The sequence below is a fragment of the Chlorocebus sabaeus genome, chromosome 10 (assembly GCF_047675955.1).
Source record: "Chlorocebus sabaeus isolate Y175 chromosome 10, mChlSab1.0.hap1, whole genome shotgun sequence".
Classification (NCBI taxonomy): domain Eukaryota; kingdom Metazoa; phylum Chordata; class Mammalia; order Primates; family Cercopithecidae; genus Chlorocebus; species Chlorocebus sabaeus.
The window spans coordinates 57671946-57816124 of NC_132913.1; the positions used below are offsets into that span (position 1 = coordinate 57671946).

The window sequence follows — 144179 nt, forward strand, 5'->3', positions numbered from 1 at the left end:
CGGACACAAAATTGACATCTTGGCTGCCACCATGTCCAGCAGAGGGCTTCCTCATCCCCATTCTTTGTCAAATGCCGTATGACAGTTTGAAAGTGTAGCTTAAACACAAGAAGGAGGTGCCAATAACAAGAATAAAACAGCCACCTCAGTCAGTGTGCCTTCAGTGACTTTTTCTTGGAGATACCTCTCTTTACCTTGAACCTGTGCCCTATCTTGACCTGCTGCTTGGCTCTGGCCTGGTTCACTTGGCCTTCTAACGTCATCTCATTTGTTTAGCACTTTTACATCTCTCTCCTTTTCCTCCTGCCAGACTGATTCTGCCTGTTGTCTATAGTATAGTCTCCTTTCCTCTATTCCTCCTCACTGTGGCTTTCCACTTGTCCCCAGACAAGCAGGGCTTGAGGATGTAGAATTTTTGTTTCCACATCTCCTTCCCTAAGAACATAGTCAGTTAGTCTGGGCTTTTCTAACTATTTCATATTGACCAAGGGATTAGAGATACAGGGTAGAGAGGTTCCTGGTTGACAGGTTTCACTCAGGCTGCAACCCTGGGGCATCACAGGGTTACACATTGCAGCTCTCTGCCTTAGTGGAGGTCTCTGATCCTGGGCCTTGTTTTTGCATAGGGTCTCTCTCCAGCCACACTGGTGCATACTTCTTAACTCTAGAGGTAGATTCTGTCCCATTTGCTCAGAGATTTGATATTTTGACTTCAAACTACCCTATATGTTTTCTTTCGTCACCTTCTTTACTTTCTTTGAATCTTCTCTGGGTGAGAAAAGTAGATGTTCTTTATCCCCAAGTTTCCTGCCCAGTCTCAGGCTTCAGGAAATGCAGCGTTCTTTCCTTTCCATTTCCATCCTATATTCACTTGAGCTCACTCTGGGCCTTTGGTGCTGACAGCTTTGTCTAAAGATCAGGCTGACTTGCTTATCTTTCAAACCTTGCCCCAGGATCTCTGGCAAGATGGCAGCTGCCCTGTTGTCCAGTAGCCCTGTGGTCTCTTGTTTTTTACACAGACTCTGTTCCCATTGCTCATTTCAAAGGGAGACTCAGCTTCCTGTTCTAAAACTCTCCATCCCACATTCTCGGGGCCTTTTGTCTTTTAGCAAATACTGACTGTTCTCCTCTGATTGATAACCATAGACCTGCATAACTGAGTAATGCACTCCCAGTTCTCATTTACCTGTTTAAAGGGAGGACCCCACTTCCCCACCCCAAGCGTGAAGTTAGCATGCAATTTCAGTTGTCACCAGTGAAACTTTAAAATAGCATCAAATGTGATATTCAGACTTCAGGAAAGACTTCAGGAAAACTGAAATGCAGTTAAATATTCCAGCAAACAAGGGGGTGATGTATCACAGAAATACCATGCACAACATCAGGTTTCTGAATCTGCCTTCTTTTGAGGCATTAGTCATTTTGGGAAAATGTCTGTTTGTCATAGTCTTGTCTTGCAGAATGGAAATTTTCTTCCGAGACAGAGTACTGTGGGTTCTGATAGTTAACCTATAATTAGTGTATCCTCTGGAAGATTTTCTCCCCTTGATGTAGAGGCCTCTTTGTCAGTCAGCCTTCTGTTTGACGATGATAGCAACCACAGGGCAGCACAGTGAATCACAGGGCAGGGAAATGCTTGCTCAGATCCAAAATGTTTAGATCTTCTGTAGCAACGGGAGCACGTAACAATTCAAGTAGCAGGCCTACAAAAAAATAGCAGGCAGTATAAAAGACAGAATATTTATAAAGAAATGAGAAGAGACATAAATCCTGAGTTTTGATCTAGTTTTGCCCCAGTGTATGGAATAAAATTGCTCACCCTCATGCTTTTCTTACCCAGTTCACTAGTATTTTTAGTTTTTGCCTTTTCAGCTGCTCTCTATCAAGTGTTTTATTCATTGGCAAACAACAGTCAGAGGCTCTTGACAAATAGCTCCCCCTTGCAGGCACCGGGTTTTGGTTACGAAATGGCAGTTTACAGGCACTGAGTAGCTGTGTTACGACAGCACTATTGTCTGGGAACGGAGAGTGCACAGACACCACCAGCTCGAGAGCCCGACCTTGCTTCTTGCTAAGAAATGTCTCCTTTTTGCCTGTTTTCGGCAGAAGCCAGACTGAAAGATTGCTGCAAATGGCTGCAACAACCTGTGTTTAATGTGGTGACACTAATAGATTCTGAGAATTAATCTTCAGCCAAGAAAGCATGATGGAAGGTACTAGAATTTCAAATTAGGTAGTGGATTGATTTCCTTCAAGGCTGAAATTTGCTTCCTTTATCTTCTGGTGGACTTTTCTATCATATTCAAACCACCTACCATAGCTTTATTTCAGAGTCTCTTGTATATATCTCATGGTATAAATAAATTGTTATTCTGTTGTTTTGTCTTTTAGCACAGAGAAAGCATATCTAAATCCAAATTTAAAGAAAAGATTTAAAAAATCCAGGAATGAATAAAAGAAAGAATTACTTATGATTTGGGGGAAAAGTAGTTTATCTCAATCTAGTCCTTGCTACTTTTTTTCTAGAATTAGGACTCTGGAAAGAATTGAGCTCAGGAAAATGTCTCCCTAGGCTGAAACACTGTCTTTTGCAGAAACAGTGGCCCACCAGAGTGTCTCAGATGTGGCAATAATTAAGGGTTCTTCCAGTCTCCCCTCAGTCCACTGAGTTGAGGACTCTGGTGTCCATTCTAAAATCATGCGACTAATTGCTTACAACAGAACTTCCAAGGATGTCATTTGTGGGGCCCAAATAAAAGACAAAGCTCTCTGTGGCTGAGTAAGTTTGGAAACATGGGCTCGAACAGAATTAAACTTTTTTTTTACCCCAGCTCTTGTAAGAAACTTTAATAGGCTTGTGTGCATTATGAAACTCCAAACTTACTTGGTTTAGAGAATCACCAAAGTTTTCCAACCTCTTTTGACTAGGAAACTAGTTTCTTTTTTTGATGGAATGCTTTGTGTGTCTAGTGCTTCCCCTAATTCACCTCACATTGGCTGGCCCCCAATCCCATACAGAGTTTAACATTGTGTGCATCCTTTCGTAAAAACTGTTCAGTCCCTGTCTGGGGCAAGACCGTCTTCATTTGGAATTTGCAATTCCTGGTTTAATGAGCAATGCCTGAAATGAACAAGTATATTAAAACTCCTTAATTGTACTTGTTTGTTCTCCAAATCACGTTAAAGGATTCTCTCTTGCTTTATAAAAGGACATGGAGGCTATCAGGAGTTTTAGGAATCCCAGCTGTCAGTTTCATTTTCATCCACTAAATCTCTGCTGACCAGGGACAGAAATGACAAGCCGACAAACTTAAACAGTAAGAATTTTGGTCAACAAACTACAAAGCCTTAAGCAATAACAATTATACCCTAGTTAAAGTTGGTGAAGGGACTAAAGGCAATAATTGTTCTTAGACATTCAAAGGAAGCAGCTTAGGAGGTGAAGGTCAGTGTTCTGGTAGCCTCCTGACTTACTGGCTTTGCAGCTTGCCTAGTCTTGCTTCTTGCATTGCCGATCTGTCCGCAGTATGACTTCTGCCTTTGCTCCCCCAGTTTAGTTCAATTTCGTTCTAAAACTTCTCCCAAGACTTACCTAGCTCAGTTCACACCAGCTCCAGGAAATCTTCCCTGACTACAGTTCTTCCCTCTGGCCCCGAAGTATTGTTTTGTACATTGTACCTTTGCCATTTTTAACAACACGGAGCAGAGCAGGAAGGGTCCTCCTGTGAGAGTTGAGGAATTGACCTCATCACTGTCAGGACTTGATCCCATTTCCTTACCTCTTAAAAGAGAGGCTAGGATCAAAAAATCTCAGTCTTTGAAGCCCTATGCTTTTGTGCTATTATTTCCTATCCTAAAGATACAAGCAAACATATGGCTTTTGCTGTTCCATGTGTTTCTCTTGTCCTTCCACCTTTCCAATTAGATTGTAGATCCTTGAGGAAAAGGGTCATAGTTTTTAATTAATTTATATATTTCGGCTAATTCTGGTGCTGTGTAATAAACATTTGCTGAGTAAATGATCTGATGCTATGCCCTGATATCTAGTAACACAGGACTTTCTATCTGTTCTTAAGGAATAACTTTCCTCTATTTATCTGTAAAATAATAATTCCATTTCAGACTGGCTCTTTGCTCCCCATGAGAAAAAAATATATAGAGGCATATTTTAGAATAAAGCTATACCTTCAAGTTCTTCATGCCCTTTCCCTAAAAATCCTCCAATGCAATTGGAGAGTCACAATTCTGTTTAGCATTCTTCCTTTTTACACTCAGGTTCAGTTTTGCTAATCCTGTGGTATGATGGTATATGGTAGACACACCCGACAGCGCTAATTTAACTTAAGAATATCCTGAGGATGACCCTGTATGGCAGTTGCACCTGAATATGTGTTTGGAGTTCAGAGCATGCCCAACCCAGAGATCAATTCCTTGTCTGTGAGGAACATCTGAGCTCTGGGCCCTTCCTGTGGGACATCATCAAAGAGGGGAGTGAGGCTCTTTGTTTCGGGTTAAATGAAGGTTGCCAGGTGGAGGTTGTTAGGAGGAGGGAGTGAAGGGAAAATGCTATATAAACTGCATGCTTTTTGCATGCAGTGGTGGTTCTTCTGTCAACACACGGCTACTGCATCATCCCTGTATATCCTCCTAATAAAACCCTATGTCTCATTCATTGGTTTTGGGTCTCTCCTTCAGCCTCTTGAACCTGGTGCCATCCCTACTGAAGTTAGTAGGGGTTTATCATGACAGACATTCAACCCACTTCAGTCTTTCTTACTTGGAGAACTAACAAAGCTTTTTTTTTTTTTTTTTTTGGAGACAGAGACAGGGTCTCACTCTGTTGCCAGGCTGGAGTGTAGTGGTGTGATCAGACCTCACTGCAATCTCAAACTCCTGGGCTCAAGTGATCCTCCTGCCTCAGCCTCCTGAGTAGCTGGGACTACGGGTGTGCTCCGCTAATTTTTAAGTTCTTTTTAGTAGAGATGAGGTCTCACTATGTTGCTCTGGCTTGTCTTGAACTCCTGGGCTCAAGCAATCCTCCTACCTTGCGTTCCCAAAGTGTTGGGATTATGGGCATGAGCCACCATGCCTAGCCAACAGATCCTCTTGATCATTGCTTCCAGAAAGTAGAATGCTTACTATCTTCATTTTTTGGATCTTCAAGAAATAACAGATTTACTTCCTATTTTCTCTAATTCTCTGACTTCATTGTTCACTTACTTATTTTATTTTTTTTTTTTGAGATGGAGTCTTGCTCTGTCGCCCAGGCTGGAGCACAGCGGGGCAATCTCGACTCACTGCAAGCTCCGCCTCCCGGGTTCATGCAATTCTCCTGCCTCAGCCTCCTGAGTAGGTGGGACTACAGGCATCTGCCACTACACCCATCTAATTTTTTGTATTTTTAGTAGAGACGGGGTTTCACCGTGTTAGCCAGGATGATCTCGATCTCCTGACCTCATGATCCACCTGTCTTGGCCTCCCAAAGTGCTGGGATTACAGGTCACTCATTTCTTTTATTCCTCCATAATCTAGAGAGGGACCCTCTCCAACATATCAGATGATCTTGCGACCTTGTTGGAAGCCTTGCTTCTCCAGTGGATGCTAACATTGTGAAACAAGCTATACCACCTTTAATGGCATCCCTAGATGCCAGTGGAGATATATTTTCATAAGGCTGGATGGAGTATGGGTTTCCCAGTCTTTCTCAATCCCTGTTCAAGGAGCTTTACTTACTGAAGCACCCAAAGGACCTTGTTTTCAGGCTTCACCTGGAACACTGCCCTGAGGTACTTATCTTAAGGAGGAAGGTAGAGGCAGCTCCAGCTCACTTTCCCCTTCACATGCTATGAATTTTTTATTAATTTCCTCCTCCCACCTTTAGCCTCTGCCCCTGTGTTTACTAATTTGAAGTGTTGCCACCAGTCAACAGGCTATTGAGGGACCCCTGGTCCTTTTGTTCATTCTTTCTTTTCAACAAGCATTTCCTAGTAGTCAGATGATGCTTCAACAATTAACACAGGAAGAAAGAAGAAAAAAAATGTGGGGGATGGGTGGTGGGGTGAATATTATGTGAGGAAATAGGAAATTTCTCTCCCCATGTTTGGGAAATACTTCAATACTGATATGCCTATTTGGTGATGAGAAACAGACATGATGTGACTTATTAAAAAAATCACTGAGCAGGCTTAGCTTCAGATCCAGCAGTTCCCGGACTCCCATCCTACCTGTGCCCTCTGAGGTTCCTGGGGGTGTGCAAAGCTACCAGGTGCATCTTCAGTAGGAACTCTCAGAGGACATAGGAGCTAAGTTTACCTTAGGAGTTTTTATACATTATTCCTAATGCTAGGAGGACTGGGCCAGGCACCTATGTTACTGACAGTATAACTACCTCTTGGATTTCCTCTTTTTTCAGGAAACATGGTTATTAGCATTTTTGCATAATATCAAAGCATATTAACTTTGATAGTTACATATAGAGATGAATATACAAGGAATCAAGGGAAGATTGCTGATGTAAAGGCATGAACATAGTCTTTTTAAAGCGTATGCACTGATTTTTTATTTTTTACAGAAAAATAATAGATTATACCAAAAGCCCTGAACCTATAAAAGTCAAATGATGTATTTCTTCCCATGGCAAGGCAGAGGTGGTATTTATAGTCCTGCAAGCAGCCGAATGGAGATAATTTAGGTTCTGTTGGCTTTTCTGGCCGAAATCTCCAGTTCCAATAGATAGGGAATCCCCTGAATCAATTCTAAAACAGACTGACTGGGAAATTTACCGAACATCTTTTCAGGACTAGAAGGTAAGGGATATGAAAGTGTTTTGAACTGAAAACTACAAAGGCTAAAGCTTTTTTTGTAAATTTAACTGTTGTGGATTGTTTCAAGAACTCCGCTTAAATGTTCTGAAAAGATGTTCAAGGTGAGGCTGAACTTTTTTACCATTTGTCAGTGAATTTCATTAAAAATATGTTGTATGTTAAATGTTGCTGGCATGCCACTATTAAGCAAACTAAAGACGTTTATTTCATGGAGTGGGCAGAATGGCATCCATTTATCCTAAGCCTCCAATGTGGGCTTAAAGACTGATAGCTTAAAAGGGTGGATATTAAAATTTCTTCCTCTCGCCAAGGGCAGCTACGCAGAATAGAAATGTGATGGCAATTGGAGGGGTATTCGTCAGATTCAATTTCACTAGAAATTTCCCTGTATCAAAATCATCTTGAATAACACAGAAGGTGCAGCAAAATGTACTAAATCATTGTTTGCTTTAAAAAGGATTTTGAATCTAAAACAGAAAGTAGTTATGCCGCTATGATTTTAACCAATTAACCACAGAAGAGTTTAAATGCAACCCGATTTTTACCATTTTGAATGGACTTTTTGTTCCCTGTTTGTATAATTCTATCCCAATTCATCTGAATTAAATTGTAGTCACTTCCTGTTCTGTGGTGTTTCTGGTTCTTCAGAAGACATTAGAAATCAAGTGCCAAACTTTCTGTGAAGGTTTATTTGTGATTAGTTTCTCTCCTTTGAACTCCTAAAGGCCTTTTCCCTACCATTAAACAAGCGACATTTCATATATTAGGATTTAATTGAGGTGATAGTATTTAATTCTACATATTTCTAAAAGAAAGTATATATATACACACATATATATATACAAATCAACTTGACTCCACTGAAATTATTTTTCTGTAATGAAAATGCAGGTAGAAAATTGTCTGAGCAGTCTATATTTTCAGTGTTTTGAGTACTTCAAATTGATGGTAAAAATTGTGTTTTCAACTTTGCTTAAAACAAACTAAAACAGATTTCTGATGTTTTAATTAATTCAACTAATAGAGAATTAGTATTTTTCTATTTTCCGGTACGTATTAATAAAGAAAGAGCTGTGTATCATTAACCAATGATCAGGTTTTATAAATGAGCTTTTACCTTCTCTCTCTCTCCCATATTCATAGGTGAACAGGGTGTCTAAGATTGTACTTTGGATTGTTTGTTGGTTTTTGCAAACAGGTGTCTTATTAAGGATTTTGAAAGGCGACCTTCCGTCACACATCTCCTTGACCACCCATTTATTAAAAGAGTACGTGGAAAGGTTTTGTTTCTGCAAAACCAGCTGGCCAAGGTTCTCCAAGACCAGAAGCGTCTAAATCCTGTTACCAAAACCAGGTACTGTACTTTCTTTCTTCTTTCTCCCTGTGGTTGTTTATAAAAATGTCATGTCATGTGTTTTGACTTGCCCAGCATTATTACTGGTAATTATCACATCCCTGCATTTTTAAGAGTTTTATTTACATGACATTAAGTACTCCATGCCCAGTGGATGAGAGCAGGAGAGCTTCAGAAACAAAGTGCCCATTTGTGCTCTTATGGCCAATTTCTCTCAAGTGGCTGAAATCTTACTCTGCCCTGGTGTTCAGTTAGCTCTAGTTAAAAAATCAACAAATATATGTATTTACATTTAACAGAAATTTGGATTCTTTTTTTTTTTTTTTTTTTTTTTTTTTTTTTTACCAATAAGGGTAACTGTAGGAAAGCAACCATGGCTGACATTGTGTGAAACACCTTTATTGGCTGTGGTAGACTGAAGAGCAGTCATGTAGGCTGTAAAGTGATTTTTGGGAAGATTCTGAGCTAAACACTGGAGGCTGTTTCTCTGATGTGCTCTTTAGTTTTCCATTTTCTCTTTAGTTTCAAACTCCTTAGAGTCAATTTAGTATTTTTAAGTAAGATTTTTCAGGTATTGTTTATTTTATCTAAAGCAGCCGTGATTCCTACCCTACCTCATCCTTTTTTTTTTTTTTTTTTTTTTTTTTTTTTTTTTTTTTTAGAAGGTAGATTTTTATAGAAATGTTTATTTTCAGGGGCAAGTGCTTTAAACAGTATTTCTTGGTGAATCGCTAAGAAATAGATCTTTGATTTCTGTCCAGAGGGTGGCAGAATTTCTCTTTAAAAAAATTAAATGCAAATAAACCTGCTTCCTAGGCTCAGCAATTATTTGGTTTTATGAAACCTACATCCAGGATGTAGATAAGCTACAGTCCATTATTATTAAAAGAACATTTGAAGTACTGGAGGTGAAGAAAATAAAATATCATAAGTTGCAAGTTCCGGAAATATTCACGTATTCTGCAGAAAGCTGTTTAGTAATCAAAAAGCCAAATGCTGGCCTCAGAACTTTTGGAGCTGGAGACGTAGTTTCAAGGTGACTATATTTTGCTGATTTTTCTTCCCTTTTGGGTAGCTCAGAGTGGATTTTTTTTCCTACTTGTTTCCTTTTTCCACTGCCATTTCTGTTTCTATGGCCTCCCTACAGAGTAGAGAAATGCAGAGAAATTCTTGTGACTTGGGGTCTTTTTGAAGCAGTAGGAACTTGTGTTTAAACCCCAGGGAGCTGAAATCTCTTTTCTTCCTTGTTTTGTTCCTTTACAGCAGCCACCACCCCTACCAGCCACCCACACACACACACACAGCACCACCACCACCAAAAATGAAGACGAAGTAAAAGAAAATACAAATTAAGCAAAAAACAAAGCCAACATTTAAAGGGTATGAGTCAAATCCAACATCTCCTCCTTGTCTCCTTGTTCTGGGATTTGCCACGGAATGATTTCTAAGACTTCATTTGCCAAATTATCTGGATTTTCACATTTGCCTGACTTTGCCTGTCCAGATCTATGCTCTCTCTCTCTTTTATTCTTTTTGAAGAAAAAAGGTGCGGTGGCTCATGCCTGTCATCCCAGCACTTTGGGAGGCTGAGGTGGGCGAATCACGAGGTCAGGAATTTGAGATCAGCCTGACCAACATGGTGAAACCCTGTCTGTACTAAAAATACAAAAAATTATCTGGGCATAGTGGTGGGGGCCTGTAATACCAGCTACTCGGGAGGCTGAGGCAGGAGAATAATCGCTTGAACCTGGGAGGCGGAGCTTGCAGTGAGCTGGATTATGCCACTGCACTCCAGCCTGGGCAACAGAGTGAGACTCTGTCTCAAAAAAAAAAAAAAACAAAAAAAACCAAAATCTTTCTCCTTTTACCATAGAAAATTGTAACACCAGCCTCTCTCATCCCCTTTCTCTAATTTCTCTTTATCTTTGTTAACTCCTTTGATGTCAGAAGCCTCATGTAGTGGCAAAGGCTTCTCACAGGGTCTTTGTAATCTCAAGTTTCACTCAGTGGTTTGTGTTTCTTTGAACTATCATTAAAAAAAAATACAACCTCACAAATAGGTATCAACACTTTAAACAATCACTTCCTTAGGATGTAGGAAAATTAATTCCAAAGGAAACACAGTGCACGTAATTGACACTTAACCTGCCACCTCTCTTGTACTATTACTTCCTCTTGCAACTGGCAAAGAGCTGGCTACATAGATGTTTTTCAGCCCACCAGGAAAAACCCTCAAATACCATTCCATGCTGATAAATCAATATATTTAAAGCTGTGATTTTTCAAGTTAAAGCAGACAAAAAACAAAAAACAAAAAAAAAACACACAGAAAAATTGAGGTGAGTGTATAGATGATTGAGGCCAAATTACCCACTCATCATTTTTCTACACAGTTATGGCCACCGGGCAGGCAGTGCAATGTGGTGGTTAAAACCACTGGCTTGGCAGGGTGTGGTGGCTCACACCTGTAATCCCAGCACTTTGGGAGGCTGAGGTAAGAGAATCACTTGAACCTAGGAGTTTGAGACCAGGCTGGTCACTGTAGCAAGACCTCATCTCTACTAAAAAGTTAAATAAATAATAAAAAGTAAAAGAAAAATTAGCCATGCATGGTGGCACATGCCTGTAGTCCCAGGAGGCTGATGTGGGAGGATCACTTGAGCCCAGGAGTGTGAAGCTGTAGCAAACTGTGATTGCACCACTGCACTCCAGACTGGGCAACTCCAGACCTGTCTGAAAGAAAGGAAAGGAAAGGAAAGGAGAAAGGGGAAAGGGGAAAGGGGAAAGGGGGGAGGGAAGGAAGGGAGGGAGGGAACCTATCGCTCTGCCAGGTTTGGATCTCAGGCCAGCCACTAACTGGATATGTTTTTAATCTTTCTCTTCCAAAGTTTCTTCTATAAAATGGGGATTATTTTGAGGGTTAAGTGAGTCAATACATGTAAAATGCTTAGAATAGGGCACCTTCCATAAATGTTAGTAGTAGAAGTAGTGTACAAGGCCTATTTAATTCTGAGTCTTTCATTTCTTTTTAACACTAACTACCTCTTGCTCATAATCTGTGCAAATTCATCTTTTTACTTACTGTAAAAGATCATGAAAATAAATAGTACTGAGGTACTGAATGTTAAAAATATCCCATTTTATCTCTTATTCAATATCTAATTTATTCATTCAAGAGGCATTTATACCTGTGTATGTGTCAGGCCCTGTGCTGAACAGAGGGATTACAAGGGCAAATCAGATGCAGTTCCTGATAAAGAGCTAATAGTCTGGTGTGTGATAGAGACAAGAATCAGGTGAGAACAGTTCAACATGAAAAGTACCTAGATAAAGAAATGCCTGGGATACCTCCCAGAGCACCTGGGAAAGACACCTAAGTCAGTCTGGGGTTGGGATGGTGGGGGAAGATGCCCTGGAGCTTCTGGGAAGATGATCCTTGAACTGTCCTGAAGAACAAAGCGAAGATAGTCAAGGAAAGGGGGTTATTTGGGGTAGAGGGGAAAGAATGAGCAATGAGCAAAGGGCGAGGCACAAGGGCTAGAGAGAGCTTGGGGAATCTGGTGAACAATTAGTTGACATGGCTGGAGCTTGGCATGGGGTAGGTGGGAGGCAGAGACAAGGTAGACAGGAGCCAGGTCATAATGGGCCTAAGGAGCTTGAATTTGTTTCTTAGGTGCTAGGGAACTATTGATGAGTTCTAGAAAGTTGTTCTGATTGCAGTATGGAGAATGAAGCAGGGCAAGGCTGCAACTAAGGAGACTAGTGAGCAGATCATAGTAATTACAAATGGCAGAAGATATTAAAATAATGATATTGTCAGGACTTAGTGACGGACTGATGGAGGGAGATTAGGGAAAGAGAGAAGTGTGATGGGGTCTCCCCAAACTGGGCTGCCTCCCTGGCCTGGTTCACGATACAATCACATAGAAATTGCAAGACACGTCTTCATAGTCTATCAAATGCAATGCTGAGTACTTCCAGATATTACACAAGGCTTCCAGCTTTCTGCCTGAAAGAGAGTTCTTCAATGGTCTAAGCAGTCCTGGGCCCTCCAGCTGGAGCAACTCTTTTGGATTTGAGAGCTGATACAGAGTAATGAAACATATAACCTACAGGGAAAACTTTCTTACTATTCCTGCAAAGGTAAGGAATATTCTGTCCACTTTAGTACTTTTCCCAGGGGAGAGAGAATTTGGTAGTTTCAGCGGGGCTGCAGGGAAGAATGCAAGTTCTTAAAGGATTGGGGAACACTTGGACAGGTGAAGGGGAAGGATATATAGAGAGAGGGAGACATTGAAGACAGAAGAGAGAAGAAACAATGGAGGAAGCAAGAGGGAGTGGGTCAGGGGCCTAAGAGGAAAGTTCACCTCAGAAAGAGAGAAGCTCTAAGTTGGGAAAGACACAGAAAGGTTAGATAAAAGTACTCAGAAAACTTAAGAGAGGAGGTATTGTGAGGAAATTCGTGTTGAATGGCCTTTATCTTTCAAAAAAAAAAGAAAAAAAAACTTAGCAAGGTTTCAGAGTTGGGAGTGGAATGTGTACTCCAGGGAAGTGTTAAATCTTTGAGATAGTCACTATGAGGAATACGATAAAGGGTCAATTAAAGATAGACATCATGATTGCTTAATAGCATAGAAAACCCAGGTGGAACATAACTGAACAGCATCCTATTGTAGGGAAGTTAATCCGTCTCTAAGATAATGTATGTCGAGCATTCAGGACAGCGTTTGGCACTAGAAACTCTCAGAAAATGTACCATCACCACTGCCGCCTTTCTCATCTGTCATCTTGATTAACTCTTAGCAGCAAGGAGTTAGGAGTAGAGAAAGCAGACATTATGGTCTTCTTCGGGCTGGAGACTGACTTCAGTGGACATGATGAGTAGGTAAGGCAGCAAGGGAATCGAGGTTAGTAGAAGAGTGGCCTTGGGATCTTTGGGGGTAGGGAAGAAAGTGACACCAGACTGGCTTATTGACTTTGAGACTGATCTAGTTCGGGGACTGGCTATTACAACAAAGATGAAGAGCAGATTCAGTGAGGGGATGATGAGGAAAGGGATTGTAGAACTGAGATCCTAGGAACTTTTGATAGATAATTAGGAACTAGGGATAGCTGAACTTGTGGGCAACTTCAGTGGAATAGAAAGAAATGTTTTTTAAGTGTTGACAAGTTGAGGAACTCTTAGATCAGAATGTGGGAAGAGTTAACAAAGTGATTGGTGGGACATGAGGAAACCAAAGACTGATATCAGTGGAAGCGGTAGAGAGAAAGGAAAATTGGGGATCACTTGCCGAAAAGGATGATATCAGAGTGTGATGTGAAATTTAAAAGGGGAGAGATTGGTTAGGGAGAGCAATGGTTGGGAAAAGAAAGGGGAGCAGGGAGAATACACAATTTCGCTCCTCTGTCACAGTAAGGCGGTGGAAGGTAGTGCTGGGAGAACAGTATTACAGGGAAGTGATCCATCTCAGTTATGGCACATATTCAACAGTATTCAAGAGCAACGCTAAGAATCGTGGAGGGCTCGTTCACATAGAGCAGAAGCTGTACTGGGCATGGAGAGCTTGAGTTTGTTAGGCCCTTGTCTCACCTTTCCTGGTGTAACCATTCAGGCTTTTCTGAGTGCTTTTTGGAAAGCCGGGATGTGATTCATCACTATTTCACTATATATACATACATACATACATATACATATATATACATACACACACACATACATATACATATACATACACCCCCCCCCACCACACACACACACACATACACTGTAGATAAAGATACAGGACAGCAGAGGCACCTGTGGAGAAGTGACATTGTACTATTTGAGATTTGATAGATACCATTACCTGATGCTGATTACAGTGTATGTATGACACCATTGGAATTTAAGTTTTTCCAGTAAATTATAATTGTGCCAACACATATATTTGATTCAGGTACAATAGAGCAGTTATGAATCCAAGTCTTACTCTTTTAAAGGAGGTTAGGAAGCCCTAAAACTATGTGAACAACGAGTTGAGGGTACGTTGTTACTTAATCTGTTGGGGGTTTTTTAACTATTTGGTCATTTCCTTTATATCAGCACCTATTTCCTTGATCTGCAAAAAGGCTTCTTCCCCAAACCAGTTTTACAAATCCCTGAATTCATTAGTATCATCTGGTATGTCATCATACTGTTAAAGTTCAGAGAAGTAGATTGAAAACATGCTTTTTATCACTTTACAAGGGTTATTGGGAGAAGAGTGAAACCACTCTGGAATGTGAGTGGAGGCAGGAAAAGGACTCAGTTGTCTCTGCCACGACCATGAACTCAACTGTGAACCTCAATAAAATTACAAGATCCAGCCTGCGGTGCCCCTGCAGGTGGCTTGGTACTAGCTGAAACCACAGATGTTAAACCCTAAATGCCAAGGGTCTGTTCTAAGTATTACTTGGTAGAAGAATTGAGTTGCTGGGGTTTTGTGGGGTTTTTTTCCTGCTCTGTTTAATGGATTGTAATTCTGCCCTTGCAATTTGCCTGAGGCTGATTAAAACAATGACTTCAGCTTTTGATTTCTTTTCAACCTGCAGCAATGACCTTTAAAAACAGATTTCTCACTATTTAACTGCCAAGTTTTCCCCAGTAATCCTTGCTCACTCTCTCCCTCTTCTACCTTCAAATGTGTGCATGCATGCACTCACACATACACACATACACACACACACACACAAAACACCCCATATTATATACACTAATGGGTTCTTGGGTTCTTATGTAAATGAATAACTCCAGAAAGATTACTTCGTAAAGTGCTGAAGAAACTTGACATGTAGGAGGTTAAAGATCCTTTTACCTTCCTAACAGAAGAAATAAATCTACACCTTGCTATAATTAGTATCTGCTATCTATGTATACCTATATCTATCTATCTACAAATGAGCAAATGAGTTCGTTAATATTAATTTTATGCTGGTGTTACTGATTCTTGCTGCTTAGAGAAGTTGGGTATATCAAATACTGTTTAATATGATGAATGATAAGATGCTGATTTATTGGGATTCTGGCCAAAACTGTGCTTAGATGAAAAATGGACAGATACTAGAATAAGTTCCACCCAAACAATTATCCTATTTTAAAATCTATGCATGGTATTGTTTGATAGATATAGCCTTAAGTTCAGGGACAAGATACAGCTCGCGTAGTTAAGGGTATCCAGCTGGTATCTCTGTCCATATTTGACTCTCAGTAGAATAACGTCACTCCTCAATGGTGTGCTATTGTTTTTCTCATTCTAGGTCCATTATTAGAGTTATAGTAAAATAAAAGTTTCTCTTTCATTGTCTCTGTTATCAAACGGTGTATTGAATGGAAATAAAGATTTAGAAGAAATAGTCAACATCACTGACCTTGGTGTAGTAACAGTACTCCGTTCTCAGTTTTGAGTAATGTTTTCATTCTTTTATGGAATCCATTGAATGTAATGATAAGGGAGTGATCCCTGGGTTCTCTCTATGGCCATAGAGGATTTTGTCCTAGATTTTTGAGGACTGACATCTTTGAGCCTGCACCTTTTCTTCCTCATAGTTGGGGAGTGAAGGGAAGAACATATCCTGTCTCACCTACATGAAGTTCTTGCAGCCCTGTTTGTACCTTCCTACATGGAAGCCTCCAATTCCGCAGGCGTAATTGGCAGACAGAAGGAGGCTAATTGATTAATGAGTCACTTTTGGGCAAAATATGTTTGTCAGTATAGTTCATAGGACTAGCAGCTCAAACAAAGAAGCTAGCAGGCCCAGTGATGGGATATTAGAGAGGATTGACACAGAAATGGTTTTAACCATAATGCAGATATAGAGATTAAACTACAGTGAAAGCTACAACACTTTAGGAGTTTACTTCTTGAGAATAATTCCTCTAGTATTTGAACCAGTTTGGTGCCCTCTGAAGCTCCTTTCCCACTCACTGGCTGGGCCAAAGATTTGAACAAAGACCCTCATCCTCTACCTCATCTATGCTCACTGTTGTCTTAGGGGAACTCCCAGCCTCTACCTCTGGCTCTGTCTTTCCTGTTCTTCTGATTCTATTGTTACGCTGCACCCATTTCCTTGAACTTGATGGTACAGACTTGCCCTCATTCCCACCCTACTTGATCCATGGATTCAGGCACCAGTTTCCCCTATACCTGATCCCTGAAACCTAAGACCAGTCCTGCTCTCCACACTCTCCCGCTCCACTGCCTCACCGAAAGCAAACTCCAGGAACCAGTCCAAGCCAAGAGTTTCCCTCTAAGCTCTAACTTGCAAACTCTGTTTGTCTGAGAAGCCAGCCTTGGCAGCCAACATACTTACAGACTCATAACAACAAGTAGGAAATCTAGGAAAAGCAATATAAACTTTACTGGAATTTGAAAACATCTGAGCCATTAAAACTACAGTGCCTTACCACATACTTTTGATTTAGTAGAATGTTTTTTGCTATTTATCCATTCATTTATCTATGTCTTCATTCCTCTGAGCTTTGGAATACTCAATCCAAGTAGCTTTTAGTTGGAGATCTGTAATTTTCACATTAAACGAGGAATTCTTCAGCAAAAATTAATAATAGATGCTATTCTCAAGTGGCGCACTAGGTGGAGCATGTGAATTTAAAGGAAATTAAGATCTATAGTTACTAATGACACAAATCACTTAATAAAATTGAAAAAAATTAAACCAAATTTATTTTTATTAATTTCAACTAAAAATAGAGAAATATAAAACAATGTAACACTTTTTATAAGCTTATGTAAAGTCTAGGGTAATGTTTTTAAAGGAGATAAAAATTGAAATAAATAATGCTTTTTCTCTACAATAGACCTTCCAGACCCCATAGCCAGAGGAGGAAAGTTAAGCAGGCAGCAGTTTCCAAATAACACTAGCTGGGGAAAGCAGAAATAGTGTTACACATACATATTTTTTTTTTCTGGTTGAGAGAATGAAGTGGTCTTTATCAGAGAAGAGAAGTCTTGCATCTACATCCACTTCTAGATTGCCTATTTCACTTTTAGGAGCAAGTATTTCTAAAGAATGTGATTGTCTGTAAGTAAGGAAAGAGGCAGTTAAAATTTTTTAAAAGTTGTTTTTTGTTAATACAATATTATTGGAGAAGTTTTTTTATAGGAGTCAAGCTCAGATTTATAGACAACATCTGCATGATTCTTGGAAGTTATATCTATGAGACAGATTGGCATAGCATACAGTCTGCTTCAAGCTCAGAAGATAGCAATTTTGATCCTAGTGATATTGCATTGTGTATATTCACACTGCAAACTAAAACTTCCTACTAGACTGCATCTGTTTTTGAGATTGCAAGTAAGGTTTTGTCCATGCTTCCATTTTTAGTTGGCTATAAAAATGTCATCCAATGGGAAGGTTGGTACTCCTGAAGGAGCTCAGGCTGCCATTAAGTCCAGGTCAGGAGTTACTGAAGGAAAAAAAAACCCTGGAAAACTCACCACTGGTTCAATGGTATTTTGAATTCTGACTTCCTTCCCCAATCTGCCTGTTACAATTTACTTCTCAGAGTCTTAAGATAGCTACTCCATGCATTCCATCCAGGGTATTTGGTTGTCTTCAGTGAGGAGACAAGAGTGGAGAGTGCTTACTCCATCTTGACCAGAATCAGATCTGAGGTAATTTTTTAATTATTGATTTTCTTTTCTTTTTCTTTTCTTTTCTTTTTTTTTTTTTTTTTTTTTTTGAGACGAAGTCTCGCTCTGTCGCCCAGGCTGGAGTGCAGTGGCACGATCTTGGCTCACTGCAAGCTCCGCCTCCCGGGTTCACGCCATTCTCCTGCCTCAGCCTCCTGAGTAGCTGGGACTACAGGCACCTGCCACCACGCCCAGCTAATTTTTTGTATTTTTTAGTAGAGACGGGTTTTCGCCGTGTTAGCCAGGATGGTCTCGATCTCCTGACCTTGTGATCTGCCCGCCTCGTCCTCCCAAACTGCTGGGATTACAGGTGTGAGCCACTGTGCCTGGCCTAAATATTGATTTTCTTTGTCAAATGATGTGCAGAATAAACTCTGACTTAGCTTATTTTATGCAATTATGAGATGTAAATGTAGGAAGGTGACAAACTAGCTGAATTTAATATGGTAATTTAATTATTTCATGAAAATGTGGTATAATTTTTTTTTTTTTTTTTTTTTGAGACGGAGTCTTGCTCTGTCGCCAGGCTGGCATGCAGTGGCTTGATCTTGGCTCACTGAAACATCCATCTCCCAGGTTCAAGCAATTCTCCTGCCTCAGCCTCCTGAGTAGCTGGGGCTACAGGCACAAGCCACCATGCCCAGCTAATTTTTGTACTTTTAGTAGAGACGGGGTTTCACCATGTTGGCCAGGATGGTCTCAATCTCTTGACTTTGCGATCCGCCCACCTAGGCCTCCCAAAGTGCTGGGATTACAGGCGTGAACTACCACGCCCGGCCAATATTTTGTTTTTTGAGTAACTTCAAGCAAAATTATTATTAGGTTTTATGTGAAGGGGATTTTCATCAGAAATATGTATCCTCCTGCTGTTTTATTTAACAAAATGGCTAGCTAGAGGCAGGCAGCAGCTCTGAGTTTTAGTAAAAATCTGTATTACAAACCAATTTGATTTTTCTTTGCCATCAACAATATGTAAAGACACAGATAAATAATTATGTTTAATAATTTTAAAATGCTTAGGTTATAAACTTGATTTGATTAAATAAAAATTAAGCTTCATTCTACTTTGGACCTTTATATGAATTAGCAGCAAAACTGGTTCTAGAACTGGAGATGACTAATAGCATGCTTCAAATATCCCTTTTCAAATTTATCAGTGATGGAGATTGAAAAGTAAGATTTAATGTAATAGGCTAGAAAGAGAGAAATCAATTTTATCTGGCCATTTCTATTTCATTATAAACTCAAGACTCAATATGAAGAGCTGATAAGTTTGCTTCTTCCTCTTTGGCTACTTCTGTGAAATGCATACCAAAGGGTGGGAGTGCATCAAGATTCCATGACTTCTAGCTGGTACTTACCATAAAACTTTCAGTCAACACCAGCTTCTAGGATCTAGCTGGATGGTGGGTGATATCCTCATAAGCTGTGATGATGATGGGCATAAAAGTGACAGAGAAGAACTAAGAAGTTATGCTTCTGGGCTAATGAATTTACAGTATGTAGGAGGACAGTTTATGTATGATTTTGTTTAGTCAGTGATATTTGGAGTAATGTGTGTAGTTATGCAAATTGATTCCAAATTTTAACAAGGATGTAAGAATAATAATTAGCACATGTTTTCAACTTTATTGCATTTTTATATCCATGACTATATGTGCTTTCATAGCTACCTGGGAGATAGATCAGTCATGAGTAATTCTATTTACAGATGAAGAAAACTGATATACTGGCTGTTAAGGGATTTGCTGAGTGTCTCATACCACAATGCTCGCAACTCTGAAACTAGGGTCCAGAGCTCTTCTAGCCAACGTGATCCCCCCCATAGGACTGAGTAAATAAATAGGTACATATTCATAAAGCATAATACTACCCAGTGATTAAAGTGACTGAACTAGGTAGGTAGGTAAGTGGGTAAGGTAGATATGTAGATAGATAGATAAATAGACTTTACAAATCATCATGTTTATTGAAAAAAGTAAGCTTACATTATAAAACCTAAGTATGATATCATTTTTATAACTAAACATACAGAACCTGTATATTGCTGATGGGTACGTATATGCCTCTGACTAATATTTGAAAATAGACTGGAAGGAAACCCATCAGATGGTGGTCACCTCATGAGAGAGGAGTGGGATGGGACAGGGGTCACAAAGGGATTTCAAATAAATAAGAAAAATCATAAACAATGATCAATTATTTGTTGTTTACCATATTAATCTCTAGAAGTGTTATGTAGGTTAAAAACTATCACAAAAGTTGGGGGTGGTACTGGTAGATAGAGCAAGGGGACCTCAAGGAAAGTAAGGCATTTAAGGCTGTACCCCAGTGAGAACCATGTGCCTGACACTGAGCAGAAATCAGAGGTGTTTATTCTGGAAGTGCTGTCTTTGGCGTTTAAGAAAAGCAAATACGTGTATTAGGTGAGCCCATTTGGTAACACTCCTCACTCTGGCAGAAAGTAGACCTGAACTATGGAGATCACTTTATCCCAACAGTTCTACAGTGGCAGGAGAAGCTTGGGGACCTGGACCAGACTTCCTGTCCCTGTCGCTGACATTTCTGAACATATCATGTGATAAGATTGTGAATGAGCCATCCTTGCTGCCCACTTTCTGCTACCTTATTTGCTGTCTTAATGCTTAAACTCTCTTGATAAATTTCTAGGCATGAGAGGATGCATACCAGAAGACCTTACCATGTGGAAGATGCTGAAAAATACTGCCTTGAGGATGATTTGGTCAATCTAGAGGTGCTGGATGAGGTACTAAATATTTAGTAGACAATTCTCATTGAAGACATTTGTTTCATGTGGTCTGACCTTTCTGTTGTAGAGCATGTCCTCCTCAGGTCATTTGAAAATGTAATGGTTTGTGTAGCCATGGGATGAAGCTCAGGGAGCATTCAGTCACTGTGACTATGATCCTGTGCTGTGTTTATTTAGATAGCCCCTAGAATCATGAAGAGAAAAGGATTTGGATTTTTCCAATAAAGCTCTTTATAGTGTAGCCTTAATGGTGGATTATATCAGCTGAAAATATTTTGTTTGATAAAATTTGATAAAATATTTCAATTAACCCTTAAGTTGTTTGTTCTTCATAAGAAAGAGCTTCATTTAGGGAAATCATGAAGTTAATATAGCTTGAATTCTAAATTTGAAGTCTCTGATAATCCCTACTTAAAATATGCATGTTTAATAGTGCTGTTAATTGCACTGGACCTGTTTATGCTGAGTCTAACTCTGGGGATTCTTACTTTCAATGTCTAAATCACTACAGTGTAATAAAAAGTGTTTAATTCTGTATTTATGCCACCTAGGTTTTTAGTGCAGTGCTTTGAGAAATTAACTTACCATTTTGTCTGTGCTCTATCAGTAGGAACAGCCCATTAAATAAAATTTTAAATACAACATTTTGACTGGTTGAGATGAGTTCTTTTCACAATAACAGTAAAATCTTTCTTGGATATCTCAGTGTCTTTTAGCAAGTCCTAAGTAGGCCTAATTCTTTCAATGTATTCCTATTTTTTCTTTCAAGGCAAATATTGGCATTGTTTTAATGAATTAGGATCGTTAGGGTCATTGTATGATTTAAATGAACTACTTTCATCTTTTAAAGAAAGATATTCTTGGAAGAATAAATTTGTTATCATTTTTAGAATCTATCCCTTGATTGGAAATAATATTTACTCTCAATACCATTTATCCTCTTCTTAGGATACAATTATCCATCAGTTGCAGAAACGTTATGCAGACTTGCTAATTTACACATATGTTGGAGACATCTTAATTGCCTTAAACCCCTTCCAGAATCTAAGCATATACTCTCCACAGGTAAGAGATGTTTTAAGAGCATACTGCTCCTTAATAGGAAATTAAAACTCACAAGGGCAAACGAAAAGAAATAAAAAGTAAGAATAAAATTGTGCTACCCTAGATGTATATACTCCAAACTGCAGATAGTAATGTAATACAAATGGAATTTTTACATCTTGAGGATACCTTTTTAAAGCAAACTATAACAATAATAGTTAACCTTTATTGAGTGCTTACTCCATGTTGGACACTGGGTTACCTCACTTTTCGCACCCTGTGGGACAAGTACTGTTGTTAAACCTAGTTGGCAGATGAGGAGACTTAGCATAGAGTGGCTCCCTCTTACTAGCTCACGAAGTCAGTAAGTACAGAAGTGAAATTTGAACTCAGGCCTGCAGGCTCCAGAACCTGTACCCTACAGTCTTCCTAATGCAACAAGTCCCCTAATAAGTGACGGAGTCTTGGTTTCAAGGGCAATAGGTAGTGGAGTATTAGATGGTCCAGGGGAGAGTTTCCTTTAATTATTTTTCCTTCAGTTTTCCAGACTTTATCATGGGGTGAAACGTGCCTCTAATCCCCCCCACATATTTGCATCAGCAGATGCTGCTTACCAGTGCATGGTTACTCTCAGCAAAGACCAGGTAAGAACTCACCTTCCTTTCCTACGGAGTCACACAGTTAAGACATGTTCTGTCTTCCTCGTCAGCTCCTGTCTTCCTGAAACCTTTCCATTCTGGTTGCTGGTGCCGACCCAAAGAGACAGGAGATGAAATGGCAGCTCTGTGGAACTTGTGCATAGATAAAGCCATAGCATCAGGAGAATGTGAAAATGCTTTTCAAGAAACATAAAGCATTCACATCAAGAGCACTCATTTTCTCTGATGAGATGTAATAAAAATGTTTCTAATATTAATATGATGAGAACAGTGCAAACACAACCTGATTACATGGCAATGATTATAATAAAAATAGCACATAGAATGGCATAAGTGAAATTCTTTCCTATTAAGGTCTTAGAATTTTCATGATTCTTGTTTTTTTGTATGAAATATTGCACAGAGGTTGACAGCGACCATGCACCACACCATTTAGCTGCTGAAAAATTGTGATAGATTGGGTAGAGAATGAACAAACCTAAACTCAATGCTAAACACAGGCTCATCCATTTTACCTTTCTAGCCTTCTAATTCACAATGCTGATATATCTAACCTTTCATCCCTCCTTTACTTTGAATAGATATATTTTTCTTTGTTTCTTTATTCTGTTTGAAATAGAAGTAGTCTAATTTGGCAAGCAAATTTTCTGAGAGTATCACTGTGTGGATTTCCTAAGACCTGGGAAGTCCCAGCTTTGGGGTTTGTTGAGTAATAGATGACATTATAAGAGTGTAGATTACAAAACGGAATACATGGATTCACTGTAGCTTAGAAACTTAGCTCCTCCAAATTCTTGTTGTTCCATTGTACAGATGTACCATAATCTATTTAATGAGTCCAAGATTTACAAGTCCCAGAGACTTGTAAAATGTCCATAGATTTCACAGGGAGGAAGTAAATGGAGAGAAATATATACTGTTTTTAAGTTAAGAAGTCACTTCACTGCGTTATCTTTTTTGACACCATTTCTGACACCAAATGTTGTATTTTTTCCAACACCAACCAATTCTCCAAGCCCAGCTGGGTGCCCGACAATTCAGTTCAATTCTGACACTACCTGGAGTTAGCACAGACTCCACAGATTAAGTGATTAGTGCTACAAGAAGGTTCCCACTTGAGATGCCAGCTGCAAATGGAGTACCTAGGCTTCTCACACTTCTGCCTGGCCAAATACCAGTCCAGGGGTTCTTGTGACTCTCTTTAGGTTTGATGATTCACTAGGAATGACTCGAGGAACTAAGGAAAACACTTTACTTACATTTACCAGTTTATTATGAAGGGTATAACTAAGGAACAGCCAAATAAAAGAGACATATGGGGCAGGGTATATGGGGGGAGGAAGGGGACGTGGCACACAGAGCTTCCATGCCTTTTCTGGGCACATCCCCCTCCCAGCACCTCGATGTGTTCACCAACTCAGAAGCTCTCTGGATCTCGTTCAAGAATTTGTATAACTTAATCTTAAATTCCCCTCTTCTTTCTAGAAGTTGGGAGGTAGGGCTGAAAGTTCCCACACTCTAATCACATGTTTGGTCTTTCTAATGACCGGTCTGAAGCTATCTAGGGGCCTCACCTTGAACCACCTTGTTAGGAATAAACTGAGGTATGGTTGAAAGGGGCTCCTTGTGAATAACAAAAGATACTCCTACCACTGCTGGAAATTCCAAAGGTTTTAGGAGCTCAGTGCCAGGAACCAGGGACAATGCCCAATATCTAATTTTTATTATACCACATCCACTAATTTCCTTTATACATAAAGAGTTCCCTGAAATGAATGATAAAAATATCAACAATACAATAAAATATGGGCAAACAATATGGACAGGTCACATAAAAAAAAGCCTCTTAAGCAAATGGAAGGAGGCCTCATTCATAATTTTTTAAATGCAGAATAAAGCCACACTGAGATACCATTTTTTAAACCTATTAGATTGTCAAAAATCTAACATCCTGTTGGTGAGGCTACAGGAGAGCAGGCACTTTCATATATTGGAATAGTCCCTAGGAAAGCAATTTGGTAATATGTATCAAATTTACAAATGTATTTACCTTTTGATCTAACATCCCCATTTCTAGGAATTTCTCCTGCAGATGAACCTGCATAAAAATATTCTTATGTATAAGGTTATTCATTGTAATATTGTTTATAATTACAAGGAAAAAACTCAAATATCCCAATATGGACTGATTAAACAGATTATGGTACATCTGTACAATGGAACAACAAGTAGCTATACAAAAGGTTGAAGAAGGTCTCTTAAATAGGAAGATTCCTAAGATCTATTTCTCAGTGAAAAATTAAGGTGTACAGTAGCGGATGTTATATGAAGCATGCAAGTTGCTTCTGTGCTATAAATTCTTCACTTGACGGTCCATTTCCTGTGCCAGTGCATTGTCATCAGCGGAGAGAGTGGCTCTGGGAAGACAGAAAGTGCTCACCTGATTGTTCAGCATTTGACTTTCTTGGGAAAGGTATGGACTAATCTGCTTTACGTATTGTGGTGAGAAGTTCCTACAGAGTAACTGCGGATTTTATAAATGATGGAAGTACTGTTTTGTTTGTTTTTTATTGAGGCTTACATAAAGACATTCCATCTTTGTTATGTTTGCCTCCTGATAGCAAGGCCTCTTAAGATGTCAGCATGCTATCCTTCTTTCACACCGGGAGGAGAATGATGCCAGCGCAAATTTACTAGATTATTGGCAATTAATTTTCATGTTTTCAATGTAATAGAAACATTCAGCCATTAAGTAGTAAGAGTGGTTAAGCACTAGGAACAGGATCAGGGAAGCCACTATAGTGATTAAAAGGATGGAAAATAGAAGCTTTTGAGCAAAAGTTGAGGGAAATGAAAATTTTCAGCTTGGTGAAATCGATATTGAAAGAATGACTTCAAAAATAGGCTAGTAGTTACACTCTGAATTAGTGTACTAGGTGACTAAGAATGTATGGAATTTTTATACATAAGGTTTATAGACTATTATGATAAATGCCAGAAAAGTTGCGGGATCCATTTAAAAATCTTTCTAAACTGGTTAGGCGTTTTATCTGTCAAGGGTTTTAAATGAAATATGGCTGGATTTTAAAAACTGCTGTCCTAATCTAGCCAAATCTGATTCATATGCAGATCTGGGGAGTTGCTCACATGAGAAAATGATGCTGGTGGTTGATGCTAACGTCTCTTTGTAAAAGGGCAATGTGGATTTGGGTGGGCAAGGGATGGGTGCCCGGCAACTTTGCTGGAGTAATGTTTCTGGAGTCTCTTCTTGACTGTTCTCTGTTTGGCACAGGCCAATAATCAGACCTTGAGAGAGAAAATTCTACAAGTCAACTCCCTAGTGGAAGCCTTTGGGAACGCATGCACTGCCATCAATGACAACTCCAGCCGTTTTGGAAAATATCTGGAAATGATGTTCACACCAACTGGAGTTGTGATGGGGGCAAGAATCTCTGAATATCTCCTTGAAAAATCCAGAGTGATAAAACAGGCAGCGTAGGTGCACTACTTTGTCACTGTGTTTTTGCCCTGCAGTAAAAACCAGGGCGGGGGGAGAGCTTTGGGAATTTTAACAGTTAAGTTTTCATCCTTGTTCTTAACATTCCCCTACCCTCCCAAGGGCAAAGAATGATTTAAGCAAAGGATCAGTGGTAGATTTTAACCTAAAAGAAATTAATGGAAAGAGTACAAAGGGCTGGGGTGGGTGTGCTTTGGGGATGGGTATGCTTGTTTCTCCTGAGTTGGTTGTGTCAGGTAGAATTTAGCAGCATTGCAGACATTTTTTAAGACCCTGAGGCCCCTGCAAATTGAACTTGTTTGTTTAAAAAAAAAAAAAAAAGACACCAAGAATATTTCACACGTTAATTTTGTCCTTAGATTGAGGCAGAGAAAACAATTATTCTGTTTTTAAGGAAAGCATTTGGTAATAGAAATCAATAGCACAGACTTTGATCTGGGTTCAAATGCAGGTTCTGATACTCACTGTGTGACTTTGGGCATTTCACTGACCACCTCTGTGCCTCATCTGTGAAATGGAAATGCTACTAGTGCTGACCTCATGGGTTTGTTGTGAGGATTAGCATGTTCATTTATATAAAATTACTTAAAAGAATGCCTAGTGTGGTACATCCTATCAGAGTATTAGCTACTCTTCCTATTATACTAATATAACCACTAGTGTGGTACATGCTATCAGAGTGTTAGCTACTCTTCCTATTATAATAATAACTCTTCCTGGGGAACATCACACACTGAGGCGTATCGTGGGGTGGGGGGTCAGGGATCGGGGGAGGGATAGCATTAGGAGATATACCTAATGTAAATGACGAGTTAATGAGTGTAGCACACCTACATGGCACATGTATACATATGTAACAAACCTGCATGTTGTGCACATGTACCCTAGAACATAAAGTATAGTAAAAAATAATATCTTCCTATAATAATAATAGCTATTATAATTATTAATATTAGTAGCTATTATTATTATTGTCGGACACCAGAGCTTCTCAGGAGCATGGTTCCGCACTTCCATATTAATGCATTATTGAATCCCTGCTGTTTGCCAGTGCTGTGCTTTGTGTTGGCTTGTAAGAGTAAACTAAATACAAAAGATTCTTGTATTCACGGGGCTTGGAGTATGCGGTATACAAGGAAGGAGTAGGGGAGAATCACAGGCATTAAACAAGTAAACTGAAATGTAGAACAATTGTAATAAGCACCAGAAAGCAAAGTAGGTGCTATTAAGGTGAAACGAGAGGTGGGAAGGACACATAACCTAGTCTAGGGAGAAAGAAGGTCTACCTGTATGTGAGATCACAGGATCACTAGGAGTTAGGCAACAAGGTGGGGACCAGAGTAAGGAGGAAAAGTGGCAAAGATAAGACTGAGACCAAATCATGCAGAGCTTTGGAACCAGGATGAGGATTTCAAACTTTTTTCTAAGGGCGATAGGAAGCCACTGAACGTTTTCAAGCAGGGGAGTCACCAAACCCAACTTGCATTTTGAAATGATCACACTAGCTTCAATGGGGAATGGATTGGAGGAGATGCAAGGATTGTGTTGATATGATTAGGAGGCTGTTGCCAAATTCACGTGAGGGAGAACGCTGGCCTAGACTAAGGTGGTGGCAGTGGAGATGGAGAGAAGTTGAGGAGTCTGAAAGATACTGTGCAAGTAGAATTTACAGGAATTGTTCTGGGCTGAGAACCCAAGCATCTTCCTCTATCACGTACTTGCAGTTTCCTCACACAGTAGGGACTGGCATGAACATTAAACAAATGAAAGATAGAGTCAGAGTCATTTACACTTCCCTGTGGCTTTTTGATTAATTTTTATGAGGTCCCCTGCTTCTGTCTCCCCAGCTTAGGATCGTTTTAAAATTTAGGGAGCTACCTCTGACAGAATGGAAAGCATAGTGTTCTGTGTTCAAATGTAAAGTGGTCTTTTACCAAGATAGTGTGAGGAGAGTTCTCGGTCACTTAATGTGATATGTTGCTTGTTAATGTAAATATTCATATACCTTACTTTCCTCATATGCAACATGGGCATAATAATGTCAACCTCACAAGGCTCTTAGAAGAATTAAGTGAGATGAAGAGAAGATGGGGCCTGTGCCAGTCCTGGTCATCCAACTGTTGGGGTTCACCCCCTTCTGGGCACACTGTAGGGTTCCTGTGTGGCTGGGTGTGGTCACATAACTGGTTCTGGCAAGTGGGCATGTAACGGCAACCCTCCAGAGTCTGGCAAAGTGTAAGACGGGGACTTCTCTGCCAGCCACAGCTCATGAGTGACTGCAGTGAGCACAGCCCCACCGCTGACCTGCCATGGACAGGTACTCTGAGCAAGAACTAAACCTGTGTTGAGTTAAGCTACTAAGATCTTGGGGTGTTTATTACTATAACAAAACCTAGCCAATCTTGACAGATAAATGGATGGAAATCAAACTGAATTGATGCTAGCGATGGATGTCAGCAGGAAAAGCTTGGAAGAACTGAGAACTAGATGGTTCTGTAGAAAAACTGTAGGAAGGTAAGACTGAGATAGGTCAGCCAAAGCCTGCACATATAACAGAGGTTAAAGAACAAGTGACATTCATCTCAGGCCTTTCGGTTCCTGTCTCAGTGAAGGGTGCCACCATCACTAGATGCTCATGCTAGAAATCTAGGAGGCAGTCTCTAGGTTTCTTTCCCTCACCATCCTCATTCAGTCTATTAGGATGTTCTTTTGGTTGTTTCTCCAGAATATATATAATATTTAAGCTTACTCTTATTTTCCATCACCACTACCATTACCCTATCTGAGCTATTATGCTTTCTCACCGGGACCCCCTGACTGGTTTCCCTGTAGCGATCTTGGCTTCTTATAATGACACTCAGGGAACATGAATCCCTTTAGTCCTGTATCCCTGGCACCTGGCGCAGTGCCTACCATGACTGGCAATTAAGATGTTTATTCATTGAATAGTCATATTTTTCTATTTATATGTATATCCTATAACATCTTGTTGTACATCTTAAATATACACAATAAAATTTATTTAAAAAAAATAAAAATAGGGGCTGGGCACAGTGGCTCATGTCTGTAATCCCAGCACTTTGGGAGGCCAAGGCAGCCTGGGCAACATAGTGAGACTCTGTCTCTACAAACACAAAAACATAAGCGGGGGATGGTGGTGTGTGCCTATAGTCATGGCTACTTGGGAGGCTGAGGTGCAAGAATTGCTTGAGCTCAGAAATTTGAGGCTGCAGTGAGCTATGATCACACCACTGCACTCCAGCCTGGACAACAGAGTGAGACCCTGTCTCTTAACTAAATTTATTGGTTAAGTGAACAAGTGAGTGAGAAATGGCAAGTAGAGGCATCTAGAATACAGGGCAGGGATAAAGAATGTCACAGAAGAGCTTTGACAGGATAAACAATCAAAGGAAGATGAGGATACCCAGGAGAGGCTGAATAGAATGAGGGCCATGCCACAAAGGAGGATAAGGGGAGAAGAAAGACAAGATTTCTTTCCATGGAGCTAGGTTGACCAAAGAAAAGATTTGCCAAAATCCAAGGGTATCTGCAGAAGAGACTGTCCTCCTCCAGAGGAAAGAAGGGGATGTGGAGCAGTGCTTTTCAAACTCTCTGTGCTAAAGGACCAGTTTTTTTTTTTTTTTTTTAAATATCCAACCCATTTTGAACTAATACCTTTGTAAAACGCAATAAAAATTAATTATCAGAAAAATTATCATGCTCTTGGATGTCATGGCAATGTCACTTGCTATAAAATGTCTAGGCATGTACTTTCCAGTTCCTTCTCTTGTTATAAACTGACAGTTATCCACAGACTATGCTCAGAGCTGACAGCAGTCCACAGACTATGCTCAGAGTAGCACCTATCTGAAAGGACCCTGGCCAGGGTAGCCTAAAAGAGGTGGATGGCAGGAGACCAGACTAATGAATGACATTTTGAGTAGTATTTTTACGAATACCAGCTTGGGAGAGTGAAGACCTCAGTTCTGGACCAATCCTGCTCCCTAAGCTGCTGTGAGACTTGCAGGCCACTTCCTGTCTAGGGCTCCAGTAAAGTAGAGGATTTGGCTGATGTCTCTAAGCTGGACCTCACCGTCTCTGAAGCAACATGTGGTATAAACAGAAGGCAGTAGGCATTTGGGCTGCAATAGAAAGATTTCAACATATGCAACCTGAGCTGTTTCCTGTAAATGTCCCATTCTCTGAAACCTTTTGCTTGTAGGAAAGTGTGTTTAATAATGCAACATTATGACAATTACTATACTAATCCTATCACTGTTCTGTAAGTGGGATTTTTAATATTTAATTGCCTGAAAATACAAATTTGCCATGGGATAATTTTTTGCACAGAAAGAAAATGGTGTAAAATACTTGGGATGGGGAAGCCAGAATACATTATTACTAAAGTCTCTTTTTTTTTCAGGGGAGAGAAAAATTTTCACATATTTTACTATATTTATGCTGGTCTTCATCACCAAAAGAAGCTTTCTGACTTCAGACTTCCTGAGGAAAAACCTCCTAGGTAAGTGTCAGGGGGGTTGGTTGTTAATTTTTGATGAATGTCCAATTAGCAGTTAACAAACTTGGAAGTAAATGGAGCCGTTTTCCTAACTGGAAACCCAGTGTATTTAACTAAAGTGCCCAGGATGAGGTGGCAGGAACTATCTCACCATTTTCATTGTCTAGAAAGTTCAAAAACTCAACTGCACATGGTTTATTTTTTCTCAGCCATTTGCATCATTTGGCAAGCTGAAGTGAGAGGATCACTTGAAGCCTAGAGTTTGAGACCAGCCAGGGCAACATAGCGAGACCCTGTCTCACTACGTTTTTTTTTTTTTTTTTTAAAGTAGCTACTCAGGAGGCTGAGGTGGGAGGACTGCTTGAGCCTGGGAGGTCGAGGCTGCAGTGAGCTATGATCACACCAGTGTACTTCAGGCTGGGCAACAGAGTGAGATCCTATCTTTAAACAAACAACAGAAAAAAATGGAAATGCCTGCACCACTTTCCAAGTCAATGCTCATTCTGTTTGGTCATGCTGCCCTTCATTTAGGTACATAGCTGATGAAACTGGAAAGGTGATGCACGACATAACTTCCAAGGAGTCTTACAGAAGACAATTCGAAGCAATTCAGCATTGCTTCAGGATTATAGGGTTCACGAACAAAGTAAGTGATCAAGAGAGAAACTCAAGTGGCAATATTCTTATATGAATGTGAGTAAAGATGTGGATATTTCTCACTTGGGACAGGACACTTGCTTTCAAATGCCATGTTGGTCGTGTTATAAGGTCTTGCTACTCAAAGTGCGGTCCCAGGACCAGATACATTGTTATCACCTGAGAGCTTCTTAGAAATGCAGACCCTGAGGTCTATCCAGGGATGACTGAATCAGAATGTAACCATTTTAACAAGAAGCCCAGAGGAACATCAAACTAGGAGAGCACTGTTGTGAGGACCATGTGTTGATAAATTGTTATCATTGTCATCAATTCATTACACATGTAATAATAAACACCAAAACAATACTGTGGTTTGTTTTTGTTTTTGTTTTCTGATTTAGGGTTGTTCCAGCCATTAAAGTGAATGGGGGATAGGAGTACAGGAATATATAGATTATATCCAAGTCACAGAAATATATTTATGCAAGTAGCTCCTTAGGTAACAAGACAAATTAATTAAAATCCTTTCAACTTTCTTGCAGTTACTTCCTTCTCCATGGTACACAGTTGCACATTATTAACTATAGCTCTAAGTACTGTACTCCTTTTTTTTTTTTTTTTTTTTTTTTTTTGAGACAGAATGTTGCTCTGTCGCCCAGGCTGGAATACAGTGGTGGGATCTCAGCTCACTGCAACCTCTGCCTCCTGGGTTCAAGTGATTCTCCTGCTTCAGCCTCCTGAGTAGCTGGGATTACAGGTGCGTGCCACCACACCCGGCTAATTTTTGTATTTTTAGTAGAGACAGGGTTTCACCATGTTGGCCAAGCTGGTCTTGAACTCCTGACCTCAAGTGATTCTCCCGCCTCAGCCTCTCAAAGTGCTGGGATTACAGGCATGAGCCACCATGCCTGGCCAATACTGTACTACTCTTATCATCCTAGATACATCCTAGATACAGGCTGTTTGTATTAAATATATGCTAGGGGTGACAGACAATATTTATTACCCTGGGCTCAAATATTATCCTGTGATACATTATGTCATAGTTTCTGGGCTTCATGCCATCAATTTTGCAAAATATATAGATTCTTTTGCTTTTCCAACAAAGGGGGTGAATGATTAGGAAGTAGGTGAGAGTGTTAAATCTTAAGGGATTAGATTAAAAGACACTCCAGTTACCCTGGGATGGCCACTCCAGATAAAGGATTACTTCTGTGTAATGCAGTGTGATGGCTAGCCCTTCCCTCCCCTGCATGGTTGATTTTAGTCATAATAGCACCTTTTTTTTTCTGTCTAGCCAGCTGTTAATTTTCTCTGTCAGCCTCCCACAGACCTTAAACTGACAGACAGTGGAAAATCCCAAAGGTCAGATAAAAATATAAATATATCTTCCTTGGCTCCTTAGAGGGGAGCAATTAAACAGGTTCTAGCATTGTTAAAGGACCTTTGTGGTTATTAACTTATAGAACAGGCTTTTTTTAAATCAAAGATGCATCCCCAGAAGAGTTAAAGCATGGTAGGAATGACAGTGGAGCAATTTAAAGTCACCTGTGTCATGCCAAAGTATGCAGGGTCACATGTCCTTAAAAGGGTACAGGAACCATAGAGAAGTCAAGGTTAATAATCATTAATAGAGTTAATGTTTTGTTTTGAGTACAAATATAGAATACTGTGAAGAGATTGATCCTAGCTGAACCCATTTATGCCTAGTGTTCCATTATTGGAACGCTAACCATGTGGGAGTTATTTATACCCTACTGTTCAAGGTCATCACCAAGGTCTGATTGCAAAAATTCAAAAAATTGCAACCTCAGGCTTAGGTGGGTTAAAAGAAAGTATATAATGGTGCTGTTCTAATAACAGCAATGTACTGATAATAATAATAAAACAGATGCTATCTGTTTCAGGATAAACAACATTGAAAACTGTTAAAATCTGTTTTAGTACAACAACACTAAAGCATTAAAAACAGAAGAAATTTAGTATGTTAAGTATATATCCTTGAAGTAAGCCATCCCTAGCCTCTCTGGGAAAAAAGGTGCAATAGAAATAAATGAATGACTATATGAATAAACATGAAAAGAAAAACATGTAAAAGATGGTGAGCATTTTTAATTTGTGCTTGATCTGTACTGTTAAAAGAATAACCAGAATGTAATGGTGTCATGTGTGTATATTTTCACCATGTCCCACATTAATTCATACAGGAAATAAACCAATTTATATCAGCTGCAACCTTAGAAATGAAAGGAAGAAGCTGGATCTTATCTCTCTGACTCTGAATTCTGTAGTTCTATCTCTGCAGACAACCTGTTTTGCTGAGTTAACTCAGTTCACTTTATGTTTATAAATTCAAAGTAGTGTGACTAAATTCAGAAAGATCCAGCTGAATGTAGTCAGGAAACAGATGCCAAATGCTGATGTAACAGAACTTTCTCTTAGGTTTTTCTGGCAGACATTTCTAGATAAAGCTTAAATGAACTGGTCAATTCAATCAAAATTATGGTTCTTCTCCTTTCTTATAATGTCACTAGTTCCCTGCAGGAATCCCTTAATTTTTTCTCAAACCCTAAAAGCAAAATTATGAGTAGCAAACCTTCGTGTGGAGTCAGGAGCATGAATTTTAATTCTGGGACACCAGCCAAAGTATCTGAAAGAACACTTGACCCTGAGTTTATTGTAAAGAAATTGCCCTGGTGGAGGAGTCTTCCACTAATGATGATGACTCCTCATGGAGGGTTGGGGGATTATCCCTAAGACCTTATTGTGAAGATTGTGCTTTTCAACTCTTATTTCTGGAGCCAAACCATACAACATTATACTTGTCTTGCTGGTAGTAATTAACATATTCAATCAGTAGGGTTTTAGAGATGTTTCTATTTAATGCTACATGAAAACTTTTTGGGCAGATGATCTATGTGATGGTCAAAATTGGACGTACACTATAGATCCCCGTTGGAGAGGTTAGGGAGAAGCCTTTGAGATCGGCGCAAAATTTCTTCCCTTTCTTCAAAATAGATTATGAATTGAGAGAGTACTGCTCTGAAGGATTACATGTGAAAATATGACTTGGGAGTCTTGAGGATTTCTAATGTCTTGATGACAGACAATAGGATACCACTGGCTTTTAAGATGCCAGATGTTGTAGAGCCTCTGCAAAGGAGACCGAGAAGTGTTGGAACAGAGCCTGTAGCGAGGCCCTTCAGCTGGTCCTGATGCAGTGCTTAGGGAAGAATTGGTGAAAAACTGAAGAAACTTACAAAAAAGAAAGAAAGGAAAGGGAGACTGGGAAGGGAAGTAAATTCCTAGGGATATACCAGAGAAACAACTACCGGAGATGCTTATGAGCCAGGCCAAGGGGGATTTCCTTAGAGTAGCACCAGGCTAACAGAGAAAACTAAGTTTCCTCTCAACTTTTCAATTAGCCTCAACTCTGTCAAGAGAATATCTACATCAGTAAAAGAAGTGTCTTATGAGAAAAGATAAGAACATATCAGGTATCCTGCAGTGGGGCTTTGATGGAGAAACGCTCTTTCTTCCCCACTTTTGCTGATTGGTAGTGAAACAGTTTATACTCATCAACAATAAATTGAGAAACCCAGTTGGAAGACTTGGTCTTCTTGAGTGAAGCTATTCCACTTTATAATATAGACAGTTGGAAAGTGGTAGAAATGAAAAGAGATAGCAGCATAGCAAGAGTCTGCAGAAAAGGCAGAGATGCCAGGAAAAGCTCTGTAGCTGGAGATGAAGCAAGAGAAAATGGACAAGGTAAAGAAGGTGAAAAAACCTTCCCTGGCTCTCTGTGGGGAGACAATAAGAAAAATTTGATCGAAAAGGTTTAGGACGGGAAGAGTAATCCCACAGGTGGACATACAACTGATTGAATTTTGCCATGAGTGTATATGATGTTTTGACCTGAACGCAGAGGCTCCTAGATCAGAAAGGGAGAACTAATTAACCCAAGGTTAGGACTGATGGAGTCAAGTGGGTGGAATAGCCCAGAAATATAAACTCCTCGATAAGGTGAGCATTGGTTACCCCTCTGTAGTTCTCACTAAATCAAGGAAGGAGACCCAATCGATCATTAATTTCAGTGATTCACACAGTGTTTGAACCTAAATGTTTTTGCTCAGGGTCATAGATAGTTTTTCACTTTAAATGGTTGTCTAGGCACTATGCTGAAGAGGATATTGCCAGAGAAGCAACAGGGCAAGATGCTGGTTTCGAGGGTATAGCCTTTGACAGTCATTTTCTATAGTGATTATCCCAGTGGTGAAATGCCTGGAAGTCTTATTTTGGGAGGTTTCAGAGCTTGTACTGTAATACATGAAGAAAGAGAGAGAAAGAGAGAGTCTTTGTGTGATGCGTGTTTTAATTACAGGAAATACATTTATTTTTTCTAAGAGTACTGAGAGTTTCAGATAACCTCTTGAGATAACTGGGTATAGAAACAGCTGATGTAGAACTCACTGCAAGAGTCTCTGCTTTACCGCCAGGATCTGCCTCTGTGGGAAGTTGCTCAGTGTAGTGAGCAAGCCTCACACTGTATTGATCTAAGTAATGAGGTGCTGTCATGTTAAATCCAAGCAAGTCCCAGAAAACCTATTTAGTAGGTGTTCTCCTTAGCCACTCTTAAGTTGGGTGATTAAACAATGATTCTTAAAGTAAAAAACATGACATATTGCCTTTGATTTAGAAGTTGGAAGAGTAACATTTATCCATTGTAGAAGCCTAGTTTAAAATCTTCATTTGTCTTTGTAGCATTATCAGGTATCCAGCAGATGTCACTATTATAGTCTGTGTTCCTCTTTTTGGCTTTACTGAGTAATGTTTACAGGAAGTTGTAATCTGTGAGGCAATGCTTTATCAGTGGTCTAGTGACCGTTCCTATTCCTTTGCTGCTATGTAGAGTACTAAATCAAGTTACCTGCCTGAGTATTTTTGTGAAAGTACTTTTCTCTAAGCATAAAATGCAAATTTTTCCTATTTTGTTGTTTCACATATAGAAAATGTAAGTTTTTAAATAAGTAAATATACCCTTTAATTTTTTTTTACTATTAATGATACATATGTATTCAACTTTCAATATAAAAATAGAGCTTAGATAATCAGAACTGTTTTTACTCACATTTCTGACACCAAATATGTGGGGTTTTCTCCCTCATACCAACAAATTCTCTGGCACCAGCTGAGTGTCCTACAATTCACTCAATGCTGACACTGTCTATCAGATCCCACAAGCTAAGGGCTCAGTCCCACAAGACTACCCTGACTCCAGATACCTATACTCCTGTCTTCTGTACTTCTGACTGACTGACTATAAATTGAGAGTCCCCACAACTCCCTCCTCAGGTTTGATAATTTGCTAGAACAGTTTATAGAACTCAGGAAAACACTTTACTTACCATTACTGTTTTATTATAAAGGATACAACTCTGCCGGGCGCGGTGGCTTATGGCTGTAATACCAGCACTTTGGGAGGCTGAGGTGGGCAGATCACCTGAGGTCAGGAGTTCAAGACCAGCCTGACCAACATGGTGAAATGCTGTCTCTACTGAAAATACAAAACTTTAGCCGGGCATGGTGGCAGGTGCCTGTAATCCTAGCTACTCAGGAGGCTGAGGCAGGAGAATCGCATGAACCCGGGAGACAGAAGTTGTAGTGAGCCAAGATCACACCATTGCACTCCAGCCTGGGCAACAAAAGCAAAACTCCATCTCAAAAAAAAAAAAAAAAGGATACAACTAAAGAATAGTCACAAAGAAATGGAAAAAATGCATAGGGCAAGGTGTGTGGGAAGTAATATAGAGCTTCCATTTCCTCTGAGCACATTACTTTCCCAGCACCCATGTGTTCACCAACCTGAAAACTCTCCGAATCTCATCACTTAGAGGATTTTGTGGAGGTTCCATTACATTCACATGATTGGTTAATCATTGGCCATTGGGAATTAACTCAATGTCTAATCCCTCTGTGCTCCCAGAGACTGGGCTGAGGAAGACCCAAGAGTTCGAACTCTCTAATCACATGATTGGTTCCTCTGGCAACCAGCTCTCCATCCTAAAGCTAACTAGAGGTCCACCAAGAGTCACCTGCTTAGTATAAACTCAGGTATGGTTGAGACGGGCTTGTTGTAAATAACAAAAGACTCCTAACATTCCTATCACTCACTGTCAAGGGTTTTAGATGATTTTGTGCCAGCAACTGGGGGCAAAGAACAAATACAATTGTCCCTCGGTACATGTGATGGATTAGTTCCAGGAGCCTCCAATTCATGTACCAAAATCCAAGCATACTCGAGTCCTTCAGTCAGCCCTGCAGAACCCACATATATGAAAAGTCAGCTCTCTGTATATGTGGGTTTCACATCTTGTGAATACTGTATTTTTGATCCATGTTTGGTTGAAAAATATCTGTGTATAGGAGGACCTGTGCAGTTCCAACCTGTATTGTTCAAAAGTCAATTGTTGGCCAGGCGCGGTGGCTCATGCCTGTAATCCCAGCACGTTGGGAGGCCAAGGCAGGTGGATCACCTGAAGTCAGGAGTTCGAGACCAGCCTGACCAACATGAAGAAACCCCATCTCTACTAAAACTAAAAAATTAATTGGGCATGGTGGCACATGCCTGTAATCCCAGCTACTCAGGAGGCTGAGGCAGGAGAATCACTTGAACCTGGGAGGCAGAGGTTGCGGTGAGCCAAGGTAGCGCTATTGCACTCCAGTCTGGGCAACAAGAGCGAAACTCCATCTCAAAAAAACAAAACAACAAAAAACAAAACAAAACAAAAAAAACAAAAGTCAATTGTTGGCCGGGCATGGTGGCTCACACCTGGAATCTCAGCACTTTGGGAGGCTGAGGTGGGTGGATCACCTGAGGTCAGGAGTTCAAGACCAGCCTGGCCAACATGGTGAAACTCCGTCTCTACTAAAAAATACCAAAAAGAGCTGGGTGTGGTGGTGCGTGTCTATAATCCCAGCTACCCGGGAGGCTGAGGCAGGAGAATCGCTTGAACCTGGGAGGCAGGAGTTGCAGTGAGCCGAGATTACGCCACTGCACTCCAGCCTGAGTGACAGAGTGAGACTCTATCTCAAAAAAAGGTTAATTATATATATTTCTTGTTATATAAAAATATAATTTCATATACAATTATCACAGATAATTTCTAGTGACTCTCAAAATATTTCCTGACTTCATAACTATATAGTCCATCATTTAACTTTAAAATATTCTAGGAGCCATGAATGAATGTCTTCCCAACTGCTTCATAAAAGCGATATTCCAAAGAGGTTAAGGAAACAGCTCCGCTCTTGAACAAAAGATCATACCTGAATTTGGGAGCTGGTATTAGTTAGGGTAAAAGGCTAAAAGTGGCTTAAAGAACAAAGAAGATTAGTTATCTCTTATAACTGTTTCCAGATAAGAGGTTCAGGTTGCAGACCAACTCCCTTTATGCAATTGTTGGTCTAAGGCATCCTCATCAGTGGCATGGTTAAGGCTGGGTTGCTGGGAGTTCCAGCCAGCAATAATGAGAAGGAAAGTATAGAGGAGGTATGCTCATGCCTATAAGGCCTGGGCCCAGAAGTAACCCACATCATTCTGCTTGCTTCGTTGTTAAAATGTGGTTATATGATGACCTCTAACTGCAAAGGAGTTTGGGAAATTTGACTGTGTGTCCAGGAAAAGAGGGAGAATGGACTTTGGTAAACAACTAGTAGTTTCCACTACAGGTCTAGTGGTTCATTAGTTTGATTGGCAATGACCTTCATATATGGTTCTTGATGTCCTTTTCAGGAGGTGCACTCAGTGTACAGAATTTTGGCTGGAATTTTGAATATTGGGAACATTGAGTTTGCAGCTATTTCCTCTCAACATCAGACTGATAAAAGTGAGGTGCCCAATGCTGAAGCTTTGCAAAATGGTAATTATTTGATATTTGTGGGCTGTGTTGTTGCCAAAGCACATGCTTCTTTAGGCTCTGTAAAATATAATGCAGCATTTGCTAGTCCTTTTTTTTTTTTTTTTTTTTTTGAGATGGAGTCTCGCTCTGTCACCCAGGTTGGAGTGCAGTGGTGCGATCTCCGCTCACTGCAACCTCTGCCTCCTGGGTTCAAGCATTTCTTTGCCTCAGCCTCCAGAGCAGCTGGGATTACAGGCACCTGCCACCACGCCTGGCTAATTTTTGTATTTTTAGTAGAGACGGGGTTTCACTATCTTGGCCAGGCTGGTCTTGAACTCCTGACCTCATGATCCACCCCCCCCCCCATCGGCCTCCCAAAGTGTTGGGATTCGCCCAGCCTGCTGCTCCTTCTAAGGGCTCTGGATGTTTTCATGAACTAGTATTTCCCCAAGGATGTCCTGTGGAACACCAGTGTTCCTTCCATAAGCTGCAAGAGTTCTGTAGAAAAGAATTTCATGGCAGGTAATTTTGGGTATTGGTTTTTAACCTTAGTTGTTTTTGAAAAAATCATCGACAAACTGAAAAAAATACAGGAGGTTGGGCCCATTCTGAATCCACTATATCAGCATATACAGGAGAAGAAAGAAGGCACCTGTTTATTTTTAAAGTTCCACAGGTAATTATGGTGGCACAAAGAGTGAGAATCCTCAATTATGAAAAACAAACAAACTGATTTAAATAAAGTAAAAACCTTTTTTGTGTTAAACTGTAGGACATTATAGGGCCTTTAATATAAGAGTATATTTTGTGACTGTCTAAGGGTAAAATACAGTCTGCAGCTATTTCCCCAACTTATTTGGCAAAAGACCACCTCCTCTTCCTTTTTTTTTTCATCAAGCATCTATAAAGTAAGAGCTTTCAGAACAGTTTGGGAGATACTGTGTCAGTCTGGAAACTTCTTGGGGTTAGGGACCTAGCCTGTTTATCTTTGAGTGAAAAGTACCAAAATGGAGTCTGGCACAGAGTGGATGCTGAATAAATGCTGACAGACTGAATGAACGAAGGTCTGGCTACATTCTGTGTTATCCTTACTCTTTGTTTCAGCTGCCTCTGTTCTGTGCATCAGCCCCGAAGAGCTCCAGGAGGCCCTCACCTCCCACTGTGTGGTCACCCGGGGCGAGACCATCATCCGTGCCAATACCGTGGACAGGGCTGCGGACGTTCGAGACGCCATGTCCAAAGCCCTGTATGGGAGGCTCTTCAGCTGGATTGTGAATCGCATTAATACACTCCTGCAGCCAGACAAAAACATATGGCAAGTTCCTCGAAGAGCAGAGGGCTCAGGAGAGCTGCCATTGACCCCGCCGTCCCTTAGAGTTTGCAAAAGGAAGCATTCGGTCCTCTCTGGGATTTTCTTTCTTTTTTTTGTGGAGTCAGAGTATCACTCTGTCGCCCAGGCCGGAGTGCAGTGGCAAGATCTCCGCTCGCTGCAACCTCCACCTCCGGGGTTCAAGCGATTCAACTGCCTCCGCCTCTCGAGTAGCTGGGATTACAGGCGCGTGCCACCACGCCCGGCTAATTTAGGCCTTCTCTTTTAGAAGACATAATGAGATCCAGGAGAGTTGAAGCGTTTGTACCCGAGAGGCAAATGACTGAAGGAGCCACTAAAGTGTAGTATTTGAGAGAACAGTCTTGGCTGGGAGCTGGACAAACTGGGTTCGCACCCCAACCCTACAACTTAACCCATTTATGCCTGAGGTGGCAATTTTTTGAATTTTTTCAATCAGACCTTGGCGATGACCTTGAGCAGTAGGATGTGAATAACTCCCATATGCTTGGCATTCCAATAATGGTTTTAATCAGCTTCATGTTCTAAGTCAGTTTTCTCACCTGTAAAATGAGGATAATAATATCCTCTTCATAGTGTTGTTTTTAGAATCAGAGACATTTTATGAAAAATTTTAAAAGCACACTATCTTACGTTATTATTCCTACTTCTTCGACTACTTTTCCTTGCTCTTCCCTAAACATAGTGGTTTTCCATATTGTGGAGGAATTCACCACATCCAATTCTGAAGAGTACTCTTCCCGTTACCTTTGGGGGTAGATAGGTGGGAGAATAAACAAACAACAGCTTCAACCCCTTCAAACAAAAGGACTTTTAAACATCTATTTTATATATGGAGTTCCTGAGTAAGATTCTAAAGGATTCTACTGCTTTAAAAAAAGAAGTTGGAAATACTGTTGAAAGTCCGAAAGAACAAATAGTTTAAGATACAAACTGCTTCTTTTCTTAGGGGTGGCAGGATGCTGCTTTCCATGAGTGGCTGAATTGGGTACTTGAGTTGATAAACACTTGGGCACATATATTCTCATCATCTTGAGTTGGGTGTTTCCTCCTCTAAATAGTTTTGTTCTTCTCTCTCACGCAGTAGTGCAGAAGATGGGATGAATGTGGGGATCCTGGATATCTTTGGATTCGAGAATTTTCAGAGAAATTCATTTGAGCAGCTCTGCATAAACATCGCCAATGAACAAATCCAGTACTATTTCAATCAGCATGTTTTTGCTCTTGAGCAGGTAATAGTGAACTCTGAGGTAACTAAACTTGATAGGGAAAAGGTGTCTCCAAGCTGCCCACAATTTGTAGCAGAAACCCTGTAGACTCTTACAGGCAAAAGACCCTAGAGAGAAAATAGGGTAAGGCAGTCCTGGCTAAATAGTCTAAATTTATCTGAAAAAGGTCTTGATTTCTGTGGAAAGGTATATTTCCTCACTTGAGTGGAACTGGTGACAAGTCGCTCATTTAAACCTTGCATCAAAACTCTTTTGTGCATATTGCTCAAAATGCTGTATCTCTTCTACTTTATTTAACTAAAAATATTTATGGTTGTGTTCAAAATGACACAGATGACCTGGAATTCGGGACATAGGTTCTTGACTGCTACACTAGCCCTCCCTATCCCCTATCTGCTATGTACCAGATCCCTCGGTAACTGGAGAGGTATCTCCAGAGAGGAGTAAGATGTGTTCTTGGTTTTCTAGAAATGGAAATTGTCCCTCTGTGAGTTTAATAATAAATTGTGAAGACAGAGTGAGAAACTAGTGGACCTAAGGGATGGAGATCTTTTCCTGGGGCAGCAGCTTACATAGCAGTCTGCTCAGCCCCGACTTTTACTTAAACCCTAAGACTCTCTTCTGTATGAAGTAGTTGCAATAATGAAACATTCTGGCTAAGCCTCTTGGATGCAGGGATAATTGTTTTAATGCAGGCATGAGGACACACAAACTAAACTGTGTTTAGATACACACAAAGACATTTAGTGAAAATACCAGCATTGCTTTTATCTCTGAAGCTGGATAAATCTGTATAGCACTCCTCTCCCATCCACTCTTGTTTCGGCCCAGGTTCCTTCCACTTATTTCCCTGGCAATCTGGAGTTTTTCTAGTTTTCCAACCCTACATGATTCCTTTATAGAATTCCTTGCAGAAGAGAATTCTGTTTTCTTGGTTTAAACCACATTTCTCACTAAAATAATTTTTTTTTCAGCTTTACTTCCTTGTACATTAGTTTCTAAATGATAAGTTACCAAGTCCACGTTTGGCAGAGAGATTTTACTAGGTTTAGCTGCCTGCCAGAGGCCACTTGTAAGTCAGATTTAAATGCACAGCTTTAATGGTGTTATATGCAGAAGATTCCTTTACTATACGTGTAAAACATATCCTGCTTTCCGCATGCATTCAGTGTTGCTAGACCCAGAAAGTCCATGTCAAAGTATCCTGGTGGTACCAAGGCTGGTTTTGGGCTGGAGAGAATCACAATCCATTTCCCTCCAGATGGAATATCAGAATGAAGGCATTGATGCTATACCTGTGGAATATGAGGACAACCGCCCGCTCTTGGACATGTTCCTCCAGAAACCCCTGGGACTACTTGCACTTTTGGATGAGGAAAGTCGGTTTCCCCAAGCAACTGACCAGACCCTGGTTGGTAGGTACCTTCTGAGAAAAAGGCATATACATTTAGAGCAAAACTTGGTTTGTGTCATCAATTGAGTGTACTTTAATGAATTTACCTTACATATTTTGTCTATGTGGTGGGTTGTAAGAATATAGGCCTTCTTTTTCATTGAATTGAAATGTAGTCATAGAATTTGAATCTTAAAGCAAATCCATCATTATTCCTAACCCTTCCCACTTTCCTATTCCTGCCAACATGATTAGCATTACCCCATGTTGATTTCATTTTTACGCCTTCCTCTCTCTTCTTTCTTATAGCCAATGTTTGCTTCCCATCCTTTGTGTGCCCCTCTCTCATGTCTTCCCCTGGACTCCCATCCACTTCTAATCTGATTTCGTGTAGAAGCCCTTTCCAGTCTGCTTGGCTTCCAGGCTCCTACCTTCCCCATCTACCCTGGACATCGCAGCTAGTTTAGTCTTTCTAAAGCCACCTTCTCATTAGGTTGCTGTTATCTTCGGGATGAATACAGGGCACCTCCTTCTGACGTCAAAGGCCCTCTATTCTGTACCCTATTCCTCTTGAATCTTCAGTGTTTTTCACAACCTTTCTTCCTCACTTAGATTGTGAGGTGCTTGGGGCAATGAAGCCTCAGTCTTTACGTGCTTTTAGCGCTTAACAGTTTCTCACACCTAGTAGGCTTTCAACCACAATAGCAAAGATTGTGTGTTAAAGGAGGAATAAAAAGTTTCAAGCCTTTTCCCCAGAGGGAAAATTGATTTGTGAAAGAGATTCACTTTTATGAGTTGAAATTATAACCCTCAGTGGCTTTCTTTTCTATATAACATTGTCACAATTTGCCCAGATGAGTTTAAACCAGGGTCATCTGCCTTCCGTGGGATACCTTTATGGTTCTAAAACTAACTGGCAGGGCCTCTGGTGTCATCAATGTCCATGCTAGGAGTTCTTAGAAATAGCAGGAGAACATACGACCTTAGAGCGTAGGCTGACACTAAAGACAACGCTACACAGCTAAGCAAGGATATGATAAATGCCCATCATATCGGTGATCTTTCTCCACCCTTGTTAATATCAAGGCCTTATTCTGAAAGCCGTTATTCTGAGTCACTCATGGCTCAAGGAACAAGTTTTTGTTTGAAAGAGGGAATAATTCATATTGTAACTCTCCAACATAAAAATCCACACAGATAAATTTGAAGATAATCTACGGTGCAAATACTTCTGGAGGCCCAAAGGAGTGGAGCTGTGCTTTGGCATTCAGCATTATGCTGGAAAGGTGAGGCCAGTGTGACAGTTATTAGACCTGAATTTGACAAAGGGTAAGTGTCTGTATTACCCTGTCTGTGCTGCTCATGAAATTGCTTACAGATTTCTTTCCCCTTTTAATTCTTCCTAAATACCTAATCATAATTCTCAAAGTTTCTCAGTGGTGCCACTCACAGAAAGTTGCCTCTGGCATAGAAGCAATTTCTTACTGGGGTGGCCCACAGAGTTGCCATCTGCTTCTCACCTGAGGTTTGGCCTAGAACTGACAGCTCTCCAGAGAGAAAACATATTACAGCTTTTTGCGGTGTTTAGTGGTAAATGTTCACATTCTAAAGTCATTTGGAGACATGTAGGTAATGGAGGAAGGTTAATATCACAGTGCGACTCAATTTTTAGTACTTTAATCATATGTCTAAGGGCCCCAAAATGTCCAGATGAAAAGAAAAAAATCCACATTATTATCCAGATGTTAAGCTTTTACAACTTAACTGAAATTTCTACTTTTCATACATTATGCCTCAGTCGGAATTTCAAGTTCCTGAAGCAGATTAGTGACTGATTCAGGAAATTCCCTATCTTATAACCACAAGCTCCTTGCTTATGTTACTCCCAAAGGAGCCATTTGAATTATGGCTGATTCGTTCCTCTGGGGTCTGATGAGCTGTAGGTCCAGAAAATTGGAAGGAGTTCAATAAAAGGCATTTTTGATTATTTGATTGATTTAAGATGTATTGAAATTGTCTTTCATATTCACATCAGGCCGTTGTAACTGATTTTCCTGACTGGATGTTGGGAAATTCTAGTACAAGGGAAGGGGATTGTTTTTCTCTCCAAATAGTACTTTATGGTGTCTATTTTGGATCTTTGTTAGAAATTGCAATTCCATTTTTTACCTACCTCAGCATATTAGTGTCCTCTTCAGAGTCTGAAATACCGGCATCTACCCTGATTCCCCTCCCCATTCCTCTTTTCTGCCTCCCATTCCTGTCCTCCTCTTCTCACCTCTGTCTGTCCTTTTATACCTATGTCCTACCCACCCCTCTTCTTGACTCTTTCTTATTCTTTTCCTTTCTTGATTTTAGGGAAAAAAACTTTTTTTTTTTTTCCTGGTCTCTGTCCTTTGCTGCATCCATTTGCCATTCAAAGCTTATTTGTAGAGAAGGAATTCTCTGAGGGTGTTCCTTACAATTTATATGAACTAGATCCCCTCTGTTCTGAGAACCAAGAACTACTCAGCATCCTTGAGTGATCACTCAGATCGCATGAGGACCTAGGGAGACAGTGAGAGTACTTAGAGCAGTTGTGAGCATAGAGGCAGACTGCCTGAGTTTGATACCTACCTACCACCTGTGAAATGTGTGACCAGGAGCACACTCCTCAGCCTCTTCCTAAGTCTCTGCCTGTCTTCCAGTAAAATGGAGATCATAACAGTGTTTAGCTCATAAGATGGATGCTTTGCACATGGTATCTAATATATTTTAATAATTATTCTGATGTGATTTATCTTCAAAAAGCAACTAGACAGGCCAGTGCGGTGGCTCACGCCTGTAATCCCAGCACTTTAGGAGGCCGAGGCAGGTGGGTCATGAGGTCAGGAGGTCAAGACCATCCTGGCTAGGACAGTGAAACCCCATCTCTGCTAAAAATACAAAAAATTAGCTGGGCATGATGGCACATACCTGTGGTCCCAGCTACTCAGGAGGCTGAGGCAGGAGAATGGCGTGAACCCGGGAGGCAGAGGTTGAAGTAAGCCGAGATCATGCCACTGCACTCCAGCCTGGGCAACAGAGTGAGACTCCGTCTCAAAAAAAAAAAAAAAAAAAAAAAAAAATCCTAATTTTTCCCTTTATCTGGTGCTGTGCATATAAAAGCGTGGCTATGTCAAGATTAGTTCTATATAGAGGTCAGTTAATGACTGGCTAGACAATTTGCCAGAGTCACCAATGATGGACAGCTGACTTGGCTAATTTGCCATTTGCTATTCATGTTACAGGTATTATATGATGCTTCTGGGGTTCTTGAGAAGAATAGAGACACTCTCCCTGCTGATGTGGTTGTGGTCCTGAGAACGTCAGAAAACAAGCTTCTTCAGCAGCTCTTCTCAATCCCTCTGACCAAAACAGGTACCTGGGAACCCTCTGATAGCCCTTGTCCTAAAGCTTTTGCAAGACCAGGTGGAATTTTTCAGTTAGTGTCTGAATACTGCCAGGGCTGCACCACTAACATTGAACTTCTTTAAGCAGAAGTAAAGGTCTAAATTCAAGAAAAGGAAAGTGATTGTTTCTTTTGTGATTTAATTATGCAGCATCAGTGTGTACACAGACATGTGTGCATGTACACATCAACATACATACACTATCCATAACATGAACTCTTAGACTTTCTCATCCTTCTTTTCATTCTTCCCTTTATAAAGCCATATGATATCATTAATTCATGCTAGGATAGTCTCAGTTTACCAAGACTTATCAGGAAGATTATTTCTATTTGTGTGTGATTCCAAGTGAAAGGAGTGTGCCGAATCAGAGGTCAGGGGATCCTCAAAGTTCGCCTTGGTCCAATTTCTACCCAGTTATGACCCCACTCTACCTCTCTCCTAACCAACTTGGAACGGGTCCTTCACTGGCCTATGTATGTGGCCTTCGCCTACTTACCGTTACCTTCTCTTTAGCTGCTGTCAGTCCTCATGCCAAAAAAGCAGGAAACTAGGGCCAAAGAACAGAACTTCCAGGTCTTAACTCTTTTTCCAAATGGATTCTAATGGAGTCAGCCTTTTAGAATGTACCTGGGATTCTGCTGCTTTTAGCTGGGTGGCCAACTCAGCCTTCTCACAGCTCTACTCTCAAGGGCTTTGTGTTTTTTAGGCTAGGTCTGGAAATAGCAGTGGGCATGCTTTTAAGAAAAAAATGAAGAGAAACCTCTTTATCACTGTTCATTGTTCACTATTTCCTCTTCTTTTCTTCCCACATCCCTCTTAACTGGTTGCCAGATCTGATTTTTAGCAACTTGCAGAGGAATGAAAAGCCTGGCTAAGAAAAAAAAAAAAAGCCACAGTCTACAGCCTTTGCTTCATCTTAACTTGGAAGGAAAATTGAAATCCGGCTGTTTCTTCAGACATGCTCCTGTAAACAGAACTAGTAGCAGTGCCCATCAGAAGCCTGCCCTCCAGCTTCCATTCCATGCCTTCCTTAGGGCAGCCAGGATTTAATTCAGTATGGACTCCCGGGAGCTCGGGGCAGGTGTGGAAAGGGCTGGCTGGTGTTTCCTTACCAGAGACCCAGGGATGTAGATTCCTCATCAGGCGACTTCAGCACAGAGGTGAAGAGACAACCGTTATTGATAGAGGACATGCTATCTGGGAGAAAAATCTATCCAAATAACTCTTCAGCTGGCATTTACATCCTCCCACAAATATTAATAACGGCTTGTCAAATCTGTTCACAACTTTGGAATTTCCGATTTTTCAACCTTTGGCAAAATAAAAACCATTTAACAGCTTGGACCACTAGGTGGCGCTATGCAGAAAGTAAAGCCCTGCAGCGAGTCTCTTCTCCCTTGATTCACCCAACTGTGGGAGGAACAGGAACAAAGAGATAACCTCCGCTGCTGCTGCTGTTTCACTCCCTCCCGAAGAGCTTTCCTCTTGTCTTGTAACTGTTAATGAATCTTGTTTTGAAACTACACTCCACACCACTTGATAGAAACACAAGTGAAGAATAAGACTAGAAACAAACGTGATATCCCAATAGGCTTCCCAGTATTCCTGAGCTTTATATATGCATAGTAATTTCCTTTGAGATCCTAAGCTTGAGTATAGCTTAGGATTCTCCGCATTTTGAGTATAACTAAGAAGCCACAAACATCAACACTTACAAGCATGATTCTGTTGTCTTTTGCCGGAATTATTTATGTAGGAATGAATTCAATCAACAAACGTTTATAGAACAGCTTCTAGTAATAAGGTACTTTTTAGGCAGTGAGGGAAATACAGCAGTAAAGGGAATATGGCTTTGCCATACACCAACTAGAATTTTGTTTTACCTTCATTTTCTATATAGAATTTTCTGTACAGAATTGGGCGCTAATTTATCTCTTTATGACAATAGTTGCCCTCAAACCTCAATTCTAACATGATTGTGCATCCTGTGTTGAATGTCAGAATATTACTTTTCTAAATTTTAAAACACTCATAATCTATATTTTTGGGCGCTATTATGTTACAGCTTTTGAAGATGGGAAACCTCACAGGACAGAAATAAGTTATGCTGTTCATTGCCAATGCTTGTTTCAGGCATGTCCCTCTCGTGAAGGGGAAAGTGCCTACACATCTTGACATTCCCACTAGAAGCAAGATCCCACACCATCCTGGCACTTTGGAAAAGAATATACTAATATTTTCAATACATAAGAAAGCATTTTCTTGTCATTTTTATTTTTCCTTTCTTCAATTGTTTTATCAAAATTAAATGGAGCACTAGTTCAGAAACATAGATATTATGGGCAATTACTTCACAAACCCCTTTGAGGAATGAACTACAGGGAGGAAGGAAAAAGATCAAAGTTGAGGCCAGACACGGTGGCTCACACCTGTAATCCCAGTACTTTGGGAGGCTGAGGCAGGTGGATCACAAAGTCAGGAGTTCGAGACCAGCCTGGCCAACATAGTGAAACCCCATCTCTACTAAAAATACAAAAAATTAGCTGGGTGTGGTGGTGGGCACCTGTAATCCCAGCTACTAGGGAGGCTGAGGCAGGAGAATTGCTTGAACCTGGGAGGCAGAGGTTGTGGTGAGCTGAGATCATGCCATTGCACTCCAGCCTGGGCAATGGTACAAGACTCTATCTCAAAAAAAAAAAAAAAAAAAAAGATCAAAGTTGGGAAGCCTTGGAGGCAATTAGCCCAAAATGTAAAAGGAGGTCCAGTGCTGGACTCCTCAATTTTGAAAGAGGAAAGGACGTTTGTTAGAAAGACTCCTAAGAGATGTGGGCAGTGGTCTGGCTCCTGATCTTAATGGTAGTTACATTATATTTATTGTGTGGATGCTTGCATTATATTTATTATGCTGTACATTTATGTTTTTCATACTTTGTGTGCATTCTGTGTCACAGTAATGTTGGGGTTTTTTTTTCTCCAAAAGATAGAGAAGACCCCTTAAAATGCAAATAAAAAAAAAAAGCTTGACGTAGTAGCACATGGCTAGAGTCCCAGCTACTCAGGATGCTGAGGCAGGAGGATCACTTGAGCCCAGGAGTGCAAGGCCAGTCTGGGCAACACAGCGACACCCCCATCTCTGAAAAAAAATTAAAATTGTTTAAATGCAAAGAAAAACTTTAATTTCTTTATCAAAGGATTCCTGACAGTTAAGTTGAGGTTTTCTGGTAGCTAGATTGTCACTGTCCTTTGCTTTCAAAAGAGCCCCAGGATCACTTTCCTATTCCTTCAAGTTGCCTCCTCTCTGGGCTGCTGGGCAGGTAACAGTCCTTCATTAGTATATATCAAAAACAGTATAGTCACACATAGCTTCATGATGGGGATGCATTCTGAGAAATGCATTGTTAGTTGATTTCATCGTTGTACAACCATAGAGTTCTTACACAAACCTAAATGATACAGCCTATGATACACCTAGGCTATATGTTGTAGTCTACTGTTTTGGGACTGTAAACGTGTACAGTATGTTACTGTACTGAATGTTGTAGTTAATTGGAAGACAATGCCAAGTATTTGTGTATCTAAACGTATCTAAACATAGAAAAAGTACAGCACAACTATGGTATAATAATGTTATGGGACCACCAGTTTATATGCAGTCCATTATTGACCAAAATGTACATGGCACATGACACTACTGGGGCTTGATTTAATTTCTTATCAAGGTTGAGAGGATCAACCTATGTGTTTATATGTGCAATCGTAATATAAAATCATAGATAGTAATCCAGTTGGCATTTTCTTGTTTCCAGCTCCCATTTTCCAGAGTTCTGAAGAGATTAAAAACCATGAGGAGTAGAATAATGAGGCCCAAGGTCACCAGGAGACAGGGCTTCTCCCAGGTTTCTGCAGCCCCCTTCTGCTGACACCCGGTTGCATCTGGTTGTGGAGGTGCCTGTGCCTGAGAGGCACATTCTCACTGCAAGGTTCTTAGTGACTTTCTGGTAAAGGGAGGCAGCCACAGTCAATATGAATTTTCTCTGTTCTCTTCTCATGCTTCTGCAACCAGTCTTCTGCCTGCAGATGGGCCACTTCAGACATGATGACATGTTCTTTGTAATACTTCCTATTGATAGGAAATCCTCTGAAGATTTTAGGTGTGAAAATTTGAAGTAGCAGCAACACTGCTTTCTAACCCTTCAGCTGGGACTTTTCAAACTGAATAATCTAAAGAGAAAAACATTAAAAGGAAGGATGTTATAACAGGGTTTCAAGACATATTTTCCTGTTTGGGGAATGTTCCACTTGCTACTAGTAAACTGAGAGAAAAGCTTAAAAGGCTCAGGGGAAGAAAGAAAGAGGATTTCAAAAAGAACTTGAAAATTCATTTTTGTCTTTGAATCATGAATTCTGACTTCCAAATAGTAGTTTGGGGTGTTAAAGAAGTTGTGAACTTGGGAGAAACTAGGAGAAATAAGAATAGCACCAGAGGGAACATTCTCTGAACCTCAAAGTTTGATTTTTGCTTCAGAACTAGAACTGAGTTTTACACTCATTGCCTTCTTCTGTCTGAAAACTCAGGTCTCTTCCGTGGAATTTGATTTGCAGTGAAAATCAACAATAAAGTATCTCTTTATTGACTTCTATTTGCTCCTCTTTTTCTGGATGGGGGGGACAAGATGAGCCCCCACACTGTCATATCTATAAAGCACTATAGCACCTTCACTGCTGAAATCCTTGCTGTCAATTTTCTGAGTCCTGATTCTGTAATGCCCAAAATGAATTAAGCTCTTAAGAGAGCGCCTTTTGGTATCCATCTCTCAGTTTCCATTTTCCACTTATGGCTGTTGCTCTATCCTGACAGTTTAGCAAAAGGGTCTGGCAGATGAGCTGAATCTAAGTGATGAAATTTCAAGGCCACAGACATGGATAGTGCTGGCTTTTCCTGAAATGGAGGCTCTGGTAAGCCAGCTCCATCAGGGAGCTCTGGGGAGTGAGTTCCTCCTTACAAAGAGACCCACTTCTTTCTGTGTAATTTGGGAGTGTATCTCAGTCAACTGATAATTATGTATTTAGAATCTGTCTAGATATGGTGCTGTGCATAGGTTATTTCTAGAAGTAACACAACAAAGTCCCAGCTAGAATGGCCAGAGATCAATAGTGCCAAATCCCAAAACGTATAAAAGATGAACAAAAAAATCTAAATTCTGAACAGGCATGTAAATCCATAAGTGAAGCAATATAACAACTATATCCATACAAATAAAAATAGAAGGGAAAAGTCAGGGAAATGTCATGAGTCAACATGAGGAAAGACTACTTTTAACTAAGAAAGGCTTATTGGAGTGGTGTTTGTTGTTTGTTTGTTTGTTTGTTTTTAATAGGAGTTTTTAATAGTTCTAAGCCAGGGCCTACAGCCCTGGAAAAGAGAGGGAGGTAGAAGTTAGATGATTAAATGAATAGGACAAGGAGGAAAGAACTCTTTGGGCAGAGGGAGGTTGTGCGGAGGAAGAAATGATGGCAGGCTGCTGAGCAGAGGATGGCTCATGATGCTGATCGGAACTGCTGTTAGTGGTTGGACTGGGCTCTTGAAGAGCACAGCTTTAGGGTGAGAAAGGAAAACTTGAACCAAGGGTGTTAAAGACTGACCAGTGAAAGCCAGGGTGCACCAAGGTATTGTGTGTATAGCTGTGTATGAATAGGTGCTCAAGTAATACTTTTACATTCTAGATTTAGATTTAGGGTCCAGTTTGAGTAAATGTTTGTATAAAATGTAAGGTTAAGGTGTTTTAGTTTTTTTCTTCATAACTATGTCTAGTTGTTCCAAAACCATTTGTTGAAATAACTATCCTTTCTCCATTGAATTGCTTTTGCACTGTTGTCAAAAATCAATTGGTTATTATTTATGTTTGTGTGTTTCATTGATCAAACTATCTGCCTCTTCACCAATACCACACTATTGCAGATTTATAGTAAGTCTTTTTTTTTCTTTTTTTTTTTCTTTTGAGCTGGAGTTTCACTCTTTTCTCCCAGGCTGGAGTGCAATGGCATGATCTCAGCTCACTGAAACATCCATCTCCCAGGTTCAAGCGATTCTCCTGCCTCAGCCTCTTGAGTAGCTGGAATTACAGGCCCCCGCCACCATGCCTGACTAATTTTTTGTATTTTTAGTAAAGATGGGATTTCACTGTGTTGGCCAGGCTGGTCTTAAACTCCTGACCTCGTGATCCACCCGCCTCGGCCTCCCAGAGTGCGGGGATTATAGGCGTGAGCCACCACACCCAACTATAGTAAGTCTTTTTTTTGAGATGGAGTTTCACTCTTGTTGCCCAGGCTGGAGTGCAGTGGCACAATCTCGTCTCACTGCAACCTCCGCCTCCCAGGTTCAAGCAATTCTCCTGCCTCAGCCTCCCAAGTAGCTGGAATTACAGGCATGCGCCACCACACCTGGCTAACTTTTTTGTATTTTTAGTAGAGACAAGGTTTCTCCATGTTGGTCAGGCTGGTCTTGAACTCCCGACCTCAGGTGATCTGCCCGCCTCAGCCTCCCAAAGTGCTAGGATTACAGGCTTGAGTCACCATGCCTGGCCCAACTATAGTAAGTCTTGAAATCAGGTAGTAGGATTCCTTCAACTTTATTCTTTTTCAAAATGGTTTTGGCTATTCTAGCTCCTTTGTCTTTCCATATAAATTTTGAAAGCAGCTTGTCTGTATCTATAAAAAGTCCTTCTGGGATTTTGCATTGAATCTACAGACAAATTTAGGAAGAATTTACAACCTTGCTGTGTTGAATATTCCATTCCATGAACATGGTATATCTATTTATTTGGATCTTCTTTGATTTATTTAATCAATATTTTGCTGTTTTCAGCATACAGATCCTGTACATGTTTTGTTAGATGCAGAACAAAGTATTTCAGTTTATAGAACTAGTAAAAATGGTTTTTTAATTTTGATTTTAGCTATTCATTGCTAATATGTAGAAATACAGATGATTTTTGTGTACTGACTTTGTCACTCACAACCTTGCTAAACTCATTAGTCCTAGAAGTCTTTTTGTTTTTGTTTTTGTAGATTCCTTGGCATTTTCTGTATAGACAATCATGTTGTCTGTGAATGAGAACTCTTTTGTTTCTTCCTTTCCAATCTTAATGCTTTTTATTTCTTTTTCTTGCCTTATTATAGTGGCTAGGACTTCCAGTATGATATTGGATAAAAGTGTTAAGAGGAGACATATTGCTTTGTCCCTGATCCTGAGGAGAAAACCTTCTGTCTTTAACCATTAAGTATGATGTTAGCTGTGGGTTTTATGTAGGTGCCTTTGCACTTACTGTTCCCTATATCTGGAACTTTTTTTTTTTCCCTAAGACATACCCATGGCTGACTTCTCTTTATTCAGATCTTTTCTCTAAACCTACCTTTTCTGGCTATCCTATCTAAAATTTCAACCCATTCAACATTTTATATCCTCATTTCTGTTTTATTTTTCTTCTTAGCATTTGTTATTACCTTACGTATTATATACATTTTACTTATGTATCGTGTTTATTGTCTGTCTTCCTTCACTATAGTGTAAGCTCCAAGAGGGTAGGGAATTTTTATCTCAGTTGTCCATTACTGTGTCCTCAAAGCCTTACAATACATCTGGCATATAGTAGGCATTCAATATATTTTTGCTGAATAAGTGAATAGATAGATGAGCCAAATCTACGCATCCACCTGCATTGTTCCTATTTGCTCTATCTTCCCTCTATGTATTTTTTTTCACAAAGATACCACATGATCAATGTATCTATCTTCCTTCTTGTCTAAGGGCTTCTGAACCATCCCTGCTCTTCTTACAGATAAGATGCTCCCTACTTGTACGCAGCATCTCTGCCTCTCTTACCTCCACAAAAATTTTGATCCTGTAGGTATTTCTCATTTCTTCTGCATATCTGTTTATTCCTCTTAATGTGATTGTTCTTATCAACATAGTCTCTTTCATCTTTTCAGTCGTTTCTTATGGGTTGAATTGTGTTCCCTCCAAAAAAAGATACATTGGCCAGGTGCAGTGGCTCATGCCTGTAATCCCAGCACTTTGGGAGGCCAAGGCGGTTGGCTTACAAGGTCAGGAGATTGAGACTGTCCTGGCTAACATGGTGAAACCCCCTCTCTACTAAAAATACAAAAATATTAGCTGGGAGCGATTGCGGGCGCCTGTAGTCCCAGCTACTTGGGAGGCTGAGGCAGGAGAATGGCCGGAACCCGGGAGGTGGAGCTTGCAGTGAGTCAAGATCGCACTGCTGCACTCCAGCCTGGGTGACAGAGTGAGACTCCATCTAAAAAAAAAAAAAAAGATACATTGAAATCCTAAGCCCTAGTACCTCAGAATGTGACCTTATTTGGAATTAGGGTATTTACAGAGATAGTCAACTTAAAATGATGTCCTTAGGGTGAGCCCCTAATCCAATATGAATGATGTTCTTATAAAAAGGGGAAATCTGAACACAGAGACACATACAAGGAGAACACCCTATGAAGCTGAAAGCAGAGTTCATGGTGATGCAGCTACAGCATCGCTCACCTGAACCTGCTAACTGAACTCTGCTTCTCCACTTGCCTCATTTGGCCCAACAGCCATCTTAAAAGATACAAACAAGCCAGATGTAGTGGCTCACACCTTTAATCCCAGCACTTTGGGAGGCCGAGGCAGGTGGATCACTTGACGTCAGGAGTTCGAGACCAGCCTGGTCAACATGGTGAAACCCTGTCTCTACTAAAAATACAAAAAAATTAGCCAGGCGTGGTGGTACATGCCTGCAATCCCAGCTACTCGGGAGGCTGAGGTAAGAGAATCACTTGAACCCAGGAGGCGGAAGTTGCAGCTAGATCATGTCATTCCTCTGTTTAAAGTTTCCACTGGATCCTCATCACACCTAGAATAAAATCCAAACTCCTTTTTTTTTTTTTTTTTTTTTTTTTACCTACAAACTCCTACACAATCTGTCCCTGCCTGTATCTCTGTCCTCACTTCTTTGAAGTCTTTCATTTACTCTGTTTTCGTTTTGTTCCTTAAGTATTCCAAGGCTTTTCCTGACTCTGCTCCAGCTGCTCACTCTGCCTGGAACATTCTTTCCCCAGATCTTTTTATTTATTTATTTTTTTGAGACAGAGTCTCACTCTGTTGCCCAGGCTGGAGAGTGCGGTGGCATGATCTCGGCTCACTGCAACCTCCGCCTCCCAGGTTCACACCATTCTCCTGCCTCAGCCTCCCGAGTAGCTGGGTCTACAGATGCATGCCACCACACCCAGCTAATTTTTTTTTTTTGTATTTTTAGTACAGACGGGGTTTCACGGTGTTAGCCAGGATGGTCTTGATCTCCTGACCTCATGATCTGCCTGTCTTGACCTCCCAAAGTGCTGGGATTACAGGCTTTCCCCAGTTCTTATGGGTCCATCTTTTTCTTGTGGGCCAGAATTTAAGCTCAGATGTCACCTCCAAAGAGAGGTCTTCTCTGTCTACCCAATGGAAAGTAGCCCCTCTCTTCCCCACTCATTCTATCACATCATCTGTTTAACTGTCTCCTTCAAGAGCCAACATACGTCTATCTCCATCCCTGCCCCCACTCCATGCTAGCTGGTAAACAGCTTGAAGATAGAGCCCTTATTGGTCCTGTTTACTACTGTATATCTGTGACCCAGAGCAGCACCCAGTGCATAGAAAGTTTCAATAAATATTTGTTAAATAACTCAGTTAACTACTGCAAGATAGAAACTAAAGTTGAAGTCCAAGTCTAGACTGCCAATCTAAGGCTCTGTATTAGTATACTAAGGCTACCACGTCAAAGCACCACAAACAACAGAAATGTATTGTCCTCATTCTGGAGGCTACAAGTTCCAGATTCAGGTGAAGGCAGGGTTGGTTCTTTCTGAAGGCTCTGAGGGAGCGTTTGTTCCAGGTCTCTCTCCCAGCTTCCAGTGGTTTTCTGGCAATCTTTGGTGTTCCTTGTTTCTGCACCAACCCTCTGTCTGCCTTCACCTTCACAAGGCGTTCTCCCTCCACATCTGTGTTTAAGTTTCCCCGTTTTATAAGGACATCAGTCATAATGGATTAGGGATCCACCCTACTCCAGTATGACCTCATCTAAACTTATTAAATCTGCAAAGGCCCTATATCCAAATAAGTTCACATTCTGAGGTACTTAAGGATTAGAACTCCAACATATGAATTTTTTAGGGACACCATTCAATGTATAACAGGCTCTTTCTGAGTGGGAGGGAATGGGGGACTGGGAGAGCTTAAGGTACTGAGGCATCACCAAGGAAGAGGGAGTGGGGCTGCCAAGCCCTAGGCCTGGGTGAGGTTGGGACCAGATTCCTGAGTTTAAATCACCCAGGCCTGTGGGTGTGCAGGAGACTTCAGTGAGGTCAGGTCCTAGTTTGACCTTCATGTCATTGCCAGCATATTGTCCCTAGTGAGTTGAGATTGCTCTCATTTGGGCTGAAAGAGCTAGGGAGCCCTGGTTTCCATGGCTGAGGGGGCCTGTGTGTCTGACTTACAGGGCAGAGGAAGGCCCATGCACCCCATACTTCCCTTGCCCTTCTGTGTTATTTCTGAGTCTGACAATAAAGCATCGTCGGTTTGTCTTTTAAAATAACTAAGCATGCCATTAAAATGCATCTTTTTATTAGTAGAGGCATTATTGTATTGATATCATCACTACTAAATTTTCTCTTTGCAAAACTGGAATTTTAAGCTGGAATCTGGAGAGGTGTGATTTCCCTGGAGAAGAGTTTCTAGACCTCTTTATTTGGGAAAAGTGCATCCCTAGATCTTCATAAAAACTCTAGCACCTAACTGAAAAATACAGGAGCTCTTAACAACAGCCAATGTTTACAACAGGGTGGAGTGTGGTTCTCGGTCCAGACCTGTTTTCCTGGAAATAAGGCCCATGATAAGAACAGACGTCCCTGCACCTCATATTCTAAGTTCAGGAAAGGTCTAAGAGTTGTTACCTCCATCCCCTGGCCCTGGGCCCCTGGGGGCAAAGGGAGAGTATGCTTTTCCTCCCCCAAACTGGGGGAAGGAGGCAGTTCTCCAAAGAATCACTAGTGAAATTTGGAGGCAATTACTCAAAAAAAAAAAAAAAAAAAAGATGCTTACAATTTCATCCCCTAACTGGATACTTGCTTAGCTAGCAAAATACATAACCTTTCTCTTTGTAGGGGAAAAGGTAACTAGAGAGCAAAAGATGTCATGATGGGGAACTGTCTCAGTTCTTCAGAAAAATGGAGGGATCCTTTGTGAGCCCACAGCCCCACCATTGTCTGAGGGCATAGAAGAAATCAAGGGCTTCTGTCTCATTGGGAACCAGATAGCGCAAGGCAGAAAGATGCACACATCAGATAAATGTACTGTGAGTGTTGAGCTCAGGGTCAGTTAAAAGACGTAGCCAGTCTGGCAAGGGATCATATATTAGTTTGACATGGTGCTGGAGGAAATCCCTAGCTAGTGCTAGAACCTGCCAGCCTCCAAGGATCAGGATGCACTTTTCACAAATAAAGAGGTCTGGGAAACTCTTTATTTTATCTAGGGCTGCCAGAACAAATTAACACAGACTGAGTGGTTTAAACAATCAGCATTTACTTCTCACAGTTCTGGAGGATAGAAGTTGGAGATCAAGGTGTCAGCAGGTTTGGTTCCTTCTGAGGCCTCTCTCCGTGGCTTGCTAATAAGGGCACCAGTCATAATGGATTAGGACCCACTCTTACAGTTGCATTTTAACTTACTGTCACCTCTTTAAAGACCCTATCTCCAAATACAGTCACATTCTGAAGTACTGGGGGTTACTAGGGCTCCAACATGGGAATTATGGAGAAGAAACAACTCAGTTGATAACAGATCATTAAGAGCTTGGGTAGCTGTTGAGTGTGAGCTCCTTAATTGTGGGGCATGTAGGGACTACCACCTTTCCTTATAAAGCCCAAGGACCATTGTGGCCATCCAGAGCAGAGTGGGTCTGCAGCATCCCCAGTCAGAGAAGGAGAGCTCTGCTCCTCTCATCCCCACTCCCTCCACCACACCCAGGGAGCCAGCCTAGAGATGAGGGGAGAGAAGAACCCTCCAAGCCATGAAAGCCATACATCCAGCCTGGGGGCAGAGGGAAAGTGGGGGAAAAGCTGTGAATCGATGTAATATTAAAGGTTAAAAACAAACAAGAATGAGGCCTGGTGGGGTGGCTCATGCCTGTAATCCCAACACTTTGGGAGGCCGAGGTGGGTGGATCACAAGGTCAGGAGTTCAAGACCACCCTGGCCAACATGGTGAAACCCCGTCTCTACTAAAAATACAAAAATTAGCTGGGCGTGGTGGTGCATGCCTGTAGTCCCAGCTACTCGGGAGGCTGAGGCCGGAGAATTGTTTGAACCGGGACCCGGGAGGTGGAGGTGGCAGTGAGCCAAGATCGCACCACTACATTCCAGCCTGGGCTACAAGAGGGAGACTCCATCTTAAACAAACAAACAAACAATGAATTGTCAAAACCATACTATTTAATAGCTGAAAAATCTGTGAAATGGGACTATGATGCAGTTAAGGAGCTGCCATCTTCACAGAAAGCTGAGTCCACATGGGTGAGGGAAGTTAGAGGGAAAAGTGAAAATGTTTCTGGATTACCCCCAGAGAACTGACATGTCTCAGTGTGCTGATTTCATGCCTGAGGCACAAGCAGAGAACCACAGAGTTTTGCAGACCTGATCCTGGGAGGCTGGCAGGTTCTATCACTAGCTGGGGATTTCTTCCAGCACCAACCTGGAGTGGGTGACAGATTCTTGTCTCAGGAAAAGGGCAATGACACAGAGAGTCCCTTGTGAATAATGGAACTAGCAAATGTTAATTACATGGGCTCCTCATCTCCATCAGTCTGCAGCTGGAGCTGTGCAATTCAGCACATTGGTCTAGCCAGCTGCACAGTCCTGTCTCATGTGACCATCTTGTCTGACTGACAAGAACGTAAGTGCCATGAGAACAGAAACTTGGTCCCCTGTTTCATTTATATACCAAACATGTAGTCAGTACTGGTCATATTACTTCACAGCTCCTTGCTAATTCTGCTTTTTATAATTACTTCTGCTCCCCGCCCCGACCCCTCCCTCATCACCACAGCTTCCAACCTTGCCCTTCCTCTGCCTCCCCAATGTTTTTGTGTTCAAAACTCAGTTCTAGCATCACCTCTTCCAGGGAGTTTCTAGCCTGGGTTGGGTAAAATTCCTGGTACCACTAGAATGTAAGTTCCATTAGGACAGGGATTTTTGTCCGTTTGGTTGGCATCTCTTTCCTTTGTCTAGAAAGGAGTGTGACGGGGTGCTCAGAGAGTCTTTATGTCCAGATAGAGAGTGCGATTTGTGGACAGTTTCCTGGTAGTGCTGGGAACGCTTTGAAAGCACATCACAAATGTGGGTCATCCTGTGATTTATGGTGCTGGCTGGAAGCCCACCAGAATCAGATCTATTTTAACAAGTTGTGCAATTCAGAAGGAGCTCCATTCAGAACTCCATATTCTGAATGGAGAGAGATGAGTATGAAGCCCTTATTAGGACTCATGCACCAGAGGAGTGCAGATGTAATTGCCGTTACTTCTGGCATCTGAAACCAATTCCTGGCCCCCTTCCTGGATTGGGCGGGGTGGGGGCTTTCCCAGAAGCAAACAGTACACTTGTGGCTAAAGTACAGATCTTGAAGCATGAGAACCACGTACTCCCCTCACATCACTTCCCTCTGAAATGTGACTGTCTGGGGGTTCCACCCAGCCCTCTCTAGTGCCCTGACTCTGGGTGGATGTGTGAGGGTGAGTCCCACCTTACTGTCACAGCGTGCCGGGAGGACCAGAAGCTGCGTCTGTGAGATGTTGTGAGGGCTGTGCCCTCTTCTGCCCTTGTCCTGGCCTCATCTGGACAGCCCCAAGAGGAACTTCACACCTTCCTGGCTCTTCCCCGTTAATGGTTTTCAGCCCTTGTTTAGAAGCATCTGATTTTCTTTGTAAAGTTTATTGAGGGTAAAATATGTGTGTGATGTGGCTGTGGAGTGAAAAGGGCATCCCTTGAAATTATTGTTGCCTTTTTCCCCCATCCCTGAATGCTTTTAGGTTTTAATTTGGACTCTGCAAGTGCTGTTTTGTTTTTTGTTTAAGTGTACGTGGCTTAAGTGTTTCTTTCGTTTTTAAAATTCTCCATGCAGTTTCTCCTACCCTATCAGCTATGGTGGAATGAAGAACTCTGGACTGTAAGTCAGGGGACAAGCTAAGAGCTACCTGAACTGGTACTTTGCATCTGGCAGATTTGATTTAAAGTTCTGAGCAGCTTCCACATCTGCAAAGTGAGGGATGTGCATTAAGAAGAGCCTCCAAGACTGGGCATGGTGGCTGACACCTGTAATCCCAGCATTTTGGGAGGCTTAGGCGGGTAGATCATGAGGTCAGGAGATCGAGACCATCCTGGCTAACACAGTGAAACCTGTCTCTACTGAAAATACAAAAAATGGGCCAGGCTTGGTGACAGGCGCCTGCAGTCCCAGCTACTTGGGAGGCTGAGGCAGGAGAATGGCATGAACCTGGGAGGCAGAGCTTGCAGTGAACGGAGATCACCCCACTGCACTCCAGCCTGGGTGACAGAGACTCCGTCTCAAAAAAAAAAAAAAAAAAAAAAAAAAAAAGAGCCTCTAGATTAAATGGAACCTTAGAATTGAACAGACCAACCCCTAATATCTCTAGATCAGATGTTCAGTCTTGAGTTACTTTGTTGTTGTTGTTGTTGTTATTTAAGGAGATGGGGTCTCACTCTGTTGCCAATGCTGGGGTACAGTGGTATGATCACAGCTCACTGCACCCTGGAACTCCTGGGCTCAAGTGATCCCCTGCCTTAGCCCCCCAAGGAGCTGAGATCACAGGCGTGAGCCACTGCACCTGCCTGCCTTACTCTGGTTTGGAAATTTTTACTTGGCTGTCTTTAGAATACCTTATGGGACAATGCTGTACAAGGAAATGTAAAATGTTCTATTGGCCACTTTTTTTTTTTTTTTTTTTTTTTTTTTTTTTTTTTTTTTGAGATGGAGTCTCTCTCTGTTGCCCAGGCTGGAGTACAGTGGCTCGATCTTGGCTCACTGCAGCCAAGGTTCTGCTTCCCAGGTTCAAGCGATTCTCCTGCCTCAGCCTCCCAAGTAGCCAGGATTACAGCCATGCGCCACCATGCCCAGCTAATTTTTGTATTATTGGTAGAGGCGGGGTTTCACCATGTTGGCCAGGCTGGTCTCGAACTGACCTCAGGTGATCCACCCGCCTCGGCCTCCCAAAGTGCTGGGATTACAGGTGTGAGCCACCATGCCCAGCAGCCACATTGTTTTAATTAGCCACATTTTAAAAGTAATAAATAACAAGTCATTGAAATTAATTTCAATAATAGATCTTCAACTCACATATCAAAAGTATTATTCAACATGTAACCAATATAAAAGTTATGGAAATAGTTTACATTATTTTGTACTAAGTCTTCAAAATCCATGTGTATTTTATATCTATGGCACATTTTAATTTAGACCAGCCATATTTCTTTATTTTTTTCTTTTTCCTTTTTTTTTTTTTTTTTTTTTGAGACAGGGTTTCACTCTTGTTGCCCAGGCTGGAGTGCAATGGCATGATCTCGGCTCACTGCAACGTCTGCTCCCTGGGTTCTAGTGATTCTCCTGCCTCAGCCTCCCAAGTAGCTGAAATTACAGGTGCCTGCCACCACGCCCGGCTAATTTTTTGTATTTTTAATAGAGATGGGGTTTCACCATGTGGGCCAGTCTGGTCTTGAACTCCAGACCTTAGGTGATCCACCTGCCTCGGCCTCCCACAGTGCTGGGATTACAGGCATGAGCCACCGCGCCCGGCCTAGTCCAGCCACACTTCATATGCGCAGTAGCCACCATATTGAGCAGAATGACCGCAGAGAACCACTGTATCGGCCACAGAATTGCCTCATTCCTGCTCTCGAAGAGAAATGCAGAAATGCCAAGGAGCCCTTCTTGTTGATCCTCCCAAAGAAAATAAAGTGAGGTGGGAAAGGACAAAATAATTCTGCAGATTGGCTTCTTCATAAAATATTTGTTTTCTTGTGTGCAGACTTGACTTCAGATTATCTCCCAGTGTGTAAGAGACATTATTGTTCTCAGATTTTCAGAGTTTCAGCAAAAGCTTTTTTTGTTGTTGTTGAAACAGAATCTTGCTCTGTCTCCAGGCCAGAGTGCAGTGGTGTGCTCTCAGCTCATGCAGCCCCTGCCTCCCGGGTTCAAGCGGTTCTCCTGCCTCAGCCTCCTGGGTAGCTGGGACTACAGGCGTGCGCCACCACACCCAGCTAATTTTTGTATTTTTAGTAGAGACGGGGTTTCACCATGTTGGCCAGGATGGTCTTGGTCTCTGGACCTCGTGATCTGCCTGCCTTGGCCTCCCAAAGTGCTGGGATCATAGGCGTGAGCCACCACACCAGGCCCATAGCAAAAGCTTTTTAGCAGTTTCCTTGGTTTTTTTTTGGAGAGAGAGAGGTGTTCCATATTATCAGTACTGAGCAATGTTTTCCAGAGTGTTTTTCTTGAAACACCAGATTTGTGTGGTGTGAAGAGGTGTGAGCTGAGTAAGATTTCCATGACCAAAAAGTGTGGGAAATATTGATTACGAATATCCAATAGGTATCTTTATTGCGGAAATACCAAGAGATGGCTCCCGTGTACCAGACATCCAAAATCAGTGAGCTCCTTTTTGTGAGAAGCACCTTGAGGGTCAAGAATCATGTGGGACCTGCTAGGGCAATGTTGATCAGATGATCTCCCTAAGTCTTCCTTTTCCAGGACATCCTTCCAGTGTGGATCTTAAATCCATTTCCAAAAGTTCCTCTTGCCTTCCTGGCTCTAAGGCCCTGTTGCTACTGTGACTTTGAAAAAGAAAAACTAGGCCAGGCACGGTGGCTCACACCTATTAATCCCAGCACTTTGGGAGGCCCAAGTGGGTGAATCACAAGGTCAAGAGTTCGAGACCAACCTGGCCAACATGGTGAAACCCTGTCTCTACCAAGAATACAGAAATTAGCTGGGCATGTTGGTGCGTGCCTGTGGTCCCAGCTATTTGGGAGGCTGAGGCAGGAGAATTGCTTGAACCCGGGAGGCAGAGGTTGCAGTGAGCTGAGATTGCACTCCAGCCTGGGCAAAAGAGCAAGACTCCGTCTCAAAAAAAAAAAGAAAAACTAAAATAAACTTTAAATAATGAGTTATGATAATGACTCTAATCTTGGGGAAATTAGTGTCTGTTGTGAATCAGATTCACCATCTTCCCCCAACACATTTTAATAGTTCTTTCATAGGTCCTGAATAGGACAGTGAATGTATATTTTAAGTGGAAGTTCAATTTAGAGCCATTTTGTTTTATTTCTTTAATTATCCTGCTAAGTATACCAAACATAGCAGCTTTGATTTTTCAAATAGTCAGAATACAAGAAAAAGAAATTCTGCTTCTCTCTGCCAGCATCCTTCTCATTCAGAGAATAGAAAAATGTTCCCATTTGAGATGAAAGATTCTTTACTTTTTCTATATTTATTTCATATTTCAATAGCTCATATTGGAGAAAAGGTGTCAAAGCCATTTATAGTTTATTAAGTCATCCCACTCTAAAATCTTTTTATAACGGGGCTTTCAGGTCATTTCCCTCCCTTAGTAACAGATACCTCCTGGCACTTTAAATCAAATAAATTAGAAACAAAACCGTTATAATTATCTCTCTACTTAAAGATGGATTAAAACTTCACATTTTTCCCCAGGAATTTAGGTCATGTTAATAGAAACTGTATTTTTCTTTTTAGAACACAAGACCGCCTTCTAACAGTCTAGTCCATATGTTAGAAGCATATAAAGTTAATCATTTTGCTTTGGTGCCAATGTGTTGTGTGCAGAGAGAAGCTGTAAACCACAGCTGTGTGGAGTAACAATTGTGAACTTTACTGGCTTGCACATGTGAGTCATCAGTAAACTAAATTAAATGTTGCTTAACTGAACTTGAGAGCTGGAGGTTGCAAGGGAAGACTGCTAAGATTTTATTAAGTTTTGAATTTAGTAGAGTGGTTCCATTCTTTGCATTTCGCAAGGGACTTCAAGTTATACAAAAATCAAATCAACTGTTTTCCAGATGATTAGGTTTGGCTTCTCCATAACAATAGTGATTGCCTGGTAATCAATGGGAATCACTGTTCAGTTGACCTAGTTTGGTGTGTGAACAGCCAAAAATCCAGACATCCTCTAAAATCAGCTAGGCCCAATCAGTTTGGCCAGGCAGCAATCCTGTCAGCTACTCAGTGGTCTTCCTTGAATAAGATCAAAATCCCTGAAATGATTACGTTGTGTAATGGGAGCATCTTGATAGGTTCTCTGAGGGTTACTACTTAGTGCTATGACCTTGGGCAAGAGGCTTGAACACTTGGCCTCAGTTTTCTTTCTCTGTGGACTGGAGACATGGCTCACAGGGTTGTTGTATTAAGTAATTCATTTAAAAACACTTAGCACACTATCTACCACATTGTACACCCTCAAAAAAGTTAGTGTTTAAGTATTGTTAAATATTTTTTTGATCTGGAGCAGAGTGATAAATATGAGACAAAAGTAAGTAGATTTCCCCATTTATTTTCTTAATCTCTGATTTTTTTTTTTTAAATAAAGCAGTAGATAACATTTGTTTATCCTCTTTTTTTCTTCCTCTGTCTTTTGTTGAGAGTTTGAGATTTCTGTGTTTACCTTAAGATAAACAGGGGATGCTGGGGCTCATGCCTGTAATCACAGCTACTCAGGAGGCTGAGGTGGGAGGATTGCTTGAGCCCAGGAGTTCGAGATGGCAGTGAGCCATGATCATGCCACTGCACTCTAGCCTGGGTGACAGAATAAGATCTCATCTCTTAAAAAGAAGATATAAAAGAAAGAATAAAATAAACCTCCAAACCTTATATTATTCAATTTATTTACTTTTTTCCTAGTCATCCAATTCAACATTTAAGGAGGCTTTAGGCAGTAGAAAATTGGATGGTCTGTGAAATTCTGATTAACCAAAACTCCTAATTAATAGCAGTTTTATAAATTTCAAAATATATGCTGAATTCCATAAATTTGTATAATTATTGTGTCAATTATTAATAAAAATGAAATACATATGTACATATGCTGAAGAGATCATTACTTAGCTGAGCCAACTGATTTAGCTGGAACTAAAATTCCTTGGCTAACTAGCACCTCTGAAGGTTCCATGTGGCTCCAATCAAATTCTCTGCACCATTAACATCTGCATCTCCACTCGCCATTGAAAACTGTTAACTATAAATTTTTAAATTTTTTTTGAGATGGAGTCTCACTCTTGTTGCCCAAGCTGGAGTGCAGTGGCTCAATCTCGGCTCACCACAGCCTCTGCCTCCTGGGTTCAAGCGATTCTCCTGCCTCAGCCTCCTGAGTAGCTGGGACTACAGACACGCGTCTCCACACCCTGCTAATTTTTGTACTTTTAGTAGAGACGGGGTTTCACTATGTTGGCGAGGCTGGTCTCGAACTCCTGACCTCGTGATCTGCCCGCCTTGGCCTCCCAAAGTGCTGGGATTACATGCATGAGCCACCACGCCCGGCCTAAACTCTGTTAACTATAAATTTAACGGGAACACTTTATTCCTCACGCTCAGTAAACAATCATCCAGCCCTCTGTGGTGGATGAAACCCAGGTACTAAGAAGGCAAGTAAAGTCACCCAAGCTGTCCTAACAAGTATGTGACAGAGCTGAGACAAATCCCCGGTGGCTTGACCCCAGAACATACATCCTTTTTTCTTTTAATTGTTTTTAATTCTTATGTTTAAGTTTTGTAGGTACTTAGTGGGTATATATATTTATAGCGTACATAAGATATTTCGATACAGGCATTCTCTTTTTTGGAGTTGGAGTCTCACTCTTGTTGCCCAGGCTGGAGTGCAATGGCATGATCTCAGCTCACTGCAACCTCTGCCTCCTGGGGTCAAGCGATTCTCCTGCCTCAGCCTCCTGAATAGCTGGGATTACAGGTAAGCACCACCACACCCGGCTAATTTTTGTATTTTTAGTAGAGACAGGGTTTCAACATGTTGGCCAGGCTGGTCTCGAACTCCTAACCTTGTGATCCACCCACCTCAGCCTCCCAAAGTTTTGGCATTACAGGCGTGAGCCACTGTGCCCAGCCGATACAGGCATTTTTTTTTTTTTTTTTTTTTTTTTTTTGAGATGGAGTCTCGTCCTGTCACCCAGGCTGGAGTACAGTGGCGCAATCTCAGCTCACTGCAACCTCCGCCTCCTGGGTTCAAGCAACTTTCCTGCCTCAGCCTCCCGAGTATCTGGGATTGCAGGCACGCACCTCCACGCCCAGCTAGTTTTTGTATTTTTAGTAGAGACAGAGTTTCACCATGTTGGTCAGGCTGGTCTCGAATTCCTGACCTCGTGATCCACCCACCTTGGCCTCCCAAAGTGCTGGGATTACAGGAGTGAGCCACCGCGCCCGGCACCAGTACGGGCATTCTTAACCACTGACTGCACCTCTGCAATCCAGGCATCAAATAGCTTGAGCAAAGAGTCTGAAATATGAAAGGATCTGGCCAGAGACCAGTAAAGAGTTCATGGTATGTAGAGGGAAGTGGGGTAAGCTAGTGTCTCCTTTTAGAGGGCTTTGGATGTCATGTTAAATTTAAAAATTTTTTAAAATATTCAGTGCCACACCACTCATTCACTCATTCACTCACAAATAATTATTGAATGCTTACTGTATGCTAGGTATATTGTACTAAGCACTAAGTATGAGGTGGTAAGTACAATAGACTTAGTATTTGCCCTCATGCAGCTTAGAATGGGGAGTCATAGACAGTGTTAGATTCATGGATAGCTTTCAGCATTGCGTCATTAATTAACATCTTTGCCTTTGATGAGACTTTCTCTAGAAATATTTAAACCATAAATCTATTTCATTCAGGTTTGTTTTTGTTTGTTTGTTTTGTTTTGTTGAGATGGAGTTTTGCTCTTGTTGCCCGGGCCAGAGTGCAATGGTGTGATCTTGGCTCATTGCAACCTCCGCTTCCCAGGTTCAAGTGACTCTCCTGCCTTAGCCTCCCGAGTAGCTGGGATTACAGGCATGCACCAGCACACCCTCCTAATTTTTTTATATTTTTAGTAGAGACAGGGTTTCTCCGTGTTGGTCAGGCTGGCCTCAAACTCCCGACCTCAGGTGATCAGCCTGCCTTGGCTTCCCAAAGTGCTGGGGTTAGAGGCATGAGCCATTGCGCCCGGCCTTCATTCAGTTTTATTATTTATCCATGGTGCTACACTAGCCCTGCAAAATGGTTCACAGTCAATTGCTCACCTCCTCAGGATAATGAGCTGTAAGTGTTCTTGGGTGATTGAAAGAAGAACCTGTGATACTGATGTTTGCCAAGAGATAGTAGATATAATCTGTCTCTAGGCGGCAAGGATAGAAACACTCTAAAATGTTCTTCTAGTTCATTGTAACTTTTTCTTTTCTTTATTGTCTATGTGAAGGCTTAGGCAAAGGGCACTTTGCAAGTCTTATAGCAGTTGCTGAAGAAATATTTTTTGAATTAATGAATGGGAGTAGAAATAGATACTTAGTACCTGGCTTCAAAGAGGTTGTAACCTTTATAAGAAACCAAATCATTTCTAAAGATTAATACTAATATAAGATAGCATGTTTGCATCGATTTTAAAGGACTCAGACACAATTGTACTGACTAGCTACAACCTCTAGAATTAGTGTAGAGTTGTGATGCTTGTAGATTTCCTTCATCAGATAAATAATCTTTGTTGGCCTTTATTCTCATTAGGTTTCCCTCTTTCAAAAAAAAAAAATCAGTAATTGCATCACAAGTCTGTCAGATAATACTTTAATTTAGAAAGTTTTTTTGAAATCAGTTGTTTTGGATAATACACTATTACAGTTCTATAAAGCCAAGGTCTCCAAAAAACAATGCCTGTGCTTAAGAATATAAGTTACATTAACTTCATTCTTCAACACCATGAAACATATAAGGTTCAATGGAAGAAGTGTTTCTGGGCACTGGCATTTTATGAATGGGTTATACATATATCTATGAGAAATGTGTGTGCATGGGTGTTCAGAAACATTATGACAATGTAGCTTAGATATGAGTGATGCTGGCCAATTGGGCACATTGCAAGTTTGGTTTCCTGTAGAATACAACCTGTTTCGGTATGCCTCTCCTTATTTTCTGGATTCTCGAGTCACTACAGTTTTTCCCAAGGATATACACATACACATGGATGTTTATACTAGGTCCTTTTATAAAAGAGCTAGTGACATGGAATAGTCATTCTTTAAAATATAGCAAAAATAACTGGTAAATGTGAAAATTAGACTTGGATACCTATATATCAAAAGCTAACCTTGAGTACTTTCAGAGACCCAATAGAAAAACAAAGCTCATTTAAGTGATTATTGCCTTCACATTAGCACCCAGTTTTTCAAAATGGCTGGTATTTGCCAATATGCAAACACAGAAGCATCATCTTTTACTAGAAGAATAGATGCTATAAAGATGTTGAAAAATGAACACCTCAAATTCATTAATCTTAAAAACATTGCAGAAAGGGAGCAAAAAACCGTACCTCTGTCTCCTCTCTCATGGGCTAAGAAACAAGAATGATACTAAAACATCAGAGAACTGAATAAGCTCACTTGAGCCGCAATAGCAAAGTAAAGAAGGAGGAATAACTGAAGAGATCATAGCAACAAAGCTGTTGCTGGTTGCCTGTGTTAGCTGTGAAGAGAACACTGGTAAATTAAATATCCAGACCTCTGTAAAACCACTATCTAAGCTTCCTCCATTTATCTAAGCCAGGCTATCATCAACACCCACTTCTTCTGTTGCCTACTGAACTGCTAAGAAATAATACATTTTGCAGATTTTAGTTTTATCATCTTTATTTTGTTCTTTCTTATTTCCCCCACTTCAGGGGTCTTTTAGGATATATTTCACACCTATAGATAAAATTTCAGAGCTGGATCGAAGTCGAACACTGCTTAATTTTTTTTGACTCCAACTCGCATCTAGTTATTGCACTTACTTGTTTGCTTGTTGTTCAGCATGTTGTTGATTTTTGAACAATACTGTTTACTTCCTTGATTAGCTCTCTGATTTATAACTTAGGTAAAGCTCACATATGTTCTGGCCACAGATGTCACACAATCTTTTATTTTGGCGCCAGGTTGATATGACACACTGTTTGTTGTAGTTCCCTTTCAAAGAACAGTCCACCCCTGTCTACACCACATGCCTGGCACTGATCTAGGTGGAGCTACGTAGCCACAAAGTGTGTCCATTATGGGCACCATGACGGAATGCCATGACACACACGTGCAGAACCACTGATCTTCTCAACCTCATTTGACAGATAATGCAAGTGGGTCATAAAGAGTAGACGTGATCTCCTTAAGTCAGTGGCAGGTTTGGGATAGGAATCCTCGTTTCTCACTTTCCAGTATCCTGTTCATTGCTTCCATGCTAAAGAGGGAAACTCAAAAAAAGCAGTTATAGTTCCAAGCACTGAATCATACTCCTGCACAATGGGAAGTTAACAGCGTCTTGTTTGCTGAAGCCCTGTGTAACTTTCTCAGGCTTAAAAACACAAGGAAGCATAGGTGTTGTGGGAAATTATATGACTGACCTGCCATCAGTCGATAAGGTATATTGTGTAAATCTTCTAGGGAGGAATTTTTAAATTTGAAGTAATTAGTTTATTCGCTCCTGCCTGAGCGTTTTATTTAGGATTCTAAGACTGTGGAATGTAACTTCTCTATAAGAAACTGCCTGACCCATATGAGATTTTACTTAAGACTTTGGCCATATCAGTACTATACTAACTGGAATGAGTCTCCTAGTAGCTCGTATCCAAACCATCCACCTTTGGCCACACAGATGAATGGGCATTCTACCTGAAGGCCACCTGAAGAGCAGAGCAGACTTCTGTTCACAGTCCCACCAGGGACTTATGATACCTTAGCAAAGCCTTCTTACCCATATTTTCTTCCCCCAAAACTGTCCCCATAGGTAGTATTTTTACTGGAAGGGAGTGGTGAGTAACTTGTTTTTATGTTTGCAAGGGTAAAATAATAAATGTTTTAATGCTATTATTAAATGTGTAATTTTAAAATAAGCCTCCTGGAAATTTGCCTTTCGAGCTCTCTGGAACTCTCTGGAACCCTCAGGTTTACATTCTGTATCTGTCTTGCATGTGTCTTCCAGATACAATACCCTCCATTTCCTGTCAAACTCATGTTAAGCTTTCAAAACCTAGTTCATTCATTGTGTACTCTGCAGTGTTTGTTTTCCTTATTCTCTCATGAAAACTTAGTATTCTGTCCCCTCGTGTCACTTTATTCAGAGATTTCTTCTAACACTCACCAGTTTAAATTGCAATGAATTGTTTATATGTCAGCCTTTCCTGTTCCCCCCAAGAGCTTCTCTAGGCTGTCTTCTCCTTAAAGAACTGCATAGTTGGCTCTTGAACAATGTTGATTTGAACTGTGCAGGTCTACTTATACACAGGGTTTTTTTTTTTTTTCAACCAAATGCAGATAAAAAATAACAGTATTGGTTGGATGCAAAACCGCATAAATGGAGGGCCAACTTTTCATATATGTGAGTTCTTCAGGGCTGACTGTGTACATTTTGGTATACTCAGGAGTACTAGAAAGAATCCCTCATATATACTAACTGCATTCTGTTCATCTTTATAAGACCCATAGAAGGGCTTTACTGTATTATTTCAAAGTGTGAATAACTTTTAAACGAAAGGCCCCCTATTTCAAAACTGTCCCCCTTACCTGGACACTAGATCATCTACAGGTTTTCAACATTCCCATCAATAGATTCATTCCATAAAAATTTTTCTTTCTAGATAGCTTTTTTTTTTTTTTTTTTTTGAGACGAAGTCTAGCTCTGTCACCCAGGCTGGAGTGCAATGGCACGATCTCGGCTTACTGCAATCTCCGCCTCCTGGGTTCAAGCGATTTCAGCCTCCTGAGTAACTGGTATTACAGGTGTGCTTGTAATACCTGCCCAGGTTATTTTTTTATTTTTAGTAGAGATGGGATTTCACTGTGTTGGCCAGGCTGGTCTTGAACTCCTGACCTCATGATCCGCCCGCTTCAGCCTCCCAAAGTGCTGGGATTACAAAGGTGAGCCACTGCGCCTGGCCTAGATAGCTTTTTATACCGTATAAACATCTCACCTGAGTGAATTAATGCATTCATTTGTCCATTAACAAATTACACCTGGATTAAGTGTCAGACGAATAGTAACCTGAAGATTTGGAACAAAGACAAAAGGAGATTTGATGGGAATTTGGAGGAGGTGTGTGCTGCATTGAAAAGTTCAAGGGTGGGACAATGAAGTAGGGGGAGTTGGATATTGGGATAGGGAGGAGACAGCATTAAAGCCATGTTGCACCTTCAGAAGTGGAAATAGAGAGGTGAAAAGGAATGTGGGGAATTTGAATACATCCTTTGCCTAAATTGCGATTTTGCCCACGACTTTCCCTGATTGTTCTGAGACCGGAATAAGCCGTTCTCACACCTCACGACATGGGTGCTGACAGACATGTGTATGTGGCTTTTATCTTACTTTATCTTTAAATGGGTCAAGTCTTCTTGGGTAGATATTGGGTAGATGTCAGTAGTACAGGCTCTTGTACTTTTTTGAACACACATCAGGCCATGTGGCAGCCATGTTATTTTCAAGCGAACTCCACCAAGAAAATATGGAAAGCGCTTTCTTCATCTGGCTCTAAGAGGAAATTCTTGTCATTAAAAGAGACCTTCTGCCAATGTGGCAATAAAGTGTAGAAAACAGAGTAACTCCACTATTGCCTGTGTTAGGAAAGAGAAGCCTTGTTAGCTCCTTGAAACAGTCTGGGATTCAATATAGGTGTGCAGGGGCCTTTGAAAACAGTATGCTGAGAATAGATAGGGCTCAAGGACAGTAGCTCCAACTGAACTTTTAATGAACTCCCGTAGGCGCCAAGAAGGCGGGTAGATAAGTAAGAATATAGAAACAAGGTACTGAGTAGAAGGTTACATGTGGGAAAAGAAAGTTTGTTTTGCATTACATTCTTTCTGCTGACGTGAAGTTTATGGAGTATAAATAAAGTGAGGCGGAGGCTCTGAGTGCGGCCGCCATGTTCTCTGTGTGTCTTTGTCTTTGTGTGTGTTCTTTCATTCTCCACCACCCCCGGTGTGGCCCCCAACAAGTGGCGCAGCGAGCAGGGTCAGCACGGGTGAGTAGGGGAGAACAAGAAGGGGAACCCCCTAGGGGCGGGTAAGGCCCGGATATTATTAAGGGGAACCTTCTTAAGCTTTCATTATGGGGAATTCCAGTTCCTTGGCCTCAGAATATTTAAGATTATTACAAGGGCTTTTACTTTCAATTAGAGTTGATACAAAAGAGAGAACTTTGCGGAAATTGTTTGCTCATGTGGAACAACATTGTGATTGGTTTCAATATCAAACTGAAGTACAACTAAATAAACGAGATTGGCAACGGGTTGTTAAGACCCTTCGTCAAGCGCATCAGCGTGGTGATGTAATGCCGGCACCTTTGTGGGCTCTCTGTGCCTCTATTACTCAGGCTTTGGAGCTCTTAGAGACAGATTCTGAAAAAGAGGAGGGTGGAGATGAGGAATCTTTGAAGTCTCCGATAGCTATTTCTCCTCCTTTAGATAATTCTGTAACTGAGGGGGAAGGTCCTTTGCATAATGATGTGTCTCAGGAAAAGGAATCAGAAATTCAAAAGGAGCTTCAGCCCGTTGTTCAATTGTTACAACAAATTTTGCAACTGCAGTTATCTCCCCCTCACCTTTCTCCTCCACGTACTCCTGTTTTTACTTTTCCCGTGGCTCATCCGTCCCTGTCAGCACCTAAAGCGGCAGAGGAGGATAGTTTTCCACCACCACCACCGCCGGTGGAAATGTTGCCTCGTTCAGGCACGGTTTTTACTGTCCCTGCTTCTACTGCTAAAGCTGTAATTAAGGTATTGGATTCTCAAGAGGATGAGGATCTTTTACAATTGTTCCCCATTACCAGGCAACCTTTTGGCCCTAATGATCAATTTCCTCAAGGAGGTGTGAATGTGCAGTATAATGTCCTTCAATTTAAGTTCCTTAAAGAAATGAAGGCAGCTGTTGCTAATTATGGCCCTCAATCTCCTTTTGTCATGGGGCTTTTAGACTCTTTCTCCTCTGAAAATTTATTTTTGCCTATTGATTGGGAGACTTTGGGGAAGGCTGTTTTGGACCGTTCTCAGTGGCTCCAGTTACGTAGTTGGTGGCTGGAGGATGCTAAAGAACAGGCCCGCCGTAATGTTGCTAGAAATCCTCCAGGACCAACAGAAGAGCAATTAACAGGTACTGGTCAGTTTGTTACGGTAGCGGCTCAATCTGGACTCGATGACATAGCATTATCACAAGTTAAAGGACTTTTTTTAAAAGCTTGGTGTAAAATAGAACCATCGGGAAAAACTGCTTTGTCTTTTGTTAAGATTTTACAAGGTGCTAACGAACCATACCCTGATTTTGTTGCTCGGCTCCAAGATGCTGTAATGAAAACTGTGGGTAATGGGACAGCAGGCAACATTCTGATAACTACACTAGCTTTTGAAAATGCTAATCAAGAATGTCAGAGGTTGTTGCGCCCTCTAAAGGCTGCTGGAAATTTGCAAATAGAAGATTTTATTAGAGCCTGTGCTGGAGTGGGAGGGGCTGCCTATAATGCACAATTGTTTGCTGGAGCTTTATCTAAAGTACTCATGGAAAAAAGGGGGGTCTGTTTTCAATGTGAAAAGACTGGTCATTTTAAAAAGGAGTGTCGTAAGTTACTTAATAAGAGTGACTCCCCTAAAACAGGATTTAAAAAACTTCCCACTGAGCTCTGTCGCCGTTGTGGCAAAGGGCGACACTGGACTAATCGATGTCACTCTAAAGTAGACAAATACGGTAACCCTTTAACCTCCGAATCGGGAAACTTACAGAGGGGCCCTTCAGCTTGGGGCCCCAGCAACAATACAAGCCCTCTTCATTTACAATTTCCAATCAGCTCGGGGGACCAACATCAGCAGGCCAATCAGTCAGTGTTAACCCCCGATTTTCAGTAACTCAACTTTTTTCTGCTACTTCTGGTAGCGCTGCTGCTGATGTGTCAATTTTACAGGCTGTTGAACTCACCCCAGAAATGAGAATTGTTAAATTGCCTACAGTTATTTTTGGGCCATTACCTCCACATACTGTTGGATTGCTTATAAGACGTAGTAGTAGTATTTTAAAGGGTTTACAAGTTCATTTGGGTGTTATAGATTCTAATTATAAAGGGGAAATTCAAATTATGGCACAGGCTCATAAACCCATATCTCTTAAAGAAAGGCAACGGATTGCACAGCTCCTTTTATTACCCTATTTTCAATTTCCCTCACGGGGGCAAAAAAGAACTGGAGGTTTTGGAAGCACAGGTAAACATATTTTTTGGGAAACTTAAGTAACTCAACAAAAACCTTTGTTTCCTCTCGAAATAGAGGGACAAATTTTTCAGGGCTTGGTAGATACAGGAGCTGATGTCTCCATTATTGCCTCTGACCAATGGCCTTTACATTGGCCTAAACAGCCTGTTGCTGTGTCTCTTACTGAATTAGGTTCCACTTCAGAGGTGTATCAAAGTTCCCAATCTTTGACTTGTCGAGGGCCGGATGGTCAAATGGCCCAAGTCCAATTTTATATTGTTCCTATTGCCTTAAATTTGTGGGGGCGAAATTTATTACAACAATTTGGAGCTTTTGTTTCTATTCCTCATGTTTCTAATTCTGCCAAGAATATGATGTTCCGCATGGGCTACAATCCTCTTGAAAAGTCTTTAAACATGTAGCCACTGTTCAGCAGCCTCAAGCCCTTCCCTTAAAGTGAAAAACTAATATTCCTGTATGGGTTGAACAGTGGCCTTTAACACGTGAAAAGCTTGAGGCCTTGGAAAACTTAGTTCAGGAACAATTATCCTTAGGCCATATAGAGCCTAGTACTTCTCCATGGAATTCCCCTGTCTTTGTCATAAAGAAAAAGAATGGAAAATGGAGATTATTAACAAATCTTCGTGCTATTAATGCATGTATTCAACCTATGGGATCTTTACAACCTGGCCTTCCTAATCCTTCTATGATTCCTCAAGACTGGGTGCTCATGGTTATTGATTTAAGAGATTGTTTTTTTCTATTCCATTGGATCAAAAAGATTGTGAGCGTTTTGCCTTTTCTGTCCCTGTTTTTAATAATTCACAACCACTTTCTCGATATCAATGGAAAGTTTTACCTCAAGGTATGTTAAACAGCCCTACCTTATGTCAAAAATTTGTCCATAGGGCCTTGGATCCTGTTCAAAAACGTCATCCTTCTGTTCTTTTATATCATTATATAGATGACATTCTTCTTGCTGCACCCACCAGAGAAAAGCAGCAAGATGCTTTTGTGTCATTACAAGCTCAGCTTTCCTTTTATTCACTTAATATTGCTTCAAAAAAAATTCAACTAGATTTTCCTATTCAATATTTAGGCTATACCTTGGGGGCGCAAAATATTCGACCCCAAAGAATTCAAATTCAACGTGATCATTTAAAAACATTAAATGATTTTCAAAAGCTTCTAGGAGACATTAATTAGATGCGTCCTGTTTTAGAAATACCAACATATCAGTTACAACATCTTTTTTCTATTCTAGAAGGAGACAATCACTTGGACAGCTCACGTCATTTAACTCCTTTGGCTTTACAGGAACTCCAGCTTGTGGAAGAGCAACTTCAAAAGGCCCATTTACATTATATCCTTCCCGATGTTCCCCTTTCCCTTTGTTTATTTCATACTTTACATTCTCCTACAGGAATAATTCATCAGACCAATCGGCCACTAGAATAGATCTTTTTGTCCAATAAAACATCTAAACGCTTAACTATTTATATTGATCGTTTAGCAGAACTGATCATCAAAAAACGACATCGTTGTCGACAACTTTAGAGAGGAGATCCTTCTGTAATTATTTCTCAATTCACTGATAGTCAGATCACTCATCTTCTTGCAACTTCTAATTCTTGGCAAGTTGCTTGCGCTTCTTTTGTTAGACAATTTTCTACCCAATATCCTAAATCTCCGATCTTTTCATTTTTTAGGCAACATTCTGTGTTGCCTTTTTCACCAATCTCTGTATTTCCTGTTCAAGGTCCTACCTTTTTTACCGATGCTAATAGCAATGATAAGGCTGAATATTGGAGTGTTTATCAATCTCGAGTTACAGTTTATCCTTATCCCTCGGTGCAACAGAGAAAATTGTTTGCTATTCTCATAGTCTTACTTAATTTTCCTACTACTGGTTGTAATATTGTTAGTGATTCTCAATATGCTGTTTATGTTACTTCTTATATTTCTCAGGCCACTTTACCTCTTTGTGCTACTTCTTCTCTTCAAAAACTCTTTTCCTTGTTATTTTCTACTTTGAGCCAACGTCGAGCTCCTTTATTCATCACTCATCTTCGTTCCCATTCTCAACTTCCTAGACCATTAGTTCATAGAAATACTCAGATTGATTCACTTCTAATTGGCCACTTGCAGGCTGCAGAACAAGAACATACTCTACATCACACTAATAGTTCTGGCCTTCAACGACGGTTTCATTTAACTCGTAAACAAGCTCGTTCTCTTATTCGAGCTTGTCCATCCTGTGCTCCTTTGAGCATTCCATCCTTCCATCCTAAAGTTAACCCGAGAGGTACTCAAGTTAATCAAATTTGGCAAATGGATGTTATACATATTCCTTCTTTTAGACGATTAAAGTATGTTCATCATACCATTGATACTTTTTCTCATTTTCAATGGGCCACTCCATTGCCATCTGAAAAAGCTGATTCTATTATTACACATCTCTTAGCTTGTTTCGCCATTATGGGCATTCCTCTTATACTTAAAACTAATAATGCCCCTGCCTATGTCTCTCATAAATTACAAATTTTTTTACAGCAATACAATATTCAACATATCACCGAGATCCCAGGCAACAGTCAAGGTCAAGCCATCATTGAGCGTGCAAATTTAACTTTAAAAACTCAACTATTAAAACAAAAAGGGGGAAATGAGCCCCCCAGAAACCAGATTTTGAAGGTTCTTTTTACTTTAAATTTTTTGAATCAGTGGAGACAATTGCAAGACTCCGCTGCCGTAACTCATCTTTCCTCACCTTCCTCGGTGATAGTCCCTGCTGACAATTTAAAGGTCTGGTATCCTAATGAAGAAGGTAAGTATGTACAGAGCCAAGTTCTAAAGCAGGGACGGGGATATGCTCTTGTCCTTACAGGGAGTAGACCTGAGTGGTTTCCTACAAGACAATTAAAACCCTGTTGAAAAGAAAATTGGATTCAGCATACATTTCTTCCTTTGTTAGATGTGCCTCAGCGGGGGACTTATTTCTCTTAGTGAGACTTTGTATGAATATTGGACTTATATTCCCTTTCCACCTTTGTATCAAGGAGTTGCCTGGGGAGAGGCAGAAATTAAAGTTTTCACCAATGACACTACTTGGATGCCGTCCCCCTATGTAGACAAAGACAATATAGAACTGGAAACGGGAATTATAAACAATATATACCAATTTGGTGTGAAAGGACTTCCAATATGTATGGGAAATAGTCCTCATTGTCTCCGAAAATCGCATGAAGCTTGGGCTGTTCGCTATAATCATAGTCATGTGGCTGCTAATACTGTTATCATTGTAACTAGAAGTTTTCAGTATAATCATATTGTATATAGTAATGAGACTATTCCTAGTTCTTTACCTGTTTGTCCTATTCCAGAGGTTTCCCCTAATATAGAGGTGTTGGAATGGCAACAATGTAGAGAAACTAAACCCTGGATTTTATTGGAATATAATAGAATGCAAATAACTAATTGGAGTGTACATGGTGATTTTCAAACAAAATTTAGTCACATACCTTTGAAATGGCACCGGGTAAATAAAAGTATTGCTACTAATGGTAATGAAACTTTGGTTTGGCGTGAAGGAGGCCTGTCGCCACCTATGCCGCATCTTAAACACTCTTTACTAGTACAGAGTCATCTTTGGAAGTTGTTAGCTGCAGGCGATGCCATTAGCACTTTTGTGGGGAATATGTCTCTTAATCTTTCTAACCCAACTAATTCCTTTCATATTCAGTTATATCGGAATACCTCTCGATATATTATTGCTTGTGTCCGTAAGCCCTACCTATTATTAGCAGGAAATTTGACATGGGATAATAATACGGAAATTATTAATTGTACAAATACGTGTACATTTTTGTCTTGCCTCAATCATTCTTGGTGGCACAACTTTGCTGAGGATATTTATATCCTCAGGGCTCGTAAGGAAATTTGGCTACCTGTTAATCTTACGCAACCATGGGGGGCATCACCTCTTGAAACTTATATTTGGACTTCTCTTCAGCGAACCCGCCGTGCCCTTGGACTTATAATTGCCTCGGTGATGAGTCTTGTTGCCATCGCCTCCGCTGCGGCCGTAGCAGGGCTCGCTCTTCATCAAAGCATACAAAATGCTGAATTTGTGCAGCAATGGCATGAACAATCTCACCGGTTATGGCTTCAACAATGAAACATTGATTCTCAACTTGCTGAAAGATTGGACAACATAGAGCAAGCATTGACATGGCTTGGAGATCAACTCACTGTACTCAGTACTCGGGTAACATTACAATGTGATTGGAATTCCACTCAGTTTTGTGTAACACCTGTGCCTTTTAACATCTCTCAAAATTGGACTGTAATCCGAAAATTATTAATTGGCCATAAAAATATTAGTTTGGACATTCAAGAGCTCACTCAGAACATTTCCGAAGCATTTCGACAACAATTACATGTGCTGTCTGGAACGATAACCTTACAAAAACTGGGGCAGCGCCTTGCTGCCTTTAACCCATAGACTCAAATGAAAACCTAGATTTCTACAATCTCTAGAAATATATTGCTTTGGGCACTTGGTTTGGGTCTACTTCTTTTAATGATTCGATGCTCCCTCCGTCGCCTCCAAAAACAAAAGAAAACACAGGAACAAATATGGGCTACCTTTTTAGGATTGAGGCAAAACAAAATTAAAAGGGGGGAAATGCAGGGGCCTTTGAAAACAGTATGCTGAGAATAGATAGGGCTCAAGGACAGTAGCTCCAACTGAACTTTTAATGAACTCCCGTAGGCGCCAAGAAGGCGGGTAGATAAGTAAGAATATAGAAACAAGGTACTGAGTAGAAGGTTACATGTGGGAAAAGAAAGTTTGTTTTGCATTACATTCTTTCTGCTGACGTGAAGTTTATGGAGTATAAATAAAGTGAGGCGGAGGCTCTGAGTGCGGCCGCCATGTTCTCTGTGTGTCTTTGTCTTTGTGTGTGTTCTTTCATTCTCCACCACCCCCGGTGTGGCCCCCAACATAGGTGTTTGCTGGACTGACATCCTGTTTACGAGTTTGAAAGCTTAAGGAGAGAGGAAGGAATTACTATTTTTTCCCTAGCTCTACAATTTGAGATCTCTGGGTCACAAATCTTTAAAGCTGTAGTTTACATTCTAAAAAGAAAAGTCAGTGAAAACATTGGTTTGGCTTTCTTCAAGCAAATAGTGTAAAGGTGTTAATTATGCAGAAATTCCTTAAAATGTTAGACAATTGCCAATTAAAAGTCAATACAGGAATAGGGAAGGGGTTTCTTTGGGGCTTTGAATTTCCCACATGCACGATAAAATTGTCTATTCAGAAAAGAGTGAATTTGTTATCTGTGCATACCTCTCTTCAATAAAACAGATGGGAGGACAGTCTCGTCTCTTATTTACTCTTGATTCCTTCCCTCCACAAAACTACAATCCCTTCTATATGTAGTCATGCGTCACATAATGGCATTTCAGTCAAGGACAGACTACATATACAACTGTGGTCCCGTAAGATTACAATGGAGCAGGCCGGGCGCGGTGGCTCAAGCCTGTAATCCCAGCACTTTGGGAGGCCGAGACGGGCGGATCACAAGGTCAGGAGATCGAGACCATCCTGGCTAACCTGGTGAAACCTCGTCTCTACTAAAAAATACAAAAAACTAGCCGGGCGAGGTGGCGGGCGCCTGTAGTCCCAGCTACTCAGGAGGCTGAGGCAGGAGAATAGCATAAACCTGGGAGGCGGAGGTTGCAGTGAGCTGAGATCTGGCCACTGCACTCCAGTCTGGGCGACAGAGCGAGACTCCGTCTCAAAAAAAAAAATAAATAAAATAAAAAAATACAATGGAGCTGAAAAATTCCTATCGCCTAGTGATGTCCTAGCCTTCACAATACATTACTCAGGTGTTTGTGGTGATGCTGATACAACCAGCCTACCGCTTTGCCAGTTGTATAAAATATAGCATATACAGTTATGTGCGGTACATAGCACTGAATAATAATAAACAACTATGTTACTGGTTTATGTATACGCTATAGTAGGCTTTTAAGTTATTACTTTAGCATGTACTCCTACTTATTTTTTTTTTTAAGTTAACTGTAAAACTGCCTCAGGCAGGTTCTTTAGGAGGTGTTCTAGAAGAAACCATTGTGATTCTAGGAGATGGCAACTCCCTATGTGTTACTGCCCCATAGACCTTACAGTGGGATAAGATGTGTGGAGGTAGAAGACAGTGATATTGATGATCCCGACCCTGTGTAGGCCTCGGCTAGTGTGTGTGTCGGTGTCTTTGTTTTTAATTAAAAAATTAAAAAATAAAAAATAAAACATCTTAAAAATGTAAAAAGGTTTATAGAATTAAGACATAAAGAAAATATTTTTGTACATCTTACAGTGTGTGTTTTAAGCTAAGTGTTATTTCAAAAGAGTCAAAATGTTTTAAAAAATTTTAAAGCTTATGAAGTAAAAAAGTTATGGTAAGTGGTTAATTTATTATTGAAGAAAAAGAAATATTTTGTATAAATTTAGTGTAGCCTAAGTGTGCAGTATTTATAAAGTCTACATTAGTGTACAGGAATGTCCTAGGCCTTCACACTCACACATCATTCACTCACTGACTCACCCAGAGCAACTTCCAGTCCTGCAAGTCTCGTTCATGTTATGTGCCCTATATAGGTGTACTTTTTTTTACACTTTATACCATATTTTTACTGTACCTTTTCTACGTTTAGATACACAGATACTTTCCATTGTGCTATAACTGCCTATAGTATTCCATACAGCAACATGCTATACGGGTTTTTAGCCTAGGAGAAATAGGCTATACCATATAGCCCAGGTATATCAACCAAAACAAACAAACAAAAAAAACACAGAGAACATTATCTATAAATATGCCGGGTTTACTTAGGAATAAAAATAAGGATTATAACCTGGAATAGTATAAAATGGCAAGGCACCAGTGCATTCAGTGAGGGAAGGGTAAGGGGAGCTTTTATTAGCAAAAAGAGATTTACATAAGCTGCTTAGAAATAGAGTTCATTGGTTCCAGAGGTTCAAAGCCAGAGTTGTCAGTTCATTGGTGGAGATACTGTTACTGGGCAAGTGTTTTTCTGAGAACATCTTCACTGAATTACTTCAGTCCTATAGAATGCCTAGTGATAAACCTTATCAAAGCAGGAGATGCATGAAGGATGCAAAAGGGTTTTTTGTGAGGTTTTTAGATAGTCCTTGGAAACAGTTCTTATCTCAGACATGTAAGCATGAGTCTTCTCTTTTTCAGGGCTTCCCAGCCCTATCTTGTCTGGGTCTGACAAAAGTGATTTCATCCTGTGTCTGTAACTTTCACAGTGTGGAGAGGCTGTACCATCTAGGTTTTGTAAGTGCAATCTATGCTGTTCACATAATGACAAAATGCCCTATGACTCTTTTCTTAGAATATATCCCTGTCATTAAGCAGCACAGCACGTGACTGTATATAAATTATCTATGTTCTTTTCATAAGACATTAGCTCATGTCCAAGTGGGCTGGGAACTCTCCCATCCTGCTCTGCCCATTTATTGATATTAACCTGAAAGCTGTAGATAAATGCTAAGGGAGAGAGTAAAAACTGCAGAACGAAATTTAACATCACACATGATCTCCTTTTCTTGGCTTCCTACAGCTGTGTCATATTTTGTGGCTATCTTAAGTTACTTCAATTTATCACATCTAAAATAAATCCTTGTTATAAATTTAGGAGAGATGGTTATATAAAGATGAACTAAGTTGTTGTAGCATACAAAATACTATCGGTTTGTGTTTTTTTGTGATGGGGTCTTGCTCTTGTTGCCCAGGCTAGAGTACAGTGGTGTGATCGTGGCTCACTGCAGCCTCAACCTCCCAGGCTCAACTTGTTATATATAAGGTTTTGGTGCCGCAAAAGGAATAGCACTCGAATATAAAATTTTCTTTTTAATTCTCAGCAAGTCAAGGTACTTCGTATACAAGGGTGTGCCCTTATAGATGGAAAAATGGTGAGCACATACTCAGACAAGGGAGGGGAAGGGGTTCTTATCCCTGAGGCATGTGGACCCCGTGGCTGTGTTGTTCCCCTATTGGCTAGGGTTAGACCACCCAGGCTAAACTAATTCCGATTGGCTGATTTAAAGAGAATGACGGGGTGAATGCTTTGGTGGGAGTCAGGGCAGAGCAGGTAGCAGGTAATTGGAATGAGTTAGGGTGGAGCAGGTGATCAGAATGAATCAGGATGGAGGAGGTAATCAACAAAGGTTGCTTTACAAGGAAGTTTAGAAGGCAAAGAACTGAACATCCTGACATATTAATTCTTTGAAAAGAAATTTAGAACTCATATCTAACAAACTGATCCTACCACTTCAGCCTCCTGAATAGCTGGGACCACAGGTGTGTCACCACGCCCAGCTAATTTTTAAAACTTTTTGTAGAGATGGGGTCTCACTATGTTGGCCAGGTTGGTCTCAAACTCCTGGGCTTAGGCAATCCTTCCATTTGGCCTCCCCAGATGCTGTGATTACAGGTGAAAGCCACTGCACTTAGCTACTGTAGTATTTTTTATAGTATGTTTGTATACAACTATGTACTGAATTTAATTCCTTGCATGTTGTTAGCTACAGTGTTATAAACTGAAATTGGAACATGTTAATTACTGCAAGTATTGCACTAGCGTAGGTCTGTCTCAAGCTTGCTCCCAAACATTACTAGCACAACTCACTGATAGGACAAAGTGGAGTTTATTGCTTCCCACCACGTCTCAAAGTTTTGGCAATGTCTTGGAGAAGGGAAGTCAAGGCCAGAGTTTGTTGAGAAATTGTTTATTTTTAGGAGGGTGTTTCAAAGTGAAGGCCTTTGATTAGCATTGGGTAAGTATCACAGTGCAGCAGTCCAGTGCTGGTGGAAACAGCAAGGGGAGGACTTTGAAAGGCGAGATTATAGGAATCATAGGGAATGAACTGTCAGGTTGGTCCTTTCCATGGAAGAGCTGATGAGTCTTTCAGGAAGTTTCTGTAATGAGCAATCTAACCATTTGCCTGGGCTTGGAGACTCCTGAAAAAAGAAAAGTCATGCTAATGGAGACCGGAATTACACAAAGTCATTGTATTGTAGACAGTAAGATGTGGTTTCGGTTCTCAGTATCTAAGCTGAATGTGGGGTACATGGTTTCAGTTCTCAGGTCTACTGAGATAAAACTTAATCTTGAAACAGATGAATTGAAGCATCTGATTTTTTATTCACAGCTCCTTATATTTGTAACTATTTGACACAAACAGCTTTTTACATTTCAGCATTGCTTTTGCAATAATTTCTTAGTTTATTAGCCTATTTCTTGTGTTTGGAGAGAAAATTAAAATCGGAAAATTTCTCAAACAAATGCCCACCAACAAGAACCAATGAAATCCTGCAACAAGTCCTATAAACCCAGAGGGTGCAGCCGAGGGAGACTGAATTCTATGTTTGATTATTTAAAACAACAACCTGTCCTTTGGGGCAGTTAGTAAAAGATGACTACAGATGAAACCCTGGGTTCTGGGTACTTTCCAAGCAAGGAAAATCCTCTGAAGCAGGCGGAAAATTGCCATCTTTTAAAAGTTCCAGCTCTGTCTTCAGACCACTTGTGTCTTTTCGTTTAAGTTGGAAGCAGGGAAATTGTATGAGATCTTTGTAACCTCCAATTCAGATTCTCTCTTAACACAGTTCCCGCATAGGATATAAATTCCATTAAGATGCCTCTGACTTCCATTTTCTCCTTCCAACACAGGACACATGTTGGTAGTTGCAGTTTTGAGAAGCACAGGAGGGTGTTCTGGGGCAATGAGCGATGCTTAGCTGAGAAGAGGCTGTCTAGGGGGTGAAGCACTGAGGATGCTTAACATTTGAAAGAAGTGTGAACACTGTATTCACATTTAAATTAAAATGGAAACTTTGTATAGGTTATGTTTCTGAAAGGTGTGTGTGGCGCATCTGCTGAGGTCTATTGTTTATTCATGCTGTAAATCCTTTGAAATGTGTTAAAATGCTTCCCACTCATTATAAAGCTCCTGCCACCCCTGGATTACGACTTTGATGTCACCAATCCTGCTTCAAAGGGTTCTTTCTGGGCTATTAATCACAGTTTAGCCTCTGAAGATATCGCCAGAGAAAACATTTGGACATCTTTGTGCTAGACTTGCTGAAACTTTGAAATCTTGAGCGTCTTGCATATGCACAAATTGCAGCACTTCCTTTCATTAACAACTTTTTATTTTGCTACAGAATCAAATGACACTGTAGGTAAAAATGCAAACAAATCTCTTCACACACTTGGTTTGGGGGAAGAGGAATTAGAGAAGTGGTGAAGGGTGGATCTTCAAAGGTAAAAAGTGGGAGCAATCTGAGTGGCCAAGAGTTGTCCTATCATTTTTTCTCACCTTTCATAGTTTTTTTGACGAGCCAATGATCACACAGGGATTTGGTGAGATTTCCTGGTCTTGTCTTTTCTTCGAGCAGAGTTTCGCTCTTATTGCCCAGGCTGGAGTGCAATGGGGCGATCTCAGTTCACTGCAACCTCCGCCCCCCTGAGTTCAAGGGATTCTCCTGCCTCAGCCTCCCAAGTAGCCGGGATTACAGGCATGTGCCATCACACCCTGCTAATTTTGTATTTTTAGTAGAGACGGGTTTTTCCATGTTGGCCAGGCTAGTCTTGAACTCCCGACCTCAGGTGACTCGCCGGACTCGGCCTCCCAAAGTGCTGGGATTACTGGTATGAGCCACCACTCCCAGCCATTTTTCCTGGTCTTTTCTTGCTCTCTCCTTTGATATCTTTGTGAATAGTTCATAGCAAGTAATAATAAAATACTACCTAATGTGAAATGAATAGTTGCCTTGCTCTAGTCCTGTGTTGACAGTGTTTTTGTGAGTTGTCTTGCTGAGTCCCCATAATAACTCTTATGGGAGGAAAACAGGTGGTGCTGTTTTCTTGTTATGGACTAGGAAACTGAGGCTTTGAGAAGTCAACTTGTTCAAGGTCACGCTCCTGACAAATGCAAAGCCCTGCAAAACTTCACTGGCCCCCAGGACTCAGAGGCTGCTGTCTCCCACTCCCTACCCCACTGACTCACTCGGGGTGGCCAGGTTTCTCCTTATGTGCGGAGGGATCGATGGGGTTCAGGGCTCACTATCCCAAAATATGGCCCCTTGACCTACTGAATAATTTAAGCTAAAGGAATTTGAGAAAATGGCAGGCGCAGGAATGTCACTCTTAACCCCCACCCCCTTGTCCCTTTAAGCAGGTCATAAAATCTAGGAGGGATTTTTCTGAACTTCCCCTAAAGCAGGCTGTGAGACTCTCGTGTAGGAGCTGCTCTTCCTACACCCACAGAAAAGAAGGATCCTTATCTCTGCAGACACAAGGACACAGAGAAGAATCTGAATGAATAGGCCTTACTAAGTTTCTTCAGTTTCTTACCATTAGATGATACTTTTTCCTGTCATATTTCTTTACTACTCTCCTTTTATTTCCTTATAAAGGCTCCAGTGTCACCTAAAACTTACATTAAGTAAATTTTTATCCTTTTCACTTAGTAATCTGTCCTTTGTTAAAAGGGCCTCAACCATGAACCTAGAATGAGTAGAGAAAAAGATATTTTTCCTCCTGTGAAGGATCCTTACTGCCCGGTCTACTAATCAGTGTCTGTGTCCTCAATCTTCACAATGGTGTGCTCTATTGTCTAACTTCTTTCTCGGGTAAACCTCCTTCAGCACCTTTTTTCTTCCATATTCATCTCTTCCAGTGATTAGCAGTGTCCCAGTTGGAGACTTTTTCTTGTAGTAAAAAAATATATATAACATGAAATCTCTCTTTTTAAGTAAACAATATAGTATCAAATATGTGCACATTTTTGTACAGCAGATCTCTAGAATTTTTTTGTATTATGCGACTAAAACTCAATACCCGTTGAATAGCAGCTCCCACTTCCTCATGCCCCCAGCCACTGACAACTACCATTCTACTCTGCTTTTGTGAGTTGGACTACTTTAGATACCTCACGTAAGTGAAATTGTGCAGTATTGTGTTCCTGTGACTGGCTTATTTCACTTAGCCGAATGTTCTCCAGGTTCATCCATGTGGTAGCGTATGGCAGGATTTCCTTTTTTTTTTTTTTTTTTTTTTTTTTTTAAGGCTGGGTATTCAATTGCATGTATATACCAAATGCTCTTTGTCCATTTACCTGTTGATAAACATTTAGTTTGTTCACACTTCTTGGCCCTTGTGAATAATGGTGCAATGAACACAGGAGTGCAAATATCTCTTGGAGATCTTGTCTTCAATTCTTTTAGGTAAATACTCAGAAGAGGGATTGCTGTGTCATATGGTAGATCTATTTTTAATTTTTTGAGGAACTTTTATGCTACATTTTCCATAGCAGCTGCACCATTTTATATTCCCGCCAACAGTGCAGAGGGTTCGAATTTCTCTGTATCCTCTTCAACACTTGTTTCTGTTTCTTTGATGATGATCTTCTTAATTGGAATAAGGTAATATTTCATCTCATAATAGTTTTTATTTTCATTTCCCTGATGTTTAGTGATACTGAGTATCTCTTCATATACCTGTTAGCCATTTGTATGCCTTCTTTGGAGATATGTGTAATCGAATCCGTATTTATTTATTTATTTTGTTATTTGGCTTTTTTACTATTGAGTTGTAGGAGTTCCTTATATATTTTGCATGTTAATCCTTTATTAGCTCTATGGTTTGAAAATAATTTCTCCTATTCCATAGGTTATCCCTACAATCCATTGATTGTTTCCTTGGTTGAGTAGAAGTTTTAGTTTTGTGTAGTCTCATTGTCTATATTTGCTTTTATAGTCTATGTTTTGGTTTCATATCCAAAAAAAATTGTTGCCAAGACTAATGTTATGAAGTTTTTCTCCTACGTTTTCTTCTAGGAGTTTTATAGTTTCAGTTTGTTTGTTTATTTATTTTCTTATTTTTTGAGACGGAGTCTTGCTCTGTCACCCAGGCTGGAATGCAGTGGTGCGATCTCGGCTCACTGCAAGCTCCGCCTCCCGGGTTCATGCCATTCTCCTGCCTCAGCCTCCTGAGTAACTGGGACCACAGGTGCCTGCTACCACGCCCAACTAATTTTTTGTATTTTTAGCAGAGACGGGGTTTCACTGTGTTAACCATGATAGTCTTGATCTCCTGACCTTGTGATCCACCCACCTTGGCCTCCCAAAGTGTTGGGATTACAGGTGTGAGCCACCGCATCCAGCTATAGATTCAATTCTTACATTTTAATCTTCAATCCATTTTGATTTGATTTTTGTGTATGGTGTAAGGTAACAGTTAAATTTTATTCTTTTGCATGTGGATATTCACTTTCCCTAACACTGTTTGTTGAAGAGATTATTTTACCCCATTGTATAGTCTTGGTGATTTTATCAAAGATCATTTGATCACGCATCTCTGTGTGTTTATTTCTGGGCACTCTATTTTGTTTAATTGGTTTGTCTTTATTTCAGTACCATATGTTTTGATTACTGTCACTTGGTAATATGTTTTGAATTCAGGAAATGTGAATCCTCCAGCTTTATTCTTTTTCTCACTGTTGTTTTGGCTATTCTGGGTCCTTTGTGGTTCTGTATGGATTTTAGGATATTTTTGCTATCTGCAACAGATGCCATTGGGACTTAATAAGCATTACACTGAATCTATAGAATGCTTGGGGTAGTATGAACATTTTAACAATATTAAGTCTTCCAACCCATGAACAGTGATGTGCGTCAATTTATTTGTGCCGCCTTTAATTTCTTCCAGCAATGTTTTGTAGTTTTTGGTGTAAAAGTCTTTTGCTTCCTTGATTAAATTTATTCCTATTGTGTTTTGATGCTATTTTAAATGGAATTATTTCTTTAATTTCTTTTTTGAATAGTTCATTTTTAGTGTATTAAAATGCAACTGAATTAGCCAGGCTTGGTGGTGGGTGCCTGTAATCCCAGCTACTCGGGAGGCTGAGGCGTGAGAATCACTTGAACCTGGAAGGTGGAGGTTGCAGTGAGCTGAGATCACGCCACTGCACTTCAGCCAGGGCGACAGAGTGAGACATTGTCTGAAAACAAAAACAACAACAACAAAAAATAACTGATTTTTGGGTGTTTTTTTGTTTTGTTTTGTTTTGTTTTGCTTTGGTTTGGTTTTTTTTGTTGTTGTTTTTTGAGACGGAATCTTTCTCTGTCCCAGGCTGGAATGCAGTGGCATGATCTTGGCTCACTGCAATCTCCGCCACCCGGGTTCAAGCGATTCTCCTGCCTCAGGCTCCTGAGTAGCTGGGATTACAGGCGTGTACCACCAAGCCTGGCTAATTTTTGTATTTTTAGTAGAGTAGAAACGAGGTTTCACCATGTTGGCCAGGTTGGTCTCGAACTCCTGACCCAGTGATCCACCTGCCTTGGCCTCCCATAGTGCTGGGATTACAGGCGTGAGCCACCACGTCTGGCCTGGGCGTTGGTTTTGTATAAGCATTATTACTAAAGTTAGTTCTAACATTTATTAGCTCTAACACTTCTTTTAATGTGGAATCTTTAGGGTTTTCTACATATAAGATTGTGAACAGAGATTAATTTTACTTCTTCCTTTCTGATGTGGATGCCTTTTATTTCTTTTTCTTAACTAATCGCCCCGGCTAAGACTTCCAGTACTATAATATATTGAATAGAAGTGGTGAGTGTGTGAATCCTTGTCTTGTTTTTGTGGAAAAAGCTTTCAATTTTTCACTGTTTGGTTGATGTTAGTGTTACCAGAAAGGGGTCCCAATCCCAATCCAGATCCCAAGAGAGGGTTCCTGGATCTTGCACCAGAAGGAATTCGGGATGAGTTCATAGAGTAAAGTGAAAGCAAGTTGATTAGGAAATAAAGGAATAAAATAATGACTGCTCCATAGGCAGAGCAGCCCTGTGGGCTGCTGGTTGCCCATTTTTATGGTTATTTCTTGATTATATGCTTAATAAGGGGTAGATTTGTCATGAGTTTTTTGGGAAAAGGGTGGGCAATTCCTGGAACTGAGGGGTCCTCCCCTTTTTAGAACATATAGGGTAACTTCCTGATGTTGCCACGCATTTGTTGTCCTGCAGATGATAGGAGTGTCTTTTAGCATGCTAATACATTATAATTAGCATATAATGAACAACGAGGTTGACCAGAGGTCACTTTTATTGCCATCTTGGTTATAGTGAGATTTGGCCAGCTTTTTCTTTTTTTAACTGCAACCTGTTTTATCAGCAAGGTCTTTGTGATCTTGTGCCAACCTCCTACCTCATCCTGTGACTAAGAATGCCTGACCTCCTGGGAATGCGGCCCAGTAGGTCTCAGCCTTATTTTACCCAGCCCCTATTCAAGATGGAGTTGCTCTGGTTCAAATGCCTCTGACATTTCGCTGTGGGATTTCCATAAATGGCCATTACTATGTTGAGGTAATTTCCTTTTATTTCTAATTTGTTCAGTGAATTTAATACTTTTATGTTCTTTCTTTTTGCTTATAAAACTAATATATATTGAATTTATTTACAAGTTACTTACAAATTTTTTTTTTTTTTGAGATGGAGTCTTGCTCTGTCACCCAGGCTGGAGTGCAGTGGTGCGATCTCCACTCACTGCAAGCTCTGCCTCCCGGGTTCACGCCATTCTCCTGACTCAGCCTCCCAAGTAGCTGGGACTACAGGCTGCCGCCACCACGCCCAGCTAATTTTTTTTTGTATTTTCAGTAGCGATAGGGTTTCACTGTGTTAACCAGGATGGTCTCGATCTCCTGACCTCATGATCTGCCCACCTCAGCCTCCCAAAATGTTGGGATTACAGGCATGAGCCACCACGCCCAGCTGCTTACAAATTATTTTAAACTTTTAAATAATTATTATAATTTATAATTTATATCATCAAAGTTTCAAAATTTTCCAAATTTTAAAAATTCAAAACAGATTATTTTGAAAATTCAGAAAAATACTAGGACACAAAGGGAAAAATTACTCGTGATCCTATTCCTTAACTTTTCCTTAATTTATGTTCCTTGTGGTCTCTTTCATAGGTAATTTGGCCCAGACAAGAGCTAGGATAACAGTGGCCTCAAGATCTTTGCCTCCACATTTCAGTGCTGGGAAAGCCAAGGTGAGTAACAGATTTGCACCAAATATGGTATGGACTTTCAGGTACTCTTGACCCAGGGGTAATCTTAGAGTGGGCAGCATTAGTTCCCTTCATGCAGCCCTCTGCCTGGGTAGTCTAGTATTTTACATAATAGTTAAAAGGCTTAATATACACTAAATTATGTCAGAATTATAGAAGCCTCCTATAATTTTTGAACACATACAAATAACATATTGATAATAATATATTTATAAAAATACAGTCCAAAGAAAGCCAAACATCATTTCATAGTTGACAATGCTTCCTGTGTGATTTTTATGTAAAATAAGGCAAATACATCATTTTTGCACTTTAGGGGACCTAATATCTAAAAGATTAATTAGGTCAGAAAAAGACATACTCTATAATTTGACTTTGGAAAGTTTGTCAAATATCGAAGGTTTACAACACTGGATATCACTAAATAGAATCCCAGGTCACCATAAGTCATTCATATAGCCAAAATGATAACCCAGAAATTTTAAAAAGGAAAAGACCTTTTCTCTGATAGAGAGGAAACTCAGCTTTCTAGACAATAATATCCAATGAAGACAGCATGAGGTCAACTGAATCTGTCTCTTCTCTCTCCCCTCCCTTTTTTTTTTTTTTTTTTGTAGTTTACTCAAAAGGCAAATAAGATTTATTTTAATTGTCTCTTAATATTACATAAAAATCTTTTTCAAAAGAGAAAAACAAGTTTCATGTTTGCTTTAGGGCATCTTTAATGCTAAAGCTAGTTTTTAATACAATTTTGTAAATTTATGTAGTTTTAATTAGTTTGACCATAAGGTAAGATTCTCATAAACTTCTTATAACTAACTCCTTACAATTTTCTGTTCAACAGATCAATTTTTTTAAAAGAAAACCCTGTTACTCAGACACATGGGCCCAGATTCTGGCTCCACATCAATGTGCTTTTATTTTAACGTTTGATATACAGAAAATTACAAAACAGTTCCCCTCAACTCTTAGCCAACTTGCTTCTTTTCACAGAACTTCCTTTATAAGATCAACCCTTCACAAACCTTTCCAACTTGCTTAAACTTCAGTTTTGACCCTTTACTCTTTTAGGTTAAGATATTCTTTAAAACCCTCTGAACTATACAAAATTACATTCCCTTTAACAAAAACCATATTCCCATGCCTTCTTATAATTTCCCACCAAAACCACATTCTACTTTCCTTCTATACCTTGCAAACTTGCATGTAAAACTCTTTTTCCAGTGGACTCAAGTACGTGTTATACTGTTAACTTTTAGCATCTTTCATTTTTTGTGAAAAGCCCGATAAGTAAATGATTTTAATATATACTGGCTGTGGAGCCTAGGACACCAGACAGCAGTGCAAATAAGGTCTGATTCTTCCTAGTACAGCTAGGGGGTGTGGCTTATGCCACATGTCCCCAGGCCTTATCTAGAACCTAATGGCTCCAAAGTAGGTAAGTCAAACAGTTTTCAAAAGTCAAAGAAGCAGTTTATTACCTTAAAGCATTTAGCAAACCTAATATCTGACCCAATTTAGACCAAATATCTCTATCAAATGTCTAAATTTTGAAGACGTTTTTATTTTACCAATAATCTTTAAAGTTGTCTTTATTTCTGAAAGATTACTAAAGTCACATGAATAAAAAGGCATTAAAGTTTCTATTTTTCTGACAAAATATTTTATTTAAGCCCTTATTTTGCCCCCAATTGTTCAGAGCTCTTTCATATATAAACGTCACACAAACAGATATAAATATACAGAGAGAAGAAGATCCAGTAGTTGTCAAGATTTTCGTTTGTCAGTAATTGGATTACTGGCTTCAGGGTGGAGCCGTTGGAGGAATAGGGTCAGGAAAGCTTGCTGTTTCCAGGGCCTAATAAGCAGGCACAGCTGGAAGGCAGAAACAGATCCCCAAAATTAAGGGTCCCTTTTTTTTTTTTTTTTTTTTTGAGACGGAGTCTCCCGCTGTCGCCCAGGCTGGAGTGCAGTGGCACAGTCTTGGCTCACTGTAAGCTCCACCTCCCAGGTTCAAGCCATTCTCCTGCCTCAGCCTCCTGAGTAGCTGGGACCAAAGGCACTCACCACCATGCACAGCTGATTTTGTTTTTTGTATTTTTAGTGGAAACAGGGTTTCACCGTGTTGGCAAGAATGGTCTTGATATCCTGACCTCGTGATCCACCTGCCTCGGCCTCCCAAAGTGCTGGGATTACAGGCGTGAGCCACTGCGCCCAGCCAAGGGGTCCCATTTTTATATCACATCCTGGATCCCCAAAAAGAGGGAAATACTATGGAAGAAGACAGTGCAATGCTTTTACTGTGCATTTTATTACAAGGCAACCCAAAGCCAATCAGCCCATTTTGTAATCAGCCCATCCCCATGGGAATCTCATCTCTCAGTGGAAGGTGGGGATGTTTGCATACCTTCCAGGTGACCAAGCATGCTTCTCTAATCCAAGTACACAAAGAGTCAAGTATCCCTCTGTAACAGCCAATATCCCTTAAAGTTGCTATACACTAAGGCTAAAGGCTTTCCCATAATGTAAAGTAATTTCTGATGCCCCCAAAAGTCAAAAAAAAGGTCAGGTAACACAATGAAAAACCAAACACAGCCTTAGATTTTGAGAGAGATGTATCCACTTTCAATTCCTGGGGTTCCATGAGGAAAATAGGTTTTTTCCAGAATGGGGTCTGTGGTGCCACCTCTGTTGTTCCCCAGGAGTCCAGGCTGTTTGAAATTCTTAGATTCTCTCATGTGGACATTAGGAGCGGGAAGCAGACAAAATGGAGAAAAATAATTCTGTCAACTGAGAAGAAAAACCTTTTTCAGAAAAAAGCGATTCAAGAAGAAGAAAAAGATGAAGGCCTTTTAAATATGTATAGCTTGGATATCCATTTTAATTAAGCTGATTTTAACAGTAGAGCTCTTTTGTTTTTTAAAAAAACTTTTAAAATCTCATTCCAAACTCCAGTCAGGAGAGCCAATATTTTTGGCTTTTGAATTCTACCACAGGTAACCTCCCAGTGAAATTAATAAGTTTTAACTAAGGTTATAACTTGACCATGGATGCATAAGGTGTCTCAAAGAGACAGTAAACAGTTTATTTACAAGATTTAGAATCTACCCAGAGATAATTCAGAGAAATAAAAAATTAGGAAATCAGAAGCAGTCCCTGGGGGAAGAGAATCAATAAATGGCAAAAAGTTTCACAAATAACAAAGCAGAAAGGACTGATTTCCTAAGCCAAGAATTGAACCTAGGCTGCCATTGTCAAAAAACAAAGCCTTAGCTATGAAGCTACAACATTAAGCAGTTTCTATTGTTCTTCCCAAAAGAGGCCTAGAGTAGCCAGTTTTGAGCTTACAAAGGCTTTAAACTGCTTAAGATAATTTTTAGGGCTAGCTATGACATGAACCCCAAAATCCTTGTCCTCTGAATGGCAGAGCCTAAAGTATCCCCACATGGTCACAAGGTTAAGATTTTAAGGACATAAAACAACATGAGAGAGAAGCTTCATCCAGTATTGGTTTCAGGGGCCTGCAGCAAAGTTTGTAACTGACAAGCCTGCCAGGCTGGCTTGAAAAGTAGGCGTTTAGGGGTTCAAAGCCTGTGTTCTGTCCTGTGACACTGCCTCTCCATTACAGAAAGACAAATTCTTAGCACAAAGTACACCAGATTTGCGGCATCCTAATAAGACTAGTCTCACAAATCCTTTTTTTCTATTAATCAAACCTTTGCAGAAGAGACAGTGATGTTTATCATTCACACACACACACGAAAGAGAGAGAGACAGACAGACTGACCAACCGACCAACCGACCAGAAACCTGGCTGGTAAGAAATTCTTACCCTTTTTGCCAGCATACCAGGTACCAGGTTTCTGGGTTCCCTTTCTCTGCAACTTTCAGAAGAACAGAGCAGCTTTTGATGACCCTGCTCACGGCACCAAGCTGTGGGGACCCATTACAAAAGAAAATGGTCACTTTCTGTTTTATGGAACCATAGGAAAAAGCTTTCTAGTTTTGCAAGATGCCACCCAATGGGCTGCATGAGGAACCGAATTAACGTTTTCCATCCCAGCTGAAGCAAAATACACGTAACAAAACAGACACTAGTCTCCTCATTCCACACCCAAAATTGATCTAACAAGGCTCAAACTTTCTCCTGTTGGTCTCTGTCATCTTTGATCCACTTAAGGTGGGAAGGGATGACCTCCAACTAGGAATTTGATGAGTGGTCTCTTGGCAAGACGAAGAGTGGAGAATCACAGAGTCAGGCCTGTTGAGCTTTCTTCAGGGCTCACCGAATGCGATTACACTTACAGAGGGTTCTTCAAGTTAGGCCTGCTGGACTTCGGTCAGCAGTTTCTTCAGAGATCCCTTCCACACATACAAACACACACAACAAAGACAAGATGGACAGAAGGCCTTTCAAATCAAGATCCCTTGCCAAGAATTCCAAGAGTATTCCTTCCAAACTAGCCTCCTATTTCCCATCTGAGAAATCTCCCCCAAATCTTCCTGATTGAGAAGAAATCTCCGGAACCAAGACTCTTCCTACTCATTAGGTAGGGCCAACTGAGACTTTGAAGGAGCCAAAACTATCAGCAGAAGGGAGGAGGTGTTGGCAGCTCCTAGAATACTCACCAAATCAGACACCTCATAATGGGGCTACAGCTACAGACACTCCATGATTTTGCTACAGACAGAGACACACCCTGCAGTACTGCTCCAGGTACAGACACTCTGTGGCGGAGCTACAGACAGACGTCCTACCGTGGGGCTGCAGTTATGAAATGTCTCCCCAGGACTATTTCTCTATTGCAATTAAATTCATGAACATTGGGCTGGCACTGACCTGCCAGTAGAGACAGTGTCAGAGTCATCCTCTAATCCAAGAGAACTAGGTGGCTGCTTGGGCTGGCCTCTGGATCCATCAAAGGAGAGGGGCTACCGAACCATGGGCAGGTAGCTACAAAGGCAATCTCAGACCAGCCTCCAAATTTGTAACCACCCAACGGGCTCACCTTGCCTGCTGCCTAGACAGAGCCGATTGATCAAGACGGGAATTGCAATAGAGAAAGAATAATTCACATAGAGCCAGTTGTGTGGGAGACCAGAGTTTTTTTATTACTAAAATGAGAGAATTTGGGGATCTGAATTTTTAAGCATAATTCTGTGGGTAGGGGGGACAGTGCATTAGGAGTTCTGATTGGTCAGGTCAGAGATGAAATCATAGGGAGTTGAAACTGTCCTCTTGCACTGAGTCAATTCCTGGGTTGGGACCACAAGACCAGATGAGCCAGTTTATGGATCTGGACGGTGCCAGCTGGTCCATCGAGTGCAGGGTCTATAAATATCTCAAGCACTGATCTTAGGCCTTACAATACTGATGCTGTCCCCAGGAGCAATTTGGAAAAATGTAGAATCTGGCAGCCTCCAGCTGCATGACTCTTAAACCATGATTTCTAATCTTGTGGCTAATTTGTTAGTCCTGCAAAGACAGTTTAGTCCCTAGGCAGGAAGGGGGTTTGTTTTGGGAAAGGGCTGTTATTGTCTTTGTTTCAAAGCTGAACTATAAACTAAGTTCCTCCTGAAGTTAGTTCGGCCTACACCCAGGAATGAACAAGGACAGCTTGGAGGTTAGAAGCAAGATGGAGTCAGTTATGTCAGGTCTCTTTCACTGTAATAATTGTCTCAGTTATAATTTTTGCAAAGGTGGTTTCAGTGGTAGTATATAATGTTTAAGAAATATGGTTTAGGAATCAAAGTGGGTTCAGATATAGGCATGGCCGTCTACTGGCTGTAGGACTCTGGGAATTTTACCTAAAATATGTTAGTCTTAACTTCTTCATATGTAGAATGGGAAGAATAATATTATTTACTTCATAGGTCATTTTGAGAATTTAGTGACATAATATAGGAAGTGTTTAGTACAGTGATTTCAGATAGGAAACACTCAATATATACTATATTACTCAAGTTTTGATAATCATTTAAAATTCCATGTGTGGAGCCCATATGTATATAGAAGCTTGCTCAACTGCTGTGTCTTGGGGACTGTAACACAATTTGTAAAACTTATTCGTGACCACTCTGAAGGCTAACCATTCACAAGGAACCAAGCAGGATGTTTATCATTGTGGACAGAAAGCACGCTTGCTCAGCTCCAACTGACTTACATTGTTGTGTAAGTCTGTGTTGTAGGAGGAAAGCATACTGGGTTAGACAGACAATGGTTTTGTCCAGAATATGGCTTCTATTGATCATTTTGATATTGGTCTTAAAGGGACCAAGGGAAAACTTCCTCACTCTCTGAAAGTTTGCTGAAAATAAACTGACAAGAGGCAGATTAATAGGAGAAAAAGAATACAGATGTGTTAACGAGAATAGGGGAGAATCACAGAATGATTACCTATCAGACACATGGTACACAGATGGTTATATACCCTTCTTAAGGGAGAGGGAGATGGAGAAGTGTGGATGATTTTAGGGGTATGGTAAATGATTTTAGGGGAATTTAATGGCCTTGAAAAACATACAATGGCCTGGGACAAAGTCTGTTAGGTCTGCAAAACAAACAATGGTTTGGGACAAGTCTGTTCAGTTGTGTTGACAGACTGCAGCCTTTCTTCCTGTGATATGAGTTTAGTTAATGAAAAACTCAGGGAAGGGATCACAGATAATTGTTTTCTTTGGTGGCTCTAGACTTTAGGCAGATAAAGGAATTTAGAGAACAGCTTCATCCTGGGCTATGGGAGAGACAGAGGATTAAGAGATGGGAGTTGGGGGTTTCAGAGAGACCTTGACTCTTCTTTAGTTCAACATGTCAAAGTACCATATTTTGGGGTATGTGTTTCTATTCCCCAACAGTTTCATTGGAACTATTTTTCTTACCAATAAATATAAAGATCTCCTTGCTGAGTTGTGTGGTAGCAGAACTCTCCTTCTGCCACTGAACGCACTTTGCATCCTTGATATTTATCACTACACTGAAACTAAATCAATCACGGTAATGATGGAAGGAGAACTAATGTTATTTGTTATATGTGTGCAAGGCAGCAATTTTGACTAACCAATTTTATTAATGAGGAAAACAGAGGCTTTTAAAAGTTAAATACAGTCATCAGTCACTTAATAATGGTGATATATTCTGAGGACTACATCATTAGGTGATTTTTTGTCGTCGTTCAGTCATAGAGTGTGCTTACACAAACGTAGATGGCATAGCTTACTATGCGCCTAGGCTATAAGCTATAGCCTATCACTCCAAGACTACAAACCTGTGCAGCAGGTTGCTGTACTGAATACTGTACGCAGTATAACACAGTGGTAAGTATTTTTGTATCTAAACATAGAAAAGGTACAGTAAAAATGTGGTACAAAGGATTAAAAATGGCACACCTGCGTAGTGCACTTACCATGAATGGAGCTTACAGGACTGGAAGTCACTCTGGGTGAGTCAGTGAGTATGTGGCGAGTGAATATGAAGGCCTGAGACATTAGTGTACACTCCTGTAGACTTTATAAGTAACATACACTTAGGCTATACTAAATTTATTTTAAAATGCATTTTCTTCAATAATAAATTAACCTTAGTTTAACTTTTTTATTTTATGAACTTAAAAAGCCTGCAAAACAAAGAATGGTTTGGTACAAGTCTGTCTAAAAGAATTTTTCACTCTTTTTTTATAATAACACTTAGCTTAAAACACAAACACATTGTACAACTGTACAAAAATCTTTCTTTATATCTTTATTCTATAAACTTCTATTTAAAACTTTTTTACTTTTACTTTTAAAACTTTTTTTGTGAAAAACAAAGACACAAACACATACGTTAGCCTAGGCCTACACACGGTCAGGATCATCAATATCACTTTCTTCTACTAACTCCACATCTTGTCGAACTGGAAAGTCTTTAGGGCAATAACACGCATAGTGTCATCATCTCCTATGATAGCAATGCCTTCTTCTTGAATACCTCCTAAAGGACCTGCCTGAGGCTGTTCCATGGTTAACATTTTTTGTTTTGTTTTTAATGTAAGTAGATGGAGTACACCCTAAAATAATAATTTTTTTTTTTTTTTTTTTTTTTTTTTTTGAGACAGAATCTCGCTCTGTCGTCCAGGCTGGAGTACAGTGGCATGATCGCAGCTCACTACAACCTCCGCCTCCTGGGTTCAAGTAGTTATCCTGCCTCAGCCTCCTGAATAGCTAGGACTACAGGTGCCCACTACCATGCCTGGCTAATTTTTATATTTAAGTAGAGATAGGGTTTCACTTCATTGGTCAGACTGGTCTCGAACTCCTGACCTCAAGTGGTCCGCCCACCTCAGCCTCCCAAAGTTCTGGGATTACAGGCATGAACCCCACCACACCTGGCTAAAACAATGATTACTGGTATTGTAAATATGTAAACCAGTAACATAGTTGTTTATTATTATCCAGTGTACTGTACATTGTTGTACATGCTCTGCTTTGATATAATTGGCAGCACAGGTTTGTTTACACCAAATCACCACAAACACATGAGAAATGAAGTGCACTATGACATTATGATGTCTACAACATTACTAGGCAATGGGAATTTTTCAGCTCCATTATAATCTATGGTACTACTGTAGCATATACAGTTTACCATTGACTGAAATGTCCTACTTCTATGGCACATGAGTATAACAGGTGCATGGCCACACAGCTAGCAAGAATTTCAACCAGGTGTGTCAATAGCAATCACTCAGCCTAGGAAAGCTTTTCTGGTCTCTTTTTTTCTCCTAAGGTAAAAACATAAATACTTTGGAGAGGATTTCTTCTTTGTTAAATCCCCACTTTGGGGAAGAACTATTTGCTAGATGATGCCCTAATAGAACCCACTTTCCAGATTGTTTCTAAAAGCATTTTTGGTTAAAAAATTAAATGATGCTACTACTATTGTATTAATGAAATTAGCTCAGGAAGAAAATCTCTTAGGCTACACAACAGCCTTCTCAGCCCTTTTGGTTTGGACTTTAGGGGCTGGCTTTGGAGTTCCACGGGAGGCCTGATTTAGAGAGAGGTCTAGTTTAAAGGGTTGAGAGAAGCAACTTCTGGTTTATTCCTTGTCGGAAATTCTCTCTTTTAGATCCATTCCAAGTTCAGGAGAACCTTATGACTATGCAAATATACAAGAGATCCCTCGACAACCAAAGACCTTTCTAAATTCTTAAATTAGAAAATACCCCAATTACATATCACCTATTCTGTCAAACACAGTACTAAGTATGTAGGTGGTGAATTACAGATAAGCATTAGCATTTCCAGGTTGTATATATCAAAGAATAGGTTTTTACTTTATTTCCAAACATCACTCTGTATGTGATTGCAAGGACAGAATTTAAAGTTCTGTTGAAACACAGATGCTGTGCAGTTAGACGGGGCTGTCACTAGCTGGGAGCTACCTTCTGACCATGTAGCCTTATAACTTTTGGAGTACAAATTGGTGCTTAACTCTGCATTTTTCCAATTTGCTAGAGGGAACCGGTGCTGATCTTGAAAACAATACAGATTATTCCTTTGATTTATTTATATTTTATTTGTGCAGATTATGGGATACATGTGAAATTTTCTTACAAGAGTATTCCTTTTAAATTGTGTTTCAGCTGAATTAATACACATCAAGGATTTTTTGGTCACTAAACTGTTAAATTCTCAAATGTTATAAGTTCTGAGGGAGGGTAATAAGTCAATCCATAAACATCTACCAGTAGAAAAATATAAATGAGCTTTTCAGCTGCCTGGGGGGCCTGGTGCTCACTAGTTAATTTGAATAAAAAGGGAGGGAAATGAAGGAGGAAAAGCAGGTTCAAAGCTAGAGGTGCTTCTTCAGGGAGGATCTCTTAATAAAAAGAAGTGTCGAGGCCGGGCGAGGTGGCTCACTCCTGCAATCCCAGCACTTTGGGAGGCCGAGGCAGGTGGATCACCTGAGGATGGGAGTTTGAGACCAAGGCGGGTGGATCACAAGGTCAGGAGATCAAGACCATCCTGGCTAACATGGTGAAACCCCGTCTATACTAAAAATACAAAAAATTAACTGGGTGCTGTGGCAGGTGCCTGTAGTCCCAAGCTACTCAGGAGGCTGAGGCAGGAGAATGGCGTGAACCTGGGAGGCGAGGTTGTGGTGAGCAGAGATCCCACCACTGCACTCCAGCCTGGGCAACAGAGCAAGACTCCGTCTCACAAAAAAAAAAAAAAAAAAAAAAAAACAAAAGAAAAAGAAAAAGAAAAAATTAAAATGTCAAACCTACAGGCAGTTGTATCATTGTTTCAGCTGCATGTGAATGGACTGATGGCATCTGCTGTGCAGCCCATTAAAATAAAGCTGCACTGTCTCTGATGTCTTCACTCAGGTCATAGACCTGCTCACTGTTTAGGCTAATGTCTTCACTCAGGTCATAGACCTGCTCACTGTTGAGGTTGATGTCTTCACTCAGGTCATAGACCTGCTCACTGTTTAGGTTGCTTTTCTAGGTTTTGAAAACTTAGCACCATGTTTTCTCTCCTTCTTAAATAAACCTATTTTCTTGACCCATCCCAATTGAAGCATTTCCTTCCATTTTACACACAGTCTCCCACATACTCCTTTAGGTGAGCCTCTTTATTCACCCCTCCTAACTCCCATCCCTTTTAGCACCAATTTTTCACTTTCATTGAACAAGCCTGCAGACATCCTTATCCCATGGGAAGGTGGCTGCCTGGATGGCAGTCCACCCCGCCTAACCCACATGCTGACAGCAGTGTCTTCCATTTCAAACATTTCTGCTTTATACCCTTGCCACCTGTTCAGAGCAGATGGGAAGCTGCCACAGCAAGGCCAGTGCTAAATGCCACTCATGCACTCTGCAAACGAAAGCAGAGTTTTTGTCGTTGTATTATAATAATGGAACGCAGGCTGCTTGCAGTCGGTCCCTACAATTGTTTTCATCAATAAATTCCTTCCAGTCAGCCCAGGTAGTTGGGATAGATATTGAGAACAGGTTCATTCCATTGGGTTTCCGAGTGATTTGGTGCCTGAGCTCCTATCTGCAGTGAGCACATGGGAACTGTGGGAGGTAGGAGGAGTGTTGCAGCATCAGAGTCTGATGACATGGAAAGCAACTGGTGCTGGCCTAATTCCCTGTGGTACAACCTGGCCTTTGGGACCATCATGTCTTTATAATCATTTGGCCTCATGGCCCTTTGCCAAGTTTCCTTGTAGGCAGTCGTTTGGTCTCATGTGACCTTACTAGAGAATTTAACAGGGGTTCATTAGAAGATGGAGAAGTATCAAAATAACAGAGGTTTACACTGAGACCATATGGTATTTTACAGAGTGAGGTATTGTCAAATGAGTAGAACAATGCATATTCTTTGTTTCTATGTTTTGAAAAATTCTCCCCACAGTAGGACACTATTGTGTACTAAATACCATGGCCCCTCAGATATTCGGCCAAACAGGCTTTCAGATTTTGGAAGACATGGAGCATGAGTTAAGTGCCTGGATCCCCAAACCACTTGCCTCCATCTTGCTTCCAGGTGGACACTCTGGAGGTGATACGGCATCCAGAAGAAACCACCAACATGAAGAGGCAAACCGTGGCTTCTTACTTCCGGGTATGGAGTCTTCTTGATCTGTATTCTGCCTACTTCCAAAAAGGACTATCCAAGCCTTCTTATGAGATGCCCAGATAGAGTCAGTGAAACAAGGGCAAAGCACAGAGTCAAGAAACATCGGGTTGGGGAAGTGGTGGAAGCAGGGCGGGAAGAGAGCAATGGGCACACAATCCTCCTGCCCATTAAATGACTGATTCTGTCAGCATTCAAGCTGCTTCTTGGTCTTAAAGTTACTGGAGGCAGCCACTTTTCTAGCATACTGAATAGTAAAGTAGTTAATAAAGTTCCAGAAGTTGGCTTATGAAGTTCAGATACTAAGAGAATCTGTCTTAGCATTGATTTTATTTTCCTAGATTAAATTGACCCATTGTAAAATATACTTGTCTGAGCCCTATTATTTCCCATTTCTGCCATCCCTATTTCTGATACTTCATCTAGTTAAATGACTCCTTTGGGTAAAAATATGGTCTCTAGAAGGGCTCTGTTAAATACACATTATATAGCAAAGACAAGACGCATAGAATCTTGCAGCAATTTGCACAGATTTGTTTGTCTTCAAATTATAAAGCATTAGAGTTGGAAGGCCTTTAGAGATCACGTACCACTGGAAGCTGAGATCCAGATAGTTTCACAGTAGAAATGCTGTTAGGCCAAGCACAGTGACTCACACCTGTAATCCCAGCACTTTGGGAGGCTGAGGCAGGCGAATCACCCGAGGTCAAGAGTTTGAGACCAACCTGGCCAACATGGTGAAACTCCATCTCTACTAAAAATGCGAAAATTAGTCAGGTGTGGTGGCAGATGCCTGTAATTCCAGCTACTTGGGAGGCTGAGGCAGGAGAATTGCTTGAACCTGGGAGGTAGAGGTTGCAGTGAGCCGAGATTGCACCATTGCACTCCAGCGTGGGTGACAGAGTGAGACTCCGTCGCAAAAAGAAAAAAAAAGAAATGCTGTTAGATCAAATATAGAGCTGATCTCAGGGGCAGCGGAATGAGGTAGTAAGGTGGGGTTGGCAGAGGAAAGGGCTTGGCAGGGATGAGAGGTCAGGTGGATGGGAAGCCGGAAGAGCCAGGCAGGCTGAAGGGCAGGACTTGGGAGCCGGCACTCTGGATAGAAGGCTCCATGGAAAGCTAGCAGGTGCAAGAATCTAAAGTGCAGAAGTCCAGCCTAGCCAACTGTGCTTCAGAGGCAGGCTAGAATTGGGCTCAGGGTATGATTTGCAGGGGCCCCAGACCTTTGAATCCCATACTCCATCCATGCAGTGAGTCATGCTATAGCATCTGTGGCAGGTGGGCCCCTGCCTCATCATTCTGATGTTTGGTTATTTCTAATTGCTACTTATTTCTTACATTGAGACATACCTGTTCCTATCCCCTTTAGTGGCTCTATCTTATTCTGTTAGTTCATTTTATGTTGCTATGAAGGAATACCTGACACTGGATAATATATACATATTTTTTGAGACAGAGTCTCACTCTATTGCCCAGGCTGGAGTGCAGTGGCGCAGTCTTGGCTCACTGCAACCTCCACCTCCCAGGTTCAAGTGATTCTCCTGCCACAGCCTACCATATAGCTGGGACTACAGGCACGTACCACTAAACCTAGCAAAATTTTTTTGTGTTTTTATTAGAGACAGGGTTTTGCCACGTTGGCCAGGCTGGTCTTGAACTCCTAACCTTAGGTGATCCACCCACATCAGCCTCCCAAAGTGCTAGGATTACAGGCATGAGCCACCACGCCCAGCTGAGACTGGATAATTTATAAAGAAAAGAGGTTTATTTGGCTCATGATTCTTCAGGCTGTACAAGTGTGGTGCCAGCATCTGCTTGGCTTCTGGTGAGGTTTTACTCATGGAGCAGGCATGTTACATGGCAAGAGAGAGAGGAATGGAGAGGGACCAAAACAGAGGGGGGGGGATCCCATACTCTTTTAAACAACCAGATTTTGCATCAACTAATAGAGTAAGAACTCACTCATTGCCATGAGGACAGCACCAAGCCATTCATGAAGAATCTGCCCCCATAACCCAAACACCTCCCACTCATGAGGCATCTGCCCGCATGACCCAAACACCTCCCACTGGGCCCATCTCCAACATTGGAGGTCACATTTCAACATGAGATTTGGAGGAAACACACATCCAAACCGTATCATCCTCCTGGTAACCCTTGGTGTCTGTGTGTATTTTCCCACTGGATTTAGTGGCTCTATTTACTCTGTGAAATGATTCTCAAGATCTTAGGGCCCCCCTATCAGCAGAAAAGTCTCTGGCTTATGGTTTTTCAGAAATATACCCATAATAACCAGTTTGGTGTTCTCAAAATACCAGTTCACAAATGCTAACCCTGAAAAACAAGTTACCTTGGTAAGCTAGGTAACACCAATTTTGATCTGTAGGAGCAGTGACTATGAAATAATGGAACTGATTTCCCTTGGCTTATAATAGCCCCTGAAGGTGTGCCCAGAAGAGCTCCAGCAGTGGATGCCCCTCAGAAACAACTGAGGCCGCCCCCTTCACAAGCGCCCCTCTGATTTTCCATGTCCTTCCTCCCCTCTTGCTGTGAGAACCCTGTACCAGCTGCTTGGTATATGTTAGTTGATAGTCACCATAATCTTCATTTTGAATACTTCTCTTATTTTCTTTGCCTTGTTTTTGTATTTTTCTTTTCTGTCCCACTACCTTATTACCAATCGTATCAGTAGGATTTGCTTAGACTATCTGGTGGATCTTAGGCTGAAGAAGCAATTTGCCCCTTCCTCAAACGCTGGACATTTTAAATTACAGATACAGATTGTGGAACGTCACCTGGGAATACCGGCGACAAGCATTCTAGTTCTGGCAATGGAATTACAGGATAGCCTAGAGCATGTTCTTAGCTAAGTTGCTGCCATACGGGATATTGCTTGGCACTAGGTGATGTTTAAAGAATGTTTTTGAATCTGCAGATGGCTATAAGTAGGACTTATATTATTTTCTCCTATTGCTGACTTCATGTTCTGCCTCGCAAAGGTCTGTGAGCCTCAAACTGCTCTAGAGGCTTCTGCAGGCCCGTGTTGTAATTATCCATTGCATTGGTGGTAACCTCGTTCCTTGTGCATTTTTCTCCCTGGTAGTATTCTCTGATGGACCTGCTCTCCAAAATGGTGGTTGGACAGCCCCACTTTGTGCGCTGCATTAAACCCAATGATGACCGAGAGGCCCTGCAGTTCTCTCGAGAGAGGGTGCTGGCCCAGCTCCGCTCCACAGGGATTCTGGAGACAGTCAGCATCCGCCGCCAGGGCTATTCCCACCGCATCCTCTTTGAAGAATTTGTGAAAAGGTCAGACCATCACCTTTGGGAATGCATTCTTGTAAATGTAGCTCTACTCTGGCCATCCCTGTGTCCTAAGATTGTTCCTCCTGCCCACTCTCCTCCAAATATGTAATTGGCTAGCTGCCAGCTACCATTTAGTTCTTTGAATGTTGAACTTTTATTGTGCTTCAACTAAACTGCAGTGATCCAGCAGTCACGTTAAGCTTCCTTCTGATCACATTATTTTAAATGTCCATATACATTTATATGTTATAAATCCTTAGGTCTCAAGTTCTCCAGGTATTTTGTTGTTATGATGAAAGTATCCCTCCATAAGTGGGCCCAGATTCTGGTGGATTGGAATGCACCCAAGCACCAGTTCTTCTTCTAGGTTCTGGCATGATATAATATAATAATTAACACTTATATAGCACCTAAAGTATCCTAAGAGTACAGGACATTTTAGGGCACTATTTAAAATGTATTATCTCATTTGATCCATAGAACAACCCTATAAGCTAGACTCTATTATTATCCCCATTTTACAAAATGTAAAGGTGAGAAAACTTGGGTATCAAAAGAAAGTAAGTGATTTTCCCATGGTCTCATGCTGGTCAATGTAGAGCCAGGATTTGAACCCAGGCAGTCTGGTTTCAGTATCCATGCTTTTAATCTCTTCAGTTCAGTTTATTTCAATCAATATTTATTGAAATTAATTGCATGGCACTTTCTTAACCCAGAAGTGCCTTTGTCTAAGAATGAAATGTTACTCTTTTCTGAACAACTGCCATAGACATTATGTATGAATGTGATTACAAGTAGAATTTTCTGTGAAGAAATAAGGAAAACAATAACAACAACAACAAAAAAACACCTCTGAGAAGCACTGCTGTCTGAGGATGCCTGGAGAGGAATATTGAAATCCATTGTATGCCTGACAAAGACAAGGCAATCAAGAAAAAAAAAATACATTGTAGAATCTGCCTCACTCCTTAAGCCATCAGTTAGTGTCTTTTTACCTCCACTCTGAAACATGTGCCCAAGGTCATTTTTTCCAACTTTTTCTCAGGAGAGGATGGGTCCTAAATAAGGTAGCTTGCTTTATCAAGTCTCCCAAACTCTGCTAAATTCCATGGAAAAGATAAGGCAAAAAAAAAAAAAAAAAAAAAAGAAATTTCCTTGCAATGAGAGCTTTTAAATTAAAATAAGAACAAAATGGCTTTTTTTTTTTTTTTAAAGTGTTTTTGAGCTTCATTTTTCCTCTTAAATTTGGAGGTGAAACAAGAAAAAAAAATTTAGCGCATGAATTTGACTAGTCAAGTATTTTTTGTAACAATGTTTGAATACATAAAAATATTTAAGAAAACAGGTCAAATGCTGAACAGATTGGCACTTCTTTGTTCATAATCAGAAAGTCATTAGGCAAGTATGAACAGGAGTTTCAAAATGCCAGTAAATCTGAGGATATCAAAGATTTCTGAGCCAGCAAGTTAATTGGTATTTTGATCCTTTTGAACAACTTAACAAAATAGATGAGTTAGCAGTTTTCTCCCTTGATGTTATTCGACAAATAGGCACACTTCTTATCTTCCTGTTCAAGAGTGCTGTTTTGTAAACTCTCAGCAGGAAATATGCAGACAGGACAATCAAAGACAGGAAACAGAGCCATTCAAGGTTTATTAAATGGAGGTAAATAAAAGATAAAAACTCATTTAATGTTACTCTATACTTTTGTATTTTCCGGCATTCAGGACTGAAACCCCGAGTATACACCTGGTGGTGGTCTTGGGATCATGTTGTTGGGTTCCAGAAAGGGGAAAGACTTCCCCAATCCCCAGATGACCCAAGTCTGCAGGCTTGGCCAAACCTCAGATACTTTCTTGCCCCTATTCTCTCTGAGCTTTCTGGCAAAATGACTTGGAAGTGCCCTTCCTTATCTCCTACTCATAGAGCCTTTGAGGAAGAGGGTGTCCCCAACATCCTCTCATCAATAGGGCCAGGTGAATTGTAAGTCTTTATGTTCTTGACTAGGCATGAAAGAGGCCACCTGGAAATGCTGGAGCCTCACTGTTGAGGGACATCATAGAAAAGCAATCTAAGCATTTATTGTTTTTATGGTCAATGGATTCCGATGCATAGTCTACAGACCTTCTACTCGGAAGGTCTACAGTGGGCAAACACATAACTGCATGTATTGGGATGTGTTCTGACAAATGTCTAAAAAACAGGGCAGAGTCAGGCTGAGCGTGGTGGCTCACACCTGTAATCCCAGCACTTTGGGAGGCCAAAGGAGGCAGATCACCTGAGGTTAGGAGTTTGAGACCAGCCTGGCCAACATGGTGAAACCCCATCTCTACTAAACATACAAAAATTAGCTGACTGTGGTGCACGCCAGTAATCCCAGCTACTCAGGAGGCTGAGACAGGAGAATCGCTTGAACCCAGGAAGCGGGGGTTGCAATGAGCCAGGATTGCGCCACTGTACTTCAGCCTGGGTGACAGGGTGAGACTTTGTCTCAAAAAAATAAAGAATAGGGCTAAGTCTAATTGTTTATTTATGAAGGTATTATAGTAAATAATGCAGTTTAGTAAGGAGACCTGAATTCTAGTCTCCTCTGGTATATAACATCTGGAAAGTAACCCAACATTCTTTAAAAGATGTTTCCTCATCTGCAGGACAAGAAGGCAGGAATACACAAAGCCCACATTCTAAAGATTTTCAAAGATTACTTGCAGATGCCCGGGGCTTACTTAGTTTCTAAGTCTTCTAGGGATTTTTGCCTTCCCAATCGAGCTCACTGGATGAGAGACCTGCATCTACCAGGCTGTGATTCATAACAGTTGTTAACCATTGAGCAAAATGAAACTCTTCCCTCTTTTCTTTCATTGGCATCTTCCATTTCTTCTCATGATGGCGTGGGGAACCATGGTGCCTTGGTATCTCTTTCATCTCATTCTCCTTTCTATTCTTCTACTCTCTCTCTTCCAGAAACTAGGAGTCACCTTTGACTTCTCACTTTCTTTAAATAATCCATCACCAGGTCCTCCAGCTGACTACCTGCTAAAGTTTCTCAAAAGCGTCCCCTTGGGAATCTCTCATCCCTTCTTCCATAGCTTTAATCCAAGCCTTTTGTTATTATTATTAACAGCTCAATTTAGATATAATTCACATATGATAAAAGTCATCTTTTAGAAGTATACAATTCGGCCAGGCACAGTGGTTCACACCTGTTATCCCAGCATTGTGGGAGACCAAGGCGGGCGGATCACCTGAGGTTGGGCGTTCGAGACCAGCCTGACCAACATGGAGAAACCCCGTCTCTACTAAAAATACAAAATTAGCTGGGTGTGGTGGTACATGCCTGTACTGTGGTGGTACATCCCAGCTACTCTGGAGACTGAGGTGGGAGAATCGCTTGAACCCAGGAGGCGAAGGTTGCCGTGAGCCCAGATCGTGCCATTGCCCTCCAGCCTAAGCAACAAGAATGAAGCTCTGTCTCAAAAAAAAAAAAGAAAAAAGAAAAAAAAGAAAGTATATGATTCAATGGTTTTTAGTCACAGAGTTGTATAAACATCACCACCATCTTATCATAGAACATTTCATTACCTAAAAAGAAACTCCAAACTCATTAGCCATTCTCCCCTTTCTCCTCAATCCCACCAGACTTAGGCAACCGAGGGGGATAATCTAACTTCCATTTGTACGGATTTGCCTATTATTGACATTTCATGTAAATGGAATCATACGACATGGCCTTTTGTGTCTGGCTTCTTTCACTTAGCATATTTTCAGTGTTGGATGAAATAAATACTGGTACTATGTATTGGTACTGGTACTGGTATATGTACCAGTATTTTTATAGGTGAATAATATCCCATTGTATGAATATATCACATTTTGCTTCCTCATTTATCAGCGGATGAACTTTTGCATTGTTTCCACTTTTTGGCTGTTATGAATAATGCTGCTATGAATATTCATGTATAACTTTTAATGTGGGCATATGTTTTCACTTCTTTTGGGTATATACCTATGAGTAACGTTTCTTGGTCATATGGCAACCCTCTGTTCCAAGTGGCTGCACAATTTAAATTACCATCACCAGTGTTATGAGAGTCCCAATTTTTCCACATCTTCCTCGACATTTATTATTTTGTCTTTTTTATTTTAGTCATTCTAGTTGATGTGAAGTGGCATCTCATTGTAGTTTTGATTTGTGTTTCTCTAATGACTAATGATGTTGAGCAGCTTTTCTGTGTTTCTTGGTTATGTGTATATCTTCTTTGGAGAAATGTTTATTCAAATCCTTTGCCCACTTTATATTGTTGATGTTCATGTATTCCAAATATTAGTCCCTTATCAGATAGATAATTTGCAAATATTTTCCCTTTCTCTTTTTTTTTAATGAGCTACTGGTCACTTTGATATTTTCTATAGGTTGTCTTTTTTTTTTTTTTTTTTGAGATGGAGTCTCGTTCTGTCACCCAGGCTGGAGTGCACTGGCATAGTCTCGGCTCACCCAACCTCCGCCTCCCGGGTTTAAGCAATCTCATGCCTCAGCCTCCAGAGTAGCTGGGATTACAGGCATCTGCCACCACGCCCTGCTAATTTTTGTATTTTTAGTAGAGATAGGGTTTCACCATGTTGGCCAGGCTGGTCTCAAACTCCTGACCACCTGACCTCATGTCATCTGCCCACCTCGGCCTCCCGAAGTGCTGGGATTACAGGAGTGACCCACCGCGCCTGGCCTGGGTTGTCTTCTTGATGGTGTCCTTTGGAGCACAAAATTTTTAAATTTTGATGAAGTTCAATTTATGTATGTTTTCTTTTGTTGCTCATACTTTTGGTATTCTGTCTAAGAAGCTATCACCTAATCCAATGTGACGAAGATTTACTCCTATTATTATTCTAGGAGTTTTGTAGTTTTAGCTCTTATATTTTAGATCTATGGTCCATTTGGATTTAATTTTTTGTATGGTGTGAAGTAGAAGTCTAACTTCATTCTTTCGTATGTGGATATCCAGCAGTTTCAACACCATTCTGTCGAAAATACTGTTATTTCCCCCCATTAAATTGTCCTTGGATTCTTGTCGAAAATCACTGGACTGGCCAGGCGTGGTGGCTCAAGCCTATAATCCCAGCACTTTGGGAGGCTGAGACGGGCAGATCACGAGGTCAGGAGATCGAGACCATCCTGGCTAACACGGTGAAATCCCGTCTCTACTAAAAAATACAAAAAACTAGCCTGGCGAGGTGGTGGGCACCTATAGTCCCAGCTACTCGGGAGGCTGAGGCAGGAGAATGGTGTAAACCTGAGAGGCGGAGCTTGCAGTGAGCTAAGATCCGGCCACTGCACTCCAGCCTGGTTGACAGAGCAACACTCTGTCTCAAAAAAAATAAAAAAATCACTAGACCATAAATTTAAGGGTTTATTTCTGGACTCTATTCTTTTCTCTATATCTTTTCTGGACCTTTTAAAACTTTTTTGCTCACCCTCTTGCCAGTTTTCTAAGTGAACTTCCTGCCTATTTCATTCTCCAAAGAGAGAGTAGAATAGAATTTGTAAAATTCCTATCTGAGCATATTGTTTCCTTGATTAAAGTGAATGACCATCCAGGCCCCTATGGGGTGAGCTGCAGTGCTCTAGCCTGGTGTAGGGGAGTCCACCTGATTTGGCCCCTGCTTACTTTCCTAGTCTCTTCTTTCATTTCCCCCATCTCAGATCACACTCTAGCCAAAACTGAGTTACTTGGTGTTCCCTAACCACCCCAGGCTGTTCTAGTTTTTTGTGCTTTGCTCAGGCTATGTCGACTAAATCTCCCTTCTCCAAGCCCTCAGCCTGTTGTCTTAGCCAAGCTAACTCCTGCTCATTCCTTAGGCCTTTGACCAGTCATTAACTTTTCTGTGATACCCTCCTTGACTTCCCCAGGCTGGGTTAGGATCTCTTTTGATAAGCTTCTTTGGTAGCACTTACTACATTGTAGAGCAATTCTCTACCTCTCCTCTCAACCTTAACCTGCTGGGAGGCAGGGATATTTTTCAGCTCACTCCATATATATATACACTCCATATATATATATACACACACACACACTCCATATATATATATACACACACACACTCCATATATATATATATATATATATATATATATATATATATATGGACAGAGGGTCTCACTCTGTCACCCAGGCTGGAATGCAGTGGCACAATGTTGGCTCACTGCAACCTCTACCCGCTGGGTTCAAGCGATCCTCCCACCTTAGCCTCCCAAGTAGCTGGGCCACAGGTGTGCACCACCATGCCTGGCTTATTTTTTGTATTTTTAGTAGCGATGGGGTCTCACCATGTTGCCCAGGCTGGTTTTGAACTCCTGAGCTCAAGCAGTCTACCTGCCTCAGCCTCACAAACTGCTGGGATTATAGGCATGAGCCACCATGCCTGACCTTCAGCTCACTTTATGTCTGTATTGTCCAGTGCAGTGCCTGGCACAAATTCAGTGTTTAATAAATATTTGTTGAGTTGAATCAAACTCTTACCACTTCTTTTTCATCACTGTTTTCTTTTTTCATCCCTTGACTCACCCTTTGATCCTTGCTCTTTGAAATATATGACAGATATCTAGAACTGGCTTTGCTGAGGTTAAGTTTTACTTGTACTGTAATGTACAACCTAGATTGACAGAATGTAAGATTTCTGGTAAATCATAGTAGCTTTTTATCAATAAAAGGTAAGAAACCTAAAAAAAAAGTTGATTTAAAATAAGGCTCTAACCCAGTTTGATAATGCTACTATTAGAGGTTAATACATTGAAAGGCTAACTTTAAACAAATTTGCCTCCCTTCTCTCTATAACAAAAAATGATTTTTTTCCGAAATCCGAAGAGATAAGCTTAATAGGACAAGGAAGACTCTTTCCTTTTCCAACTTCTTCTCTCGCATCTCCCCACCTCTCAGCTCATACTCCAGAACAGAAAGAAACTACTTGGAGCTTCCTAACACAGCATACATACATTTTATGAAAGCACCGTTCTGTGAAAGCAGGCTGGTTACTTGGTATGTTAGTCAGGAACCTCTCAATAACAAGTAACTGAAACTCAAACTAGTTGAAGCAACAATTAAATGGGGATGATATACTGGCTTATAAAACTAGGAGGTTCAAAGACATGTCCAGATCCAGGCAATCAAACAGTTTTACCAAGCCAGTGTCTTTTTCCTTGTATCAGTTTTCTTTTTCCCTCTTTTGAGTTTCTGATAAGGAGCCAGGTTAGCTCTCCTTACATGTTGGCAAAGATGGTCCCTGGATGCTCCTATAGAAAGCATTCTGTAGGCTTAGCAACATTAGCAGCAAGAGAGTTTCTACAAGTTCTTATGCAAGGAACTCTCTGATTGTCTGAGTCTGGATCACATGCCCACCCTTGAGCCAATTACTGTGCCCAGGGGTATGATTGGCAGGGTCTTGGGTCAACTGCCAGGGATGGAGTCAGTCCCACTTGAACCATGGCCTAAAGGACTCTGTTAAAGGAAGGAGAGAGAGGGATGGATAGGCTAAAACAATAGGCATCTATTACCCTTAGTTTTAACTATTCTGTGTCCTAGAATAAATGACAACAGTTCAGAAAGGTTCACCTTAGCCCAGGTATCTACCTACCTATAGGAGCCCTTTAATTTAGAATTTTGTAGGAACAAAAATTTTATTGACAATAACTGAATGTTAACTTTGGAATAAGAACTAAATATATATAGTTACTATCGTTTTCACTTAAGGATGGTTATCTTGTTTGTTTTGTTCAAACATGACTTCACATAGTATACTGCAGGTTATTTAAAAGTTTCCAGCTCCACTTCACTAAGGGATCAGAGAAAACGCAGTCTATTCTGGCCCAGTTTGAATTCATCTTCTTGCATTTGACACAGTTCTCTGACTCTCTCACCCATGATGTTCTTGTCCCACCTAGGACCCAGCCTAGAAGTGCTGGATGTCATTATGCCACTTCCCTTTCTCAGGGTCTCTTCTTCTAGCCTCTGTTTGTGTTTTGTTTGTTTGAGATAGGACCCTGCTCCACTGCCTAGGCTGGAGTGCAGTGGCATGATCATGGTTCACTGCAGCTTTGAACTCCAGAGCTCAAGCAATTCTCCTGCCTCAGCCTACAAACAACCCGAGAGGACATATGCAAACCACCATGCCTGGCTAATTTTTTAATTTTTTTGTAGAGACAAGATCTCATTATGTTGCCTAAGCTGGTCTCAAACTCCTGTGCTCAAGCTATCTATCCTCCCACCTTGGACTCCCAAAGTGCTAGGATTACAGGTGTGACGCTTATTCTCTTCTTTTGACTATTTCCTGCCATACTTTCAGAATACTAATCTTAATCTTTCAGCTGAATTTTTGCTTACACTTTGTGCCTTGCTAACTCTAGTCTCTGTTTACCTTACATGATCCTTTATACTGCCACCAGACTTATGTTTATAACAATATCAAGATGATGATGTCACTCTCAGGAATAAAATTCAGTGCCTCTTCTTCATTGTCTGTAGCATAAGGTCTAAAGCCTTTAGCTAAGCAAAGTGAGGAGGTGAAAGCAATTCCATCTTGGACATTAACCTGCCATGTTGACTTTTGATTAACCCCAGTTCCAGTAATGCCTCTAAGATTTTTATTTCATCTACTGTTTCTTCTGCAAGAGCATCTATTTACCAGAAATCCTGCCCTTAGGTCAGAACAACCTTTACCATAAATCTTGCCCTGAGACAGATTTACACAGCATTCTTGCTTTTCTCTGGGAGGTTGACTTTGTTTGTCCTACACATTCCTTTTGAAACAGGAGAGTTCCCTGACCCCCCTCACAGGATATGCAACAAGGGTGTGGCTCATCTCTTCAGTCACCACTGCTCAAACCACCTGCGGGAGGGGGAGCATGTGGATGGACAAGGGCAGGAACTGGGGCAAGTACTTTGGGTTCCAGCCCCACTCCCCAAGTAGTGTCTACAGGTGGGGTGTCTGCAACTCCCAAAGCCTGAGTGGGCATGTTACAGTGCACTCTTTCAGCTTTGCTGTCTGCAGATGGCTTAAGTGTTAACCAGCTCAGTGGACCCTCTGCCTTTTCCCAGGGGCAGTAGGCCAGTGTGATAGCTTTCTGTATCCTGAGCTCTTGTCCCACGTCCCAGAAGAATCAGGTCATACATGGACTTGAAGGATGAATGCAGGGGTTTTATTGAGTGGTGGAAGTGGTTCTCAGTGGGATGGATGGGAAGCTGGAAGGAGGATGGAATGGGAAGATGATCTTCCCCTGGAGTTTGGCTGTCCAGTGGCCAGACTCCTCTCCAACTGCCCCTAGCAGAACTCCTCTCGGCCTTCAGATGCTCCTTCTATCTCTCTTTCTCTGCCATGCTGTTCTGCCATGGTCTGCTTGTCTCCTCGTCCGCTCTGGATCCTGGGGTTCATGGTTTGCATGGGTACAGAATAGGCGATGTAGTGGGCCCAAAGGCAACTTTTTGGGTGCAAAAACAGGAATACCTGTCCTTATTTAGGGCCAGGGGTATCCAGACTTGAGGGTGGGACCTTTGCCAGGGAACCACCCTCTTCTACCTAGTGTTTCCCTGTCTCCTGTTCATATCACTTTCCTACGGTATATAAGCACTGGGGTAGGGGGTTAATGGCCCAGGGATCCTCCATTTTGTCCCAGTGCCATCCTAGACACAGACATGGCTTCTGTTCATAAATCTCTATTAAATGTTTCTTTCTTTCTAAGGAACTGGATATGTCAGCCTCTTTCTTTGGCCTCTCAGCTTCCTTGGACCTCTGGGGGTAGGTTTGCCTGGGCCTGCCTACTGCAGAACACAAAGCTTTCCATAACTGGTCTCAACTGACTATTCTCATTTTTCCCCACCAGGCCCTCCAGTCCTATGCATGATGGTCAGCCTTTGTGCCTTCTCTTCACTGATGGAAAGCCTCTTCATCTGGCAGTCTTCTCTTCACCTTTTAATCCCCAGCCCAGGCACCTTCTCTATGAAGCCTGCCTGGACTCTGCCAAACTAGCGGTTGCTCCATCCTCTGTGCTCCCACAACTGGGTGTTGATATCTGTGTATTAGAACATATAGTCTTATTTTTATCTTAACATGTCTGTCTGCTCCACAAGACTGTGAATTTTACAGGGATGGAGTGGATCTTACTCATTTTTGTATCCCTAGCACTTCACATATTATGGTATCTGGCTCATTGTGTGTGTCCAGTGTTTCCTGAATGAAGGACTCTATTAATCAGGAATACGTTTGACTGTGAATAGCAAATAAACATTCTTAGTGGCTTAAGCCAGAGTTTCTCAACCTCTATGTTGTTGACATTTTGGACCAGATAATTCTTTGTTGTGAGCTGTCCTGTGCCTTATAAGATGTTTAGTAGCGTCTTTCTAGATTCTGCATACTAGATACCAACACCTGCACCCCCAGCAGTTGTGACAATCAAAGGTATCTCTAGATGTTGTCAAATGTCTCCTGGAGGGGGAGGGGGGATTTACCCAAGTTGAGAACCACTGGCAAATAGGTTTGTTTATTTCTTCTCACATAAAAAAGAAGTTGAGAGGTAAGCTGTTTCTAGCATTAGTTCTGCTGTTCAATGATGTCATCAGAGACCTGGACACCTTCTGACCTTCTTTCATCCGTTTTGACCATCTTTAGTGTATGAGTTGGCTTATAGTGTCATAGTCACAAGATGGCTGCTGCCCCTCCAACTATCATGTCTACATTTAAGGCAGGAAAAAAGGAGCAGGATGAATGGCTAAGGCAGCCACATCTCTACCTTTTTTATCAGGAAAGAAAAAATTTTTTCAGAATCCATTTTACATATACCTCATTGACCTGACCTGGGTCCCATGACCATTCCTAGCTGTGGGGAGAGGCTTAGAAAGTGGAGAACAGGACTGGGGCACATTGTCACCCAGAAAAAAACTAGTGTTCATTTAGCCAGGGAGAAGTGAGTGTGGAAATGGGGGAGGCAGTTAATCATGTTTCTCTCAGAGGATAAATCTAATTAATTTAATTAATTGATTGAAAGAATAGGGGCTGAAAAGGCCAGGCTCGGTGGCTCATGCCTGTAATCCTAGCACTTTGGGAGGCCGAGGCAGGCGGATCACCTGAGATCAGGAGTTGGAGACCAGCCTGACCAACATGGAGAAACCCTGTCTCTACTGAAAATACAAAATTAGCTGGGTGTGGTGGTGCATGCCTGAAATCCCAGCTACTCAGGAGGCTGAGACAGGAGAATTGCTTGAACCCGGGAGATGGAGGTTGCAGTGAGCCGAGATTGCGCCATTGCACTCCAGCCTGGGCAACAAGAGTGAAACTCTACCTCAAAAAGAAAAAAGAAAAAAAAGAAAAAAAAAAAAAAAAAGAATAGGGGCTGAATGAATATTAAGTAAATATTTTGAGTTCCTTACTACCTCATTTAAGAGTCAGAAAGTGCAGAAGTGCCTGACTAGAAGCAGGTGAGATCCTGAGAATCTTCTAATTCCATGGCCTTGGAGAAGGTGTGAGGGGTGTTATTATATATTTTATATATATACACACACACACACACACACACACACACAGTGTTTTTTTTTGTTTTTTTTTTTTTTTGAGATGGAGTCTCACTCTGTCGCCTAGGCTGGAATACAGTAGTGTGATCTCAGCTCACTACAACCTCCACCTCCCGGGTTCAAGTGATTATCCGGCCTCAGCCTCTTTGAGTAACTGGGACTACAGGCGAGCACCACTACACCCAGCTAATTTTTTGTATTTTTGTTAGAGACAGGGTTTCACCATGTTGGCCAGGCTGATCTTGAACTCTTGACCTCAGGTAATCTGCCTGCCTTGGCCTCCCAAAATGTTAAGATTATAAGCGTGAGCAACCATGCCTGGCCCATAGATAGGTATATATACACACACATATGCATGTGTGTATATATATACACACACAATTAAACCTATATATATAAAATAGGTGTTATTACATATATATGTATATATATTTTAAAAACCTATATAAAAATATATATTATGGATGGACATGGTGGCTCATGCCTGTAATCCCAGCACTTTGGGAGGCCGAGGCAGGTGGATCACCCAGTGTCAGGAGTTCAAGACTAGCCTGGCCAACATGGTAAAACCCTGTCTCTACTAATACTATGAAAATTAGCTGGGCGTGGTTGTGCATGCCTGTAATCTCAGCTACTTGGGAGTCTGAGGCAGGAGAATCACTTGAACCCAGGAGGCAGAGGTTGCAGTGAGCCAAGATCGTGTCACTGCACTCCGGCCTGGGCAATAGAGTGAGACTCTGTCTCAAAAAAAAAAAAAAAAAAAAAATTTAAAAATATATATTAGATATGTGTGTATGTATATAAATATATATATTATATATGTGTGTATGTATATAAAACCTATATATGTATATATAAATATATATCTATTATATAGATAATTATGTATCTATTATATAGATGTGTGTATATATATTTAAAATATATAAATATATAGGCTTGGCCAGGTACAGTGGCTCATGCCTGTAATCCCAGCACTTTGGGAGGCTGAGGCGAGCGGATCACAAGGTCAGGAGATCGAGACCATCCTGGCTAACACGGTGAAACCCTGTCTCTACTAAAAATACAAAAAAAAAAAAAAATTAGCCAGGCGTGGTGGCAGGCGCCTGTAGTCCCAGCTACTCGGGAAGCTGAGGCAGGAGAATGGCGTGAACCCAGGAGGTGGAGCTTGCAGTGAGCCAAGATCACGCCACTGCACTCCACGCTGGGCAACAGAGCAAGACTCCATCTCAAAAAAAAAAAAAAAAGGCTGGGCGTGGTGGCTCACGCCTGTAATCCCAGCACTTTGGGAGGCTGAGGCGGGCGGATCACAAGGTCAGGAGATCGAGACCATCCTGGCTAACACGGTGAAACCCCGTCTCTACTAAAAATACAAAAAATTAGCCGGGCGCAGTGGCGGGTGCCTGTAGTCCCACCTACACAGGAGGCTGAGACAGGAGAATGGCGTGAACCTGGGGGGCGGAGGTTGCAGTGAGCTGAGGTCCGTCCACTGCACTCCAGCCTGGGCGACAGAGCGAGACTCCGTCTCAAAAAATATATATATATATATGTGTATAAATATATAGGTTTTATATATATACACATTTATTTTAAAAATCTATGTATAGTGTACGTTTTTTATATATACATACATCTATATAATAGAGGTGTATTTTTATATATTTATATATGAATATATAGGTTTTATATATACACTATATATAAACATAAGTATTATATATACATATATAACACCTATTATATATAGGTTTAATATATATACACATATATAGATTATATGTATAAATATACATATACACATGTGTGTATACATATTAATATACATATGCATACATAGGTTTAATATATACACATATAGGTATATTATATATGTATATGTATATATGTGTATAATATATGTTATATATATGTTATATGTGTATATATTATATACATATATATGTATGTGTATATCTAATAACACCACACACATATATATATTTATTTATAGGCAGAGAGAGAGGTTTTCAGCATGGTTCCTGGCTCGTAACTCCCATAACCCTTATTAGAGTCTTTTGTTTACAATGTTGGATGTGTCAGGCCTCAGGAAACAGAATCCTTCTGCCCTCCTTTCACATGCCCCAAGGCAAGACTTTCATCTTCCCCATTCTGATTGTGGGTCCTAAGACCCTCCTCAGAGAGGGTCCCATCATGTATCGTAGGGGAAAGAATGCTGAAGTCATGAAGCTTCCGTGATAACCCAAGAGGTTTGGATTCTGCATGGTTGAACACATGGAAGTTCCTGGAGGGTGACATGCCCAAGCGAGGCGTGGAAGCTCTGCCCCCTTTCCCCCGTAACTTGTCCTACTCATCTCTTTATCTGTATCCTTTGCAATATCCTTTATAATAAACTTGTAAATGTAAGTGTTTCCCTAAGTTCTGAGAGTTGCTCCAGCAAATTAATTGAACCCAAAGAGGGTGTCATGGGAACCCCAACTTGAAGCTGGTCAGTGAGAAGTTTCGAAGGCCCAGACTTGTGACTGGCATTGGGGGGTGGGGAGTGGTTAGTCTTGGGGACTGAGCCCTCAAACAGAGGAATCTGACACTGTCTCCAGGTGGACAATGTCCAAATTGATTTGAAGGATGCCCAGTTGGTATCTGCTGCAGAATTAACTGCTTGCTTGTGGTGGGGAAAAACTCACACACATTTGGTCATGGAAGTCTTAGTGTTGATGAGTGTTTTTTGGTGTGACAGCAGAGGAAAAACATCATTTGAGAGTTTTTCCCACAACAGCGTGTTTGCAGTTTTAAGCCTACAACACATTCTTTAACTCTCGCAAAGTGAACTGAATATCATCAGTTAACGTTGTGAAAAGTTCACCTGTGAGAACATGGTCCATCATATTCCCTTATTAAACCCTAAGGTTAGTGCCTACTCACAAGATAGTGTTTAGAGAAATCAACAGCACAGAAGAACCCAGACATCTCGAGACAGGCTGAATGTCAAACTTCAATTTTCAATGAGTAAAAGCTTCTGCTTTTTTCTCTGGGTAGACAACAGTGAATAAGGAACAAGAAAACAAAAATCCTACTTGTGGTGGGCTTCATGCTAGGGTTTTACATATATCATCTCACTTAACACTGGTAGTAGTCCCCCAGATAGATGGTATTTATTCTGGTTTTACAAATGAGGAAACTAGCTCAAAGTTACACAGAGAGTATGTGGGTGATGGAGTCAGGGTGTGAAATCCCCACCATCCTCAAAATAAATACATAGAGATGGTTGAACACATCTGAATATTCGCTGTGAAATCAATCTGTAGAGTTCAATCAGAAAAAATACATTAATAATTTTTCTAATTGTAAATAATAAGTTTAAACTTAAGCTTTTATTACAAATTAATTTGAGCAAATCCAGCCTCAATTTCCAATTCCCAGTGTCATTGTGATTTTTCCCCTTTAGGGGCCTCTCAAAGTTTATGAGGAGGCAGCAGCAGCAGTATCAGAAACATTTATTAAGCACCTGTTGTATGCTAAGTGCTATCTATAGTAATACTGCATTAGAAAGAAGGAATCTACAATTTCAGGACCTTTTCAATCTAATAGCACAGATTAGTGCAATTTCTTAACCCAAGGCCCAAATTTAGGAGTCTAAGGATGTAATGAATATATGGCTTTTTTTAAGGCAGCAGATGGTGGCCAGCTGTTCTCTCTCTTTACTCAAGGCCAAACATGAAGGGAAAAAATTAAAGTAACAGGGATTATGGTAAATATAAGATAGAATTTAAACTAAATCTGAATTTTTATACACACAAAGGGAAATGGGCAATTGGGGGTAATTATCAAATTATCCAATCCAAAATAGTTCTGCTACCTCTATTATCTACATAAGAGAAAATTATTTATATGGATTGAATTGTTCAGATAATTGTCTAGTATTTTGGGTCTCTGAGCAGACAGTCTGGGTGGTCGTTGATATAGATTGAGGGTCCTTCTAGAAATATTTTAAAATGGGAAAAGCGTTTATTTCTTTGCCATATGACTGGGGGCATTTCTACTTAGATGCAAGTAATATTGATCAAATCTGTATATTCACAATTCTTTGACGAGAATTTGGGCCCATTATAATAAAACCATAACAATTTTTACCCAATGTTTGAAGTCATTTTTTCATTATAAAAATAATGTATGAGCACCCTTTCCTCTAAAATTTTTAAGTATTACATATAAAGCTAAAATTTATTTTCCATATCACTAATTCCATTTCCCAGCATCTGCCCAACGATGGCCCCTCTGTAAAGTAACTTTAGTAGTTTTTTGGGGTTTTTTTGTTTTTTATTTTGAGATGGAGTCTCTCTCTGTCTCCCAGGCTGGCATGCAGTAGCCGGATTTCAGCTCACTGCAAGTTCCGCCTGCCGAGTTTACGCCATTCTCCTGCCTCAGCCTCCCGAGTAGCTGGGACTGCAGGTGCCTGCCGCCTTACCCAGCTAGTTTTTTGTAATTTTTAGTAGAGATGGGGTTTCACCGGGTTACCCAGGATGGTCTCGATCTCCTGACCTCGTGATCGGCCTGTCTCGGCCTCCCAAAGTGCTGGGATTACAGGCTTGAGCCACCGTGCCCAGCCTGCTTTAGTAGTTTTATCCTTTCAGGACACACACACACACACACACACACACACACACACACAGACACACAGAGAGTTAGAGGAAGAGGAATTTGCACTTTTCGCTTGTGAACCACACTTTGTATACCATTTGGCAACTTGCTTTTCTACTTAATACATGTGAGAGATAAAAACCATGTTGTTCCATAGCTCTAACAAATTCCTTTCAACCCCCTCATTGAAATTCATGATATTTATTTAGCTGTTTCTCTACTGGTGGATACCAAAATTGTTTCCAATTGTTTGCTAGCAGTGCTCAATAAACAATCCTAAATATTAAACATGTGTGAGGATTTATTTAGGGTAGATTCTGAGCAGTTGACCTTTTCCAAGAGAAAATGATGTGCTCCAGAGACTCCGTAAGTCATTTGAGCCCAACAAAGAGAAAAGATGATGGAGAGACTTGGAAGCCAGTTTCTTTATATAAATAAACTCTGTCACTGGAGACAAGTCACTTAATTTCCCTGGGATTCTATTTCTCTAAGTCAGTGGTTCTCCAGCCTTCTCACACAGCAGAAACTCCTGGAGGGCTAGCTAAAATGCAGATTGGTGGGTCTCACCCCCAGAGTTTCTGATTCGTGAGAGAGAGAGAGAGAGAGAGAGAGAGTGAGAGAAGAGAGAATGCATTTTTAACAAGTTTCCAGGTCATGCTGCAGCTGCTGATGAGAACACTACACTGATAGCCACTGTTCTAGGTGTATGTTGGGGAAACTATCCTGTGAAAGAGATCATAGTTGAGGTTTTAAAGTCCTTAATAGATTATCTAGGGATATTTTAGGAGGCTTCCAACTTATTATCCAAACATAAGACAATAACTGAAGATTTGTCACAGTGACAGTATTGGATCAATGATAAACATCTATTTTAAAAATCACAAAATCCATTCTTTTTAACCAAGAGAGAAGTCAACCTAGAATCTTTGTTAGAAGGAATCTTGAAGGGTCGCCCAGTCCAACTACCTGGCTAGGCTTTCGTCAGTAGCATTCTTGACCTCATCAACTAGTGTCCCATTGAATAGATTCAGGGTTTACAAATTCACTCCCTAGTTCCTGAAGTAGCCCATTCCATGTGTCGAGATATCTGATCACCATCATGTCCTTCATAACCCTGACCATAAGAAACCATCCTTCAGAAGCTTCTAAGCATCTACCCCAGTTCTACCCTCTGGGCTTTACTGAACAAATCATCTCCCTTCTCCACTTGATGGCAGTCAATTATCATGTTCCCTTAAGTCAGTGGTTCTCAAACTTTAGTACTCAATATCGCTGTAGGAGTTTATTAAAATATAGACTCCCAAGGCCCAGCCCCAGAGATTCTGATTCTATGTCTGGAGTGTGGCCCAGGAATCCATATCTTTCATTAAATCTCCAGGTGATTCTGATGCAGGTGGTCTGCATATGACTGTTTAAGAGACCTGCTAAGTCTTTTTGTTTTTAAGCTCCATGTTCCCAGCCTCTTCATCAGTTTCTCGTATGACATGGCTTGAGTTTCATCACTATCCTGGTTGCTTAAGGCTGCCTGCCAAAATATACCCACAAAGTATACTCACCTACCCTCCCACACTGATTTTTTATTCTTATCCTTATCCAAAATGATGTCCTTCATATTTTTGTTTATGTTTGTCTTCCCTACTAGAATATAAAGCTTCATGAGGAAGGGAAATTGTGTGCATTGCCTACTCATATCATTCAGCACTTCTGCCCATGCCTGATACATCAGTAGATCCTACGTAAAGTTTTATTTAATAGAGAGGAAAAACCAATTTGATTTACAAAATGGTGAATGGTGACAGCATGGTTATACCAAAGCCCTAAAACTATACAGAGTGAATGACCCATTCTAAAAGAAGGACTTCGTTTAAAGTCTTGAGAAATAAAAAAGTTTCAGTCTGTATAATTAGCCTTGAGATAAATTTTCACATTGACTTAGGGTTGTACAAATCTCCAAGCTGGGTGCAGATGTTTCATATGCCTTTGAGTGCAAAACTCAATTGGAGGGATGAATCAAAGCAGAGCTCATTCATTATAGGTTAAGATTTCAAAGCCATCTTTAAAACATACAAATCCTTCCCTAGTGCAAAAATGCACTAGAATGACCAAAATGAGAGGTGCAAATAAAAAATGTAAGCAATCTCCCACACTAATATAATTTTTATCTAAAATGGTGATTCTTCTTTCTCCTCTCCCTTCCAGAAGTAAGAGTAACCATGAGGAAAAAATAGAGAAATAAAATTCATTGTTCATTGTGAGAGAACATCATTGAAAACAAAAGGAAAAGCCCAGCCTATTTAATCAAGGAAATACAAATTAAAACCACAATTCAACACCATGTTATACCTATTTTGGCAGTAACCAATAAGTCTGTTAATTCCAAGATTGTCACAGTTAGAGAGAAATGGGACTCTCATATTCTAGTGGTGAGGATATAAATTGGTGTAATCTGTTTGGGAAATAGTTTGACTTTCTTGGTAAAGTCAAACATGAACATATTCCACGAGTATTTTCCACTTCAAAGATTGTAAGTAGAAAGTGGCAGTTTTGTTTTTTTTTTTTGCCTACTAGGTATGCCTTTTAGGATTGCTTGGTAGCATTAGGTCTACCCAGGTGTGAAGACTTCCTACCTCAAAACTTGCCCATTTGTGTGTGTACCTTTGTGTCAAACCTGGATCTATAGCCTAGATTTCTGTACTTCTTTCTTTCCCTTTTTAAAAAAAAATGTTCAGAAGTAGATAAAATCATGACTGGCATACAGAAATGAAGATGAATGTGTTAAGAATTTATTTTATTCACATGTTATGAGGGAACTAGGCAGATGTTATAATCAGTTCAAAGGAAGAGTCAAAATAGCATAGCTTATATGAAATAAAAGAATGTTGGGATGAATTGCAAATGGAGATAAAACTGGTTTTCTGCAGTGGGGAGGAAGTCAATTAGAATCATTATCAGGCTGGACAGAATTTACATATCTATTTATTAGTTGGAATTTAGAAAGAGTTGCAAAATGGCTCAAAGGGGATGAACAGGACTCCAATAATCTGATAACCCAGAAAGGCATTTTAAAGACAATGTATATAGCTTTCTACTGAAACAGAAGCACCTTACTGATATACTAATCCAAATAGAATATTCTTTGGATCCCTCACATATATGTTAAGGACAACGAGACAGCTGGTACTCAGAAGAAATCAACACTTTAAGTCAAAAGCCTGATATTCCAGATACCTGTAAACACTCATGAGTTCCAATGAGGTGAAAGGTGCGGGAGCATCAAAAGTCCCTGCTAGAGAGTCAAAGATACCAGGTGCACACAGGAAGAGCTAGGAAGGTTTGATAAGTGTAGAGAAGCCTGAATTAAAAGACCTGGATAAGCCTCAGATCTTCCACTTATTAAATTTCTCAACTTGGGCCAATTGCCTTCTCTCTGGCTTTCTCCTTTGTAGAAAGAAAGAGTTTTTATCAATGATTTTAAGTTCCCCCTCAAGATCTAAATGTTTACTAAAGGAGCCAGCCAGTCCCTTGCACAGACAGCCCTGTGGGAATGACCAGGCATAGAGAGTTTTGACACAGGGCAGGGAAGATCTGTTTGTGAGTGTGAGGAGGAACAACGAGATTGAGGTGTCCTAGATCCCCAGTGTGCGGTGCGGAAGCCCCCAAATCTGTGGGGAACTTGGGCAGTCAGTGAACAAAGAGAATAGAAATGATAGGGAAGGAAGTCACTAAAAACAACCTACCATTTATGGTTTTGCACAGAACTTACCTCTACCTTTCGCAATATTGTAAGTTTATCACCAAGTTTGGCTCTGTGTCCTCAGTTTACCTACATGAGAGCAATCAGGGTTCTCCAGAGAAAACAAAACCAGTAGGGTGTGTGTGTGTGTGTGTGGGCGGGGGGGGGGGGGTGTTGACTCAGTAAAGTCTAGAGACAGAATCCCTTACTTCCTTGTCACGGGACTTCAATCTTTTCCCTTAAGGCCTTCAACTAATTTTATGATGGCCACCCACATTATAGAGGGTAATCTGCTTTACTTAAATAATAACAATATTAATTCTTCTGACCTATCTCTCTCCATTTATTTAGGTCTTCTTTAGATTTAGCAGCTGGTATTGCCAGCCCTTTGTAAACACCAGGCACTGTTCCCTCTAATCCTCTCGGATGGTTCTTTCCAGCCTTGGATAGTTTCCTCGTATGCATGTCCCAGTTAGTACTCTGCTGAATGCTTGAGGATATCCTCCACAGATCTCTTTCTCTTTAGCTCTCTCCTAGTTTTCTGTCCTATAAATTCTAGCTGCCTAGGTGGTAGCTCTCAGCATGTGGTAGTAGAGTCTGAAGTCTGATCAGTTAAGTTCAGTTCAGTTTTGCCCATGTTGTGTTGAAAGAGGTCAGGTATTAGTTCTTTACATGAAAGAAAACAACCTGAGAAATAATCTGACAACGGATCAGGAACACACAAAGATTCCAAAATTTCTAAACACTTCTTTTCCTCCATAATTAAGTTGTCTTTCAGTAAATACAGAGCTCATGTTGAATGGAGTCCAGGGCCACCTTCCCTCTTTACTCCTTCTCCGTAGTGCCCTCAGTCTCTCCTACCTGTCTTCTCTTTAAGGTCCTGCTTCCTCTGGTGGAAAGCCTGGAAGTTCTTGGAGACCTGATAGACTTTGTTTCTGACTCTGTCCTGGAAAAGCAATGTTTGGTCGTTACAATTTCTCAGACTTATGTCCTTCACATTCTTCTGAGTGGAGCCAGAGCAAAGACCACAAACCTTGTTTTTGCTGACATGGACCAGGTCTCATGGGACAACTGTGGTGCATTTAACAAAGTCTCTTTCTCTACTCTGTCTTACCAAAGATTTGTCTTCATTTGCGCTAAAGAACATAAGAAAGGAGAATGTGGGGAAATGAAAGCTCCCCTTTACCCTCAAAGGTAATACTCTTCAAGTTAAATCAGTTAAATAGGCCAAGAAATTAACCACCATTGATTTGATGAGGGATGTGTCTACATTCCGAACAACAGCATTTTGTTGGGGCCTCTCTATAAAGAGCATAATAAAGTGTAACATAGAAAACCCATTATATCTAAACAAACAAAAGCTAAAGAGCTAAAAGAGATCAATTCCTCCCAAATCTCCAATTTTTTTCAGGTAGAAAAATTTTATTTTTCTGTAGGCAAATTTGTCAGTCTTTTCTTTTCTGGCAAGAAGTAGCATTTAACTTGACTCTTTCTTGTTTTTTTTTCCCCTTGCATCAAAAATTAAACTTCATTAGCTGGAGTCTTATCAATTGTTTAAAAATATTAATGACCTGGACATCAGTGACCTTGAATAATAATTTTAGCCTCTGTCATCTTGGATAAGTCATTATTTATTTATTTATTTATTTATTTGTTTATTTATTTATTTTGAGATGGAGTCTCGCTCTGTCGCCCAGGCTGGAGTGCAGTGGCGGGATCTCAGCTCACTGCAAGCTCCGCCTCCCAGGGGTTTACGCCATTCTCCTGCCTCAGCCTCCTGTGTAGCTGGGACTACAGGTGCCCACCACCACGCCCGGCTAATTTTTTGTATTTTTAGTAGAGACGGGGTTTCACCGTGTTAGCCAGGATGGTCTCAATCTCCTGACCTCGTGATCCGCCCGTCTTGGCCTCCCAAAGTGCTGGGATTACAGGCGTGAGCCACCACGCCTGGCCCCAAGTCATTTTATATCATTAAGAGTGGTTTTTGTTATCATTACTAGCCAGAAGACTTGATGAGCTTGAGAGATCTTTTGTGGTAGCTTTAAAATATGTCTACAAACTATTTGATATTCCCCCCTTCATTCCTCTCCCATTGAATGTGATCTGGACTTAGTGACTCATTTCTAAGGAATAGAAGAATATAGAAGAAACGAGAGTATGTCACTTCTAAGCCTAGGTCACAAAACACATTGCAAATTCTTTTCTTTCTCTCCCTCTCTGCCCCCCACCCCGACCCCGAGACCCTTTGTTCTGAGGGAAGCCATCTCCTATGTAATGAAGCGACTCAGGCAGTCCCCTGGAGAGGCCCATGCGGCAAGGAGCTGAGGCCTCCTGCCAACAGCCAGTGAGGAACGGAATCTTTCCACCAACAGCCGTGTGAGTGAGTCACCTTGGAAATGGATCCTCCAGTGCCAGTCAGGCTTTCAGATGACTGCAGCCATGGCTGACATCTTGACTGTAATCTCATGAGAGACCCTGGGCCAGGAATAAGCTGCTCCTGAATTCCTGACCCTCAGAAACTGTGTGATGATAAATATCTGTTTTTAAGGCATTAAATTCTGAAGTAATTTGTTATGCAGCAGTATAAAACAAACATATCCTGGAATCTTCCAGATCCTTCCAGTTTATGATTCCATAATTTAAATGCAGGAGAAGGTATCTCTAGTTGCCTGCTGCTTTTGCTAATACTCCCCAAACTGCTTTGCCTGTTATATTTAAAAATTCTTCCTTGAACAGCCTGCATTTCATGCAACAAAACATTTTAGACAGAAAATGAAATGATATTTTTTGAATAAAGATACTTTTCAACTGGATATATACTATTTTGATAGCTTATATGTTTTAATAAAATGAAGCCTTGGGAAATTTATGTCTTCCATAAAGTTCTGCAGCAGAAAGTGCTCTTTGGTCCTTGAGGGCTGTCAGAAGTTATGTGGAGCCAGGTGCAGTAGCTCATACCTGTAATCCCAGCACTTGAGGTCAGGAGTTCAAGACCTGCCTGGCCAACATGGCGAAACCCCAACTCTGCTAAAAATACAAAGGTTAGCCAGGTGTGGTGGTGCATGCCTGTAATCCCAGCTACTCAGGAGGCTGAGGCATGAGAGTTGCTTGACCCTGGGAGGCAGAGGTTGCAGTAAGCCCAGATCACACCACTGTACTCCAGCCTGGGCAACAGAGTGAAACTGTGTCTCAAAAAGAAAAAAAAAAAAAAAGAAAGGTAGAAAAAAGAAAAATAATGTGGATTTCTTGATATTTTATGCAATGTGTTGTGTTAAGACCATTTTCCAAGATAGAATGTGTATAACTTTTACCAGACTTTCATAGACCCTTGAGCCCCCATGTCCTTCTCCCTACCCAAGATAAGAGTTAAGAACCACTTATCTGGTTCCTATTCCAACCTGTGGAAAGTTAGGTACAGAGAGGTGAGTGACTCACCCACAGTTAGAGACAGAGATCTTCTGACTCTGAACTCAGTGCTCGGACTCCAATATGTAAAATCAATTCTACTTAGAAGAGGCAGCTCAGGGAAGTCTGGTTTTTGCAATACCCTCAAGTGTGCAGATTCTCAAGACTGTTACATTTATTATTTTGCTGTTGCATATCTTTTGCTTGATTAACTCATCATGCTGCTTCAGGAAAGGTATAAAATGAATCTCTCCAGAAAACTCTCCCTTCCTAATGAACCTCTTGGCTTGGTCCCTTTCAGCTTAGCCTTTACATTGAAGTACACAGGAGCTCAAAGTGATTTATCACCGTGGTACCTGCTAGGATCCAAAAATTATTCCATGAAGGAAATACATTATGCTTTTCTTACTTGATTACTATAGATATGTCACTTATATGTTTCTTCACTGTATTTTGAAAACTACCTCTTTACATACAGTACTGTTACCCATCTCTTTCTGAACTAAGCTAGATATGAATATTATTATCATAATAAATTAAGATGTTTTGGTTGATGGACTGAAAACCAAAGTTAAGTTCTAATATTAATGTTCAGGATACATTCTGCCCATTTAGAAACTAACAGTTGCTAAAAAAAAAAACAAAAAAACAAAATAAAAAACACCCACAGGTGTCTGAAAAATAAGTATAAATCTTTGACTGGTGAATTGGAACATATCTTGCACTCCTCTTATATCTTTCAAGGTGCTGGTCATTCATTAGATTCTTTAAATACTTAATCACCAGTAACATTGAGCATTCACCATAAGCAAGCCTGGGCTACTTAAAGCCAGTGGAGCCCGTGTTGTAAATGGCTGGTCCTAAAAGTATAGGAAATCCTGATTTTACCCCCACTTTTCTCACCACAATAGATTTGCCAACCATTCCCACCATCCCTGTGTGCTCCATGACACAATCTTTTTGCTGTGGCCAAAGCCAAGTCAGAGAAATCATAACGAAACTACAGTCCTGGAGAACCTGGGGCTGAAGAATCTGTGCTGATGCCATGAACTGTCCAGAGAAAGGTCTAAGCTTGACTCCTGGCTGATCCTCCTCCCACTTAGCTCCGGAAGATATCTGCTATGAGCAGGTTCCTGGGTTCTGCCAAATGATCTAGCATCATCTGGTCTTGGCCACTGTTCAGGTTCAGAGAGCACTGCCCCTCCTCCCCAAAGGTGGAAACAGATTTTCATAGCCTTGGAAACAGCCCCAGGGTTTCTGAATGCAAATGTTTCCAGAAAATTCAGCTTTATATCCTAACTTGAAAAATAATCTTGTAGCCGGAAGATAAAGTTGAATGAGTCAAGTACTGATTAGGTAGCCGTATTCTTCCGTAAACAGGAAGATATGGATATATTTGGCAGCGGGGAAGGATATCTTTCACATTTTGGTGATTATTTTAAAAAGCTAAAACAGCTCTATATTTAAAAGTAATTTCAAAATAGCAGATTAGTCTCATTTGAGGAATGGTAGGAAAATCCTTTGACAAAGAAATTAAATTTATTTCAAAGTTATCAAGGGGTTGAACTTAATTATAGATGGCAGCAAAAAGCAGAGAAAAAACTCCTTGCAAGTTTTCTAAAGAAAAACTAAGGTGAGATTTTCTAAAAGGATAATATATTGTAAAAGTTATATATAATATATATTATATGTATAATATAATATATAATAAATATTTATATATATGTATGTTTTTAAATTTTGAAACAAGATCTTCTTGTGTCACCCAGGCTAGCATGCAGTGGTATGATCATGGCTCACTGCAGCCCCAAATTCCAGGCTTAAGCCATCCTCCTGCCTCAGCCTCCAAAGTAGGTGGGACTACAGACACATGTCACCATGCCTGGCTAATTTTTAAAATTTTTTGCAGAGATAGGATTTGACCGTGTTGCCCAGGCTGGTCTCGAACTCCTGGGCTTAAGTGATCCTCCCACTTTGGCCTCTCAAAGTACTGGGATTATAGGAATGAGCCACTATGCCTGGTGCCTCAACAAGTTATATTTTTAAAAAACAGGGAGAATAAAGGAGAAGAAAGGAAAGGGGAGGAAAAAGCCCTTTTGGTAACGATAGACTTAAGGACACACTACCCCAAAATATGGCACTGTAACATTTGAGAAAATAGCAGAGGCAGTAAGGTCACTCGCACCTTCTCCTGCCCTTCTGCCCCGAAGCAGTTCATAAGACCCGCATGTGAAAGCTACTCTTCCTATACCCAAAGAAAAGGAACATTCTTATCTCTGAAGACACAGGTACACAGAGAAGAATCTGAACAAACAGGTCTTGCTAAATTCCGTCAGTTAATTACCATTAGGGTAATAAACTCTTTTTTCAAGTCTGTTTCTCCACAATTACCTACTTCTTCATCAAAGCTGGCATAGAAATACACAAGTCTAATTGTTTCTTCAGGTTTTCATTTCCTCATGAAGGCTCCTGTGTCACTTAAAACTGACATTAAATGAATTTGTATGTATTTCTCTTGTTAATCCGTGTCTTGTTCTCGGGGCCTCAGCTGTGAACTTGGATGAGTGAGGAAAATATATTTTTCCTGGCTAGGCAAGGTGGCTCCCACCTGTAATCCCAGAATTTTGGGAGGCCGAGGCGGGTGGATCACCTGAGGTCAGGAGTTCAAGACAAGCCTGACCAACATGGTGAAACACCATCTCTACTAAAAATATAAAATTAGCTGGATGTGGTGGTGCACGCCTGTAGTCCCAGCTACTTGGGAGGCTGAGGCAGGAGAATCGCTTGAACCCAGGAAGCAGAGGTTGCAGTGAGCCGAGATGGTGCCATTGCACTCCAGCCTTGGCAACAAGAGCAAAACTCTGCCTCAAAAAAAAAAAAAAAAAAAAAAAAAGATACTTTTCCATGCTTACAATGTTTTTCTTTGAAATTCTTTCATCTGAAAGTTTGGAAGTTCAGTAAAATGAAGTAATTTAAGAAAACAAATGTGGTTTTCATGATTGTATCAAGAAAACACACCTCCTCTATACGTTGAGTAAGATGAATCCCTCCGCAGAATCATTAGTGTTAGGCTGTGATCACTTCTGCTATCTACAAATTGCTTTCGATGGGACTTTGCAAAGCAGAGTCAAAATATATACAATGGAATTTCTTTTTTATAATAGTGATACTAATATATAGGAGTACTACTTTCACTAGAGGAGTTGTCTACATTTCAGCTTTCTAAAAGGATTAGATATTTTGATTTTGCATGCATTAGACACCAAGTATGCACTGAATATGAATTACAAAGCAACATCAAAAGGGAAATAAATACACATTGCAGAACATATGAAAGTAGGTAAGAGCCAAGTTAATAAATATAAATTTTGTGTCTTTTACTACCTACTATGCTATTATTGGTGCTCAACAAATATTTACTATTAAAAAACAAGGTGTGTCAATGGTCCCGAGTAATTCTACTATGCTGACTCAAATGATGACTGAAAATGCTTCACTAAACTCTTTTATTTTGCAGGTATTATTACTTGGCATTCAGAGCACATCAAACACCTCTTGCTAGCAAAGAGAGCTGTGTGGCTATCTTGGAAAAGTGCAGATTAGATCACTGGGTGCTGGGAAAAACAAAGGTAGTTTGTTCTTTATTGTTCAAATTGTCCCGTGTGATTTCTTTGTCTCTTGTCCGTGATGTCACTGGCATGAATGGCTCTGTAAGTTGTGTAGCTTAGCAAACAAGACCCCAGCCTAACAATGATCTTTGCTGGTCTTATGTCAAGAGGTTGGGGACCTTAGGGAGTAGAGGAGGAGGGTTTGCCTCCTGTTCTGTATGTAATTTGAGAGCCATTTAACATTTCTAGAATGAAATCTTTGAGCTCATTTAAAAATGTTTCTTTTCTCAGTGCTGCTTATTTGAATACCACATGTAAATACACAAATCATATCAATGGCAGTGATGAGTTTCTGGTAGAGTTTTGTCCATTTTTTCACTGGACTCATGTTGTTTGCTACATGGCCTGATTATTAGTCTCAGCATCTGTAGCTTTCATTTGGGAGAACACCACGTCCCCATAGGATCCCAGGTTTTTATGGTCCATCCTGATTGCCTTAAAAAACCAGCCTCAGCCTCATTGTCGATGGCAACACTGCTCGTACTCAGCAGAAATTAGATCACTGTGGATCATCCAGGTACCTCACCCCCTGAACTTCCACTGTTGGCTGGGTCATTCCTCTTGGTCAGCACCTTTATCAGAGGCTATGGGGAAAGAGAGTAGATAGAGCTCATACTGAGAAAATGGAACTCCTGACTGACATGAGACAGGCCTGGAGAGTGTTTGGAATCGCTAAAACCCTGTTGACCTCATCATCTGTTTACATCAATTATCAAGGATTGGCTCAATCTTAGAAGGAGAATTGTATTTACCCCCATGAAGTCAGTAATGTGAGCATAAGTCACATCACTATAAACTTTATTTATATCATTGTTTTAATATTTTCGTTTAGAATATGCTGTAGTAGAGTGAATTTCTGTTGAGGAACCCAAATATAATGTCAAAAATAATGTCTCGTTTCAGGTTTTTCTCAAATATTACCATGTTGAGCAGTTAAATTTGCTACTTCGAGAAGTCATAGGCAGAGTGGTTGTGCTACAGGCATATACCAAGGGGTGGCTTGGAGCCAGGAGATACAAAAGAGTCAGAGAGAAGAGAGAGAAGGGAGCCATTGCCATCCAGTCAGGTAAATGGTCCAGGTCTCATAAATACTGCTCTGGCTCTGGGTATTGGCATGTCATTAAGTACTGGGGAATACTCAACTATTTCTTTTCTAACTGGTTTCCCTCCTTCCCTCCCTGCCTCCCTCCCTCCCTCCCTCCCTCCCTTCCTTCCTCCCTCCCTCCCTTCCTTCCTCCCTTCCTCCCTTCCTCCTTTCCTCCCTTCCTTGCTTCCTCCCTTCCTCCCTTCCTTCCTTCCTTCCTTCCTTCCTTCCTTCCTTCCTTCCTTCCTTCCTTCTTTCCTTCTTTCCTTCCACAAATGTATATCAAGTGCAGGCTGGGCGTGGTGGCTCACGCCTATAATTGCTGCACTTTTGGGAGGCCAAGGCGGGCAGATCACGAGGTCAGGAGATCGAGACCATCCTGGCTAACATGGTGAAACCCCATCTCTACTAAATATATAAAAAATTAGCCGGGCATGGTGGCAGGCGCCTGTAGTCCCAGCTACTCAGGAGGCTGAGGCAGGAGAATTGCGTGAACTCGGGAGGTGGAGCTTGCAGTGAGTCGAGATTGTGCTACTGTGCTCCAGCCTGGGCGACAGAGCAAGACTCTGTCTCAAAAAAAAAAAAAAAAAAAAAAAAAGTGTATCAAGTGCCTACTGCACAGGTTCTGTGCTAGGTGCTGAAATCACAGCCATGAGCAAGACTGCGTAGAAACTTTGTGTCCTGAAGGTTTGATAATTTGAGTCTATAAAACAAACTGATGAAGACAGATTAACAGGAGAAAAGACATACAAATTTATTAACATGCAAGTCATAAAAAGTATGAAACTCAAAGGCCAGAGGGTTGAAGCTTAAATACCCTCTGTATAGGGGAGAGTGAAGTGGAGGATGTAGATAATTTTAAGGGGAGATTAAAAGATTTTCGGGGGAAATGAATGGGCCTAAAGAACAGACAATAGCCTGGAACAAACTTCATCTGACCTCTGGGTGATATTTACTCCAGTTTTCCTTCCTGGGGTATGCATCAATTTCCCCTGGTTGATGAGCGATCTGGGGAAGGGATTCACACAGTTGAAAATCTTCTGGAGGAGCTAGCCTTCAACAGATAGGGAGAGTTCAGAGGAAGCCCTTCCCTGCATTTGCTGCTACCCAGGTGCTCTAAGTTTGGAGCTCAAACAGCATATTTTGGGGAATTATTATCTGTGCCCCAACAACTGCCATGGTCCCTGACTTGCAGGTAAGCAAACATGTCTTTACAACATAAATGGCAGGATAGATAGTGGCAGTATAAATGGACCAATGATGTAAAGCCCCAGTCACACAGATATGTACCGCATCTCCCAGAAAGACTGAGATAATATACACTTCAGGTCTGTGGTGAGGTGTTCAGTACCAGTGTTACTAATGCCATTTCCAGAAGGCTCTTCTAGTCCAGATGGAACTTATAAACCAAGGGGACAGGTTGCTAATCTCTTTCATGTGCCCTGCCTAGTCAGTAACTCTTTGTTTACATATATGTGTCATTAGTATTACACACAACATTTAAGTTCCTGTGCAGTAGACAAATGATTATGAAAGCACCAGATCTTGAACAAACTGGATGATTTCCCTTATGATTTCATAACCCAGAATCCTAACGTGCCTCAGTCGATTTTGGACTTCATGAGCTCACCCAGCAACTTGGAGAGTTGTGATGCTCAGAGATGGAAGGAACAAAGAGAGACGTAATGCTCCTCTGGGTGGCTTAATGCCCCAGTTTTGTATCTACAGGACTTACCACATTTGCCCCAGAGAGTCCCTTCCTCTTTTCTCTCTTTTTCTTCACCTTTCTTCCCTGCCTTTTCCCTTCCCACTGCACATCTTCCTCTCCCTCAGCATACCTCTCGGCACAGAATTCACTCACAGCAAATGACAATATTGTGCTACTTATTATTTCCCTCGACTCCCCTCTTTCTCTTCTTCAACTTTCATGTCTATATTTTTCTCCCAAATAACAGATTTTGAAAGGGTCAGGCTATTCCAGTTCCTTTCTACCATCCCTCCCAAATCCCTCCCCCTGTATCATATCCCCAAGTCTTGAAGACAGGGCTTTCTCCAGGGATTAGAATGACAGGAAACCATCTCACCTGGGGTAGGGGTCCCACATGATTCATCAATGGAACCCAGAGTGTTCTGGAAATCACTGCCTGAACAAAAGCAACCCCTCAGAAGCATCTTCAAAGCCAAGCTGTGAGAACAGAGAGGCCTCTCTTCTCGCCATAGCTCACGTACCTCTTCTTATTTTGTTCAGTGAGAAAGCAGGAGGGAGGATGAGACGGGCAATAGATTGGAGGGGAAAACAGCTTATATCAATTCTCTGGCACGTTCTTAAATTAATATCATTCCTAGCACATGGTTTTATATTTTTAGCCTGGAGAGGATATGATGCTCGGAGGAAATTTAAGAAAATAAGCAACAGAAGGAGTGAGTCTGCTGCTCATAATCAAGCAGGTAATTAAAACATCATTTTCACAGTGTCCACTTGAAAATATTCTGTGACTAACTTCCTACAAGTGTAGAAAAGCTGAATGGCTAATAATTCAGGAGCACTGGAATGAGTCAGGAGTTCTGGGAGACAGGAGTCCTAGTGTTTGTTCCGACCCTCCTTGTGTGATAACTTTGATGCTAACAGTGAGCATGAGCATTTGCTGTTTGCCATACTTGGCTAAGGATGCTCTGACTGGGTTCTCTTGTATACCTGATATTATAGAGGAGGAAGTTGAGGCACTGAGAAGTGAAGGGACTTGTCCACCCTCACACAGCTCATCAGTTGCCGAGCCAGCATTTGAACATAGGCCGTTTGGATAGAGGCAGCATCGCATGCTGCCACCTGAACAAAACCCTTTCCCTCTTGGAGTCACATGTCCCTCATCTGTTAAATGAGAGCGCTGGTTAAAAAGGTCCAGAAGGTGCCTTCCCATTTTGGAATTCTCTAATTATATGCAAGACCTGTCTCTCAGCATCACTGAGGAGGAATCACTCAGGGAGTTTCCCAGCACACTGAGTTTCCCAAATCCTGGCCTATGTGCAGCTATCATGGTCCTCTGGGCCCCATGGCATGAGCACGTGGTGGCTTCTGTGGCTCAGCTTGCCCTTGGCAGCCTGAGAAGTGTGAGCTCTGGTTTCTGACTCATCCGTCCCCTCTCTGGCTCTTCAGTCACTCTGCTCTTCTGCAAATGGCAGTGTCCACTGTGGTTGCCAGCCTGGGCTCCCTCTCTCATTTGAAACTGCATATTCCTAATCGAGGCTCTGGAGAAACAGTCCCCTGAGCTCCAGGAGCCACAAGAAATTGGAGACAGAATGAGAGAAAGAGCCAGGCTGGTAGACTCAGCAACAGAGAGAGAGATAGGATTTCACATACAGCTGAGCTTGAAGTAAACTCTTAAATAAAACAGCTGCAACCTTTTCAAAGAGGTCCCTGCCCAGAACCTGGCTCCAAGTAAACTTCTCAGAACTCTTAGACCACTGTAGAAGCCTGATGTCTTCATTCAAAACTAAAATAGTTGGGTGCAAAGGGTGCTATTAAAATGCAAATGTTAACTTTTAACACCATCCCCTAGGAATTCTAAGCTCTACAACTTCAAAGCCTCAGGAAGAGGGATGCAATTCTTGTTACAGCTTAAGAGAGAACTCAAAGCACATCATTTGTTCCCTACTTGCCTGCTTCCCAACACACACACACACACACACACACACACACACACACACACACAGAATCTCTCATTAAACGAAGGTACCGAACTGATTTCTGATCTTGCAGTTTGGTACAAAGCCCAACATGCGTTTTAAAATTTAAACTTTCTTGAGCGTATTTATTGTTGATCCACTGAGTTCAGTATTAGGAATCATAAATCCATTTTCCCTAAGTGAAAATCGTCTTTAGAGTGCTCCCTGTTTTGCACTCTGTTCATGCCAAGTGAATGCTGCTGTAAAACAGAACTGGGTCTGCTTCATCATCATACTATCAGGATAGTAATAATTGTATCTTTTCAGGGGAGCACCTATGGGGTGGCTACCACGGAAGGATAATGTTGCTCAGCGGAACTATAAAAAACAAACTTCTTTAAGGGCATCTCTCTCTTTTTTTGTTTTTTAGCCTTGCAAGCACCCAGCGAAACTTTAGAGAACACATTTCTTTAAGGGCGCCTCCTTTTTTTTTAAGCCTTGTGAGCACCTCCCCTTTCTTAGCCTTGCAGCCAAAGTGTTCTTGCCTATCAAGTGATGTTGAGAACTTCCATTAACTGAGTCTGCAGGGGATTAGATGGGCATGAAGGCGGCACCAACACCACCTCTACCCTCTAAGAAGTGGTGTGGCAGCCAGAGCAAAGGCAGACAGCATCTGCCCTTCGGCCAACACCACGGACAGGAATTAGTATGCTGGTTTTGTGTTGGTGCTAAAGGTGCATGATAGGGTAGCAATGTTTGCAATTTTATGGGCAGTTTACTTTTACTTGGGAATATTTTCCCTATCTTTACATTTGAAGGCATAATTGCATTTATCTAAGAAGCAAAGCAACTCATTCTGACTTTTCTGTTTGGGGTTGTGATCTTCCCCAAACATAATCTCATTACAAGCCTCTCTTCGTCCCACTAGGACATTTCCGAGTAGAACGAGACCCAGATACAGCAGCTCCCCACTTTGGGAGCCTGCAGGAAGTGGCTTAGGGATGTTATCATAGCACAACCATTTCCGGTTGTTTTCTAAGGTTATTCTCTAATTTATTATTTTTTTCAAATCATTTCATTGGAAATTTAGATTCTGTGGAATGCATTTGTATTTCTAGTTCTGGCCCATAGTATTTTCTTAAGTGGTGTTGCTAAGATTGCTAAGATATGTTATATATTTTTAAAAGAGCAGCCCTTGAAATTTAGGAAGCATTTGGCCTACATGTTGCTACACAGCAGCGCGTATTGAAATTTGTTTTCCTTTCATCTCCTTCCCAATAAAAGCAGCCGTGCGGCTTATCCCTTTAGCTTCCTCAGAACTTCCTTTCAGAATTCCCGATCTATTACGGCACATTCACATACCAGAAACAAGATGCCTTTTCATGCTGTCAACCTTTTTCATCTGAAATGTAAATTAATTCTTGCTGGTATGCCTTGACAGAGATCAAAGTCAGGGAATTAACCTTCCCAGGCTTTCTCCTCGTGAAGACTGGGCGGCCACCATTAGGAGCTCTGTGTCCTTGTTATCAGGCCCTCCTCCAGGCAGCCCTCAGTCTAGGAGCCACCATTTCAAAGGCTCAGAGTCCTTGGTAAATGTCCTCATCATTACTTTAAACTGAGTGAGAAACGATCTGCCTGGCTAATTATTGAGAGATAGGCCTGCTCATTTGTAATCGTGGGCCCTTCACTCAGATTCCAGGAGCAGGTTTAAGTGGTTCTGACAGCCAGTGGTCTTGGTGTGATCGAGGGAGGGACAGGGCTCCAGACTGGAAACCTCTTCCCCCACTCAGTGGGTCATTTCTTGCCTGTCAGTCTTTGAGGTAGGCCACATTTGCATTTTCAAAATAAACAGATGCCTTTCAAATACATGAGCTGGTGGTCTAGAGATCTCTGTGGGCCCAAACAGTTCACCAGCCAGTAATCAAATGCTGGAAGAGAAAACAAACGGAAAAAAATACCCTGGGTACACAAGGATACATTTCCTATGTGTATAACACTGCACAGTCAATAAAGAGCCTTTATGAGATGTAGGGGGGAGAGGGGAGAGGAAGAGAGAGTATAGGAGCCTGAGCAGAGTTATTGTCCATCAGTTTCTTTTTTGCAGGGCTGTGGGAGGCAGGAAGCAACTTTGTATGTCACCTTGCCAAGAAGTGGCATGTTTCATTGTTTTTAGTATTGGCCAATAATTCTGACAATGAGTTCTTGCCACAGGAAAACACATTCCTTTAAATGCCAAAGAATTAAAATACATACTTTGTTAAAATCTGAAAAAAATTGTACATATTAGTGTTCAAATAGATGGTGTATTCTAAGTAAAAAGTAACAGTGATATTGATTCCATTACTAATCTATTATATTTTTAAATTACCTTATGTTTCAGAAATTGGACCTAACTATATTTATTCAACCAAAAAATGCTTACATTCCTCAGTGAAAATTATCAAAACAAACAAACGGCAGGGAACTTTTTTAAACATCTACATATAATGTCTCATTCATTAATTTTCTAAAGCATTGGCTTTCAAACTGTCCCTCTAATTCAGGATCCGTGTTTTAGATGAGAGAAAAGTTGTGGGCCTCCCTCTCTCAAAGGGGAAATGCCCTTTGAATAGGTGACAGTGTAGCCCTAGGGGCTGGAAGCGTCTCCCAGGAGGAGTGGTCTTCCAGCACTTCACTGCTACACACACACACACACACACACACACACACAGAGGAGTCGGAAGAGCCACTAGTTTTCAGGACGTTTTCATCTAATTGCTTCAGTGCTGTGGAAATTGTTATTTTCTCTTTCTCTCTGTTCTTGGATCAGCTTCCTACATACTCCCCTCCTTGGCCCTGCCAACAACACAGATGTTATCAGAAGATAACAATAGCTCTAACAGTGGCGGCCATTTCTCCTCTGATGCTCTTTGGGGAGAGTGCTTTTGCCAGCATCAGCAGGGACTCTGACGAGGCTGGCAGGGCGCCTTCCTTGAGCCTGTGAACAGGCATTTTAAGCCACTGCATCTGGGAACCACTGGGCACATCATGGGATGCGTGCAGAGCAGAGTTGCTTTAAATGCTGCTACCAGAAGAGAAAGCAAACATCGTATCCAGACAGCCTGACCCTACACTGTAACAGAACCAAGTTTTTGGTGTTTAAAACTGCCTGAACTTTTAAACTCTTTCAGTGCAAGTTTTTCTCCTAGCCTTTTCAAAAGGCTGTTTAAAAGACTGTTTCCTTTAGCATTGCCGGTCAGTTGGCAATGAGTAAGTGGTTGTAATTTCTTAGAACTAAATTTACAGATACATCCCTACGTGTTCAGGATAACTATATTTAAACTGGGATATTTCTTTCATTCACTTACTTAACTACTTTTTGTTAAGCACAGGAATCTCCTTTACTATGGAATAAAATTATTGCCCATGCTAGGATTAAATAAGCCAGAGGGCAGAATACTGTTTACCTAATACACAGAGAGGAAGCTGCAAAGTCATTGTGGGCTTGTGGTCCACTTGTGCCCACTATCATATTGGCACGGCACACGTATGCTTAAGATGAAACTTTTGTGCAACAGTAGGTACCCTAGGACTCGATATTATAACTTCAGAGGACACCAGTGGTTAGAGCCTCCAATTTGGAATCAGTTTTCTCCATTATGAACCTTGTTGAGCGCTCCAGACTCTGGTTACAAAGAAGTAGTGCCTGAAAATGTATCTTTGCCACCTCAACACAGAATGAAACAACATTATCATGATCAGCCACGCACACGAGCTGCTTTTACTCTATGTCTTTAAAAAAATTTCATGTAGAATCGTAGAATATGTTGTCACATTTTATAACTTTTATTCATTGTCTAGACTGTAACTACACAATAGTAAAGAAACATTTAGGGGAAAACTAACTGGGCTATGGCAAGAATGATCATACTATTTTTCTTCAAAAGACTCTTGGAAATAGAAAGGCAGGCTTTGTTTTACCTCTTAACAGATGAACCAGGAGTACAGAGAGTTAAATAAGTTGTATCTCTCCTTATGTGTTCTGCAAGTTTTCTTTTTTTTTTTTTTTCCTTTTGAGGAGTCTCGCTCTGTCACCCAGGCTGGAGTGCAGTGGCACAATCTCGGCTCACTGCAAACTCCGCCTCCCGGGTTCACGGCGTTCTCCTGCCTCAGCCTCCCGAGTAACTGGGACTACAGGCCCCCGCCACCAGGCCCAGCTAATTTTTTTGTATTTTTATGAGAGACAGGGTTTCACTGTGTTAGCCAGGATGGTCTTGATCTCCTGACCTCGTGATCTGCCTGTCTCGGCCTCCCAAAGTGCTGGGATTACAGGCGGGAGCCGCCGCGCCGGGCGTGTTCTTCAAGTTTAAGCACTGGCTTCAGAGCCCTCTTCAGAGCCTTCACTCAGTGCTCTTTCCAGTAGACCATGCCCTGCTATTGGTTTCCATCTTGAATATGGCACATTGGACATAAGGTACCAGTCAAAGCTTTGGAAAGAGTTAAAATACTGTCCTAGGCATATGGAGTTTAGAGTCAAATAATGAACTTTAAATGATGGCTATGCTGCCATTTGCCATGTAGTCTGGGGAAAATGACTTAACTTCTGAGCCTTAGTTTCCTTAGCTGTAAAATGGTACTCATTAAGGCCTAATCCTCAGGACTGCTATAAAGATCATAGCAGGTAATACATGCAAAGCATCCTGCACAGTACCTGGCACATGGTACATATTCACTAAATGAAATGTGACTTCCCTCTCTGTACTCCCTTCCTAAATGTGAACTACATAGGGGGAAAAAAAAAGTCTGTGAAATACTCTTCTATGGAGGACATAATAATGCTATAACCTCAGGCTGGGCACAGTGGCTCAAGCATGTAATCCCAGCGCTTTGGGAGGCTGAGGCGGGTGGATCACTTGAGGTCAGGAGTTTGAGACCAGCCTGGCCAACATGGCAAAATCCTGTCTCTACTAAAAACACAAAAAATAGCTGGGCATGGTGGCTCATGCCTGTAATCCCAGGTACTTGGGAGGCTGAGCGGGGAGGATTGTATGAACCCAGGAAGTGGAGGTTGCAGTGAGCCAAGATTGCACCACTGCACTCCAATCTAGGTGACGTGGTGAGATCCCATCTCAAAAAAACAAAAACAAAATGCTGTAACTTCAAAAAGATGAAACAATTTCTTTCAGTTTTGGAGAAAAATAGTACCTGTCAAATCTCAAATTCGATTACAGTAAAATCTTCATAAAAAGAATTTTCCGGCTGAGTGTGGTGGCTCATGCTTGTAATCCCAGCACTTTTGGAGGCCAAGGTGGGCAGATCACGAGGTCAGGAGATCGAGACCATCCTGGCTAACCCCATCTCTACTAAAAATATAAAAATTTAGCTGGGCATGGTGGCGGGCGCCTGTAGTCCCAGCTACTCGGGAGGCTGACGCAGGAGAATAGTGTGAACTCGGGAGGCAGAGTTTGCAGTGAGCCGAGATCACGTCACTGCACTCCAGCCTGGGCGACCGAGCAAGACTCCATCTCGGAAAAAAAAAAAAAAAAGAATTTTCCAAGTCTTAACTTATGTCTTGTTTATTTGACAAGGAAAAAATAGAATACAACAATAAATAACATGTAAGAGATTTCAAGTGGTTTTGTTTTGTTTTTGCAAAGAGCTGTGCTCCATTCATGCTGAAGGCTTGATTCATTTGTGTATATAAAATTTTTGGGAACCTCAATATTGTTAAGACTTAGGTGTTGTGCCCCTGACATAATTTTTCCCCCTCACTAGTTTGAGGCCCTTTTGCAACTTGTTCTGAAAGCTAGCAAGTTCCCTTGTCACCCTGCTTCTGTAAAGCCAGAAATTCTAAAATCTAGGAGCTAAATATCACCCAGATTTGTTGCCTTCTGGTGTGGAAAGCAAGTTGCCTTTCAGATGTCTGAAGAGTTGGAAGATCTTGGTGAACCTATCATGTTTAACCCACAGTGACGGGTGATTGGCAGCATAACAGCTGAGCGACAGCCGTTTGGCCAGGAGTTCAAACCTCAACACGGTGAGCCATAGCAGGATCACGGTTTGATTTGCTGTGGCCATGAAGTCTGAATCACCAAATACAGACACAGAGGCAAGGGTGACAGCTGGTAGCCATTCTCGTCAATAAAGTTGTGACGGTTGAGATGTACAAGTAACTAGAGCCTGCTAATTTCATAGACTTTGAGCCAAGTGCTTAGTGTCAAAACCAGCTATGGTCAATGATGCAAATGGTTGTGAAAAGTCCTTCATCAACAGCAAGGCTCTCCCCATCGAACTCTTTCCTCCTGATGGATTACAAGCAGATTGGATCCTGCTTTCTAGGAATAGATCCAGTTTGAAGAAAAGGAGGCCTTATTTTTAAAAATTCTAGTAACTTCTTAAAAGTCTATTAAGTATAATTTACATACAGTAAAATTTAGTTTGAGAAAACTGGATCCCCTCCACAATCAAGAAAAACAACATTTCCAAAAATTTCCC

At 40.9% G+C, this 144179-nt stretch overlaps 2 protein-coding genes across 2 annotated transcripts; both read left to right on the top strand.

Annotated features, from left to right (window-relative positions):
• Positions 1-8010: 8010 nt before the first annotated feature.
• On the top strand, positions 8011-41223 carry MYO3B (myosin IIIB). Its single transcript, XM_073020250.1, has 11 exons — positions 8011-8178; positions 20517-20613; positions 21565-21681; positions 22200-22304; positions 24709-24792; positions 25612-25814; positions 30260-30358; positions 30887-31001; positions 38787-38913; positions 39997-40207; positions 41190-41223. Exons 2-11 carry the CDS (start codon positions 20527-20529, stop codon positions 41221-41223), a joined length of 1182 nt encoding a protein of 393 aa, XP_072876351.1. The 5' UTR covers positions 8011-8178; positions 20517-20526.
• Positions 41028-116087, top strand: LOC140712578 (myosin-IIIb-like). Its single transcript, XM_073019802.1, has 8 exons — positions 41028-41472; positions 42731-42884; positions 44060-44148; positions 46132-46261; positions 90937-91016; positions 102570-102647; positions 105763-105968; positions 115834-116087. The coding sequence occupies exons 1-8, from the start codon at positions 41341-41343 to the stop codon at positions 116057-116059; spliced, it is 1095 nt and encodes a 364-aa protein (XP_072875903.1). The 5' UTR covers positions 41028-41340; the 3' UTR covers positions 116060-116087.
• The last annotated feature ends 28092 nt before the right edge of the window (positions 116088-144179 follow it).

Bases quoted from the DNA above. Each gene is read 5' to 3' on its own strand.
- MYO3B (XM_073020250.1), top strand. From the start codon at position 20,527: ATGCATACCAGAAGACCTTACCATGTGGAAGATGCTGAAAAATACTGC. The intron at 20,614-21,564 runs GTACTAAATATT...TCCTCTTCTTAG, and splicing joins ATCTAGAGGTGCTGGATGAG to GATACAATTATCCATCAGTT. The intron at 24,793-25,611 runs GTATGGACTAAT...TGTTTGGCACAG, and splicing joins ATTTGACTTTCTTGGGAAAG to GCCAATAATCAGACCTTGAG.
- LOC140712578 (XM_073019802.1), top strand. From the start codon at position 41,341: ATGAATGTGGGGATCCTGGATATCTTTGGATTCGAGAATTTTCAGAGA. The intron at 44,149-46,131 runs GTGAGGCCAGTG...TTCATGTTACAG, and splicing joins TTCAGCATTATGCTGGAAAG to GTATTATATGATGCTTCTGG. The intron at 102,648-105,762 runs GTATGGAGTCTT...TCTCCCTGGTAG, and splicing joins CCGTGGCTTCTTACTTCCGG to TATTCTCTGATGGACCTGCT.